Source organism: Bos indicus x Bos taurus, chromosome 13 (genome assembly GCF_003369695.1).
Source record: "Bos indicus x Bos taurus breed Angus x Brahman F1 hybrid chromosome 13, Bos_hybrid_MaternalHap_v2.0, whole genome shotgun sequence".
Taxonomy (NCBI): Eukaryota; Metazoa; Chordata; class Mammalia; order Artiodactyla; family Bovidae; genus Bos; species Bos indicus x Bos taurus.
The window spans coordinates 41,253,612-41,395,044 of record NC_040088.1 but is presented as its reverse complement, the minus strand read 5'-3'; the positions used below and the strand labels follow the sequence as shown (position 1 = coordinate 41,395,044).

The 141,433-nt window shown below is 50.0% G+C and overlaps 6 protein-coding genes across 11 annotated transcripts in view; 4 read left to right on the top strand and 2 right to left on the bottom strand.

Moving 5' to 3' along the window:
- Window positions 1–52,413: 52,413 nt before the first annotated feature.
- Window positions 52,414–55,332, top strand: NXT1 (nuclear transport factor 2 like export factor 1). Its single transcript, XM_027559568.1, has 2 exons — window positions 52,414–52,710; window positions 54,669–55,332. Exon 2 carries the CDS (start codon window positions 54,723–54,725, stop codon window positions 55,143–55,145), a length of 423 nt encoding a protein of 140 aa, XP_027415369.1. The 5' UTR covers window positions 52,414–52,710; window positions 54,669–54,722; the 3' UTR covers window positions 55,146–55,332.
- A 6,633-nt stretch (window positions 55,333–61,965) lies between these two features.
- GZF1 (GDNF inducible zinc finger protein 1) lies at window positions 61,966–70,259 on the top strand. 5 transcript variants are annotated; one of them, XM_027559561.1, is made up of 6 exons: window positions 61,966–62,066; window positions 63,209–64,608; window positions 65,685–65,779; window positions 67,199–67,366; window positions 67,861–68,018; window positions 68,281–70,259. In XM_027559561.1, the coding sequence occupies exons 2-6, from the start codon at window positions 63,230–63,232 to the stop codon at window positions 68,614–68,616; spliced, it is 2,136 nt and encodes a 711-aa protein (XP_027415362.1). In that variant the 5' UTR covers window positions 61,966–62,066; window positions 63,209–63,229; the 3' UTR covers window positions 68,617–70,259. The 5 variants fall into 5 exon arrangements, with proteins under 5 accessions (XP_027415362.1, XP_027415364.1, XP_027415361.1 ...); XM_027559563.1 differs by lacking the exon at window positions 61,966–62,066 and adding an exon at window positions 62,096–62,158; XM_027559560.1 differs by lacking the exon at window positions 61,966–62,066 and adding an exon at window positions 62,165–62,502.
- Window positions 70,260–71,566: 1,307 nt separating this feature from the next.
- Window positions 71,567–110,900, bottom strand: NAPB (NSF attachment protein beta). 2 transcript variants are annotated; one of them, XM_027559565.1, is made up of 11 exons: window positions 109,473–110,900; window positions 92,145–92,224; window positions 87,230–87,346; window positions 85,462–85,508; window positions 85,293–85,370; window positions 80,404–80,459; window positions 80,039–80,123; window positions 76,419–76,523; window positions 75,677–75,745; window positions 75,313–75,363; window positions 71,567–74,521 (listed from the first exon to the last, which is right to left on the bottom strand). In XM_027559565.1, the coding sequence occupies exons 1-11, from the start codon at window positions 109,568–109,570 to the stop codon at window positions 74,411–74,413; spliced, it is 897 nt and encodes a 298-aa protein (XP_027415366.1). In that variant the 5' UTR covers window positions 109,571–110,900; the 3' UTR covers window positions 71,567–74,410. The 2 variants fall into 2 exon arrangements, with proteins under 2 accessions (XP_027415366.1, XP_027415367.1); XM_027559566.1 differs by having other exon boundaries at window positions 75,673–75,745; window positions 109,473–109,698.
- An 8,125-nt stretch (window positions 110,901–119,025) lies between these two features.
- Window positions 119,026–123,748, top strand: CSTL1 (cystatin like 1). The gene is made up of 4 exons (XM_027558120.1): window positions 119,026–119,435; window positions 121,725–121,838; window positions 122,517–122,594; window positions 123,704–123,748. Exons 1-4 carry the CDS (start codon window positions 119,226–119,228, stop codon window positions 123,746–123,748), a joined length of 447 nt encoding a protein of 148 aa, XP_027413921.1. The 5' UTR covers window positions 119,026–119,225.
- A 4,951-nt stretch (window positions 123,749–128,699) lies between these two features.
- On the bottom strand, window positions 128,700–131,347 carry CST11 (cystatin 11). The gene is made up of 3 exons (XM_027558215.1): window positions 131,120–131,347; window positions 130,364–130,468; window positions 128,700–128,783 (listed from the first exon to the last, which is right to left on the bottom strand). Exons 1-3 carry the CDS (start codon window positions 131,345–131,347, stop codon window positions 128,700–128,702), a joined length of 417 nt encoding a protein of 138 aa, XP_027414016.1.
- Window positions 131,348–137,643: 6,296 nt separating this feature from the next.
- The window catches only part of LOC113903443 (probable cystatin-16), a 4,105-nt gene continuing 315 nt past the window's right edge, over window positions 137,644–141,433 (top strand). The window contains exons 1-2 of the mRNA XM_027559559.1: window positions 137,644–138,230; window positions 139,331–139,441. Coding sequence (XP_027415360.1) covers window positions 138,030–138,230; window positions 139,331–139,441 — 312 coding nt within the window. The 5' untranslated portion in view covers window positions 137,644–138,029. The remainder of the gene's footprint in view (window positions 138,231–139,330; window positions 139,442–141,433) is intronic.

Below are 141,433 nucleotides of genomic sequence, written 5' to 3'. Positions count from 1 at the left end.
ACTAGACACAGTCCATCTGTCCAGGAGGCACAGCCTCATACCCAGTGGCACCTGCATTGTGGTCTGAACGACACAGGTATTTCCCGTTCTTCCAAAAATGAAAACTAATGCTACCTGTGGCTTCCCCATGACTCACTCTGCATCTCCTGGGAGTGTGAGCGCCAGATCTGGGGACCTGAGGTTGCATCCACGCCACCAGCTTCAGAACGTGCTGGGCGGAAGGAAGCTGGTCTGGCCCCGGCAGGAAATGGTCCACCTTGTCTGAGAGACAAGCTTCCTGCTGTTGGCCCCATGGACCCTGGGCACCTGCTGTGTTTTCCATCCAGGCCTGTGGTCTCAGTACCAGAGTTCGTTGCCAGCTGCTGGCTTGGGCTGCTTTCAACACTATGAACTACCTTTGACCCATCCAGCCCGGAGGGAGGAGGCCAGGTGGGCATGCATTAAGATTCCTGGGCCCCAAGCATCAGCACATTCGGAGCCTGAATCCCCTAGGCTTCTTTGCTCCACGGACCAGACACACTCCATGTCTCCCCTCCCCATCTGTCACCTCTGTCCTTGTGCAGAAATGAAATGAGGCCTCAAGGGCAGCGAGAATTACCACGGTCCCCCAGGCTCCATCCTCATCCCCCTCTGCTGTCCTTCCCCACCTCGCTCTTTGTGACTCACCGTGAAGCCATGAGTTGGTGTCTGGGTCTACAGACATCTCCTCTAGAGCTGCCCCAGGCACCCCTCCTCCACGGCCCTCTCTCATACTTCATGGCAAATAGATGGGGAAAAAATGGAAACAGTGACAGACTTTATTTTCTTGGGCTCCAAAATGACTGCAGATGGTGACCTTTGCAAAGTCAAGTTGCAAAGGTGTGGATAGAGGACGGGGGTAGGGCTGCAGCCCTTTCTGCAGCAGGAATGGTCTATAACCACTGCAGACTCTGTAATTCCCCGTATGGTCATTGAGAACCTACCATGGGCTCTGCTGACACACAGGTAGGCAGCCCCCGACTCCCGGGTCCCAAACAATCAAAGATCCCATGAGAGGTCTCTGCTCCTGAGCATCGTGTGTTCCAAGACCACTGCACACCCACACCCTGCCCACCTACCTACCCTCCCTGGTCCCTCCTCCCAAGCAAACCCAGCCTCCATCAAGGCCAGAGCCATGCCAACACCATGGAGGCCTGTCGCATCCCCAGGGAATCAGCCTCCCCCACGGCACTTCACAGTCACAAGTCAGCCTTCCCTCCAAGTTCAAGGACCCCAGCAGGTGCCGGCCAGCATGGGGCCCATTCGGTACAGCCACAGGGAGACGTGCAGTCTGCCACAGTGCCACCGTGTGGCAGGATGGGGGAAGGCAGGGAGGTCTGAGCAGGTGCCCACCGTGGCCCTGGGGGAGGAAGGAACTCCGTCCCTCCCCAGCGTGTCTCTAAGGACTTCCTGCGTTTAAGGCCTTACGGCAAACAAGACAGGAAGCAAGCAGTGATTGCAAGATGAGTGGCAAGACTCCTCTTGCTCCCCACGTGTGGGAGTTGGGCATCTCGTCACAGTCTTTGTCCACAGCACACTCCTTGTGACTTTTTACTTTGATATAATTTCAAATTTAAAAAGCTTCAAGAACTGTACAAGGAACTCCTCTTTACCTTTTACCCAGATTCACCAGTTAATTATATGTTGCCTCTTTTCCTTAGTCATTCTATCACTCTGATATAAATATATATATACACACATATGAATCTATATGAAGTTTTTTCTAAGTTGTTTGAGAGCAATTAGGAGAAAGTGTCCTCTGTTTTACTACTAACTTCATTGTATAGTTCATAAAAACAAGAATAATTTCTTACATACTTATGCAATATGTAAATCAGAAGATTTTACATTGATATAATTCTATCATTTAGCACAGAGTCCATATTTAAATTACATCAATTGTCCCTATTATGTCCTTTAGAGTAACATTTATTCCAATAAACTTTTTAAAATTCTAATGCCTAAATTCATAAATTCACTTAAGAGTAGTTGACTAACAAGTCAAACTCATCCACACATTTCAGCTAGCAGCTCAGGTAGCAGAGACTTTGCCCTGTGATGTGGTTGGCTAAAGAAGCCTGGGGTCAGGAATAAGAGCAGGTAATTGGCCTGGACTTAAGTCACACAGAGAACAGTGTTAAACCTTTCTTCAAGCCTGAAATACCTCCCCAACCCCTGCCCCCAAGGGTCTCCTAGAAGGAGAAGGATTCCAGGTAAACTTAATAAGAGACATTGCTCCAGATAAACTCTCCCTGGCTGTGGGGACTATAGGGTGTAAACAAACAGAGCTGAGGATGTACAGGGAGAGAAAGCAGAGACAGGGATGAGGGTCACTGGGCTGGGCTGCCTGGACGCCGTGGTGGTGGGAGAGCCAGCTTCTCACTTGGTCCAGATCTTACTTTCTGCCTTATGAATATGGAGTTGCTGTTCAAAACAAAAAAGGCCAGAGGAGGGGGGACATCCTTGGTGGTTTAGTGGTTAAGAATCCACCTGCAACTGCAGGGGACACAGGTTCAATCCCTGGTCCGGGAAGATTCCACATGCCTCAGGGCAACTAAGCCCATGCGTCACAACTACTGAGCCCTCAGCCTAGAGGCTGCATGCTGCAGCTACTAAAGCCCACGCCCCCAGAGCCCATGATCCACACCAAGAGAAGTCACTGCAATGAGAAGCCCACGTGAGAAGCCTAACCAGAGAAAGCCCAGGTGCAGCAACGAAGACCCAGCACAGCCAAAAATAAACAAACAAATAAATAAATATCCATTTAAGAAGTTGTTTCTTAAAAAGGCGGAGGGATGAATGGGGAGGGTCATGTTTGGCCAGGATAGTGCTGATACATGGTGATGACATTTCTATCAAGAACCCGCTGATCTTGAGAACAATGCAAAAGGCATCTTAGGTGAATTCTTCTGGAAGCTGACTCTAGATTAAGAATCCAAGTGTAAATTTATTTGGACGGTGAGCCCAGGAGCCCAGGTAGGGGACTGAGAAATTGATTCAAAGAGAGGCAGCAAATAAGGGTGTCCCGTCAATCAAGACATCATGTGGGCAATTGCAGTGAAGCCCTTTGGGAGGACATGTAGAGCATGCCTTGCAATGGCCCTGAGACCAGAGAGCTGGGGTATTAACACATCTATCCCGCACTCCAGCCCTAGGAAGAGGGTTGCTCTTGGGCTTTTAATGCCCTGGCACTTCCAGCCTACAGTGGCAACGAAGCTGTGTCTGGTGCCAGAGAAGGTCTTCAGGCTAAAAAAATGTCCAGGCAGGCAGCTGAAGACAGGTGTGCCCTGAAGAGTTAATGACAATTTGCCACAGTGACATCACCATATGTGACCCGATCCATCCTTAAATCAGGAAGTGCAATTAAATCTCAGCACAGACGGTTACGTTGCTCATGGTTTGTCCAGTAGAAAAGTACATAAAAAGTCAGGGGAATGAAAAGGAAACACCACCAGCAGTTTTCAGAGAGAGTCCCCTGCAGGAAAGTGAAGTCGCTCAGTCGTGTCTGACTCTTTGCGATCCCATGGACTGTAGCCTACCACCCTCCTCAGTACTGGAGTGGATTGCCAAGGAGGTGGGTTCAGAACTGGTGTTTGGAGGGAGCTGGATGGCCTGCACTGCACGCCAGCGGGTCTCCTGTGTTCTCTGTGAGCTGGGTAGGGCTCAGGGTCCCTGCATCAGAGAGCTCCATGGGCTGGAACACCAGGTGAGCCAGGCTTTGCTGACAGGGTCAGTGAAGACACAGAGCAGGAACAGATGTTCTGACCTTGTGGGGCAAGACTGCCTCCCCCACCGTACTCTTCATGTCCCCATAAGGCTGACCTCAGAAGATTTCTTCTGGGTGTAGGCAAAAAACAGTTGAATTGTCAAGCTGCTAAAACCCTGCCAGACAGATCGTTGGGGAGCAGTCCACAAAATGTCCAAGGGGTGGCTGCCCGCCTGTGTCCCACTCAGAGAAACCCTGCCCTCCCCAAGGAGGGCAAGACCTAAGATTCCTATCCACACACTGGGAAGGAAACAATGAGCTCTCCACCATCTTCACTATTATCATTCTTACTATTATTATAATGATCATGACAATATATTGGGTGATCATTATAGTAATACTCAGAGGTCATCAGAGGATGAAATGGTTGGATGGCATCACTGATGCAATGGACATGAACTTGGGCAAAATTCGGGAGATGGTGAGGGACAGGGAAGCCTGGCATGCTGCAGTGCATGGGGTCACAAAGAGTTGACATGACTGAGCGACTGAACAACAGCAGCATATATTGGGCATGTCTCCATGCTGCCCATTTCCTCCTTTTCTTCTCAAAATGTCATCTCATTTATTCCTTAAAACAAATCCTTGGGGTGAGTCCTATTGAAACCCCTCACCACCAGTGCAGAAACTATAGCTTTGAGAAGGTGGGTTCCCTGCTCACAGACACCCAGCTGTGACAATTCCAGAATTCTAGCCCATCACCCACCACTTTCAGTCCTCAAAACCACCTCCTGGTTATGCCATCCTGCCTCACCCATGCCCTATGTACTCCCCACCAGGAACATATATGCTCCCCACCTGAAACACTGCCTGGAACAGAGGGAGAAAATTCACCCCCTTCCTATTTCCAAACGACTATGGGTCAGTTAAGTGATCCTAGGATGACGTCTACCAGGAACCAGTACTTACTCATCTGATAGTAGTTCCTTTAGACCCCTGCTGCCCTCTGGGGAAACCACTGTCCAAGGTGACTCAGAGGACATTGGCACATCTTGTGAGGAACCAGTTCTTGCCTCAGGTCACTTTGGGCAAAAGCCAGGTTCTGTATCAGTTCATTTTCTTCTGACAACAAGCCTTATTTATCCCCTAAAGCAGGGGTATTTACTGTGAAGAAACAGGCCATGTGGGTGGAAACAGGAACTGCTGTATGGCCACATCAAGCCTTAACACACCTGCTTCTGTGGCCCGGCTTGGCCAGGGAGCCCGTGCCCGAGGCCAGGGCAGCCCACGCTCAGAGTTGCTGCAAGGCTGTCTTGTATTTAGACCCGTTGTGACTGACCTACTTTCCTACTTCCTCGGTTTTTTGTTGTTGTTGTTGTTGTTTTTTCCTACTTTAATGCCTTTCCTACGATCTCCAAGCATCTGGACAGATGATAATGTGATCATTCCTGTATTTTTTAAAGACACTGTTTGCAACAAGGAGAGACCAAAATAATGTCCATATCCACCAACTTCAAAATAGATAAAGTGCGGTACGTTCATTCTGTGGTCCACTCAACTGTGGCTGAAGTTGACATGTTAACTGTATGTTTTCAACAAGGCTAAATCTTTAAAAACAAATGGTGCTAGGAAGAGAGTGTGGAGTTGGTGTCTGATGGGGACGGAGTTTAGGGCAAGATTTAAAAAGCCAGGGGATAGATGGTGGAGATGGTTGCCCAACAATGTGAATGTGATATTTCCATTGAACTGTACCCTTAAAAATGGCTAAAAAGGCTAAATTATATGTTCTGTGTATTTTACCACACACACACACAAAAAATGCATAGGACTTCCCTATTGGTACAGTGGATAAGAATCTGCCTGCCAGTGCAGGGGACACAAGTTCAGTTCCTGGTCTGGGAAGATCCCACATGCCTCAGAGCAATGAAAGCCCATGAGCCACAACTACTGAGCCCAAATGCCTACAGCCTGTGCTCCACAACAAGAGAAACCACTGCAATGAGAAGCTCACACGCTGCAACTGAGAGTAGCCCCCATCACCGCAGCTAGAGAAAGCCCGTGCTCGGCAACGAAGACCCAGCGCAACCAAAAATAAATAAAAACACTTTAAAAACACCATGTGTGCTGTACTTAGTCACTTAGTCGTGTCTGACTCTTTACAACCCCATGGACTGTAGCCTACGAGGCTCCTCTGTCCCTGGGATTCTCCAGGCAGAAACACAGGAATGAGTGCCATGCCCTCCTGTAGGGATATTCCCAACCCAGGGATCAAACCCAGGTCTCCCGCACTGCAGGCAGATTCTTTATAGTTTGAGCCACCAGGGAACACTATAAAAGACTGTAATATATATTTTAAACAAACAAACAAACACAAGGATCATTTGTAAATAATCTGAGGTAATTATGTCTCTGATGTTTGAAGTACGTCATAATATAGATAAGTAAGAAAATAACTAGAGATGAACATATTTACCTCACCCCTTACCTTAAGAAATCCTTTAGGTAAACAAGCATCTTCTAAAGCACAGATTACTGGGAGTTTTGGAGTTCACGTTCATGAATGTTAATGCCCACCCGTGGGTCACACAAGTCAAGTCCGTGGGTCACAGCCCAGAGGCAGAATATCGGGCTGACCTGGTGTCCAAGGGGAGCATGCGAGTGAATGATGAGAGGGACAGGAACCCCCATACCTGACACCCCGTGTCTGGCCAGTCCTGGGGGTTGTCCTCTTCAGAACCAGGAAACACCTGACACCCACGCACAGCCCAGGTTCATGAAACCAGGGGTCACCCGGACACCCACTCAAACTCACTGACCGCCACAGGACCACATGAGTTTTTCCGGCTCTGAGGCTTTTGTGAAAGTAGTGAGGAAATCATCTAAAAATGGACCCCAGATAGATGTACAGCCATCCCACTTGTCAGAAAAACTTCCCTGAGTTAGGTTTTTCCTAAACAGTCCTGGGAGCCAAGGGTGAAGGTTTCCAGTGACCGACAGGGTGAGGAGGGGTCATCAAGGCCCCCAGGTCTCCAGACCTGTGTTTATCCTGCCATGAGCTGCCCACTTCACTCCAGGTGCCTGGCCCCCTGCATCGCGAGCCCCCACATTGTGAACCGTCTGGTCTCTGTCATGCTGGTCCCCAGCAGCTGAGGTGAGAATGCAGACACAGACAAACGCAGGCAGGTGGGCATCTCTGTGTGCCAAGAAAATGGGGTTTATGGGCACTAGACCTTGAATTTTCCATGTCATGCAATATTAATGTTATTTTGAATTTTCCCCCCAATCATCTAAAAATGTAAAAATTGCAATGAGGAAGGACCCGATGGGGCCTTCCCAGGACCAACTCTGCCCCCACGTCTTGGGCCTGCCTCTTGTTTGTAGAAAAGCTGGTCTCCCAGGCTGTCCTGAGTCACCAAGGAGCTGGCTCAAGCACTTAACGATCAGGACGATAGATTCACAGGAGGCCTAGCTCCTCCCCAAAGGACACAGATAGCAGTATCCCAGACACATTCCTAAACTGTCGGGGAGACATGATAACCACCACCAGAGGATAAAGAGCTAGGTGCATGGTGGCTAGACTGCAGCCATGACACCGGCTGAACATCCCAGCAGCCCTGCGTCTGTGACCTGCATGATTTCCAGAACTGACCTCAAGGAAATGGGAACAAACCGACCCTGGAGTCGAAGATTAACTGCGCTTAGAACAATCAAGATGATTGCTGAGCTGCCTGTGCTGTTTTGCACGTAGCCCCCACCACACCCCCTGAAACTTCCCGAGTTTTCCTTGTAAAACCTCTTTCCCTGTAACTGACAAAGGGGAGACAGTTTAGGGAATGCTATTCCACCATCGCCCCAGGTTGCCAGCTTCCTAAATAAAATATCCTTCTTTTCCCACAAGTTTTTGTCTCTAGAACATTGACTTTAAAAAAAAAAAAAAAACTTTTTATTTTATATTGGAGTGTAGCCGATGAACAATGTTGTGTAATTTCAGGAGCACAGCAGAATGACTCTGCCATACATATACGTGGATCCATTCTCCCACAGTCCCGTCCCATCCAGGCTGCCATGTAACACTGATCATTGACTTCTTTTTTTTTTTTGCTAATTCAGTTCATTTTTTAAAGCTTGTTTGTAATTGGAGGACAATTGCTTTCCAATATTGTGTTGGCTTCTGTCATACAACAACATGAACCAGCCATAAGCATTGACTCTGGAGTGACGAGCGTCCTGAATTCACTTGCAGGTCCAGCCAGCAGCCTCAGCCATGCACAACCAGGTGAAGCCCGGTTTGTTCCAAGCATCATAGGCTGCCGACCCCAGCCTGCTGCTGCTGCTGCTGCTAAGTCGCTTCAGTCGTGTCTGACTCTGTGTGACCCCAGAGACAGCAGCCCACCAGGCTCCCCCATCCCTGGGATTCTCCAGGCAAGAACACTGGAGTGGGTTGCCATTTCCTTCTCCAATGCATGAAAGTGAGAAGTGAAAGTGAAGTCACTCAGTCGTGTCTGACTCTTAGCGAACCCATGGACTGCAGCCTACCAGGCTCCTAGACACCCAGAAAAATCCTTGAGCCAACCCTACGAGATGCCTCCATGAGGGCATGGGAGGAACAGCAGGAGGAAGAGAAAGGAGGAAGAAGAAGGAAGAGGGGCAGGCTGTCCCTGTGGACACTGCCCAGCCCCCTGTGGTCAGGCTGGTCATTTCACTGTCCACTCAGTTACAGCAGCGGAAATGGAAGCATCAGCTCCAAGAGTGACACTTCTCTCAGCTCCTGTAGGGGGCACCTCATTGGTCCTCACAATCACTGAGGCCACTGCTCTTTATCCTGTCATTGGGAGAAAACTGGGGCACGGACACCAGAAGGAAGCTGCCCGGAAGGACAGCGGGGTGGGCTCGGCACCTGGCACGGGCATCTGGTCTCAGCCTCGGTGCCCCCAGCCCCATGAACCTGAGTGCTGGCCCCAGGGGTACACATGGCACCTCCCTCTCACCTTCTCATCCCCGCCCTTCTTCATACATCACGTCTGCCCTTGGCCTTCCGACCCCAAACACAGGAGCGCAGGGTTTCCCGCCCCAAAACACCAAGAAAGCCCTCCAGGAAACAGCCTGACCTCATTTCCCCCTGCAGCGCTGCCATGCTTCTGTGAAAGTCAAACACTGGTGTTCTCAGTCGCAGAGTTACAGGTGGAAGACAAGCCCCGTGACCAAGAGAAGTAAGTTAAGTTTATGTAGAATCAGGCCAATCTGGGCCAACAGTGATGATAACCAACAGGACACAGGCTCTCATTTGAGGATTGAAGAGGATGGCCAGAGCGCATCTTTCTCTGGAAGGCACGGCCATGGACGTGGGAATTGTGCTGGTCTGAACTGTGATGTTGGAGAAGACTCTTGAGAGTCCCTTGGACTGCAAAGAGATCAAACTAGTCAATCCTAAAGGAAATCAACTCTGAATATTCATTGGAAGGACTGATCATGAGGCTGAAGCTCCAATACCTTGACTGCCTGAAGTGAAGAGCCGACTCGTTGGAAAAGACCCTGATGCTGGGAAAGATTGAAGGTGGGAGGAGAAGGGGACGACAGAGGATGAGATGGTTGGATGGCATCACCGACTCAATGGACATGAGTTTGAGTAAACTCCAGAGGTTGGCGATGGACAGGGAGGCCTGCATGCTGCAGTCCATGGGGTAGCAAAGAGTCGGACATGACTGAGTGACTGAACTGAACTGAACTGAGTCTTTTATTTTGTCAAACTTGGCACTGACCATTTAGAATATGTATCATTGTTTACAGCTCTCAAAAAATAAGATCTGTATGTTTCGTGGAATTGTTCAGGGTGAAGCAAGAGCTGAGTGACCCAGAGGCATAAACTGCCCATGTCTGGGGGCCCAGGAAGGGGATGGGGGCTGAACTATCACATCACAAAGAAAGTCACCCGTCCTCCCCTTCACTGACCCCTCCCACCTCAATCAGCTCCAAAACCATCCATCCCTGACCCACCCAATTCCCTGTCCCTCAGTCCCAGCCCAAACCACCATCCAGCCAGACTTCTGTCGAATCTTCCCCTGGGGCTTCATGTTCCTGCTGCTCCCCTACAGGCTCCACCCCAAGACCAGAACCCACATCTGCCAATGGGGTTCAACTGAGATGGCCCCAAGAGCAGGACAGTGGGGACTGAGTCCTCTGAAGGCCTATGGTCACTGCTGACATGAGCTGGTAGACCATCCCCCTGGTCAGCGGGCCCCTCAGTGGTCAGTCTTAGGTCCTGGGGAGATTCCCACAGCCCCCATTCTCCATGCTTCCCTTGATCTGTGCCCACAGTCCCCCACGCCACCCCTGCCCAGGTCACAGGGGCAGAACCAGACTGCAGCAGACCACCATCAGACATAACATCTTATCTGTGTGGGGCCCCAGCACCCTGCCCGAATCATAATCAAATGAAAAGCTGTGGAATTTGTAACGGAGAACTTCTAAAATAAGTGATATTGGGCTTCCCTGGTGATCCAGTAGTTGAGACATGATGCTTCCAGTGCAGGGGGCACCATGGGTTTGATCCGTAGATTGATCCGTAGGATCCCATATGCCATGCAGCATAGTCAAAAAATAAATAGTGGACAGCAACAGAGGCCTGGCTGCCGAGGCTCCTGCATCACAGAATCACCAGTTATCTGGCGCCCTGGGGAGGGGCCGGGGCTCGGCCTGTGGCCCAGCACCCACGGCATGTGCAGAAGCTGGGCTCTATCATGGCTGCCTCGTGGCTTGAAGGGCCGGTTGATTTTTCATGAAGGACTCTAGGCAGGGCGGGTCCTTTGAACCATCACTCGCCACTGGAGCTTGGCCAGGACCCTTTAACCCTACGCCCCTGCCTGCTGCTTCTCCTTAACCCAGAGGCAGCTTTGACTGCTGTTGGCAGAATCAGTCCCAGGGTCAGGACCTTGAACTTAGTCTGGAATTTGGGGCTCCACCTCTTGGCAGAGGACCATGGGAGTGGCCTTTGGCCCACCCTCAGGGCCTTCTGCCTCTGTGTTTTTAGAAGGAACTGCTGACTCTGCCACGGCCCTTCTCCCACTGACAGCAGCCCGTATACCAGTGACATTGGCACAGCCAGTCACGTTTACCGCAGGCGATAAACAGTGTCTTCCCCAGTTAGCTCCAACGTTTTGAGAAGTATTTTCTCTCTACAGTTTGCATTTCAAAGAGTTTTATTTTCTCAGCTGCTGGAACCAGTGGATTCTCAGTGATGGTCAGCCCTTCTTTGATGGAGAAGGAGACACAGCCAGCTTCAGGTCCCAACCACACTGCTAGAACATGGTTCTGGTTTTCAGTAAATCTCCTCGAGCCTGGAAACAAAGAAGCCTTGCCCCATCACCCATATTTCTAATGCCACCTGTGTGTGTGTGTGTGTTTGTATGTAACCACCCCCCACCATAGGACTCAGGGGTCTCAAGTTGTAAAACCTATTGTTTAGTCAAGACCCCAGATCAACATGTCTTTTCATCAGTGCTTGAGTGGTCGAGCTGAGCCCTGGGAAATCTGGAGTCCAGAGGCCGGTCCTCCCTCCAGTCCCAGCTGGTTAAGCAAGAGCCAATTTCTGGGCCCAGTTCCTCCTCAGAGGGCATGAATGTGACCCCGGCTTGGTGGGTTGTGGGTGCCCAGCGAAGGTTCAGATTCCAAGGATTTGAATGCAGCTGGAACCCCAGCGAGTGCAGGGCCAGCACTCTGGACTCAGGTCCCGAGTCCCCCTGGACTGGCTGAAGAGCCTCATACAGCTTTGTCCAGACTTCCAGCAAGTGACATAACGGTCTCGGGAAAGTATCCTTTTTCACTGAAGCCTGTGGGCCATTGCATGCTAAGTCACTTCAGTGGCATCTGAGTCTTTGTGACCCTACAGACTGTAGCCTGCCAGGCTCTTCTGTCCATGGGATTCTCCAGGCAAGAATCCTGGAGTAGGTTGCCATGCCCTACTCCAGGGGGTCTTCCCAACCCGGAGATCCATCCAGCTCTGCTTCATCCCATCCCTGTCTGAGTGGCTTCCACACAGAACGTTCAGGCCACCTGCAATGACCCAAGGAGGCAGTGATGGGGGTGATGAAGTCCTGACTCAAAACCATCTACAGTGGGCAACAGGGGTGGTTGTGGTGCCCTGTGCCCTGCTGCCTCCATCTGGGTCCTGTCAATCTCAGAATGGTCCACCCTGGAGCAACATATCTGGCTTGCTACACTTAAGACCTCCCCAAACCTCATGGAGAGTTCCAGCAAACAGCTGCAGAAGAACTAACCCCAGGCACATAGTCCCCACATAGCCTCCATGCTTATGTCGAGGGAGTGAGGGGTGTGCCCTGTCTTCAGTGCACCTCTGGGCAGTGAAGTGGAGTCTGGACACCTTACAGAGGCCCCCAGAGCCCATGAAACCTCCCATTGTGACTGGCCTCTGCCCCTGGAATGACCGCATGTGAGATCTGCCTAGAATGCGGCCACACCCAAAGTCCACGGCGCTCAGATATCAGCACATGGTGCTGGCAGTCGCCGGGTAGGGGTCTCCTTTAAAAAATCCGTTATAGAGAACTTCTATGCTTTTGTAGAAAAATTAGGAACTCCAAAGAAGTGAAACCAAAAAGTCTCAAATGATCTATGATTCCACTTTACACAGTGTTTTGTGTATGTTTTGATGTTTTCTCTCTGATATGTATTATATAGATGTATATTATCCCATACGTAGCACACATCTCTCTCTGCTGTCTGTTCAGCTGTGTTCAACTCTTTGTGACCCCATGGACTGTAGCCCACAAGGCTCCTCTGTCCATGGGATTTCCCAGGTGAGAACATTGGAGTGGGTTGCCATTTCCTCCTCCAGGGGGTCTTCCCGAACCAGGGATCAAACCCACGTTTCCTGCATAGGCAGGTGGATTCTTTCCCACCGAGCCACCTGGGACGCCTGTATTATACATGTGTGTGTTAGATGCTCAGTCACACCCAGCTCTTTCCAATCCCACGGCCTATAGGCCACCAGGCTCCTCTGTCCATAGAACTTTCCAGGCAAGAATACTGGAGTGAGCTGCTGTTCCATTCTCCAGGGGATCTTCCTGACCCAGGATTTGAACCCTGGTCTCCTGCATTAGGAAGCAGATTCTTTACCATCTGAGCTACCAGGGAAGCCAGTATTATACATATGTCCATATATAATTTTTGTTCAAAAACAAGTTTATTTCATAATCTTTCTCATCTGTTAATTTATCATTTTAAATCAGTAACTGAACACATCACAAAAGAATCAAACAATGTGAAAACAGATTCCCTTCACCACCATCACCCTCCCTACCTCCGCCACAACCCCCTGACCTCCCCAAACCTCTACTTCAGCCCTGTAGCCCAAGCTCCTGTCTGGTGACAGCACTGCCATGAACATCTCCCTCCGTTTCCAATGTGCATCTGTTTCTCTAGAGTGACATGGAGCAGTGGAATTGCTGAGCCAAAATCTGGGCTTACTCTTTATCTTAATAAATACATCAAATTGTTCTCGAAATAGCTGTACAGACTTGTTCTCCCCAAATCAGAACAGCTGTTTTCCCACGTCTGCTAACAGTTGAAATCATAGCACATCTTACTGTTTGCCAGCCTAATAGGTGAAAACTATTATCTCACAGTTGTTTTAGTTTGGATTTCCCTGAACAGTGGTGGTGTTTACATTGGCTGGTGAGCTTCCTCTGAACAACCCAGTCATATCCTGGCCCCTGTGTTGTTAGCCTTTTGAAATGATTTTAGAACTTCTTAAATGACATTTTTCTCCCAGTTTTTTCATATGTTTTAAAACTTTGCTTATGATGCCTTTTATCATAGAAATTATTTTTATGTTACCCAAACTTTCAATTTTCTATAATAACTTTGTGGATTTTGCTTTATTGCATGAATATTATACATGGATATTGCACATGAGTATTATCTATGAATATGGCATGAGTCTAATTTTAGTCAAATATCCAAGTATTATAACTGAACCCAAGTGTCATTACTGAATATATCCGCATTCCCACATATTGGAAAGCCGCTTCCCCATGCATATCACTGCTGCCACTTTGTGCATGTGCTGAAACCACATTCTGTTGGCTGTGTTTTCTTGAGTGACATCTTCATTCTTCATTTGTGGAGTCCACTGCCTGTCTGCAGCTCTGACTCATCATCTGTGTATTTGAAAATCCTTCCCTGCTGCTCTGAAAAGGGATAAAGCTACTCAGGGTCACAGTGGGTTAGACAGGCAAACACTAAATTCAGATGGCTCCTTCTGTCTTCGTGGGCTGAGAAGGCTTCTTTTGGTCACCTGGGACAGCCTTCTAGACCACCAAAGATGTTCAAAAGTGCATAGAATGGCATGTCTGGCTTTTCATGGCCATGCCTAAGTCATCTGGTCAGTGAATGACCTTGGGGGCACCGTGGGCACTCACCCAGAGCACCTGGGTGTCTCCACAGTATGTGCAGGGTGTTATGACAGAGCCATCAGTTTCATGTCACTGATGCTGTGTTTGAATTTCTAACAGTTTCTGTATTTGCTAGTAAAGTGTGCCCAGGGGAATAGCTACTGACCAAATGGAAGGGACACATACTGACTGCAGAAGAGCTTCGAGATCTAGGTGGAACTTTGTGAGGATGTACAGAGAATGCATCCAGTAATGGGACATGTTTTGAGGACTCAAAGTGAGAGAAACATAATCTGAGATCATAAAAATTATCACTGAGGAATTGCTGTTTATGACTCCATCCTGAATGGGTAGTCAGGGGCAAGGTTCTTATAGCTGGTCTATTTGTTTCTTGCTAAATTTCATTCTCTGCAACAGCAGACACTACATTGGCAAAGGAGTCTTGTCTTGTTTTTCACCGTAAACAGGTTATCTACCATTTTGCTCTGCGTGCAGGCAGGCTAAGTTGATTCAGTCATTTCTGACTCTTTGTGGTGCTATGGACTGTAGCCCACCAGGCTCCTCTGTCCATGAGATTCTCCAGGCTATAGTACTGGAGTGGGTTGTCATGCCCTCCTCCAGGGGATCTTCCTGACCCAGGGATCAAACCCACGTCTCCTGTGGCTCCTGTATTGTAGGTGGATTCTTTACTGCTGAGTCACCAACAATTTGCTAAATACAGTCTATTCTGAAAGTCCCAAGGAACGTTGCTCTTCGGAGGTCTTATCCCATAAAATCACGTATATGGTGTTTGGATGAAGTGATTGACCTGTAACTGGGAATAAAAGGTAATAGGTCAGTTAACAGAATCAACACCACTTAAGTCTCAAGACTAAAGACTAAAAAGATGGGCCAAACCAACCTAATGATGTTATACGGGAACTCTGCAGTGGATGGGGGAGATCCTCGAGTAGCAGAAAGTGTACTTGGTGAAGAGAAAACGCACAGCTGGGGAGGGGCAGGGCAGAAGTTTCTTTGCACCATCTCTGGGAGCTTTAGCATCTGTCTTTAGGGACAATAAGGCCTCATGAAGGGAAGGTCTGAAAATAACCTTACACCACGAAGGTAACCTTGATTTCATGTGGGTGACAAGAGAAAGCTATAAGGAAGGCTGGGATCTGAGAGCAGATGGCAGGATGAAGGTTCTTTTTCTTTAGGGCAAAGCTAATTTAGTCTTAACAGTTGTGATTTCCCGAAAAGGAGATATATACCCCTCCCTCCCTTGTTCCCCGATGTCTCTCTCTCTCTTCCATCCAAGGGCTTCCTTGGCCCACCAGCCTGGGGTCCTCAGAGAATGGGCTCATGGACCTCCCCTGTCACCTGTCTGAGGGGGTGGTACCTGCAGGAGAAGCCACTGGGAGGCCCCTCCAAGGCCGCATGCAGGTCTCCTGGGTGATGCTTGGAGCCTCTGACACCAGGTCCAGGAAGCTCCCTCCCTTCCAAGGAAGCAGTGGAAGGACTCACCCTCCCAGTACCACAGGAAAGGCAGCCCGGGGCGGTGACCAGGCCCAAAGGCAGATGTCGCAGGAAGGAAGTCTTCATCCAATGTGACCCCACAGGTCTGCAGTCTAACAGGTCATCTGCAGAAAGTGCTGAGTGTGTGGGTTTGTGTCTCAGGGTGGCTGTGAGAAATCACCACGCTGTAGAAAGGGCAAGAATAACAGGAACCATTCTCTCAGAGTCCTGAGGCCACATTCACTCCCATACCTCCTCTGAGGCTCCAGGGAGGGTCCTTCCTACATCTTCCAGCTTCTGCCCCAGTGGTCCTGGGCTGGTGGCATTGCCACTCCAGCCTCTGCCCCTCATCCCACCACCTCCTTCTCTCTGCACATCTGCTTCTGTGTCTCTTCTTAGCAGGACACCGGCCACACTGGATTCAGGGCCCACCCTCCTCAGGATGCCCGCTCCTGACGAATTACACAGCAGTCAGTGGTGACTCTGAGATGTGACCCTCTCCTTTGGACACAGTCAGAGGGGACGTGACTAGAGAGGGGTGCTGTCAGCCCCAGACAGCCCAGAGCTCAGCAGCACACAAGGTCACACAGGTCACACAAGGAACCATCGCTCTCAGCAGGTGACCGAGATTGTTGTTGCTCCGTCTCTCGGTCATGTCCAACTCTGAAACCCCATGGACTGCAGCACGCCAGACTTGCCCTGTCCAAGATGTCCGCCCTCAGAGTGAAACAGTGCAGACCCAGGGTCTGACCCCCACCTTCTAACTCCAGGCCCACCACTTGACAACTGCCTGACCTTGTCAGCTCTCTTCCTCTCCTCTAAACCTGCTTCCTCACCTTGAAATAGAGACGCTGCTCATCACACATAGGGAGTGGTGGGCACAGGGGAGTGCTCAGTCTGTGTTGACCGACCATCCTCTCCAGGCCCAGCACGGGAAAGTGTTGTGTATGAAATGCCTGGGAGTCTGTGTCCTCATGGAGGTCACTCTGCATTTGCCATTAGTAACCACTTGGGAAAGCGAATTTGAGAATTCAAGCCTGGAAGGCTTATTCCAGGTACTTCCCACCTGTTCCTTCAAAGAGCTCACTGTCCACCCCCCACCCCCGGCTGGTCCCTTGTGGTACTCATCGCTGATGGGACCCGGAAGGCATTGCTGACCTGGGGGCACTAACTTCACGGACACTGTGACAGATATCTGTCACAGTGAAACGGGGCGGCAGTGTTAAGAGGACATGGGCCCGGCCCCTCTCGTTTCCTCCAGACCCGCCCTGCCTGCTGGCCAGAGCACAGCGGACACCACACCCACCCCAGGGAAGAGGCTCATTTCCACACTGGACTCTGAGACACGCCCTTCTCCATTCTCCACAAGGCAGGGGTCCTAGCATCAGTCCAGGGAAATGCTAGTCGCTCCTTCCCATCAGCAAAAATGAAAGTCCTAGCAGCAGCAGCAGTGCTTAGGAGGGCAGGAAACCCACACAGCTACCTAAGTGAACAGCAGTCCCATGGGGACAGCCCTTCTCGTGTCCAGGTGGCCACCACCAGCAGCTGCAATCACGTAGAGCTCCACGGTTTCTAGAATGTTTAGCAAGGACTGCTCAGGTGGTCCAGTGGTTAAGACAGGCTTGATCCCTGGCCGAGGAACTAAGATCTTCCATGCCGCAGGGAACAGCCAAAAATTTTTTTTAAAAAAAGGATACTTAGCAGACAGCATGCTCCCCACGCCACCCCACTCCCCCTTCCCAGTTGTCACAGAGCCCTGTGACCCTAAATAGGCCACATTTTCACCCCTGACTTACAGATAGAAAATCTGAGGTTTGGAGCAACTGCCTGGTGAGGCTCCACTGAGTATCAGAGCCCAGACTCAGATCCAGCCTATAATCCAGGCTTGGCACCCCCAACTGGCCCAGGCCACCTAAGGAGCAGGGGGTTTGGTCTGAAGCGGACACAGCCCTTCTTCCCTGCAGAAGCGACCCTCCAGCATGCTCCATTCACAGGCTCCCACAGCATCTCTTGTATGTCAGCACATATATTTGCACTTGAGGACCAGGGGGAAGTGTTGCCCAGTGGAGAGAGCTGGGGGCTCGGATCAAAAAAGACCCGGAAGTGAGTCTGATCTCTGCTGGGCTATGGGCCTGTGGGTCCAATCATCGTCGTGGGGTGGGAGTAGTGACATCTGCCCAGCACTGTGGTGCAGGGCTAAGGCTATGGCCCAACGCCGTCCCTCTCAGCGGGCAGCCACCCTGTCACCCCATCAGAGACTGTCTTCAGATGAGAAAGAACTACATCCTCAGTGAGACAGAGGTTGGCCAGAGTTAAGCCAACTCTCCATTTGTAAGAAGCCTCAGGGCCTGATCGCTGATAAATCCAGGATGCCAGGTGATGGGATCCTACCCAGCCTGACTCCTCTTCTCAGTGCGGAGGTCCCGCTGAGGTCGAGAGCGCGGAGCTGGGAGAGCCCAGATGGATCTCCGCCAGCCAGTCTGTCTTTCAGCAGCTGCCTTGTCGGCACAATTGAGTGTCACCAGAGCCCTGACTTGTCTTGGCTCCTGTGAAGCCATTATTGCTTTTGATACATGGAAAGTTCACTTGCAAGCACAGCATTTTTGACAGCTTGTGATTTGCACTGGAAAGTGACTCAACTTCCTCTAAGACCAAGGCAGTCACGGCACTAGGTGACAACTCAATCTGCCAGGAGTGGGGCAGCAGCCAGCTGCACCGTAACCACACACTTGTGAAACAAGCCCTCTCATCTGGCTCAGACATGGCCACAGGACAGGGATTTGTAGACCCAGAGAGTGCTCACGCCATCCAAGAGGCCGACACGTGGGCTGGACACAGACCCACGCCAGAAGCCCCTGCACGTCCAGGGGGAAACCAATAGAGGTTTCCATGAAAACCAGGGTTTTGCGGCACCAGCTGCTCCACCACCACTCTGAAAGCTAGAACAGAAATCAACACCTTCTCAATTCTTAAAGTAAACAGTTTCCAACTGAGAATGCTATACTTAGCCAATCAATTAAGGACTTCTTCAGGAAAAATAAAGGGCATTTAAAATGGATACAAAGTCTGGGGTGCATTTAGACAGTGGAACATTATTCAGCCATAAAAAGAAATGAGCTATCAAGCCATGAAATTCACAGAGGAAGCTTAAATGCATTATTTCTAAGTGAAAGCAGGCAGCTAAAAATGCTACTGTGATTGCAACCCTGTGACACTCTGGACGAGGCAGAAATAAGGGGACAGAAAAAAGATAGGTGGTTGCCAGGGGTTAAGAGGGAAGGAGAGATAAACAGTAGAGCACAGAAGATTCTTTTAGGGCAGGTAGTGGGTAGAACAAGCAGTTAAGACAGGTGCCAGGTAAGGCAGGCAGATAGTAAACAGAGGGTAATAGATACAGTAGGTACTAAGTAGGACAAGTAGCAGATAGAGCAGGCGACAGGACAGGTAGCTGATAGAGCAGGTAGAGGGTAAGAAAGACAGATTACAGATAGAATAGGTTAAGGAAGAGCAGGTAGGCAGCAGACAAAGCAGGTAGCTGGTAGGGCAAGAAGCCCTGCCTATCTTTTTTTTTTTTTTTTTTAATAGTTAACATTTATTTTATTTATCTATGGCTGCGCTCGGTCTTTGTTGTCATACGCAGTCTCTTCGTTGCTGCGTGCAAGCTTTCTCACTGTGATGAATAGGGACTAGTCTTCACTGCGGTGCGCGCACTTCTCACTGCAGTAACTTCTCTTGTTGCAGAGCGTGGGCTCAGTAGTTGTGGCGCATGGGCTTAGTTGCCCTGAGACATGTAGAATCTTAGTTCCTAGACAAGGGATCCAACCCATGTCCCCTGAATTGGCAGGCAATCCTTAGCCAATGGACCACCAGGGACATCCCCCAGCTACTTTTTAAGATGGTAAGTGACTAACCCGTCACCCCTAACCTGGCAGTGATGAGGCCAGGAGGTAAAGTCTGCCCTCTGCCCCGAGATCCTGTAGCACCGCTCTCTACTTGGCATAGGTCTCACTGCCTACCCCACCTTCACCCCCCACCCCCTGTCTGTTCACTGACACCCTACTTTGTACAGCCCGACATTTTCCTTTGGACTCTGTTTACAGGAAGGAAATTCCACTTCTCATTTCCTGTGGGTTTCCTGGGTTGCGGCAGCCTTGGATTGGGCTTTGTTTTATTCCCGTCTGTATGTCCAGGGTTTATCTCTTAGCACAACACGCATGCCAGGTCGATGGATTAGTTGCTTCCCAGCACCTGGCTGCTGATGCTGCTCTAGTCTGGAAAGCTCCCTCCCACTCCCGGCAGCCCCCAAACCTTGGAGGTGAGTGTGTGCACGTGAGACAGGCAGGCACTACCGCGCTCAGTGGCCTCGCTGAACAGCAGGTCAAGGCGTCAGGAACACCCATGGGACCTAGGTGAGCCAAGCTGCTGCACCTGCCCTGAAAGTGTGTGAACTCACCCATGGCCACTGCTGGATGGGGGGCTCTGACCATGCCCACTTCCTCTCCCCCAACCACCTTCTCATCTCAAGTAGCCAGTCGCCCATGTTTGGGGAAGTGTTCCTACCCAGAGTCTCCAGCCACCCAAGCCCCTTCAAGGCCACCGACTCCATGACACAGGAATCTGTCTGGACATGCAGGGGTCCCAAAGCCAGGCTGGCCTTGCCTCCAGTGGGGAGCCTCTCTCTCTGGGCTCACCTTCTGCCTCCCTGGCAGAACCATGCCCAGGGTACCACTATCCCGGCCCTGGGAGAGGCAGGGTGGTCTTTGGAGATTGGCAGTCACTTTGGAGCTGGAACCCAGACAGGCACAAGTGGTGTGTGAAGGGCAGGAGGAGCTGTCTGCGTGTAGAGACCTGCTGGTTCCACCCGGCGTCTGTGAGTGTCCAGCCTCACATCATCGACAGTCACTGCTCTGGCCTCGCTGACCTTTGGCAAAGGGGATGAGTCACACGGTGAGCACCAGCAGCCTGTCGAAGATCAGCACTGAGCCTTCCCTGAGAAGCACATCCTGAAATGCTGCTATGCCTGAGCTGAGGTCATGCCATCCAGGGCACAGAATGGCCCAGCACAGTGTGGACACCAGGAGGCAACAGGAAGAAGCACAAGCTCCCTGCCTGGCCAGAACTGATATTCCTGGGGGCTGCCGTCTATAAGCAGACAGACAGGCGAATAAACCAGGAAAGCATCAAGGAGAAATGAGAAGACAGTGAACACATCCGTGCAGTTGGCAATGAGCCAGTACCATTGCGAGTGACAAGAGGGAGGTCTCGTCCCCACAGTAAGGCCCTTCTGAGTCACAGCAACAACTGCACAGTCCCCAAGACAGCCTCGTCTTGGTGAGAGACCAGAGGTGTCCCGAGGGCCTGTCCGGCCTCACTCACACCCGTCACAGAGCCTGCCTGCTTCCCCCAGGCCCCATTATAAAGACGTGATACACCGTCTGGGGGGGCAGGATGCTTGCTCAGCAGGACAGGAGAGGTGACCTAATCTCTGGCCTGGGTTGGTCTAGATGAACTGACCCTTGGGTGCTCACTATCTAAGCACTGCTAATCCCCAGGGTGCTCTGGAGGCCAAAACCCCAGGGCCTCCTCGGCCTATAGCCCCCATGCAGATACTGGGTGAGGGGGACTCCTGGTGTGTTTCCCACAGGGTCCCCGAGCACCCGTCATCATCCCACACGCCTGACACCAGGAACAAGGGGTAGAACACCCACGAAGGGACCACAGTGCGGCTACGTTCAAAATCCATTTGGGGGACTTCCCTGGCTGTCCAGCAGCTAAGACTCTGCCCTCCCAATGTAGGGGGCCTGGGTTCCATCCCTGGTCAGGGAACTAGACCCCTCAGGCCCCAACCAAGAGCCCAATGCCGCAATTAAAGATTCCACACGCCACAAGTAAGACCTGGAGCAGCCAAATAAATTGATTTTTTTAATTTCTTTAAATTCTTTTTGCTGAAAATTTGTTCTGAAATGTTTGCAAGTGAACAGGCAGAGGCCTCCTAAGAACACGGTGTGTGTGAAAACAAAATCGGGAGAACTTGATTAGGAAGAGAAATCCTTGAGGGGAGGGGGGTGGAGTGGGCCTGGGATGGAGCCCAGGGTGGGGGCAGAGGGGCTTGAAGGTCTGGGGATGGGGGTGGGGTGCTGAGGGATGAGAGGGGAGGACGCCAGGCCTGGGGAGGGTGGAGGGGTGCAGGCCTTGTCTGGCACTAACCCGCCTGTCTCAGGGCCCCTCGGAGGCCACGTCTGGAGTCAGAAAGCCTCGAGTGTTTTCCACCCCTGCTTTCTTCTCCCCGCTGAGGGGGACTGAGAAAGTGTCTCCACTCACACTCCAGCTGAGGGGTCAGGTGGGGTTGAGCGTGGGTGGGAACAAGGGACACTGTGTCTTCTATGCTGTTCCTGGGCTGCAATGCTTCTGCCAATATAATCAGGAGATTTAGGAAAACAAAACACACCCACCTGGAAGTCTGTGATTTGCAGCCTGAGGCCCCCAGGCTCCATCCGCAAAGGCAGACCCTGTTTCCGGATGTAGCCCACGCAGTGGGGCACCACTTCAAGGGGGGCCCCCACAGAGAGCGGACACCCAGTGGTTCATTCTTGGGCTTGCTTTGCAGCATCACGTGTTTCCCTGGGGTCACAACTGAGCACCTTAATCAGCAGGAAAACATCTGCAGCAACAGCTGGGCTGGGTGAGGTCATGTCTTCTTTCCAGAGACGTGAGGTGTTGGGCTCAAGCCCCCCTCCTGTGCCCTGGGACCTTCCTCTGGGCCCAGTGTCCACTCAGAGTCCCTGCTGGTGGTGCCCAGATGCCATCAGGCAGTCAGCTCTTCCTGACATGGCATCTTCACCACGGGAACATCAGCAAACATGTGGAGCGGGCTATCGAGATGGGACACAGCTGTCTCGCTGGCGCAGCCTGTCCCAGGACTGAGAGGTGGATTCAAGATACAGATTCAGACTTTCTGCTTGTTCCCACCTGGTTCCTGCCTTCACGGACCACTCCCCTCTCAATTTCTAACCCAAATCTCTCTCCCCAGCTACCAATTTGGTTTTTAACAAGTGGTTTTAACTTGGTTCATAAGAATTTTTTAATGAAATTTCATCAGTAAAACCTAATGGGCCAGAGCTTTTCCTAGTAAAAGATATTTGCTTGTAGATTCAATAATCTTACTATGAATAGGTCTATTCAAATGCTCTGTGTCTTGGATCCATGCCTGATGGGTTTGTGTTCCCAGGAATTTGTCCATCTCATCTAGATTATCCGATTGGTTGGTGTACAAATGTTCATAAAACTCTCTTGTAATCTCATATCTGTGGAATGGTGTAATGTCCCCACATTAACTTCTGGTTTTAGTAATTCGAGTCTTTGCTTTTTCTTCTTAATCAATTTGGGTAAAGATTTGTTGATTTTGTTGATCTTTTCAAAGACCCAGATCTTGGGTTTATTGATTTCCTTTGTTGGTTTCATTTTCTTTGCTTCATTTATCTCGACTATAAATTTTATCAGAACTGAGAGATAATTGCTATTATCTGAGTCCCAGTCTGTGGTCTTCTGTTAAAGCAGCCCCAACAGACACACACTGATACATTTATTTTCAAGAAGAGTTACCCAGGCAGGGTAAAAAGATGACGGGATGTTGGAGTCTTGGCAAGGGCAGGGAGCAGCGGTCTCACGAACCTAACAACTGGGTGTGGACAGTAAGCATTCCGGGCCCCATGCCGGGAACCCAAGGTTTAGAGAGGTTGGAACGTCCCTGGGATACAGGTGGCCCAAGGTCACAGGGTGGTGAGCAGAGTAAGGTCTCAAATCTGCACGCATGCTGAGTTGTGATGGGAAGTTTTAAACAGCCTCCTCCCATTCAAATGTGTTTGCATGTTTCCACCTGAAATGAAGAAAAAACACAAAAGATGAGAGGTTTCATAGGAGCTGGAGGAAGATCTGTAAATCTCCAACCCCCATCCTCCTCACCCTTAGCAAAGATGGAGCTTCTACACATGCAGTCCCCTTGTGGGTCTGATGAGATTTTCCATGGAATGTTCTGGCATGACCAATCCAGGGCTATTATTTGCAAGCTCACCATCGCAGAAACCAAGGTCTTAGGGAGTCTGAGTAAGATGCCCAAGCTCCTGTGGTGGTGAGCCCTCCAGAGGGGAAGTAGCATGAGCACCTTAGAGAGGGGGGACCACACAGCAAGGGGAGGGCCCCTGCACACCAGGGGTGACCCCCACTGAGCTGACCTAGAGGGACCAGGCTCAATTCCTGAGGACCCGGCACAAGAGGCCTCTCAGATTGACCAATAGCACTTCTTAAAGGACAGCAGAGTAGATGAAGTCATCCATCATGGACTTCAAACAAATCCTACCCAATGTGATTGCACAACCCTATTTACATGGTAATGTAGACGAGGGAAGAGAATACAGCCTGCACCCACATCTGAGGAAGCCTTTGAACTACCCAATAAGGTTCAGCGATTCATCTGACCTTAGAAAATGTCAAAGGAAGGTGTGTTGATAACAAAGGCCAGGATGTTAAGTAAACGGACAGGAATTAATCTCCACTCATTAAAAGGAATCTGACATGACCTTTAAATCAAATCGAAGTCAGATCATTGAGGAGCAGGAGTTCGGGCACAGTTCCCTCCCACCCACGGCTCCTGCCCTCCTCTTTGCCAATGGAGCCTCCATCTCTCCTCTGGATGAGGGCACAGTGTGGATGTCTGGAGGCCGTCATGCACTGTGCAGACTGGGTCACCCTCCTCGGGGCCAAACCCAGACACATCCCTGGTCCTTGCAACTGCCCTGCCTCTGGCAAAAGCACCGCATCCCACACACACCTGTCTCTCCAATCCTGCCCTGTTCTCTCCCAGCCATCTGTTCTGCACCCACCACTCACTCGACCATCACTGTCCTGCCTGCTCCTCCCCGTGGTCTCGAGACCCAGACTGGCCAGGCTGCCCAGGAGCCTCCCCACGTGGTCTCCTGGCTTCAGCCTCAGCTTCTCCCCACAACTGCTGCCCGATGCGGTGCTCCCCCTCACTCCTGCGGCCCTGCAGCCCTGCCCACACCTCTCTGCCCACACCGTGCACGGCGTCATGTGTTGTGGGCATTCCCTCCACCACACTTTCTTTTTTCCCCAAATTTACTTATCTGGCTGTGCCAGCTCTTTAGTCACAGCACTGGGACTCTTAGTGGGATCTAGTCCCCTGACCAGGGGTCACACCTTGGCCCCTGCACTGGGAGCTCAGAGTCCTAACCACTGGGCCACCAGGGACATCCTCCACCCCACTTTCTATCGTGGGAGTTCCCTACGCTCAGGGATTTGTCCTCATAATCCTGCCTCCTATGGCGAGGGTTGCTAAACACACACTCACACAAGCATGTGTATGTATTAATATATATATACACACATACACATACATGGGGCTTCCCAGGTGGCGCAGTGATAAAGAATTTGCCTGCCAATGCATCAGTGGTACAATTTGCTATTTGCCTAAAATATACCTTTCAGAAATATTCCAGTTTTATTAAAATTCACTTATGAGTTACTGTGAAACTATTATTGATGGCTGTCATAGATTAATTGTAGGTAGACATTTTCCCGTTTCAAAACAAATTAATTAAATGTAAAAGAAGTAGTACTCTCCCCTTTTCTGAATTATGATATTTTATTTCATTGTTTAAAAATTTTTTTTGCTTAATTATTTTTCCACTGATTCAATTCAGTTCAGTTCAGTTCCGTCACTCAGTCGTGTCCGACTCTTTGCGACCCCATGGACTGCAGCACGCCAGGCTTCCCTGTCCATCACCAATTCTTGAAGCTTGCTCAAACTCATGTCCATTGAGTCGGTGATGCCATCCAACCATCTCATCCTCTGTTGTCCCCTTCTCCTCCTGCCTTCAATCTTTCCCAGCATCAGGGTCTTTTCCAATGAGTCAGTTCTTCGCATCAAGTGGCCAAAGTATTGGAACTTCTGCTTCAGCATCAGCCTTTCCAATGAATATTCAGGACTGATTTCCTTTAGGATTGACTGGTTTGACCTTTTTTAAGTCCAAGGGCCTCTCAAGAGTCTTTTCCAACTCCACAATTCAAAAGCATCAATTTTTCAGCACTCAGCTTTCTTTATGGTCCAACTCTTACATCCATACATAAATACTGGAAAAACCATAGCCTTGACTAGACAGACCTTTGTCAGCAAACTAATGTTTCTGCCTTTCTACTGGTATGAATAATTCTTTTTCTACTGGTACAAACATAAAAATTAAATACAACAAAAGAAAAAAAGAAAGAATCCACCTGCCAATGCAGGAGACGTAAGAGACAAAGTTTTGATCCCTGGGTCGGGAAGATCCCCTGGAGGAGGACAGGGCAATCCACTCCAGTATTCTTGCCTGGAGAATCCCACGGATAGAGGAGCCTGGTGGGCTACAGTTTATGGGGTTGTAAAGAGTCGGACATGACTGAGCATACTCACACACACACGTTCATACACAGATACACGCACACATGCATATATACACATGCATGTACTCACAATACCCATGCACATTCACATATAGACACAACCCCACCCCACCACAGTGTGCTGGCCCCCCATGTGGAGGAACCTCCAACAGTGTTTCCAACCAGGAAAGAAGCAGAAAGCTGATGAGAGACTCAGCAGCAAAGATGAGTTTCACACCACTGTGAAGTGTCCAGGGCTGGGCTCTGCTGTCCAGTGTGGTCCCGTGTGTGAGCATGCGTGGGCACACATTCTACCTGTAGACACTCTTCAAAAATATGCCTTCATGTAAAGCACATGCCGTGTTTGGAAGTATGTGTGGGGAAAGGGTGTGAATTATCTCATTTTCTTTGACTACATGTTGAAATGATAATACTTGAGATGTACGAGATTAAGTAAAATATATTATTAGAATTGGCCACCTGAGACAAAGAGCCAGGTCATCGGAAAAGACCCTGATGCTGGGAAAGATTGAGGACAAAAGGAGAAGTGGGTGGCAGAGGATAAGATGGTTGGATAGCATCACTGACTCAATGGACCAGAATTTAAGCAAACTCTGGGAGACAGTGAAGAACATGGGAGCCTGGCATGCTGTAGTCCATGGGGTCGTAAAGAGTTGGACACGACTTAGCAAGTGAAAAACAACAAATTATTAGAATTAATCCTATCTCTTTCTTTGTGCTTTTAATAGGCTTACCAAAAAGGGTAACATTGCATGTGTGGCTCATATTATTATCCTCCTATTGGCCAGCACCTCCCTGGGAGCAGGCCACAACACAGCCCTGGCCTCGCCTTTGCTCCGTGTTTGCAGATACATCACCCAGAGCAGAGCTGAAGAGCTGTGAGGAGACCATCCAGCCTGCAGTTCGAAAATACTGACTTCCAGCTTTTTAAGAAACAGCTGACCGGCTCTAGAGTTAGACAGCAGACAAGTGAGCCGTGCTGCTTGGGACAACGTAGCAAAGCTTCATCCATCCATCATTTAGGAGGCTCCAACAAACTCAGTCTAGTTAACCGAAAACTAACTCAAGAAAATTTGCATAAAATTTGATAGAGCTGCCTCAGTAATTCAAAAATACATTTCACAGAATCTGAAAAACAGTATGTGTGTGTCTGTGTATAGCTGAATCACTGCTCTATACCTGAAACTCATACAACATTGTAGATCAACTACACTTCAGCTATACATATATATATATATGTATGTATTTTATTATATATATTAATAAAAAATTTTAAAGTAACTTTTCCTGATAAGTCAATTATCAAACACAAGAATTATTCAATTATGGATTATCATCGTGAGAAAGTGCAGAATCCTGGGTGGACTCCACTTCTAACTTCCAGAGAATTTTATTTGTTGCAGCATTTTCAGTAAGTGACAAAGCGGGAGCCATTGTGGGCCCGCCCAGACAGCGCACGTGGCTCCTGGCAGCCCTTGAGGTTGTTCTATTTCCCCTTCAGTCCCGAACAAGTGGAAGGCAGATGAAGTGAGCAGGCGCGTGGGCCTCTACCTGCAGCCCACAGCCGTCCTGCCCTCCCAGCGCCCTCCTCATGGCCCCTGTGTCCCCCACCCTCTCACCCCACCTACTGTCTTCCCACCACAGCCGAGGCTTAGGCCCCAGGACTCTCTGTCCACCCTCCCACCCCAGACAGCCCCTGCCCTCCAAGCTCCATGCCCCCTCTGACACAGGAGCTCTGCACAGCATCCATCTGCCTGCTCCAAGTCCGCATCCCAAGAGACTCACCACCCTCGCCTACAAACCTTTGTTGTCTGTCCCTCTCCCCTCCCACCTCTCCCCCCCCGCCCCCCCCCGCCCCCCCCGCACTCAGGTGTTAGGGCCAGCAGCAGGGGTGAAGGGGAGGGGGGTGGGGCCTGCGCTGGGGAATCTGTGTGAAACCTGCAGGAGAGTCACTCAACTAGAAGAGGCTTCTTCCCTGGTTCCTGCAGGTGTGCCCCCTGCCGAGGAGTCCCACTCCCCAGGAGGTGAGCGATGCCCAGATTTTATGTACATCCCACACCTATGACTGAATGCCGCCCATTTTGTGTAAGGCACGAGGTTTTGTGTGCTGCAAACACAAAAAAGGAAAAGGAAGGATTTCCTAAGGTGCTCTGGTAGCTCTTCCAGCAGGCATCTGAAGTGCCCAGGCTTCACGTGGCTGGTTGGCGTCTGACTCCCAGAACGTGTGAAGGAAAAGTCAGGTTTCTTTGGGTTTTCTCTTTAAGCGCATTGATCTTTTCATAGGTGATGTGTTTACAGGGCAGAACGCTAAAAAAAACACACAGGGCAAACTGCCTCTCCAGCTCCCTAGCACCCAGCTCCCTTCCTTGGAAGCCGCCTGTTTGTGTCTGTACTCGAGATAGTTCTACTCACCTGCAAACCAATTTGGGGCTTCCCTGGTGGCTCAATGGTAAAGAATCCACCTGCAATGCAGGAGACGTGGGTTCAATCCCTGGGTCAGGAAGATCTCTGGAGCAGAGCACAGCAACCCATTCCAGTATTCCTGCCTGGAGAATCCCATGGACAGAGGAATCTGGCGGGCTACAGTCCATGGGGTCACAAAGAGTCGGACATGACTGAAACAATGGAGCATGCACGCACAAACCAATACAGAGTCTTTATTTTCTCGAATGTTTATAAGTCTGATTTCAACCCCCATCTCACTCAGCCAGACACAAAGTCCACTTCACTGGTACTAGGCTCACCAGACATTCTGGAGTCCCAGGAGAACCAGGTGGCTCACGCTGGGCCCAGAACATGGACCCAGGGAACCCTGGGCAGCACCAGAGCCTCACCTCTCGGTCCTGGGATACTGGCCACCATGCTCCTGTGAGGAGCTCCTCCCAGCTGGGAGAGTGTCGACGGTGGGCGCTGCTGATCAGTGCTATCGGGGTCAGGCCTGGGCTGAGGCTGGGAGGAGGCTCCTTTGTTGGGGGTGGGGGTGGGCTGAAGCCAGGCCTGTAGCAGGAAGTGGACAACTTCTTTGTGATTTAACTGCATTTCCCCGATGTCTGCAGAAACTGAACACCTCTTCAAGTATGTATAGACCACTGTTGTGGTCTTTGGACAACATTTTCAAGAACTCTGGAAAGGTTTGGGGCCTAACTGCTGGAACTCAGAAATTGTCTCCCTGGCCGATCCCATCCAGTCCTCCCTTTACCCCTCACCCCACCCTTCCTGACTCCTTTCCCTGGGTGAGAAGCCATAGAACCAGCAGACCCTCAGCCCTCGGGGAGCGGGACTAATGTCCTGCGCCCAATTCCAACATAGGGGTTTCTTCCCCACACATCCGGTTGATTTTCTGACCCCAGCTGGGTGTTCCACATTCAATTCGATTCTCACAGATATGGGCTCAGTCCCCCTGGACTCCACCCTCCACTTCTCACCCCCCACCCAACTTCAGATGCCAATCTCAAGACCAGGTCATCAACTGTGCTTTTCACCAACTAGCTCTAGATCAGAGATTCCCACGACCCCCTCTTTGTGTTTGATTACTTTGTTAGAGAGGCTTACAGAAGTCAAGGGAGAATTTGACCTATTAGATGATCAATGTATTATGAAAGGATGTAACTCAGGAACAGCTAGATGGACGAAATGCCCAGGGCAGGGTGTGGTGAAGGGGTACCAAGCCCTCTCCAGGCTCAGCACTCTCCCCAAATCTCCATGTGCTCACCAACCCAGAAGCTCTCTGAGTCCTGGTTTTTATGGTGCTGTGTGCTCAGTTGCTCAGTTGTGTCTGACTCTTTGCAGCCCCATGGACTGTAGCCCACCAGGCTCTTCTGTCCAAAGGATTCTCCAGGCAAAAATGCTGGAGTGGGGTGCGATGTCCTCCTCCAGGGGATCTTCCCAAAGCAAGGGTCAAACTCTCATCTCCTGCATTGGCAGGTGGGTTCTTTACCACTGAGCCACCAGGGAAGCTGGGGTTTCTATGGAGGATTCATTTCATAGTCACGATCTGTTAAGTCATTGGGCATCTGTTGATGGATTCAACCTCCAACCCCTCTTCCCTCCCTGAAGTCAGAGATAGGAGTTCAGGACTGAAAGTTCAACCCTCTGCTGAGAGGCTGGGACCCAATCATGTGGTTGGGTCCCCATCCTTAGGCATTTCCAAAAGTCACCTCATTAACATGACACCTTTATCACGCTTGTCTCTTAGGAAATTCCAGGGGTTAGGAGCCCTGGGCCAGGACGGGGATGAAGACCAAGCGTGTATTTCTAATAAATCACAGCAGCACTGAAAAAGAGGTGATTTCAGCCTTAATCCAAGCATTTCCTCAGCAAAGAACACTCTCCCCTACAGGGACTCTGATGCCAACCATGAGGATCCATCCTGACCACCGTGTCACACGTGAACTGCCCGAGGCATGTAGTAGGCTCCCATAAACCGCAGCTCTCTCACCCCCACCAACCTGGTGAAATGGGATCTCAGTCCAGGGTCCCACTCTCAGGGGACCCCCAAGGACAAGGCAAGGTTCCCTGTTTCTGGGACAGGTTAGGGCTGAGCCTGTTCTCAACCAGTCTTTCTTCCTGATTTGTGCATCCATCAGCCCCTGAATCCCACCCTCCAATCTGGTCCCTTTCTGGGTGCTCCCTTTGGCCTCGGACTCTAGCTTGGCCCAATCCCAGCAGCAAGGGAGGTAGAACAGCTTCCTTGCTAAGGCTCTGCTCCTGGGCAGCACCCTAGAAGCTGCTTTAGAAGATGAGAACTGCCTCCTTCCCGCCGTGGCTTTCAATCCTTCTCCCCCAACCTCCCTCCCAGCACACCAGCAGACTCAGGGTGTTGCTCCATTGTTGGTTCTGGAGTTTCTGGTGATGATTCACCCACACAGTGAAAGGGGCCTGGACCAGGTGAGGAGACGCCACCAGGGCTGGTCTTCACGGGCAGCCCAGGCACCATTCTGGGCAGGAGGGGCCCTGCTAGGACTGGGACATCCCTTGATTAGGGCCCTACTAGAGTACCTTGCCTGGAAAATCCCAGGGATGGAGGAGCCTGGTGGGCTGCCGTCCATGGGGTCGCTAAAAGTCAGACACAACTGAGAGACTTCACTTTCACTTTTCACTTTCATGCATTGGAAAAGGAAATGGCAACCCACTCCAGTGTTCTTGCCTGGAGAATCCCAGGGATAGGGGAGCCGGGTGGGCTGCCATCTATGGGGTCGCACAGAGTCGGGCACAACTGAAGCGACTTAGCAGCAGCAGCAGCAGAGGAGCCAGGGCAGCCATGTGAGATTGTCAGAGGAGAGGCAGTGAGGAGTAGCTGGGAGGGACTTGGCTTCCAGCCCCTGCACATCTTTTCAGGTGGAACACGCAGTCCAGAGACGGACCCCAGCCTGGGTGCCCATCCCCTCAAGGCTGCCCTGGGAGACTTGGCTTGACTGCTCTGGCAGCTCTGCCCCAAGTCTACGTTGCTGTTTTGTTGAGACTGGCCTCCGTGCAGGGTCACCTCCGTCCCCTCCCTTCCTGTCATCCCTCAGAGAAACTCCCCAGCAAAGGATCAGAGGGGACAGTGCTGGGGTAGGTGTGGGCCTAGTGGACGATGACCCTGGGCCGTGACGGCTGCCAGAGGAAAGGCGCTTTGTGCTGGGAGGCAGCCGCACCCGGGCCCCAGCCCAGCCCTTCCATCCCGGCTGCAGTGCAGTGGGGGCAGGGAGGAAGGGGTGATCCCTGAGCCTGCAGAGGGATCCTGGTGTCAGGGCGCCAGTGCGGAGAGAGCACTCTTGGTGAAGGGACACGGTGATGATGGAGTTTAGAGACCAGCCAGTCTCCAGGGAAATAATGATTTCTTCCTTTAGAAGCAGGTAGCTTTTGGCAGGGGGTGGGATGGGGGTGGGTTCTGTGGTGAAACCCACCGTATACGCCCCTGAGATGAGGTGTGTTTCAGCTAATGCAGACCTGCAGTGAGCCTTCAGCCGGGCACGGAGGGCATTACCTCTGGACCGCTCATGCCCCGTGGTCCCAGTGTGCGGGAGACGTGAGACAGGTCGCATCTGAGCAGGAATCTTCCAGAGTCCCCACTGTCTCCCCTGGAAAAGGATCCCAGTGTCTGTCCCCCCCAAATGGCATCTGAGTCCCTGGGGACCCCTGGGAGGGTGGGGGAGAGGCCCTCCATTGCGCTTCACTTTGAGGGAGGCTGTGCAAACCCTGTTTTTCTGAATTCAAGCAGCTTCTGTCATTTTTCTCTGACACGTTTCCAGCAAGATGCCTGCCCTGGATGTCAGCTGCCTCTCATTTGAATAGTGCGAAATGCATAGAATGTACCTAACACATGTTTGAAGCGTGCTTCAATACTCGCTGCCATCTGCGGGCCCAGTGGCCCGGAGCGGAGGACGGGGAACCAGACCCCACCTGTCACTGGAAAGAGCAGCAGAGCATCCAGCTGTCTCTAGTCGGCCACACGAGCTTTGCATGGTCTGTGCATCTGTGCTGTGTCGTCAGTGCAGTTGTTGGCAGAGGGACAGCAAGGTCAGAGGAGACTGAAGGAATATACTCCCATCGCGAGGACAGGCTCTCCACACTCAGGATCTAAAAGGGGCCGGCCCCCTGGGGCACCGAGGGACAGCTATTTTAAGGGAAAAGTCCAAAGACGTGAACTGGAGAGGAAGAAACTTAATGGGCTAAAATGTAGCCTCATGGAAACACCACCAAGCAAGAAGAGGCCACAGAAATGGCCAGAGCCAGAAACCCCAACAACATGGCCACGACCAGGGGCTCCCCCTAGCAAGAACCTCCTCCAGGTGTATTCAGGGATTCTGGGGTCTCGCTCAATCCATGCAACTTGCACACTCTCAGCTTCATGACAGGCAATGGGAGGTGGGTACTCACCCACCAGCCTTGCCTGAACCGACCCATCCTCAGGTGGGTGGGGCTATGGCTCTGGAACCTGCTTGTCTAGGAGCCGAGGTGCCAGTATGACAATGCGCTGGCCAGAGCCTTTGCAGTGTGCTGAGACCGACATGACGCTGGGGCTTGTCTTCCAGTGGATGCTAAGGCTGGGGAATCTGCACTCCAGGGAGCTGACCCCCTCTCCCGGGCAGCAGAACCATGTTTGGACAAAATGCCTGGAGGACCTCTGCTTCGTCACCCTACAGATTTTACCTTAAAAGAACAAAATAGCACAAAGCACATGGCTGGTGATGGCAAGCTTGAAGGGAGAAAGATAGTTTTCCCAACAGGAAGTTGCAGCTAAGATCTCAGGGTCTCTGCAGAGACCATCTCCCAGGGGCCACGTCTCCAGTCCAACAGGGTGAAGGAGCCGTGTTTACTGCTCTGCTAAGAAGCAGGTTTGCAGAATGCGAGGGCTACAAGGTAAGGCAGGGGAAAGGGCGCCTGTCCCCAAGCCTCCCTGCTTTCACAGATGTCAGAGCCGTGTTGCACAGGCCCCTCAACCCCATCTCCTCCACAGACAAGTGGCTGTCCTCTAAATCTCCCATCTTGGCATGGGCTTCCTGAGCTGACACACTGCCCACGTCAGCCTTAAGCATCTCTAGCTTCAAGAGTGCATCAGAAAGCCCATTCCACTTCGATGCGATGCAAAGTGCTTTCTCACCCTTTGATCGTGGTGCTGGCAGAAAATAGATTTCCACTCAGACATTTAGGGCAGAACCTTTCATGGAGGGAGATGCAGATGGGTGTGAGAAAACACACCTGAGGCTGTTGACACCCTAAGGCTGAAGAGCGGCTGTGTTCCTGCAGCCCTGTGGGACCAGAGCCTCAAGGACAGACCCACTATGAGACCCACTATGGCTGGTGCCCTGCAGCCAGGGGTTAAGGATGCAATCTGCAGGGCACCAGCCAGGACTGGGACGGATGGGAGCGGAGAGCAGAGAGCAGCATCCATGCAGCAAACCGCTGCGTCTCTTCCTTGGTGCCCACTACGGGTTCCTGGGCATCTCCCTTGCTGCGGTCCTCATTGTGCATCGACCCATGATTTCCCCAATAGTTACTCTTAGATTTCAGCCTAAAACTCACTTTCTCACTTTCTCCACCAGCTCTGGGTTCACACTACAGGCCTTATGATGAAGCACAAGGGTCCCCACCCAACACACCCCACTCTCCACTGGGGCCCCTCATGCCGTCAGCTGAAGTCAGACGGAGGGTGTGACACTGACCGGGACCCTGCACTCGTCTCCCTGCAAACACACTGGGCCTGGGGTGGAAACCTTGGCTGCCTGAACATGTCTACTAACCACAGCACCCTGTGGACTCCTCTTGACAGCTGCTGATTCCACAAGTCAGGGACCGCCCGAGCCTGCCTCATTCCATCGACTGCTTGTGGTTAAAACTTGTTTTCCAGTTGACCACAGCCCAGCCCTCCCCACGCCAAGCTTGCGTATCCACTCAACGTCTTGAGACCAGAACCAGAGGCCAAGGCAATTTCACCATCACTGCAAAATATATGAAAAATATGCAAAATATCTGAAACATACAAAATCCAAATTTGCTCCATATATCTCAAGGGAGTCGGTTGCTTAACTATTGTAGTTGATGTGGGGTGGCCATGAGACCCATCACGCCTAAATCTATTGGGCAGTGGCAGCTCCACTGATGCACTGATCCAAACACAATGCCCTTGCTCTGTCACACAAAAGCTGAGGAGCTGTGAATACAGGATTGGAAAAAAAGGACCCTCTTAATCAGCACAACATCCAAGGCTGTGTGACTCTCCTACTGCAGAATCGGGGTTTAAAGGTACAGCTTTAAGCTTTTTATTCTGAAAACTGTATGACAACATTACAGACAGTATTGAAAAATAAGAAAAGGCTTTGATTTTCAGTGGAAGTCTCTGACAGTTCTTTTCCAGACACACATTTGCTACAGGAAGAAAGAACACTCCAAATCAGCCCTCTAACTCCACCCTGGGGGTGACGTGGGTTTTCCAGGAGCCAAGGATCAGTGAGTGAAAGCAGAAGTGGCCCCACCAACTGAACAACTCAAACCACAGCTGCCCCTGGACCCTGGAGACATGTGTGTCTCGCTCTGTCCCTCGGTCTCTCCCTCCCAACCTCTCCCCAACCCCCAGGCTCGCCCTTCCACATGGAGGTCTAGTGGGAGAGAGCCAGCAGCCCCTGGGGGCTTGTGGGTGGGTGACTTCAGGAGAATCTCTTTCCCTCACAACTCCCAGCCAAGGCCTCATCCTGGAGCAAACACAAATTGTCCTGATGTGTCGCATCTGAGTTCCTGAACTGGGGTCACAGCGGCAGACAATAAATGGTCATTGCTGTTTCAAGGCCAGGGTTTGGGGGATGTGTTGTGTGGCGCAGACAACTGCCTGGGCAGAGGGGAGATGGTCAACAAGCATCTCCAAGCTTTAGCTGGCCCCTCCGTCCCTCTAACCTCCTCCTAGTGGCCCTCACCGACCTGCTGCTCTCCCCGTACTCCATCCCCTCTGCCTAAAGGCCCAACGTCCCAGGCCCAATGGTGTCCCTCTCAGTCTGCCAGTCTGTCTGCGGCTGGTTATGCCATTTCCTGCCTCAGCATCCCTGTGGCTGTGGTCCCATCGCCAGGTGTGGTCCAGGGTCCCAATCAGAGGTGGCATCTCTGATGGAAGACCTGAGGGGGGGCTCTGTCTCTGGGCCCATCTCACCAGGGGGAATTACGATGACAAAGAAGTGACTTGTAGAAAAAAGTCACCCCTGGGAGGCTCTCCATACCACAGCATATCATTCGGCTGCTCCAGCCTGACGCCCACCCCTCTCATCCTCCAGCTTATTCCATCAGTGCCCCACCGCCCCGTGGAGCTTCAGCCAGATGCCAGCCACCCTCCCACCGTTCCTCGCCCAAAACACTCTTTCTTACCCCTTGAAATTCCCACTGCAGACAGGCTCGTCTACTCCTGTGAGTGAGAATGACCCAGTTAAAAATGAGAACTCAGGGCCGATTTCTTCCCCAACCTCCAGTTTTCATTGTCCAGCTGCCTTGTGATCACCCACTCAGGTGCCCTGTGGACCTCACACCCCAAATGGGTGCAGATGGGGCTCCCACTTCCTCCAAGACAGACACCCCAAGCCCTCCCTCTCCTAGCCCATCAGGCAGTCCTGTCTGCATGGCCCCCATATGCACCTCCCCCATGGTCCCTTGTTCCCATTTCTCTGCCAGGATCTCCCCCAGCTACCGTGACCTCTTTCCTCAACTACTTCAAATGTCTCTAAGTTTAGCACCTGCCTTGGGTCAAGCACTAAGCTCCAGCCTGAGAAACAGGCATATCAAAGACACCCACTGCCCTCCAAGAACTTGTTTGTACCTGGAACTGGCATTACCCTTGGGGTTGGTGAGGACTGCAAGGGCAGAGGTGGAAGTGGAAGGGAAGACTCCAGAAAACTCCATCTGGGAGGAGGAGGAGGTTCGCGACTTTGGGTTAGGCAGGAATGAAGTTAAGCAGACCACCTAGCCTCTTGGCTCTAGGACTGGCATCTGTAGGAACCCTTGCCTATCAGGGTCTCTCACCTTCTCTCTGCAGAGCACTCAGTGGAGACTTGGTCTCATTTCTTGTTATGTCCCCAGAGGACTTGGGAAGCTGTTTCCTTTGCAGAGTCCCCCAAACATTTGTGAGGAGAATTCCAGCTGGGATCCAGGGCAGGTGTGAGGTGTGAAGGTGAGGAAGTTGTCAGCAACCAGTGCAACAACTGAGCAGCCCTGGAGGCCAAGCCCACCTTCAGGCCAAGTGTAGCAGGAGCACCAGAGTGGTTATTGGGTGAGTTTCTTCTCCACCTTTGTCTTTCCTCCTAAACTCCAGCCTATGGCACCTTCAGGGGGAACACACCCCCAGGAGTTGGAGAGGGCTCAGGGAAGTGTGACCCCAAATCACAATAACTTCTCAACATCATCATGTTTAGTAGATATCCATAAACTCTTGAAAAAATATTTTAATGTTTGTGATAACTTTATTTACTTCTTTTAAACTTTTTCTATTGGGGTATAGCTGGTTAACAATGCTGTGATAGTTTCAGGTGGACAGCAAAGGGACTCAGCCTTACTTACCATGTATTCATTCCCCCCCAAACTCCCATCCCATCCAGGCTACCACATAACATTGAGCAGAGTTCCCTGTGCTGTATACTAGGTCCTGGTTGATCATCCATTTTAAATATAGTAGTGTGTACATGGAGAAGGCAATGGCACCCCACTCCAGTACTCTTGCCTGGAAAATCTCATGGACGGAGGACCCTGGTGGGCCACAGTCCATGGGGTCGCTAAGAGTCGGACACGACTGAGCGACTTCACTTCCACTTTTCACTTTCATGCAATGGCAACCCACTCCAGTGTTCTTGCCTGGAGAATCTCAGGGACCGGGAGCCTGGTGGGCTGCCGTCTCTGGGGTCACACAGAGTCGGACACGACTGAAGCGACTTAGCAGCAGCAGTAGCAGCAGCAGTGTATACATGTCCATCTCAAACTCCCTGACTATCCCTTCCCCCATTCTTCCCTCCACAATCATAATGTGATAACTCTAGAACAGGCAGTGAAGTCTTTTTTAAAATAGTTGCTAAATATATAAAGCAACCCCCAAGAACTTCCCCAGTAGTCCAGTGATTAAGAAGTTGCCTTCCAAGCCAGGGGACGTGGATTCTATTCCTGCTCAGGAACTAAGCCCGTGCGCAACTAGAGAACCCACCCACCACAACTGGAGAAAACCCGTGCACCCCAACAAAGAGCCTGCGTACAGCAACAAAGACCCAGCACAACCACAAAAATACTCCATGATTTATGGCAAAAATCAGTAGTTTGTTAATCCTCACTTAAATTTAAAAAAAAAGCAACCCCCAGATGTCATGATACATCACCCCTAAATGTCATGAAGGGGTCTGGATGCCAGACGGTGACTTGCTGAGATTCACTGGGGTCCCCTGGCAACCACCTCTTGCGTGTCGAGCAGAGCACGTGTGGAGCTCTGCTGAAGGTTTGTAGGAAGGCAGATGACCCTAGAGAGGACCCTGAGTGCCCAGGGGACGGGCGGCTACACCTGGGAATGGAGCTACAAGGCCACAACTTTGCCCCGTGTCTCAGGGGCCGGTTAGCGGCTCCTTCAAACTCTGAAGTAAAGGACCCAGGGTCACCTTCTGTGGCATTGCCTGAGGCTCCATCACTCAGAAGTGCACTTGCAAACCTGTTGGCCCAGAAGACACAGCCCAGCCGACTGTCGGCTCAGCGAACAGGTCTCGGAGAAAGCACCCTTTCCTGGCCTGGCTTTGGGGTGGAGGTCCGATGTCCCCTGCTATTTAGGGGGAGAACAGGACCGCCTGAGGCGCCCGTGGACCCTGGCTGACCCACACAAACACGCTGTTCTTGGAGAATCCAAAACTCCTCCCTTTGCAGACTGCTCCCTGGAGCAAGGCTTTTCATGCTCCTGTTCCAGGCTCAGTCCACGGGGGAAATTGCTCAAGACTCTTGAGCAAACTTGCAGAACAGCCAGAGGTCTGACAGGAACAGACCACCCCCCCTCCCCCTCACCCACCAATAACTTCAACTTGAGCCACCTGGGGACAAAGGTGAGGAACAGCGCCAGTTGCCACCTCCTGACCATCCTACGGGATCAGGGACCTTGCCCTGCTTCCTCAGAAGGCTCCCCAAAGCACACAGCATTATGCGAGTCGCCAGCCCTGGGCCCCACGCCGGCCAGGCCCACTGCTGCACGTCCCCACATCCTGCCCTGTGCACCCCTTTCCTCCTCCCAGGGCGTCCCTTCCACCGGAAACAGTCAGGGGTCTGGTGTGCAAGCAACAGAACAACTTAGGCCAAAAGGGAAATTTCCTGGAAGGCTACCAGAGTTCAAGAACCAGACGGGAAGCTGAGAACTGCTATTTCACGTGCTTGCTACTCTCAGGACCCCTGGCGGCTGAGAGGCTCTGGGAAGACTTCCCAGTTAATGACGCCTGAACCGAGACCTGAGGATGAACCAGAGTAGCCTGCCCACTTGTCCTGCCCACTATTGCCCCCGAGCTGGACTTTGTAACAAAAGAAAACCAGCCATACAGGCCCGAAGGTGACTTGGGTGGCCTTGTCTGGTCTGATCTTGGAGGGGGATGGAGAGGGCAAGAGCACCCTTTAGGGCCAGGAGGTGGGGATTTTTTGGTCTGAGACCCTGGGAATGACACCTCGAAGCTCTGGGCCGTGGTTCCCTCACAGTCAGGGAGCAGTTGTTTCCAATGACTCTCAGGCCTGTCTCATTTCACTCCCTATTTGGCCGCAGAGGATCCAGGCCCTCCGGCCTCTGATGTCAGCTTCATAGGATCGCGGCCAGGTTTGCAGAGCCTTCATCACAGCAGTGCCTATTTCCTGAGCACCTGTGGAGCTTGGATCCTGCCTCGTGATCTCAACACTGAGGCTCTGAGTCTGCCAGCGACCGTGAGCCAGCGGCCCAGGACTCCCATTAACCTGGCTTCAGAAAGCTCTCAGGGGACCAGCATAGCCATGTGCCAGTAGAAGGGCTCAGATACCTCCAAACACACACACACACACACACACACACGGGCCCACAGGTCTTGGTGCACAGCTGCTGCTGCTGCTAAGTCGCTTCAGTCGTGTCCGACTCTGTGCGACCCCAGAGATGGCCTCCTACCACGCTCCTCTGTCCCTGGGATTCTCTAGGCAAGAACACTGGAGTGGGTTGCCATTTCCTTCTCCAATGCATGAAAGTGAAAAGTGAAAGTGAAGTCGCTCAGTCGTGTCCGACTCTTAGCGACCTCATGGACTGCAGCCTACCAGGCTCCTCCGTCCATGGGATTTTCCAGGTGAGAGTACTGGAGTGGGGTGCCATTGCCTTCTCTGTGGTGCACAGCATCTGTCCACTACTCCCCTCGTCCCCTCTGTAGCTATTCCTTGTCTCCTGCTGTTCACAAACCACTGCCACTCGGGAAGAGCCCTGCAGGCACCCCACTATCTACTCCCGGCCTCCCACACTATTTGGATGCTGGAGTAGGCCTGAGTTTTCATGTGGTGAGAGTCCCCTCTTTCCAACCCTATCTCATATTCAGTCGCTTGGTCCCCAAAGCAGCTGGGCCTTTGCCCCTGATCCACATGAGTCCTTGTCTTAGGAGCATCTTGGCCTCAGCCTTGCTCAAGCCTGTCCACTGTGCTGAGTTCAGAGGTCATGCCCACTTCTCTCAGGGTCCCTGGGCCCAATCCAGTCCCTCCTTCCTCCTCTGGTAGAAAATCAAAGCCCCAGGAAGAAGGGTTACAGGATCTGCTGGGTCCAGGGCAGGCTGAAAACCTGGGGTACCCTGCTTAGAAGTCGTTAGGATTCCAAGACACAAAGCACGGAAGCAAGCTTGAGGCCTTCCAAACGCAGGGCCCTGTGTGACGGCCAGATCATATGCTGGGAAGCTGACTGTGGACGGGCATCCACTGGAACAGGAAAGGCCCCAGGAACAGCATTGGGTGCCATGCAGAGGGGGAGCTGAGGCCACATCTGTGTGACCTGTGCACCTGCCCACCTTCCTCCACTCACCCCTCAAGAGTGCTCAGCAAGTGGACCCAACAGCTGAAGGAGGGGGTGAGGGAGGGGTTGAGAGAGAATCGGAAGTGGGGCTGGGTGTTGCTGGCTCCTTCACTTTTCCACTCTTCTCAACACAGAGCCATCTTGTGGAAATGGCTCTGTGTTTACCATATATAGAGGTTGGAGGCACCCTCCTCTCCTAACCTTGCCAGGGACTGGGCCCCACCCTCTCAACTGACCTTCTGAAAGTATTCTGTGAATGGCTTCAGGTTCCAAGACCTCAAAAAGTCAAAAGCCTTTGACTGTGTGGATCACAACACACTGTGGAAAATTCTTCAAGATATGGGAATACCAGACCACCTTACCTGTCTCCTGAGAAATCTGTATGCAGGTTAAGAAACAACAGTTAGAACTGGACATGGAACAACAGACTGGTTCCAATTCAGGAAGGGAGTATGCCAAGGCTGTATACTGTCATCCTGCTGTTTTAACTTACATGCAGAGTACATCACGCAAAGTGCCAGGCTGGATGAAGCACAAGCTGGGATATAAATTGCCAGGAGAAATATAAATAATCTCAGATACACAGATGACACTCGGGCACAGTGAGGTCTGGGAGTTCAGTTCAGTGGCTCAAGCATGTCCTACTCTTTGCAACCCCATGGACTGCAGCACACCAGGCTTCCCTGTCCATCACCAACTCCTGAAGCTTGAGCAAACTCATGTGCATTGAGTCGGTGATGCCATCCAACCATTTCATTCTCTGTCATCCCCTTCTCCTGCCTTCAATCTTTCCTGGCATCAGGATCTTTTCAAATGAGTCAGTTCTTTGCATCCAAAGTGTTGGAGTTTCAGCTTCAACACCAGTCCTTCCAATGAATATTCAGGACTGATTTCCTTTAGAACTGACTGGCTGGATTTCCTTGCAGTCCAAGGGATTCTCAAGAGTCTTCTCCAACGCCACAGTTCAAAAGCATCAATTCTTCAGTGCTCAGCTTTCTTTAGAGTTCAACTCACATCCATACATGACTACTGGAAAAATCATAGCTTTGACTAGATGGACCTTTGTTGGCAAAGTAATGTCTCTGCTTTTTAATATGCTATTTAGGTTGGTCATAGCTTTTCTTCCAAGGAGCAAGAGTCTTTTAATTTCATGGCTGCAGTCACCATCTGCAGTGATTTTGGAACCCCAAAATATAAAGTCTGTCACTGTTTTCATTGTTTCCCCATCTATTTGCCATGAAGTGATGGGACCGGATGCCATGATCTTAATTTCTGAATGTTGAGTTTTAAGCCAACTTTTTCACTCTCCTCTTTTACTTTCATCAAGAGGCTCCTCAGTTCTTCACTTTCTGCCACTAGTGTGGTGTCATCTGCATGTCTGAGGTTATTGATATTTCTCCTGGCAATCTTGATTCCAGCTTGTGCTTCTTCCAGCCTGGCATTTCACATGATGAAAAGGAGTACGTCAAGGCTGTATATTGTCACCCTGTTTATTTAACTTATATGCAGAGTACATCATGAGAAACGCTGGCCTGGAAGAAGCACAAGCTGGAATCAAGATTGCTGGGAGAAATATCAATAACCTCAGATATGCAGATGACACCACCCTTAAGGCAGAAAGTGAAGAGGAACTCAAAAGCCTCTTGATGAAGGTGAAAGTGGAGAGTGAAAAAGTTGGCTTAAAGCTCAACATTCAGAAAACGAAGATCATGGCATCCGGTCCCATCACTTCATGGCAAATAGATGGGGAAACAGTGGAAACAGTGTCAGACTTTATTTTTCTGGGCTCCCAAATCACTGCAGATGGTGACTGCAGCCATGAAATTAAAAGACACTTACTCCTTGGAAGGAAAGTTATGACCAACCTAGATAACATATTAAAAAGCAAAGACATTACTTTGCCAACAAAGGTCCATCTAGTCAAGGCTATGGTTTTTCCAGTGATCATGTCTGGATGTGAGAGTTGGACTGTGAAGAAGGCTGAGCGCCAAAGAATTGATGCTTTTGAACTGTTGGTGTTGGAGAAGACTCTTGAGAGTCCCTTGGACTGCAAGGAGATCCAACCAGTCCATTCTGAATGAGATCAGCCCTGGGGTTTCTTTGGAAGAAATGATGCTAAAGCTGAAACTCCAGTACTTTGGCCACCTCATGCGAAGAGTTGACTCATTGGAAAAGACTCTGATGCTGGGAGGGATTGGGGGCAGGAGGAGAAGGGGACGACAGAGGATGAGATGGCTGGATGGCATCACTGGCTCGATGGACCTGAGTCTCAGTGAACTCTGGGAGTTGGTGATGGACAGGGAGGCCTGGCGTGCTGCGATTCATGGGGTCGCAAGGAGTCGGACATGACTGAGCAACTGATCTGATCTGACTCTGCATATAAGTGACAAAATAAGCAGGGTGACCCACTCCACTATTCTGGGTTGGTCAAAAGGTTCATTCAGGTTTTTCTGCACAATGTTATGGAAAACCCCAATGAACTTTTGGCCAACCCAATGCTTTGTTACAGCAATTGAGCTGACTAATACCTCACCCTTGCAGCCTGAGTCTCCTCCTCTATGTAATGGCAATACTCACAAAATCCCTCTCACAGAAGTGTTGTGGGGGTTTTGGATAAAGCCATACATAGATGGAAGCAGTTATTCTCTGAGACAGTAAAAACCGCTTCTCACCCAGAATCTTGAAAAACAGTTTTCGGTTTGGAACATCCATTTGCCTTTCCTCCCTCCAAAAAAATCTCTGCTATTTTGGAGCTGCCACCAGACATGACCCTGACGGTGGGAGATAAGTCTGCAATCCTTCTACACAGTTCTTTGAAGTAAACCATCATCTGACCTGACTTCCAAATCACAAAGTTCATTCCTAAGTAATGAGCATGGGCTGGAAGAACAACTGAGAGAATCCAGAGCTTTGGGAAGATCTTGGGCTGTTGGCAGGGGTTGTGCCAGCAAGGGTCATCTGTGGTGCAGCATGCCCACCGCAGTCACCATCAAGCGGTCTTCTCTGGGGACACCTTTTCCTCTTTTTCTGGGAGGCAGCAGACCTGATGCTGGTGGACTATTTCCTTGATCTCACCATCCAGGATGGCTCTGCTGCTCCAGGAGGGCACAGGGCATCTGCTTTCCCAAAGGCTTCCAACACTTCCTTCCAGTAAAGAAAAACCCAAAGCCCCTCAGTAACCCACTGCCGAGGCACAAGAAATATTCTTGGACTTCTCCGCATTTTCCTGGGTTTGCTCTAGAGCCGCTTTGTCATCACAGGCCCGAAGCCATAAAGCTGAGCTGGCGTGTGGGCAGAGGCTCTTTCCAAAGTCTGGACCACACTCGTGTGGCCATTGCTTGAATAGCAGCTCAGAATTTAAGGGCTGGAAAGTTCATCTGTGAGGTATGGAAATCAGGAGTGCAGTCAGGTCTGAACTTACTGCCATGGGACGGAGAAGTGGGGTGGAAAGTAACGCCCAATTCAAGGTGCTAAGATCACAAGAGACACAAGAATCCTGGGTATGGGCTGGGGGGTCATTGCCATCAGCAGAATCTAGTAGGCCTCCACTTCTGGGGACTTCTCCCCCAGACTTCACCCTGCAGCCCCTCAGAGACCCATCCCCTAGCCCGTCCTCTGGTCAGAAAGGCAGTTGTCTACATGGTCCCAGACCAGCACTCACTGCTCCAGCAAGCCCTGGGGCTTAACCCAGGCCTCACCCATCCTTCTAAGCAGAAAACGAGGCCAAGGCTCCAGCATCTGTGAGTTATGAAGTCCTCCAGAGGGTCCCAATACCCGTGCTCTGTTAGATGTGTTTGGGTTTATTGCTGTCTATTGCTACTGCCGCAACACACCTGGATGCCAAGGTACTGACAAGTCAGGAGGACCCCCTGCAGACTCCCCAGGATGTTTCATGTTGAGGCAGTCCTGTCTTCTCACTCACTGCTGGGGCTGGGTTCCCTCAGAAGCAACCCCGACAATCATTCCAGTGTGAGCAGAGCCCTGGGGAGGTGATCCCAGGACACATGTTCTGGGCATGGGGAGGAGTCAGCACATGGGGTGTGGTGAGCAGGCCAGCACTGGGGGTGTTGGAGATGGTTCAGGCAGCCTCAGAGATGTCCCTCCCAGGGCATCTGGCATCAGTCCTCCAGCCCCCATCTGTTATAGTTGAGGGCAGCTCTGGGGTGTTGACCCCCCAGTGTCCTGCTGTCCCCTGGATGAGGCTGGAGTCTGTGGCCAGAGGACCTGTATCCAGAAAGGACAGCGTGGAAGCCCCCACTGTCAGCTCCACCAAGCTTCCCCAGGCTGCCAGGGAGAAGGAAGGTTCAGAGACTCTGGTTCCTTATTCAGTTTCCCCACGTTGGCTGAGGCGTCTCGAGTCCCCTCTTCCCTGGACACTTTGTCATCTCCCAGTGGGGCACTGCTGCTTCAGACACGCATCTCTGCTGATTCTGGGCCCTGCTGATTCTTGGACCAGAAGGGTCCCTCCACAGGTGACCAGATGCTGTACAGAAACACCTTAGAGGGAGTGAAGTGGGGCCCCAGGGACAGGCAGTTTTACCAGACCACCTCTCCCTGAGGACCTCACACAGATGGTCAGCTCATAGAGGGCGGGAACCAGGAAGCACTCCACTCTTCCCGGGGTGGTCGGCTCAGAGCAGCTATGGCTTAAGGAAGGACCCAGCCAACCTACCCAGCTGGGTATCTAGGAGTGGTAACACTGGCACCAGTCACCTTACAGGCCCACCACCAAGGGGTGGCCTGTGAAGGACATTGAATATGAGGGTCACCACACTCTTACAATGCCTGTCTCCTCAACTCCACTGTCCCCACCACAGCCAGGGGTCCCCCAAGCCAGAGGCTCCAACTAACTTCCAAGTGCCCAAGGGCTTTTCCAGAACTTGGTGCCAGGAAACGACACCCTCCCTCAGCCCGGGATCCTCAGAAGTTAGATGCAGATACCCCAGCTCTGTCCCCTCTCTGGCCTCCAAGGTGGGACTGTTGCCTGAAAAACTGGGTCCTCCTCTTTGAGGGTGTCGGGCCAAAAGACACAGTCAAGCCAAAGAGCAGGAGAAGGAGAAATGTATTACTTGCAGGAAATAAAGAGAACCCTGGGGATCTTCCCCAAAAGAGTGTTTGCCTGGCAGAGTGTTTGACTGGGTACATGTGTGTTCGTGAAGGGGCTCAGGCAGGAGAATTCAGCACAGCATCAGGGCAAAGGTCGACAGAACCCAAGCTTTAGTCGACTGCAGTCTCAAGAGTCAGAAAAGTCAACATCACCATCCTTGAGGTTCACTGGAGTGGGACTCTTCACAACTGGTGTCCAACAACTCCACACAATTCTTTCTACCAGGAGATGGTGTCAGGCTAAGGGCTCAGTCAGGCAAAATTCCCCAGATGCCAGACACAAGTCCAGGTGGTCACCTGTGCTTCTGACCAATTGGTTGTAGATTAGAGGTTCCTCCGACCCCACTCCTCCACGCCCTTAGGCTGACTTGCTGGAGTGACTCACAGAAATCAGTCCTTACTAGACCACTGCTTTATGAAAGAATGTAACTGTCCCCACATCCTGAGTTACATTCTTTCATAATACATTGCAGGGGCCAGAAAGGGGACAATGAATTATAAAAGAATGTAACTCAGGAAGTCAGCTGGAAGAGATGTTCAGGGCAGGGTGTGGAGAAACGGTGGAGCTTCCCTGCCCCCTCCAAGCTCACCAGCCTCCTTCTTCTGGGCTTTCATCAACCCAGAAGCTCTCAGGACCCCATCCTTTTAGGTTCTTCAGTTCAGTTCAGTTGCTCACTCGTATCCAACTCTTTGCAACCCCATGGACTGCAGCATGCCAAGCTTCTCTGTCCATCACCAAGTCCCGAAGTTTACTCAAACTCATGTCCATTGAGTCGGTGATGCCATCCAACCATCTCATCCTCTGTTGTCCCTTTCTCCTCCAGCCTTCAATCTTTCCCAGCATCAGGGTCTTTTCTAATGAGTCAGTTCTTTGCATCAGGTGGCCAAAGGATTGAAGCTTCAGCTTCAGCATCAGTCAAAGTTTTCTCAATGTTGAGCTTGAAACCAGCTTTTTCACTTTCACTTTCACTTTCATCAAGAGGCTCTTTAGTTCTTCTTCACTTTCTGCCATAGGGTGGTGTCATCTGCATATCTGAGGTTATTGATATTTCTCCTGGAAATCTTGATTCCAGCTTGTGCTTAGTCCAGTCCAGCATTTCAAATGATGTACTCTGCATATAAGTTAAATAAGCAGGGTGACAATATACAACCTTGATGTACTCCTTTTCCTATTTGGAACCAGTCTGTTATTATGCACATAGGCATGATTGGTTCAATCTTTGGTCATTGGTGATTGAACTCAACCTCCAAGCTTCTCCCCTCCTCAGAGGTCCAGACCTGGGGCTGAAAGTTCTACCTTCTAATCCTCTCATCACTGGGTTGGTTCTTCTGGAAATCAGCTCCACCCTTAGGTCAGTCGGTTCAGTTGCTCAATTGTGCCCGACTCTTTGTGACTCCATGAATCACAGCACGCCAGGCCGCCCTGTCCATCACCAACTCCCAGAGTTCACTCAAACCCATGTCCATCGAGTTGGTGATGCCATCCAGCCATCTCATCCTCTGTCGTCCCCTTCTCCTCCTGCCCCCAATCCCTCCCAGCATCAGAGTCTTTTCCAATGAGTCAACTCTTCGCATGAGGTGGCCAAAGTACTGGAGTTTCAGCTTTAGCATCATTTCTTCCAAAGAAACTCCAGGGCTGATCTCATTCAGAATGGACTGGTTGGATCTCCTTGCAGTCCAAGGGACTCTCAAGAGTCTTCTCCGACACCAACAGTTCAAAAGCATCAATTCTTTGGTGCTCAGCTTTCTTCACAGTCCAACTGTCATATCCAGACATGATCACTGGAAAAACCATAGCCTTGACTAGATGGACCTTTGTTGGCAAAGTAATGTCTCTGCTTTTTAATATGTTATCTAGGTTGGTCATAACTTTTCTTCCAAGGAGTAAGTGTCTTTTAATTTCATGGCTGCAGTCACCATCTGCAGTGATTTGGGAGCCCAAAAAAATAAACTCTGACACTGTTTCCCCATCTATTTCCCATGAAGTGATGGGACCAGATGCCATGATCTTCGTTTTCTGAATGTTGAGCTTTAAGCCAACTTTTTCGCTCTCCTCTTTCACTTTCATCAAGAGGCCTTTTAGTTCCTCTTCACTTTCTGCCATAAGGGTGGTGTCATCTGCATATCTGAGGTTATTGATACTTCTCCCGGCAATCTTGATTCCAGCTTGTGCTTCTTCCAGCCCAGTGTTTCTCATGATGTACTCTGCATGTAAGTTAAATAAGCAGGATGATGTACTCCTTTCCGTCTTTGGAACCAGTCTGTTTTTCCATGTCCAGTTCTAACTGTTGCTTCCTGACCTGCATACAAATTTCTCAAGAGGCAGGTGAGGTGACTTGGTATTCCCATCTCTTTAAGAATTTTCCAGAACTTGTTGTGGTCCACACAGTCAAAGGCTTTGGCATAGTCATAAAGCAGAAGTAGATGTTTTTCTGGAACTCTCTTGCTTTTTCAATGATCCAACAGATGTTGGCAATTTGATCTCTGGTTCCTTTGCCTTTTCTAAATCCAGCTTGAACATCTGGAAGTTCACAGTTCACATACTGTTGAAGCCTGGCTTGGAGAATTTTGAGCATTACTTTGCTAGCATGTGAGATGAGTGCGACTGTGTGGCAGTTTGAGCATTCTTTGGCATTGCCTTTCTTTGGGATTGGAATGAAAACTGACCTTTTCCAGTCCTGTGGCCACTGCTGAGTTTTCCAAATGTGCTGGCATATTGAGTGCAGCACTTTCAGAGCATCATCTTTTAGGATTTGAAATAGCTCAACTGGAATTCTGTCACCTCCACTAGCTTTGTTCATAGTGATGCTTCCTAAGCCCACTTGACTTCGCATTCCAGGATGTCTGGCTCTAGGTTGGTGATCACACCATCGTGATTATCTGAGTCATGCAGATCTTTTTGTATAGTTCTTCTGTGTATTCTTGCCACTTCTTATTATATTCTGCTTCTGTGAGGTCCATACCATTTTTGTCCTTTCTTGTGCGCATCTTTGTATGAAATGTTCCCTTGGTAGCTCTGATTTTCTTGAAGAGATCTCTAGACTTTCCCTTTCTATTGTTTTCCTCTATTTCTTTGCATGGATCGCTGAGGAAGGCTTTCTTATCTCTCCTTGATATTCTTTCGAACTCTGCATTCAAATGGGTATATCTTTTCTTTTTTTCTTTGCCTTTCACTTCTCTTCTATTCACAGCTATTTGTAAGGCCTCCTCAGATAACCATTTTGCCTTTTTGCATTTCTTTTCCTTGGGGATGGTCTTGATCCCTGCCTCCTGTACAATGTCATCCATAAGAAAAAGGAAGCTCCAGGCCAGTCTGGCTATGATCCAGCAGCCCAGTGGGAGATACCGAAGCAGGTGGAAAGCTTATGGGACAAACATGGGCTGTGCTGCTGGAGGGAGCTGTGCTCAACGGACCATGTCTGGTCCCCTCAAGTGACATTTTCTCTCCTGGGAAAGCAGACCCTTCAGATCACATCATCCACCATCATCCCTGGTCCTGGTCGCGGCCCCATCCATGCTGCCATGGCCTCCACCTCCCCTGCTCCCTCAGACCCCGTGCTGGTCTCACGGGGTGCTCTAGTCCCCAGGACACAGGTTCGGGCTGCAAATGAACAAACTTCTGTCTGGGTGCAATTTCAGAGATGAGGAGGGAGCCAATTCGGACCATGGGCAGCTCTTGAGGCGGTGTCATTCTGGAAGGCCTGGAGGGGCCCTGTCTTCAGGGTCCCTTTAGTGGCAAGTGGCCCACCAGGTCATACAGTTGTGAGGTGCTATTCCGGAGGCTTTCCTTGGGCCTCAGGATGGGGCTTCAGTGAGCCTCCGAGAGTGCTGCATAATGGACCACATGATCCTCGGTGCATCACAGGGGACCAGCCGTTTATTTGTTCAGGAGTCTGCCACCTATCAGGGCAGGGCTTGGCAGGGAGGCACATGTCTGCCCTGAGCCACACCAGCCCAGCAGCCCGACCAGAACTGGAGGGTCCATTTCAAAGGCAGCCCACTCCCAGGACTGCTTCCTCTGTAGTTCTGCTGCTTCCTCTCTGGTGTGTGTGTGTGTAGATGTGTGCACACACACTTGCTCCCCTTCTCCGTCCCTACCTCTCTCTTGTTCATACGTCCCCTCTGGGCTCCTGGCCACAGCTCAGCTCCTAAACTAATGGACTTCTTTTATCCCTGCCTTCCCAGGACCTCCAGAAAAGACAGGTCCCAAGTGACCTTCCAGAAAGGCAGTCTCAGCTCACTCTGGTCCAGCAGCAATTTGGATGATTCCTCCAGTGGTGGGGGTGGGGGGAGGGTGGGAGAAGGGGATAGCTGCCCACCTCAGTATTCTTGCCTGAAGAATTCCATGGACAGAGGAGCCTGGTGGGCTACAGTCCATGGGGTCGCAAAGAGTAAGACATGACTGAACAACTAACATTATGTTTGTTTATGCTCAATTTTTAATAGTTCCTCTAGTGGGGGGTGGTGAGGGGGTAGGGGTGGTAGTAGCAGGGAGAGAACAGCACACAATGGTGCTGGTCATCCTGTTTTGCAGGCACAACTGCCCAGCCATCGCCATAGACCACCAGGAGATCAGCTCCAAGTCACGCAGCCTTATCAAGCAAATGCCATCAGATACTGCAGCAGAGAACTATGTGGATAAGGGGAGAAGCTCGGTACCAGGTTTACAGACCCAAGGATACCAGCCTGTCTTCAGAGCTGCCAGCAGCTCGGCACATCTGACCAGCTGTGTCCTTCCTCCCTGGACAGACTCCATGAGGCAAATAGGCTACTGGCTCCACGGCTGCTCAAGCCAGGCTCATCTTCCAGAAGGCGCCCATGTGGTTTGGTGACAAATCCCACCAATTTGTTGGTACACTTGTTCCAAGTTTAAAAGCCAGTTGTTGGAAGGATCATTGGCAAATAAGCAAGCTGTTATCAATGCAAAACGTCAAAGCATACCAATGATTCCTGGATGCTTGCTTTGCGCCTGGCCCTGGGCTAAGCACTGATCACACCCTCTTCCAGTCACTCCTGACCCAAGGAAATGAGGGCATTACTGTCCCTCTTCTACACATGAGGCACTGAACCTCAAGAAGGTTAACTTACTTGCACAATCACTCTGCTAGTGCAGGAAGCCACACTAATTAACCTACAAGTAGGTTTGTTTATAGGCTTCTCTGATAGCTTAGTTGCTAAAGAATTCACCTGCAATGCAGGAGACCCAGATTCGATCCCTGGATTGGGAAAATTGCCTGGAGAAGGGAATGGCTACCCACTCCAGTATTCTTGCCTGAAGAATTCCATGGACAGAGGAACCTGGTGGGCTACAGTACATGGGGTTGCAAAGAGTAAGACACGACTGAACAACTAACACTGTTTGTTTATGCCCAATTTTTAGTAGTACTGATAATAAGGGGAATTTACTAACTCTTGAAACTAGAAAGTCTAAGCTTCAGGGTTGATTTGGTTCCCAACAGTCATCAAAGTCTGCTTTCTCCCCCTCGTTCCTGTCTGCCTCATGGCACAAGGTGCCCGCCTCAGCATAGCAAGATGGCTGGAGCAGCACCACCACACATCACATGCCCAGAAGGAAAAAGAGAAATAGCATCTTTTCCAAAATCCCCTGGCAAACTCCTTCTCTAGGTTCAGCGGCCCTAATTAGGCAGCCCACCACCCCAGAATTGCTGCCTTAGAGCCAGCAGTGTGTCTAACTTTCTAAACTCAAGGAGCACTGGAAAGTATAAAATAGGCTTGCTTGCAAGCCTATTAGAATGTTGTGAAGCAATGATTTGAACCCTGTCTGCTCATTCAAACAGTATTTGCCGATCCCTTGCTGTGGATCAGGCACACTTTAGATGGTAGAGACTAATCTGAAAGTTCCCGACCTCCCATCTTCCTGTTGCTGGCTGGGCTGCCTCTCAGGGTTAAACTCTTGTTTTCATCAGAACCTAGTGCTGGTTAAATATCCTCCCGACCAGTGTTTCTAGGATTGAAGAGGCTCTGTGACTCCAGACTGTTACTTAATTTCTGTCTCTCGACCTCCTAGTCTATAAAATCGGGAATAATGATGTCTCCCTGAAGTTATGAGAATGAAACGGGTTTACATGGGAAACATACGGAAACTTAAAAGCGACAATCCAACCCAGTGGGCATGCACGAGGTCAACTCTCGTTTTCATGCTAGTGATGCTGGGATTCGGAGTTTTGTAGATTAAATTCCAATTTCACTGGATCGGGCTTTGCAAAGACATTGTCTTGTGCATACGGTTCCAAAGACGCTAGTTCAATTCAAACGTTCTACTCAACCTACAACTTATTTGTTTATAAACCACATTTTTCATGGGGGGCGGGGGGCGGTAGCCTATATTGAAGAGCCCATCATTTTCTAAACTGGTCCTGAACTCTGAGAGCAAGCGTTCCCTTAGGAAAGCAGGCAAAGAACCGCCCTGGCATTGCCAAGGTGAACACACCCAGAACAGGCGGCAGCATCAGTTAACCCTTGCCTGGAGGCTTCCGCGCAGCCGCGAGACGGCACCAAAGCGCCTCCAGAGCCGGGGACCTGCGAGACTTCGTCCAATCAGAGACCTCACCTAACCTCGGGCCGGCGTCTATAGACCAATGAAGACTCGAGCGCGCGGTCTTCTGGGAACATGCCTCTCACGGAAGCTGCCCTACCCCCTGCCACACTTAGGCGGGGCTAGCCTTACGGTTGGCCGCCCCACTGGCTGAAACGGCTGTCCGTCACGGGGCGGGAAGGGGCCGGGCGCTCGAGTCTGCGCGTTGCTCGCTGGCCGCGCGCGGGAACCCGCAGAGGCGCTGGCTGGACCCGGCAGGTCCTCGGAGGTAGCGGTGCGACGGAGGCGGCTCTTCCCGGGCCCCCTTGGGCAGGCGGCCGAGGACCGCGGAGCCTCGGCTGGCCCGGCCTACGGTCACGGGGGGCTCCGCGTAGCCGCGTGAACTGAGCCGCCCACGCCGACCCTTGCGGTGCTTCCCCTGCACCTGCCCGCCCAACTGAGCCCCCCGCTGACCCGGTCATCTCCCGCACTGAGCAGGGCGGTCACTCTCGCGCAGGTAGGTGCCCCTGCGCAGATCTGCGCTCCCCGGTCTGGTAGATGACCCTCGCGTACGTAGGAGGTGCCCCCCCCCCCCCGTCAGTGGCCCCCGCGTGGCGAGGATGCCGCCTGGTCTCGCCGCGAGTATGGGGCGGTCGCAGTCCCGCAGAAACGACCGCTCCCTAAGGACCCTCGGGCGGGCAGCTGGTTGAGCTGCGGAGGCCCAAGATGCCGGTGATCGGCGTGGACGCCAGCTGATGGGGGCTCGGCTGGGTGCGGGGGGTGGTGTCCAGCGAGGGCGACGGGCCCGGAGGGGGAGGTTACAAACTGGCCATCCTGGAACCCTGCGTCCCCAGACTGGACCCAGAGAGGCAGGAGCCGGTGAGACAACCTCGCCGTCCCGGCAGGCAGCGTATTCTAGTAGAGGACAGATCAGGGGCGTGTCCACCCTCGACCTCGTCCACACCTGGGTTTTCTTTCCTCGTTGCGAAGTTGTTACCGTAACGCCTCATCAGTTCGCGGTGACTATTGAAGGACTGGGTGTATATAAAGCGTTGGGAAGTAGAGTTTGGAGCGAGTGTTTGCGCGGCGGGACTTGAGGCCCCACCCCCACCCCACCCCCGCCCCGAGGGTGTGGCAGGACCCGCGTCGGAGCTTGGCCTTCAGCGCTCTCTTCAAGGCCGGAGCTCTCCCCGCCTACCCCCCCTCCCCCTGGCCAGTTCTCTCCTGGAGGCTCTGACCTCCTCCACCTTCCTCTCCCTGACTCCCTCCTAACCTTGCGTGGGATCTTTTATCTCTTTCAAAAGCTGATTTTTTTTTTTTTTTTTTAAGTTAGACTCTCCCCATGGCTCATCCCCGTAAAGAATCCGCCTGCAGTACAGGAAATAAGAGAGGCGGGTTCCATCTGGACTATCCCCTAGAGAAGGAGATGGCAACCCACTCCAATATTCTTGCCTGGAGAATCCCATGGACAGAGGAGCCTGGCGGGCTACAGTCCATGGGGTCGCAAAGAGTCAAAGGAACACTGCTGAGCATGCATGCACAACGTTGAAATGAAAAAAAATACTCAGTATTTAAGTTTGTAAATCTAAATGCATCCAATATTTTAGTAATGTTGTCTTCTGTTGGATTTTTGTGTAGTGAAATATTTTAATCAGGCAAAAAAGAATAGAACTACAGTAGTTATTGTATACCCTGAAAAAAAAAAAAAGCAAATAATTTTTCCTTATACTTTTGGACTTTTTTTTTTTTTTTAAGGAAATGTTTCATTTTGGCTACAGCTAAAATTCTTCCTTGCTGTCACCACCTCCTCACCCCATAGAATTTCTTCTGTCTGGCCTGTCCTTTCTTGGCTCACAGGACTCCCCTGTGCTCCCTGGAGCTCTTGAGTCCTCACTCATTCCAGTCAGCTCCAGCCTTGCTCCTTAAGTAGAGCCCATAGTGAGATCTGTGGCCACCATTATTGGTGCTGTCCTGTTCTCTCGACATTTGTTCTTTTGCCCTCTTAGGAAGCCTGCCTTCTCTTCACCCTCCCAGGCCCAGTAGGTGAGCTCATGATAGACGGATCAGCCTTCGTTAGGCCACTATTCCCTTCTCCAGATGTGGTGTCTGCACCAGACAGTCACCAGCAGTTCCATGCTTCCAGGAAAAAGCAGCCTCCCACAGTCCGTTGTTATAAAATACTGCAGCTTATAAAATAAGGTTGTTAAAATTCATAGTAATAGCTGTCATTGCTGACCGTGTGGGTCTCAGGCTTTTTAACTGAGTGTGTGGTGTCCCCTGCTTCCTTTTATCCTGCACTGCAGTCATAGTCATGCACGGGTAGGGATGTTCCTGTCTCAAATGAGCAAACTGGAGCCCAGCCGGACCAGGCGTCAGCAGCAGGGGGCGCCCAGAATTTTGCCTCAGTGGGAGGACTGGTCCTTTGTGGGCCATGACGGTCATCAGCATTCACACAGGGTCTCTTCCACCTTCCAGCCGCCTTGGGTACAGGAGGCACCTGGGCCACGGCCTCCCTTGGCGGGGCCAGTGATGGCTTCCGTGGACTTCAAGACCTATGTGGACCAGGCGTGCCGCGCAGCTGAGGAGTTTGTGAACGTGTACTATAGCACCATGGACAAGCGGCGGCGGCTGCTGTCCCGCCTGTACATGGGCACAGCCACCCTGGTGTGGAACGGCAACGCCGTCTCCGGGCAAGAGTCCCTGAGTGAGTTTTTTGAGATGCTGCCTTCCAGCGAGTTCCAGATCAACGTGGTAGACTGCCAGCCTGTCCATGATGAAGCCACCCCGAGCCAGACCACAGTCCTTGTGGTGATCTGTGGGACAGTGAAGTTTGAGGGCAACAAACAGCGGGACTTCAACCAGAACTTCATCCTGACGGCCCAGGCCTCACCCAGCAACACAGTGTGGAAGATCGCCAGCGACTGCTTCCGGTTCCAGGACTGGGCCTGCTAGTGGGGTGGCGGGACACCCCCAGCCTGAACCCTGGGCTCGCTCAACTCTGAGGGGCCCCTGTCTGGGCATATACTGGTTTGTCACAGCTGCCTTTTTGAAGTAGTAAAATTCTCTATTTTTCTATTTGCCCAGGAGAGACTCTGGTTCTGGAAATTCTGATGAATAAAATGTTGCTTCTTTTCTCCTTGCTGGATGTGTTTGGGCGATACTGGGGAGAGGGGCCCAGGAGAAAGAGGGTTAAAGCTGCAAGGCCAGCAGAAGGCACTGCAGAGACGAGATCCAGGGCTGAGCACCTGCCCCAGGCACAGGTGTGTGCACAGGTGTACCAGAGCCGGACTCAGCCGCACACACAGAGGACACCCTTGGGACTCTTCGAAAATCAGCAGGCACACATCCTGGTCGAACTCCTGAATCTCAGAGGGTGGGCCTGAGCGTTTTCGGCATTTTACAAAAGCCCCCTAGCTGTCTATTAAAACATTTTAGAGAACCCCCTGACTAGGTGGTTGGACCCGCACTGGGACTTTGCACCTGTGCTGGGAGTTACATGGATGAAAACAGGTAAGATACCTGGAGTTAGCTAATAACTGCTTGTAAACAGGGAGCTCTGTTGACTACTCCCTTACAAAGAGGAGACCTGCTTTTAAGAGGAGGGAGTACTGAGGTGGGGCCGGAGGGCATCAGAATTAGATGCTGGTTTTACTGACCCTGAGGACCAACTCTCCCCATTTCGCCAAAGTAAAGAAAAAATGAGCTGTTGCCATCATCCTTTGATTAATAGATGAGCTCTTGTGGACACACAGTTTCCCCAGGTAAATCTGTGATCAAAGGTCGGGCTGGGGGGTGTGGGTTAGGATTAGGAATGGGGGACTTGTGTAGGCTGCACAGATGGTAGGGACCTCTAGCCCTGGGCTATGGCGTCCACTGGGGATGGCTAGGCAAGGTGGGTATAAGGATCTCACTCCCCTCTGATAGAGGAAAAGGGGCCTGACCTTGGGGACTGGACTGGGAGCTGGCAGGACAGAGGGACAGGGCAGGAGGCTGGACGGTGGCTGTTGCACAGAGGGTGGGGGGCAGCGGCAGCCTGTACTTCAGGGCAAGCCCTGGTCAGTGTCCCAGGCTGGCATGCAGGCCTGAACACAGAGCCCGGTGTGTGTTGTGGGGCTGGTGGGGTGGGGGGTGGTGGGGGGGTGGCTCAGATGCCGGATCACTGGGCCTCTGGGAGAAGCCAGGCAGAGAGTGGACAGGGTCCTCAGGGCTCAGAGTTACTAGGGGAGCAAGAACCCCCCACTGCAGGAGGTCTGTTTTCTAAGGCCAGATCTAAGCAGTCTTGGGCTCCCCGGGTGGCGCTAGTGGTAAAGAACCCACCTGCCAATGCAGTAGATGTAGGAAAGGTGGTTTGATTCCTGGGTTGGGAAGATTCCCCGGAGGAGAGCATGACAACCCATTCCAGTATTCTTGCCTGGAGAATCCCATGAAAGAGGAGCCTGGAGGGCTACAACCTGTAGGGTCGCAAAGAGTCAGACACGACTGAAGCGACTTAGCACACACGAACTAAGCAGTGCTGAGGCCTCAGAAAACCCACTCCAGTGCCCCAAGAGAAAAAAGATCCAGGTTCAGAGATAGCCAACTCCTCTTACAGAATGCTTCCCTCCAAAAGCTCATGACTGAGAAACTCAGTGATGACAGAGGTTGGTTCAGGGGGCTAGAGGTACACCAGCTTGGCTGAGGAAGAGTCCAGACACAGAGCCTTCTAATCCTCGAGGCTTTGAGGGGCTTTAGGTGAATGCAGGACTGTCTCATCTACAAGTGAGTGCCACATGTCATCAGGGTGCCCCACTGAAGGGCATCAGCTGCTGTCTGACCACTGAGAGTCCACTGAGAGCTAGGTCAGACATCACTTGCTCTGTGGGTCTTCGCTAGTGCAGCTAGCATGCAGGCCTGCACTTCAGAGTAGCAGGGGTTCACAGCCCCTCTGAAGGCGGCTTGAAGACGCAGACCTGTCTGTGATACAAATATGAAAAATCTTTGAGAGTCTCTGAAGTTCAAATACTTGGTAGAATATTAACAACAGTTGTTACAGGCAGCAAGAACAACATCCCCAAAACAGCTCAAGATACTTTGCACCATTTTAAGCCCCGTTTTACAAAATGAGGAAACTTGCTTTGTGTTTAAAAAAAAAAAAAAATTCCATATAGGCTTGCCCTATATGCACGGACCGCTGGGAGGATTGGCAAAAATGTTAAGTACGCCTGTCCTTAGGGACTGGGTTCTAGAGTTTTAACACGGAGACAAGGCACTTGATGCCGAATGTCCTCGTAGATTTTCATACAGTGTGCGCATCATGTTTTTTAAATTAAAATCTCATTTAATAATCAAGGCTGTTTTCACAGCCAGAAATAGGGGCATTCAAGTTGCTGTGAACACCTCGAAGAGTGGCTTCCCACCCCAGAGCGTCCCCACCTGAGCCTGACCCTACCAGTGAAGTATCCAAGTAGATAACGCTTTGAAACATCCTGGGTTCGCGGGGGAAAAGAAAAAAAGGGGCGGGAGGGTGTTTTATTAAAGATCACCACCTGGCCCTGTGAGAAGTTAAAGTCTGGAAACGCTGCCCAAATTTAAGGCAGGTGAAGACGTGTCTGATCTCATTGATATAGCCCCAGCTGACCCAATACGGCTTGGCCTGGCCCACTTGAACCGGATCTCGCAGTGAACCGTACAGCCGGACCGCGCTAGAAAACCCCTGCCCGGCCCCGCCGCCCCGAGGGTGGGACAGAGGGCCGGGTCCCCACCCTGAACCCAAACCGCGAGGCCACCGGCCCCAGGCACAGACGCCCGACCCGCCTCCGCCCACTCAAAGGCCACTAAGCCGCGCATCCCGGCGCACGCAGGGAGGCCAATAGCATCACCGGCGACGTCCGGGGACCCATCGGAAACCGAGGCTCCAGCCCCGCCTCTCGTCAGCGCTCGGTGGGCGGAGGGGGCGGCCTCCGGAGAGGGCGGCCTCCTGTGGACGGGGCGGGCAGCTCCGGCTACCCTCCCTGGGCAGTTTAGAATTTGATGTGGGGAGTTGCTTACGGTCTGGTTCCAAAGATTCGCTTTTAAATCAGATCATTTCCTGGGTACAACAGCATACCTTCTTTATTCATTACAGTATAGTGAAGATTTCCTCAAACATTTTTCCAGCTTTAAGTATAATTGACAAATTGTCTTTAAAGTGTACATGATGATTTGATAAACATATACATTGTGGAATGATTACCACGAGTTCCATTTAACACTTTTTAAAACGTTGTTTTAATGACTGCATAATAAACCAGTGCATGGGTATATTCAGTTGTCTCCTTCTGGGCAAGTAGGTTGTTTCCAAATTTTCACTAACATAATTACCTGAAAGCTGTTCACTCCATTTCCTCAGGATGACTACAGGGCGTTACATGGAGATAAATATCTATTCCCCTGAGATTGCATTTCCCATGCAACTTCTCCTGCATCACAGGTTATGTTTAACTTCGGGTCAGTTTGTCCTATTCATTATCATTGCTTTTTATAGTGATGTCTCTGCCATTCGTACATGTATGTGAGTTGTCCATTTGTATTCTTTGTTTTGTATTAGGCTGTTGGTGTTTCTTCATTTTCTAAAGCTTCTTTGAATAGCCTGCTGTAATTTCTACCTTGGAACCTGATCAGGTAGCATTTCTAAAGGGAACTGAATATAAAACTTATAATAATCACATCCAGTTTCTTCACTTTAATCATTAAAACTATTATGACCCTGAATAAAGAAGTCCTTTCAGCACTGAACACTAACCAACTTAGGTAGAACACAGAATTTTGGCTGCTTTTTCCACATATCCTGGTTCTATGTCTACTTGGACTTTTAACAATTCTAAATACTTAATGTGCTCTTTTAAACACTTAGGCTCTTTGTTAGTGACAAAGTAAGATTGCAGTGGTGTTACATTTTATATGCAATTGTCCTATAAAGAATGGTGGGTCTATTTTGACATCTTGTGTTGAAGCAGATTAAATTGTGTGGCCAGATTAAATTTATCCAAATGTGGTGCTCATGATAAGAGGATATATGTATTTTTAAAACATACATGGCTTAATGGAATCTGAACTCTTTCCACAAATAAGGTGCTATTTGTTCGTATGTTTCCTATCTTCTATCATTAGCATATACACTTTTCTTGGAAACATTTTATTTGGGCACACATCTTGAAGACTGAGGACTATTTTTTGAAACTATTGAGAGTTTTGATAAACAGAACATCATGCTGAAGACACTGTATGTGTAAAAATCCCTTGCTTAAAGTTGTTTCCATCCATCAGTGAGCATGTGAACTTGGACCCCAGGCACTGCTGGTGGGAATGGAAAATGGTGTGGTTGTCATGGAAAACAAGTTGGGGGTTCCTCAAAAAGTTAAACACAGAATTACCATATGGTCTAACAATTCTACTTCTAGATACATACCCCAAAGAAATGAAAGCATGGACTCAGATTCTTGTACACCAGTGTTCATAGCAGTCACTGGCAGACCGATACCAGGAGAGTGCAGAGGTGAGAGATGGTAGCCATGTGCCCAGGCAGTAGGGCTGGATTGCTGGACTTTAATGGGCAGCACCCCCCCCCCCCATGTCCCCCCAGCACCTTAGAAACCACACTTCTCAGTATTCACTTTTGGATTCACACAAAACAGACATGGAACATCTAGGATGCTATTGATACTTAATCATACCCTCCCTAGTTCCCATTTGACGTTTACCTGATCTGACAAGAGACAGCTCTGTTGTGTAGCGGCAGAGGCGTGTGGCCAGCACAGAGCTGAGTTATGGAGGTTCAATCCTAGCTGTCTTGTTCTCCCTGTGTGATCTTGGGTAAGTTGGCCAACCTCCCTCTGCCTCAGTCTCCTCGTTCATATAATGGGGGCAATAATACTACCCCCTCAGAGTTTTGTGAGCAGTGACTAACATCAGTAATGGGGGAATGGTGTAGTAGCGGCCCACCTTCTGTAACCATGAAGCACGCTCTGTTATTATCCTAAGACTTGAGACCAGTTTGGGTGAAGTTGCTGGGAGGAGATCTGTTTGCAGGAGGAAGTCAGGCCCTCCCTGGTGAGGGAGGGAAGGAGATTCCAGTCTGGAGAGAGACTAAACTCTCAGGGCATGCACCTGGGCCTGAGGCCAACCTCCAGAAACTGGGATGACTTCTGGAAATCCTCCTGAGAAGGAGCACTGTGGGATACACTTCCTAGTGCACCTGGAGGGAGGAAGAGCCCACGAGTGTGTAAGGAGGGCAGGAAACCGGCAGAGTCATCATGTTTTTTTAGCTGCAGCAGAAAACAGAGATTGTGCAGTAGCTACAAATCAGAAGCTAGAAAGTAGGGCGGAACAGATGGTGGAACTGCTTATCTTGTTTGGGCTTCACTGTGAATAGCGGCTGACCCATTTCCCCAAGGTCACGGGCTTCTGCCCTGACTGCACCCAGGGAGGGCAGGTGGGCACAGTGCCAGGTGGCAGGGAGGGCGTGTGACATGTGCCCTGTGTGGAGGAAGAGTTGGGCCATGGCAAGCTGAGCTCAGTCTTCTGCCACACGGCCTCCAGGCTCTCTGGTCCTGGGCTTCTTCCACTAGTGACACTGCGATCCTCAGGGCGAGGCCTCCCACTCTGGGATGGACTTGAGCGCTTATAGTCCTAAACATGGAAACTAAAGGATGGTAAATAGTTATTTTCAATGGCTTCCATTCCTCCTGCCCTGACAACATGGAAAAGAAGCTGCTGCCTAAGGCGCCGTTGCCTGGACCCTGGCATCCGGGCCCTGCTACCCGGGTCCACACTACGTCCCAGCCGCTTCAGGCAGATGTTTTCCAGACTGGTACAGAGACAGTAAGAGAGGGCTTGTTCTGGACGAGGACCGTGCAGAGGATCTGCCTCGTTTCTGGACGTTGTCTACACTATGCAAACTGAACCAGAAGACACAGGATGAGAGGTCGGCCCAGGATATGCCGGGCCTCTGGGACAAATGAAGACAAAGGGAGGTTCGGAGCGGCGACGTGAAGCCTCCAGAATGGGGCGGGGTTGCGGGGGACTGCCCAGGCTCCGGGATCGCCTGCGGACAGCCGAAGGCGCGCACACCCCGGGGAGCGGTGGCCCGAGCGCGAAGCTCGCGGCTTTCAGAGCACAGGCGGCTCCGGCTCACCTCACGGCCGCCCGCGCGCCTCGCCTGCGGCCCGCGCGCCCACAGCGACCCCAGCCCCGACTCCGCTAGGTGCTGCCCGGCTAGACCTACAGATTCCTGCGGCACGTGGCGGCGCCCCGCCCCCTCCAGGTGCCACGCCCTCCTGGCTCCTCCCACCGCCACGCCCTCTTCCTGCACCACGCCCCTCCTGGCTCCTCCCACCGCCCCGCCCCTATGACCCCGCCCACCAGACGCTCCGCCCCATCGGGTGCCCCGCCCTCCTACCGTCCCGCCCATCCGGCTGGGGCCCCGGGGGAGAGACCTGTGCGTGAGGCGCGGGTCTCCCCCACGGGTCACGTGACTTTCCCGGCCCTGACCCCTCCCCGCTACCGCGTCGCGAGAAGCTCAGAGCCGCCGGCACAGTGTTCTGCGCAGGCGCAGATCCTACTTCGCGGCGGGTGACGCAATTCTGCGCAGCCTGCGGGGCGTGCGGCGGCAGCGTGCGTCGGATCACGTAACTTTTCCGAACGGCTTCCGCTGCCTCCAGTGCTTGCGCAGGCCCGCCCCTCTACCAGCTGGAGGCGGGGCCGGGCCCGACACGGCCAATCGGTGTCGCCCTCGCCGACGCCCCCTCCCCCCGCGCCCCGCCCCCCGTCCGTCCGGCCGCCTGTCTGTCCGTCTGTCCGTCCCCAGGCCTAGTCCTCGGAAGCGTGTCTGCGGCGGCGGCGGCGGCGGGGTGGCGGGTACGCGGCCAGCGGGGCGGTGGGCGGCAGGCCTGGCCCCCGCCTCGCGCTCAGTGGCCACCCGCGGGCTGGGAAGCCGCCGAGGAGTCGGGGTCGGTTCAGCGGGCGGCGGGCTAGGGGAAAGGAGGCCACGGCCCCTGCGTCCGGAGGGCGCTGAGGGGCTGGACCGGGACCGGTGAGGCCGACCTAGGGACCCGACCGCACCGGGGGGACGGAGGCCGGGTCTGGGAGGACGGGCCCGACTGGAAGGCGGTGTGCTCTGCGGGAGGCCCAAGTCAGGCCCGGCCGCTCCGTGACCGTGTCAGGGCCCCTCCAACCCCGCGAAGCCTGCCCCGGGGTCGCCGGGCGGCCGGCGTGGCTGCCACCCCCACGGCGGCCTGGCCAGCCTCCAGCCCAGGAGCCGCTGTGGCCGGAGGAGCTGAGGGCCCTGCTCCAGGTAGCGCAGCTGGACCCCAGCGCTGTGCCCCCGATCGCTCCAGTGCAGTAGGACGGGCGTCCGGGGGTGGAAATGCCGTGGATCGTCCGCTACTTTCCAGGAAATTTTCTTCGTAGAAAGTAGATATTTTCTTCAGTCGGTTGTTTACAAAGTCAGACAGGGTTTGCTCTCCTAACGGTGGTGGCCATGTATTTTATCTGGTTTCCAGATCAAAGTGTTTGTGTTTTGGTCGCTAAGTCGTGTGTCCGACTCTTTTGCAACCCCGGGGACTCTAGCCGGCCAGGCTCCCCAGTCCATGGGATTTCCCAGGCGAGAATACTGGAGTGAGTTGCCATTTCCTCCTCCTGATCAAAGCAGCACACCTAATTTATTGTTGCTTTAAATTCTGTTTAGGGGGTCTGGGTCTGCAGGCAAATAACAGAATCACCTCGAGAAGCAAATTGTTGCTTTAACATATTTCATTAATAATAACTTTAGGACAGCCTTAGTCATTTTTCATACAAATGTCTCTGGAGGTACATTGGGACTTCAGAAAAAAATGCTAAGATGTGATGTGTGACTTGAAAGTGTACGGGAGAAAAGTTAGGTTTTTTAGGTCGTTAATCAGTTTATACCCTCTAAAGAACTGATATATAATCCTCACAGTTCTTATTCCTTCTGCTTCGGAGGTTGCTGTGCATAAATAATTCTTGGTTTGTGTTCAAAGGTGTTTCTGGGAAGAAGCAACATGGAGAGTGGTGCGGTCCTGCTGGAATCCAAGTCCTCCCCAATCAACCTCCTGCATGAGATGCACCAGCTCCGCCTGCTGGGTCACCTGTGTGACGTGACCGTCAGCGTGGAATACCAGGGCGTCCGGGAGGAATTCATGGCCCACAAGGCAGTGCTGGCAGCCACCAGCAAGTTTTTTAAGGAAGTGTTCCTTAACGAGAAGACTGTGGATGGTGCCAGGACTAACGTCTACTTAGACGAAGTGCAGGTAGCCGACTTCGCTTCCTTTCTTGAGTTTGTCTACACGGCCAAGGTACAGGTTGAGGAAGACCGGGTACAGCGCATGCTGGAAATGGCAGAAAAGCTGAAGTGTTTGGACTTATCCGAAACTTGTTTTCAGCTGAAGAAGCAGATGTTAGAGTCGGTACTTTTGGAGTTGCAGAATTTCTCAGAGTCTCAGGAGGCAGAAGGGAGCAGCGGCGCCCAGGTTACGGCTGCTCTCGCCCCTGAGGCCTGGGCAGGGATGGCCCCTGATGGCCCTCTGGCCAATGGGGTTGCCAGTTCTTTGGATCCCCCAGCAGAGAGAATCGGCAATGGCCTATTGCCAGATCTGCCCCCGAGGAAGTCCAGGGAGAAGCCAGACAAGAGGAAAGAGGTGGCTAAGCCCCCCTACCCCAAGCTCAGAAGGGCTAGTGGGCGGCTGGCCGGGAGGAAGGTGTTCGTGGAAATCCCTAAAAAGAAGTACACGCGCCGACTCCGGGAGCAGCAGAAGAGTGTTGAGCAGGACATGGGGGGCTGCGGGGGCCCCCGGGAGCCCAGCCCAGAAGCCCTGGAAAACGAGAAAGAAGCAGTCACGAAGGACGAGGAGGACAGCGGGGCTGGGGCAGGGGTAGAGGCCGCGCCGCCCAAAGTGGGACGAGGTGAGGAGGGGGACGAGGAGGAGGAGGAGGGAGAGGAGGGCCCGGGTCGGCGGAGGAGCAACTTCCAGTGCACGCGCTGCGAGAAGGCCTTCCTGTACGAGAAGAGCTTCCTGAAGCACGTGCGGCTCCACCACGGCGTGGCCACCGAGGTGGTGCACCGCTGCGACACCTGCGGCCAGACCTTTGCCAACCGCTGCAACCTGAAGGGCCACCAGCGGCACGTGCACAGCAGCGAGCGCCACTTCCCGTGCGAGCTGTGCGGCAAGAAGTTCAAGAGGAAGAAGGACGTGAAGCGGCACGTGGTGCAGGTGCACGAGGGCGGCGGAGAGCGGCACCAGTGCCAGCAGTGCGGCAAGGGCCTGAGCTCCAAGACGGCGCTGCGGCTGCACGAGCGCACGCACACCGGCCACAAGCCCTACGGCTGCTCCGAGTGCCCGGCCACCTTCTCGCAGCCCTCAGCCCTCAAGACCCACCTGAGGTAGGCCTGGGGTGGGCGTGGAGGCGTGGGCGGCTGGCGTGGTCCCCTCTCCCCGGAGGGGTCACTGTTCGGTTGCTCCTTCTCGAAGTCGGGGGGTGCTTCCATTGTCTGGGTTCTCCCTGGAGACAGATGCGGGGATGGCGCTTTCTGGGTGGGGCCTGGGCTGATGGGGACCCCAGCCTCCCGTTCAGGCTCAGGGGCCTCTCTCCACCCCTTACAGACCCCCATCACCCCTGCTGAGTCGGGCCAGAGACCCCAGACCCCCTTACTTTGGGACCCCGGCCTGAGACCAGCCGGGTGGTGCGGTCTCCCTGGAGACTTCAGCAGAGGGACACTTCTCTGGGCTTGGAGAGTGCCTGCCACCTGTCAGTCTGATAAGCTCCAGGGTTAGGACAGATAGGAATAACGTGTATTGATTCTGAAGTACAGGGAGGTGACATTCAGTTTTTAAACAAATTCCCTTCTGATGCTCAGTACTTATACTAGAAATTCAGACAAAGCAGTTTTCCACTCTCCCCGAGATCTGCCCTCACCCTGGGCCAGTCTGGGGGTGGTAGGTGGGTGTTCATTGTCCTTTCCCTGCCCCAGCCCGGCTCAGGAAACGTGGTGATGGTCACTCCGTCCTTGCCCTGACATGCAGGGCTGACGTGTGCGCCCTGGGGACCAGCTGGCTTCACGTGTTAACAGTTCTTTCTAGACTGTTACACTGAACTGGAAAAGGACAGTAAAGGTTTTGACCACGTGGTTCTTTGTCAGTCTAGGTGACTGTTCTTAATGAGGCAGTTTTATAAATACCATGCAGTGCTATTGAGTGTTTTAATCTGTGGAGGTGCAGCCTCTGCCTGCATGTGGGGCAGCACTAACCACACGGCATATTTGGGGGGCTGTGTGTCCAGCGGGACTTGGCGGTCTTGCCTCAGGCAGAGACTGACTTGGGGCTGAGAGTCCTGGGCCTCACTACCTTTCAGTCCTTCACATTCGGGCTCGTGGAGCAAAGGGTTTCTGCAGGTGAGGGAGGAGCTTGGTGATGGAGTGAGCTTTGGAACACAATCTGAATTATTCTGTTATGCTTTCAGAATTCACACGGGGGAAAAACCTTTTGTCTGTGATGAATGTGGTGCAAGATTCACTCAGAACCACATGCTGATTTATCATAAAAGGTGTCACACAGGTAAATATGCTGTTGTGATTGAATATATTTCCTGGCTGTAGAGGGAAACTGCAGTTTATTAGTTTAGATGTTGCTGTCTGCCTGGGGTTCAGGTTAAAGCCCGGACTTGCTTCCTCATCTAGTAAGTGAGCACAAGTAAATGAATAAAATATGCCCACTGCCTCCATGGCCATGACCTTTGTGTACTGCTGGTCCTGTGTCCTAGGCATCCAGAGGTACCCTGGTGTTTCAGCCCCATGTTCCCTTTCCAGGAATCTTTCTCAAAGAAACTGCTCAGAATGTGGGGAAAGCCATATGCTGTTATCTCCATTCTTGCTGTTTCTAATAACACAGAATCAGGAACAAATGGACTGTCCAGCCCCAAGAAAGTGATTCAATAATCGGGTAAATCCACCCCGTCCCACCCAGGACCAAGCGTTTGGGCCTAAGGTCTCTAAATATTATGAAAAATGCCTGTGCTTGGTTGTCAGCTTGAGAGATGCGCAATGAAGCATACAGTGAATCCCAGCTTTACTGAAAACCTGCAGACTTAGGAGTTACGAGGTGTTGAAGTGGTGGAATTATGGGGTTCTCAGAAGTTTTATGGTATAATTTCACTGGGCTAGGGAGAACGTTTAAGCTCACCATTCTGATTCTGTGCAGTGCTCCTGGGGTCAGAGCCCCGGGGAGTCCAGCTGTTGGGTACTGTGCTTATCACACAAGCCCAGTTCTTTCCTGCCTGCATTTAAAAGGTTTACTTCTCTGCACTGTCCTGTGAGCCTCAAGTTCAGATGGTGAGGCAGGTGAGCCACTTAATGATGTGAACTCTAGACTGAAAAAGCAGAAGTGGTGTCTGATGAGAGTGGAGGAGGGGAGGTCAGGTCACACTGAAGCATTCAGTTAGAACTGGTCATTTGATGGACTTGCTAATATGTTCAGATTTTATTGAAGCCAGTTTTGGCATTTGAGAAATCAGGGCAAACCTAACAGAGAAGTCTAGGGCGCAGACTGCACAGCATGGAGGGTGGACGCCCTCCTGGTCCTCACCTGCCCAGCTGAGCGGTCGCTGCTCCAGGACAGCCACGTGTGTTCACCACAGACTCCGCTCCCTTCCAGAAGGGCTTCTGCTAGAGACCCACCACAGCCCTGTGGAAAAGTCCAACTTTTCCAGCAGGCTGTTCTTGTTTGGGAATGACTGCATTTCCAAAATGTGAGCTGGCTGGACATGCTCTTTCATCATAATCTACTGGAATCTTTCTGGGGATTTCAGGGGGCAGTTCCACCAACTTTGAGTGGGTAGCAAGTGCTGTACCTGAGTAGATGTTTCTGGGTAGTTTTCACAAGAGAAGGTAGCCCGCAGCCTGTTGGGGCACTTGGGAGGGTGGACCCGGTCCTCCCGCCTGTGTCACATCTAACTCCCTGTCTCCTCTCTCTGTGTAGGTGAGAGGCCTTTCATGTGTGAAACGTGTGGCAAGAGTTTTGCTTCCAAGGAGTATTTAAAACATCACAATAGGATCCATACTGGGTCCAAACCCTTTAAATGTGAAGTTTGTTTCAGGACTTTTGCTCAGCGGAATTCACTTTACCAGCATATCAAAGTCCACACAGGTATGGCTGGAGTGTCGCCAGAGATGGGAGGTCACTGTGCAAGAAAACATCCTGAAGGTTTTATTGAAAAATTATTTGGAATTTAACTTTACATTGTATGTCTTAATAGCATTTCCTGAGTTTCTAGTTTCTCTGACGAACTGGAACGGTCTGAACATGTGTACACAGATGTGGACATGTGAACTTTTTCAAACCTTCAGATTAGAACTAGGGGTGACGGTGTGCATGTCCTTTTGGGACACCACACGTGTGCATGGTCAGGTGTGACTAGAAAGTAGGTGAGCTGCCCACAGCCATTGCACCAGCTGTGGGTGAGGCCACGGCCCCCAGGGCCCCTTGTGGCCTGCGTGGGGGGGGGCGGGGGGGGCACGTGTGCTCCTGCAGCCTTGCTATGGCTCGGGGGGGGGGATGTTGGGGGGGTGCTACCGTGTGGCCACAGAGCAATAGGCAACCCCTTCCCCTCCTATCCCCCTCTTTCCATCCCTTCCCCTCAGGGGAGCGGCCATACTGCTGTGACCAGTGCGGCAAGCAGTTCACGCAGCTCAATGCCCTCCAGCGCCACCACCGGATCCACACAGGAGAGAAGCCGTTCATGTGCAACGCATGCGGGCGGGCGTTCACCGATAAGTCCACGTTGCGGCGGCACACTTCGGTAAGCCAGGCTGGCCCTGGGGGTGCTGCTTCCAGCTGTGTGGCCCTGGATGGCAGAGTGCCCGTCCTCCTGCCCTGGGGCTCTCCATCCGGGATGGGGGCCTGGTGCTGGCCGAGTCCGTTCTGACGGGGACCACGGTGAAGACAGGGGTCTGATGGGTGGAGAAGGCTGTCGGGCCCAATGACAAGTGGCTGTGAACCGGGGGTCTGCAGACCCTGGACAGGGACATGTGGGTGACCGCTGTTGTGTACTTGCTCCACAGATCCATGACAAGACGACTCCGTGGAAGTCCTTCCTGGTCATCGTGGACGGCTCTCCGAAGAACGGCGACGGCCACAAGACTGAGCAGCCTGACGACGAGTACGCGCCGTCCAAACTTTCCGATAAATTGCTATCTTTTGCAGAAAATGGCCATTTTCACAACCTGGCCACCGTCCAGGGCAGCATGCCTGCCATGCATGAGGACAGCCCCGCAGACCCAGCCTGCAAGTCCGACGGCCCTGTGGGGTCCCAGGACACGCTGCTGGCCACTGCCATCAGTGAGCTTAGCGAGCTGACACCACAGACAGAGCCAGGCCCACATAGCTCCGCTCTCTGACCCACGTGGACTGGAGCGGGGTCACCTGCCTGGAGGGTTCCAGCCTGCACTTGAGCACGGGAGGGCTGGATGTGAGCTTTCGTCAGGGGCCAAGAACTGCAGGCAAAGAAGCGGGCAGGGATGGCTTCCACAGTTTCCTGAACTGCTACCTGCACGTCGCTATCAAGTCATTTCTCAAGCTTTCCCTTAGAAATCCTGATCCGCATGACCTCAGCCACACTTCATCAGCAAACAAGGCAGTTAGCGTCGCCTCACTGACCTCTGGTGGCAGCGCCCTGATGCCCGGCAACCCTGATGCTCGCAAGGCCACGGTTACTGCTCAGCTTAATCATGGAGCAGAGCACCAACCCTGCTCTTGGAGCTGTGCACCAGCTTGCTGCCTTAGGCTTTGTGTAGGTTTGTTTCTGACACTTTAAAGCTATTTTTCTAACAAGATGAAAGAAAACTGGGACCACGTATTTATTTCAGCCGTTTCTTTCCTGTCAAACTGAAGCCCATCAGAGATACTCTGGGCTGAAGAGATGAATGACAGCACTTGGCCCCCACCCCTGCTTGTAGGCCCCAAACCGAACACTTGTCAGGTAGCTGCTCGTAGCACACATGCAACTAGGAAGCTGGTCATTAAAATGACTTGAAGTGAAATGTGGCCATCAGGTTTCCTTCCTAAAAACCCAATTAGGTAAAAGCTGTCCTACCAAAGACTAGCAGAAAACAGTGGAGTAGTTTTTGCAAGGAGGTGTGAAAAAAGCCAGGGGCTGAGAACACTTGAAACATAGTGTAGTTCTTTTATCCATAAGCAGCAATGCAGTGGTTGTGGCAAATCTAAGAACACAAGAGTATTGGTAGTTTTGCTAGACTTTTACTTCATTTCTGTGATTTTTCAGAAACCCAGTGTTTTTCATTACTGTGTGAGGAGCCTAACACAGGCAAGTCACTGACACACGTTCCCCTGGGAGCATGAGCAGATTGGGCGCGCTCCTTCCTCTCTGATTAGCCTTAACAGTGGACCACGGAATGGCCAGCCTTGTCTTAAATGTGCCTGTCTCACGCTGGCCACTCTTGCTCAAGTGGCATTTGCATCCCGCCCCAGCCTGGTTCCTGACCTGCTGGCAAGGGCGGTTCACTGGGTGCACAGTGCTTTGACTCACAGGTGACCCAGATCAAAAGCAAAGAGTTCCTCTCACTAGTCGCTCTTTTTCTTACATTTTAATTTATTAAACTTTCTGTGAAAACACTCATTTTGTAAGAGAAAGGTACTTTATGTTTAAGTCTAAGATGGAGACACAGGCGCATGAAACGCCACAGGAAGACCCTAGGTGCTTTCTTCCCCGTGAGACGCTGACAGTGCTCCGGCGGCTGACACAGGCCACACGCCTGCTCCTGGGGTACTGAGTCCCACGTCTGTCTCCTGCTGTGACAGCAACACCCTCTTGTATTTACAGAAGAGAAGTTATTTTCACACACGTTTTCTCTCAACAGAATGAATCTGCGTGCTGATAAACTGTTTTATGGGATAAAGTCATCTTAACGAGAAGGAATAATAGATTATTTTGTTACCTACTGGAATTAATTTTTGTCTTGAATTTGTTTTAGAGATTCTACAAAAGTTTTATGTGTTAATAAATGTTTGTTTTGTAAAAATAGTTTTGTAAGGCTAAGTTCATTTTCATGATTACAATTCACGTTCTGTAGAAATCAGATTCCTGACTGAAACCAGTATTTGCATTTTCTGGTCTGTGGAGAGTCTCGACAACTCTGTCTGCTGCACTCGTTCTGAGATGTGCCCGGCCCGGCCTGGCCCAGTGCACAGGCCTGGCCTCGTCACGGCCATGGTAAGTCTGCTCCACAGAGCCTCCTTGTCTACGGTCACTTTGTCTGCTTCTGGGGAGCGGAGGGGAGGGGAGAGCTGCTCCCTAAACTTTGCTGAAGGTGCATCTCAGGGATTTGGGGACATCTCCCGTTTCTCCCCATCTGGGTGCTGTGTTGCCAAGTCAGTGTCAGCCCCAGACCCTCTGGACATGCTACCCAAGGGGGCCATTTTGCACCTTCTAGCCTTCGTGTGGAAGACACAGTCAGCCCAAACTCCAGATCTCCCCTGCCTCTGCTTTTACCCAAAATTTGTTGTACAGACTTTGCAAATAAATTTGGCCAGTTGGTAAGGGAAGACCTTTCTTAAAGATGACCTTCACAGAAATGTGGTTTTACCGAAGGCAGTCACCTAAAGTGACCAATTTGAGTGTGAGTTACAATTGAAACTAACCTGCATGTCTCGTGCCTTGCCACAGCAGGGACATCTTTTGAGACCAAAAGAGTGCCTGTCCCCTTAACTTGATGGTGTTCCTGTCGCTTAAGGTGAAAGGTGATTTGTCCACAGGCACCAAGGCAGGCAGGAGGACATAGGCACAGGGCCAGCTGGCACATCAGTCAGACCCAGCTGATGCCTAGGAACTGCCCACTTCCCTCTACCAGCAAGGGACTATGGGACCCTCCCCAAGGCTGGCCAAACCCACCACGAGGGCTTCTGTTAGGAAACAAAGATTCTGAGAGAGGCATCTGAATGAGAAACTAACCTTGAGGATCAACAACGGGGCAGAGCTCCTAAATGGGACCACCTGTTAGACCATGTATTGTGAGTTTGCCTCGAGTGATCTTGGAGGGATGTGAACAAGGCCCTGACAGCACCTAACGTGGCTCTGCCAAGATAGACCAACCGCTGGCCTCCACCACCAAGGGGCCGCTCCTCCCTGAACCTTGTCGTGAGCTCCCTGACCTGGCAGCAGCAAGCATGGGAATGCGGAGCCTGCAGAGCCCTCAGCAGACCAGCAGTGGCACCAACCGACAGGACTGGTCTTCACAGAGCCCGGATGGTCATGCCCACTGCCCGGGGACACCTTCCAGGATGAGAAGCCAGCCCTGACCTGTGCACATCAGCCAGGAAAGACGCACCACGCTGCTCATAACTGGGACTTTATTTACTGTACAGGTTCACACAAAATACACTGACTCTGCGAAGGTGGATTTATCATCCAGGGTGAATTTTCATAATACACCCTCCCCGACAGCCCTGGGGAAGAGAGGCCCGGAACCCCCGCAGAAGCCATGGGGGTTGACTCTGGGCATCTGAAATACATGGTGTCAGAGGAAACAATAAACACACACGCTGTGGTTACAGGGGCACTGTCACACGCGGTCACGACTGCAAGGACACTGCTTCCAAATCATTCAATAAAAAAGAAGTTCACACTAGCTAGAAAAACATTGCCACAAAAAGCAAAGCTTTCCCATAAGAAATTTTAACTCTTGACAATGAACTAAACATGACTCGCTAAAATACAAAGACTGCAACACAATCATACTTTGTTCATAAATAACGATTTATAAATACTGGAAGTCACAGCGCTGCCCACTCTGATGGAATGTTTCTAGGGAGGAAGCCTGTAGCTGTTCCTGGGACTTTTTTCTTCTCACTTTTATGTTCTAGTGGTCTGTTCTAGCCATTACAATTACTTTTTCATGTGAAATATTAAAAACAAAAGCATCTTAACTCAGGCACTGGTCCTAGTGTTCATTTCAACACAACAACTCTGATGTGACAAAAGTGAAAGTGGCTCAGTCGTGTCCCAGCTCTTTTGACCCCATGGACGATCCAGTCCGTGGAATTCTCCAGGCCAGAATACTGGAGTAGGCAGCTGTCCTTTCTCCAGGGGATCTGCCCATCCCAGGGACTGAAAATGGTGCCAATATTCTCAAAAATACAGGTCTTCAGACAGGTCTGTCAGGGGATCAGGATAAAAAGCTAATAAACGTCATTCGATTTTTCCTTTACATGGTCAGACCACAGGTTTCCTTAATAAGTGGAAGCAGACTTTCCAGACCAGCAACAAAAGTGCATGGCTGGCAGGGAGGGTTACTGTCCCCCAGGTAGGCAGGCCTGCAGCCGGAGGACACACGCTCATCTCACCCACGTGCTTCTGACAGGCTGGGCACTGAATCACATAGAGCAACAAAACCCCACTTCTCTAAGTGTTTTTTTCTTAAGAGGTTCCGATAGGAAGTGAAGAAGTACCAAGCAGGCTCTGTTCCAAAATGGACCATAACCAACAGCCAGCTTTCTTTTAAGGATCCCAGACCTTTGAAGGAAAGAAGGAATCCTCACTGGATGCCAGGGTCCAAGGTCAGAGTACCCCATGTCTCCTGGTCCATGACTGCCCCGTGGGCTGGGATAGAGCCACCACTGCCCCCACCTCTCCACCAGCCCAGGCCGCACAGATGACCCCGCAACTACAGCCACCGAATCCTCACGGCTGCCCACAGGGCTGCTCCACGATCAGGCCTCCGCTGGTCCTTCTCAGCCTCCTTTCTGCCACTTTCTGCTCCCTCCTAGTCGGACTTATTCCCCATCCCCAACCTTCCTCCCGACTCAGCCCTCAACCTGGACCCACTCTCTGTTTCTGCCCAACAGCACCTTTGAATCCCAGTTGCTGGCCATCCAAAAATGCAATACCTTTCAAATACCAGTTAACATCTGACAGGACATAGGAAATCCCATTTATCTGTCAACACTGCCATTACCTAGCAATAAATGCACATCAAACAAATCACTTAGAAGAGATTCAGGAAACAAGAGCACGTCTAAAGCACAAGGTTATTAGCACGTAACATAAAGTGCAGGGATTAAGTTCATAGGTCAATAGCGCACATATATAAGTCAAAACAATAGGACAGAATTCAAATACACCAGATAAAACAATCCATCAGCTAAGGGCAGGTCCCCTCAGCAGCTCACTGGGACTCTTTCCCGATGGTACAGTAAACTGTACTGTACTCAGGCCACCAAGCCCATCGTGTCCAATTAACAGATAAAATGAATGACGGACAATTAAAAATGAAAATGAATGACATACAAGCTTTGACTGATATAACCTCTCGGCTCTGGTAAGGATGTACACAAGGGGGCACACGGGGTGCCCTCTCAACGTGGGAAAGTGTGTGAACATGAAAGGGATATGCCAGTTCAAATACCTTTCTGTGAAGGTGAAGCAAGGGTCCTGCCCCAACTAGAAGTGGACACTCCCTCCAGGAAAGGAAGACACCTGTCTCTCCTAGATCTCACGCACAGTGCACTTATGAGCTCAGGTTCAGCTCCACACGGCCACACACGTCAGCAGGCCGTGTCAGGAAGCTCCCTCATCCCCACTGCAAGCAGCCAGCAGGCCCGGCTGACCTGAATTCTCACATGCACATCAGCTACAGAACAATGCACAAGAGCAGGGAAACGGGTCACTGGCACTGTCAAAAGAATCACGAAATAACAAAAAGGATAAATAATTCTAATGAAGAAAGCCATAAATGCATTCCAAACAACCATCCTACACTAAACACACACGTTTAGAGAATCCACCAAGGTGCAAGTTCACAGAGAACATGCAAAGCATCTATTACAACAACTGGGTTGGGCACACAAGTCCAGGAAAAGGGACATAAAAACATGTGTCAAAATGAAACACGAGCTCTGCACATACTGAAATAACAGGAGGAAGATTCTGAAGCAGTTCTTGGAAAACTCTGGGGACTCTGACAAGCGGGAGGCAGCCCATCACACACTCACAATACGCATAGGAGCGGCCCACCCGCCCACAGCACAGTGATACACGCAGTGGCTTAAACACACACACACACACCATCAGGCTCACGTGCAACGAAATGAAGCCGTTGAATGGGCATCCCACAATGATCACTGGCCCTAACGCGAAATGAACAAGGACTCGGCGGCATGCCGCAGGGACACTGCGCCTCACTTGAGGTCTCCGTCCCCCTCCCCATCCCCCTGGATGGATTTCTTGATGCGCAGCAGCATGGTGGTGAGCCACTGGTCCAGGCGGGAGATGGAGTCAAACTCCTTCACCTGGTGAAGGGAAGAGAAGCAGAAAATGGTCCACGGAAACACAGTCAAACACAGAATTACACTGTACTAACTCTAAAATCATTCATTCTACTTTACAACTTTCTTCATTAAGAGCTTTTTACATTGCTCTTATGCTAACATGCCATGGCAAAAATCCACAGCAGCGTTTGTAACTGGACAAAGAGCACGTTTAACATGACAAAGGACATAAGACTTTGTATAAGGACAAAGGGACGTGGAAAATTAATGTGGCTCCAGTCTCCAATGAACACAAAACACAGCTGCAGAGAGGGAAACTCGCCCTCCCACCATGGCTTCAAAGCCAGGTTGAATGAATTACTGAAGGGCACTAAGAAATACACTTTGATTCTAAACATAAGATGGAAAAATATGGGAAAACAGGGAATTGGTGAATGTAGAAAATTTTTTTCCATTTTATGCCAAGAATATAACAAACTCTCACTGCTTTATTTTTATGTTTTAAATTTAACTGATTCAACTGATATTACTTCACACTTATTTATGGATCAGATTATTTTCCATAGAAAATATCCAAATAAATCATAACTGTATGTGATATATATTTGCCTTACAGCTAAAGTCAGCAGAGCTCATAGACTGTCTTAATTTTGAAGGTTGGTGGAATCTAAAAACATTTCTTTTGGAAAACAACACAGGTATAAGCACAATGATGTCCAAATAGATGTTTAGCATTTATACAATGAAAAAGAGAAGTTGTATCTACAGTGTAAACTTTCAGAGAACGCATTAAATCCCAAAGGGGAACTTACTGCTTCTGTGTAAGCTTCACTGTTCTGTTCTTCATGAGCTTCTAGAAGTTTCTGGGAAAATAAATACAGAAAAATTATCTTGGTTGGCTTAAAAGTTCCATCTATGAGTGAATACTTTAAATAGAGAAACAGCCTTCTTACTACACTAACTGATGTTGCTAAATGACTTACAAAAATGGGGAAGTTTTCAAATACAAGAGGCACCCAGGTCAGGGATCCAGCCTTGTGCTAACATTTCTGATCCACCCAATTCAGAGCATGGTGTACACCCAACCCTAACGGCATCTGAGGCCTAGCGTGCGAGAGCAGCACTCACAGCTTCACAGGGTTAAAACGTTCCTAGATTTCAATCCCACTTACTCACTTTCAGTAATTTGCATTCTCTAGAGTCAGTGAATGCTGGAAACATTTCCTCGTATTTCTCAAGAGCAAGCTGGGGAAGAAAACCACTTGTTAACATCTGAGTCACTGAACCAGAAAATGAAGCTCTGACGGTCTATTAACCTCAATACAATTTATTTACATCCTGTTTAACTGTTACACTCAACATCCAAAGCAACCTGTACTGATCAAATCTATTTATTTTTAATTTCAATTTCAGTTAAGAATAAACTGCTAAACCAGTTTTTCTGAAAGAGGCTGCTGTGGAGAAAACCACACAAGACAGATGTCATCGTCAAAACTCCCAGGGCAGGCATCTGCTCTCGTGCACTGGACAGATGCTGTGCCCAGACGCCAGGGCCCGAACCCCAACCCTGTCCCCGCCTCTGCCTCCAGCCTTCACTCTGTTTTTCACTTCTCCCAATCCTCACTCCAACTCCACTTCTAAGTTTTAAAAAAGATGTGATTCTACTTTTCCTGTCTCCTCTCAGCCCCCTGATTTCTTTAAACCAAACTACTGAATGAGGTGTGGCCCCTGGGTTGCTTTAACTTAAGACCCTTGACAGCTGGGATTCCAGTGGCCGCAGGATGGCCAGGATGGGGTCAGGGACTCATCCCTGTCTTGTTTTTCATGGATACAGCGCAGCTTTGCTCTGGACGACGGCTGAGCACCCGCGTTCAGGGTGAATGAAGCACATCAGAAGCTGTGCCTCAGGGCGCCTCACCTTGGCGTTCAGCTCATCCACTATGAAGTGGCAGAGGGCGGCTTTAAAGAAGTAATCCTTTGCACTGTACTTCAACAGAGGGTTATCCATGGTGTTGGCCCCAATCTAGGCAAGAAAGTGGGATCAGAGTAAAAAGGTTAGCTCTCCTACAAAAAGCATGCTGACCCTTACCTGCTCTTTAGCAAGTGCTCTCTCTGCGTCTCATGTTAGAGAATCTATGAAATCCATCCTTTTAACCCAAAGTCATGTACCAGAAATGTTACTGGACAAGAAACAGTATTTGAGACATAAAGTGCTGAACCTGTTAAAAGCGACTCAGAATTCCATGTCCAGGAGGGTAGAACAGACTCGCTGTCTTCCGTCCCTCCCACTAAGTACAACTAAAAGCCTTGATCCTTTTATAGAAAATTAACGTCAGGAGACTAAAACGTAGAGCGAAGAGCAGGTCAGCATGGGGAACAGGGCAAATGGCAGGGAGGTGCCTGCTTTTTCTTGCATAAATCCTTGACTTGGAACAGAAAAAGCCAACAACCCATTAATGCCAGTGGGTGTGGCAAAGAAAAAAAATAAAAACAGTGAAGGAACAGACGGAAGTCTGCTTTCTCCAGCCAGAGGACCAGAAGGGGAGCAGTGCACAAGACAGGGAAGGCTCAGATGACACCTGCTCTGGCCCACCCCACCCACAGCAGCAAATGCCAGAGAGAGACGGGACGCCTGTCCTCCTGACACTGGCCGGAGAGCTCAACTCTTCTGCCAAGGGAGCCAACTAGGAGCCAGCCTGCGCCCCCACCACAGAGGCCTTTGGAGCCCATGTGGGGCTTGTTGCACCATTCCTCCTAGAGGGAATGAGGCATCCTTGCCTCCCAGTGCGCCTGGCTTTACCATCATCTGCTAGGAACCAGGAGGCCAGGTGGAGAGCCTGGTCCTACAACTCCACCTGGCAGGAACAAGTCATACCTCTTCAGTGTCAAAGAAGACCAGCAGAGAGAGGAAGTTTAAACAAGACCCTGCCCTATAACACGATGTAGAAATACCCAGTTTTCAGGTAAAACTCACTTGCAATTCCAAGAAAAGGGAACAACTCAGGTTGAATGAAAAAAAGAGTAACTAATAAACAATAGTTCTCACATAGACGAGATGTTAGAATTATCTAACAGGTGTTAAAAGACTCCTCCTAAAATGTTTCCACCGACCATTACTAAAGTGCTTGAGGCCAGAGGGAAAACCGAAGCATCAATGAAGAAAAGAAAAAAAATTCTCAGCAAAAAGCCCTAAAACATATAAAGAAGAAATGAGCAGAAACTTCAGAACTGAAATATGTAATACCTGACATAAAAAATGGATGGGTTCAACAGCAGAACCCATGGAAAAGAGGGAGAACTCAGAGAACTGATGGAAGAACATTAGAAATTACTCGGTCTGAACAGCAGAGAGAAGACAGATGAGAAAAGAGGAACAGAGCTCTGGGATGTGTGTGACGATAAAACAAGGCCTGGCATCTGGGCCGCCTGAGTCCCAGAAGGGGAGAGAAAGGAGTGGCTAAAAATCACTTGAAAATGTAGTAGCTGAAAATTTCCTAAACTTGGCAAGAAACGTAAACCTACAGATTCCGGAAGTTTAGTGACTCCAAACAAAATCAAAGCAAACACCCTTGCTAAGCCGTACAAACTTCTGAAAACTGAAGACAAACGAAAACATTTTGAAAGTGACAGAGAGAAACACCACCACACCTACAGGGAAAACAGCCTGGATGATAGTAAACCTCTCATCAGAAACTAAGCCAGCCATAAGGGCACATTTCTCAAGTGCTGAAAAAGAGCTGTCAACCCAGAATTGTATACCCAGGGAAACTGTATACCCAGGGAAACTGTATACCCAGCTTCAGGAACGAAGGGGAAATCAAAACATTCATAGGTGAAGAGACACCAGAAGAATGTGTCATCAGCAGACCTACCCTAAAAGAATGGCAAACATTGCCCTCCAAGTAGAACAAAATGCAGGAAGAGATCCTGAAACATCAAGAAGAAAGAACACAGTAAGCAAGATATGGGAAAATATGATGGGCCTTTCCTCTCCTCTTCAGTTTTGTAAATTAAATTGGGTGACTGAAGTAAAAATTGTAATAGTGACTGATGTGTTTCTAAAAGTGTGTAGAGGAAATACTAAAGACAATTATATACTGAATGGGAGAGGATAAAGGAACAGAAAGTAAGGTAAGGTTTCTATATTTCACTGGAACTGAAAAAAAATGACATCATTACCCTGTGATACAGTATGTAAATGTAACACCTAGAGCAAAACACTACAAAGGCTATTTAGAGAGAGATACTCAAAAATACTTTAGGTAATCAAGCAACCCCCTATAAGGCAAGAAAAAACAAACAGAAAAACAAAAAACAAAGGATAAACAGAAAACAAACAAATAAAATGGCTGACTTCAGTTGTAATATGTCAATAATTACATTAAATGTGAATGGTCCAAATACACCAATTAAAAGAAACTAGCAGAGTAGACTTAAAACAAGACCTAACTCTATGCTGTCTACAACAAACTCACTTCAACTGTCACAACATAGGCAGGGTGAAAGAAAAAGAATGCATAAATATATGTCATATACACATTCATCAAAAGAAAGCAGAAGAGGCTACATTTAGTATCAGATAAAGACTTCAAAGCAAAGAGAATTACCAGAGACAGAAGGGGGCATTATAAGATAAAAGGGCCAATGTAGCAAGACACAGCAACCCTAAATAAGCATGCAGCGGACACAGCTGCAAAATAACGTGAAGCCAAGACTGACAGAAATGCAAGCTAGACAGATCCACAATGATAGAGACCGCAGCACTCCACTCTCAACAACAGAAACAGAAAATCGGCAAGTGTACAGAGGAACCCAACGCCATCAACCACGAGCAGCTTATCAACATTTGTAGAACGTGTCACCCAGCAACAGCAGCACCACAGAACATAAAACAAACTTATAAGGGCTGAGATCACACAGACTGCACTTTCCAGCCACAACAGGATCAAACCAGAAACCAAAAACAAAGATAACAGGGACATCTCCAAACACTTGGAAACTAAACAAAACACTTATTAAAAAACCAGGGAAATGAATAAATTATTTATTGCTGTTATAAAAATGAATAAAGATAAAACAATGTAACAGCATCGTGACAGACTAAGCAGCACTTAGAGGGAAATTGAGAGCACTAAAAATGCCCACACAACAAAGAGGAAAATCAGTAAGTTAAGCGTCCACCATCAACGCCCTAAAAAAGAAGAGTAAAATAAATCCAAAGAAAGTAGAGGATAGAAATCAGGATAACAGAAGGAATCAATGAAAATAAAAAAACAGTACAGAAAACCACTGAATTCTACCAAATATCTAAAGAAATAACACCAATACTCTATACTCTTCTAAAAAATAGAAGAGGAGAGAACTCTTTCTAACTCATTCTGAGGCCAGTATTACCTTGCTACCGAAGTCAAAGACATCACAAGACAAAGTTAAAGATCAACAGCCCATATGAATACATGATGCAAAACCCTGAACAAAATACTAGCATGCGAACTCTGGCAGGCCTTCTGCTCAAAGCTGCACAGACGGCAGCCTCACCTGCTCGAAGATCTCGATGGCCTTCTGGTACTGCTCCAACTGGGCGGCGTACGCGGCCACTTTCAGCAAACACTTGTTAGCCGAGCTGAAACCAAGAACCAGGCAGGGTGACAGTCCCAGAGAAAAACGACAAGCCACCTCAGCGAACCTTCACCAGGTCCAGTGCAAGAGACCCCCAGAGAAAAAGCGGAGGTGTGCCTTTCATCACATGTCACACAACTGTCAGAACCTTTCATCAAACATCACAAATCTATCAGAACCTTTCATCACATGTCACAAATCTATCAGAACCTTTCATCACACGTCACAAAACTATCAGAACCTTTCATCACATATCACAAAATTGTAAGAAAAACAATACTTGCCTGTTAGATTCCTCCCCCTTGTAATAATCGGCTGATTGTTCGTAATGGGCGATAGCCTGAAAACACACATGTTTTATTCAAACTACTTGTTTGAAGAGTTGCATTTACATTTGCACAGGTATTTTTTTCCTATAAAAACCCTTTTCAACAGCACAACTTTCATAATCCGGCTTGCTTTATTTTGGGAACACAAGAAAGCATGTGCTTCCAGAAATCTGGTGGCAGGTGGCTTGCCATCCACCAGACTCTCTTCTTCCTGACCCCCCCACCCAGACAAATGCCCACCACCCCATTTCCCCAGGTCTGTGACAGTAAGGGGCAGCCAGGTGACCCATCCTCTCCAAGGGGATGTCAACAGACATGCTGTGGCCCACCTCCAGGCGTGGTCCATACAGCTGACTCTGCAGCCTTCTCCAGGCCTGTCCCCTTCCTATGAGCTGAAGGCAGCGACCACGTCTAGTGATGCTGGAAGCCATAAACTGAAGATGGCAGCCTTTCTGTCAGCCTGGTTCCCAAGTGGTGTCCCCACCACTGCCAAACCCTAAGTGGTGACAGAGTTGAGCTATTCCACTCAGCTCTATGGCTCGCTGCAGCAGCATAGACATTCCTACAAGACCTAGGGATCCTGTAGAATCAGGGTGTTGCCTTCCACCTAGATGGGGATGCTGTGAACTGTCAGGTGGAGAGGAAACAGGCTGCAGTCTGGAGAGCTAGAAGCCCTGGTCATGCTGTGGCATAAGACACAGTGAAATAAAGCACCCGATGACTCAAAGCAGAACCCGTGCTGCTGGAGCAGGAATTCTAAGGGAAGAGACAGACAACAGTGCCTGGTTTTCAGCAAGGCTTCGTAAGAGAGAAGAACTCTGGAAAGATCAGCTAGTTTGTAGGCAATTATACATGGACAGAACCTCATAAGATTGAAAACACCAACGTCTTCTATACCCCAACTGGCAAGAGAAGTCAGATGGTGTTTTCTATAGGGGCGGGCCAAGCAGGTCTGCAGCAGGCCTGAGGACACACACAATGCTTCGTGAGCCATTCCATCCGCTGCCCCCGTGGCTCTCCCACAGCAGCAGAGGCTGCCACCAAGGACACGGGCGTGAACGGGCAGGGCCATGCCTGGAGACCTGCCTGTGGATGGTGGAATTTCAACCCCACACACTTTATGTGCCATGCAATGTTCTTCCCACCAGTGATCACAAAATGTAAGGACTGTCCTTAGTTTGTGGGTGTAAACAGACAGTAGATGTGCACAGTCCTGCCTTAAACATCCAGGTTCACCCAAGGAGTGGAGACGAGGCAAGGCCTGACATGGACTCAGGCCAGCAGCTCAGTGTCTGCAGGGCAGCCCCAAGGATCTGAGACGGGGGTGTGGGGATGCAGGGGAACCCCATCAGAAGAGCCCTTGGACCAGGGTCACTGGGTAGCCCCCATAGCTGACTGCATGGCCTTGGGCCCTCTCCCGTGGGCGCCGGCGGAATGACCAGGGAGCAGAGCCACCTCTGGAGCCACGTCAACCTCGACTGGACTGCAGGGCACCAGAGCCCATTTGTGAAGCAGACACTTCTGCGTGGAGTCACAACACGTGGGGTCTACGGATCAGCCATGCAGCCCTCCCTCACTAACACGCTCCCATACAAGCTTTCTGAGTATAACTGATAATGGGAGAAAAACTGGGAACAATTTAAGTGATTGAATATAATGGGCTACTGTGCTAAGAAGAAGAATAATGACAGGAAGTTCCAATATGAAAAGTTCTTTATGAAATAGCACATTTAGAAACAGCCATAAAAAAACATATACCTGAAAGATGCAGCTGGCATCGACTCCTTTGGAGCAGGGGCAGAGCCATGGCACACACACTGCCGAGGACTTCCCTCCCCCTCTACCCTGTGAGCGCCGAGGGTGAAGGCCCAGTGCGACGCCTGCCACAGCCAGTGCTCAGCTGAACAGGTGCTGAGCGGACAAAGGCAGCTGCACTGCACAGGCAGTCCTGCTTACAATACCACCAGGTTTTCCGTGAATTTCTAACCAATCAAACATCATCTCTGAACTGTCCATATCCTCTAAAGTACTTGGCACTCCTTCCCATTGTAATGCTGGGGTAAGTATGGGAAACAAGACCAAGTCACAGTGCAGGGAACCAGGCTGTGTGCCCTCTCTCCAAGGAGGGAGCAAACTACTCACCCTTCTGCTCTCACCACCCAAAATCTGAGGAGCGGGGCTGGCCTGGAGCAGTGGGACTGCTGTTCTGGAGGGTGTGCCTGTGTGTTTAGTCACTTTAGCCATGTCTGACTCTTTGCGACCCCATCGACTGTAGCCCGCCAAGCACTTCAGTCCATGGAATTCCCCAGGCAAGAATACTGGAATGGATTGCCATGCCCTTCTCTAGGGGATCTTCCCGACTCAGGGATTGAACCCACCATCTCTTTTGTCTCCCGCATTGGAAGGAGGATTCTTTACCACTAGTACCACCTGAGAAGCCCTCAAGGATGACAATAAATATCAAAAGTAGAATACAACTATCAAGAACAACAGCATATGTAACAATGAATCTAGACAAAATTACTACCCTCTAATTTGGATAAAGTAATCACAATACTCCTCCCTGGGGAGCCTGATAAGCCACAGCATGCTGGAGAGCACTGGGCCCTGAAGGCAGAGACGGGGCTCCAGGACCACGGTCACCACCAGGGCCTTACAGACAACACAGTGGTTGAGAGTCAAGCTCTAGAGCCCACTGTGTAGGTAAAACAGCCTTCAGATGGATCATCCTTTTAGAACCTACACCCTGAGAAGCCTACCCTACCCTATAAATACCTACTCTATGCTAACACAGACAAGAGAAACCCCGTTCTCCAGGGACCTGAACCAGGGCTCCTCAGGGTCACTGATGATCACAGACTGTTACCATATTAATGTTCTACTTGAAGTCAAAGGAGAAATAAGTTTACGGAACTTCACATACCCCTATTCGCCGGCTAAAATCCGAGTGAACCAGGGACACACTATGGCCACATTGACAGGGAAGAAACTCACTCATGAATGAATAAGACACAAGGTGCCTTAGTGTAACTGATTTTTCAAACAAATGTCACGCGCCACCGACCCAATCTGGAGAGTCCCACCAGGGAGGCGAGGACAAGGATGTTTCTAGATACAGGAGCCCAAAGGAGAGGCGAGCTGCTCCACAAGCCTTCACCCCACACCGTTGACACCCCTGACCCTGACACCCCTCACCCCTTCAGGGTCCGTGAGCAACTGGCAGAACAGCAGGAGCACTGGGAGTGACGTGACGGGCTGCAGAAACTCCCATGACAAACTGTCAACATTGTTTAACAAAAAGAAAACCAGGAATTCACCACAGATCGTTTTAGCCACCCTGAATCTCACAGAGATGCATGTGGTGAAGAGGCTGCCTGAGATCTCGCCCTTCAGACTGAAAACTGAACGCTGAGGTCAGGAGAGGACAGAGCAGCCTCGGCTGGCTGGACACTCTGCCTACCAGCACTCACCCTTCTCAGGACAGCTCAGACTCAGTAAAGACCAAGCCCGCTCCAGACACCCTGACCAGACAAGCGTCCCGGCCCCGCTACTCCTGCTCTGCCATCGACTCTGCAGACTCAGAGTCACAAAGACGGGCTCAGGGCTGGGGTTCAGCACCTGCTCCTGGGTCAGAGAAAACCTCCCCAGGAGACACGGCACACGGCCCTGATGTGGTCAAGGTCTGAGGGTGGCCTCAGAAGAGCAGGGCACAGCACGACAGGGATGGCCCAGAGACCGTCCATGACATAAGCCAGTGAGTTCTGAGCCGCCTGACCACCAGGGGCACCCCCGTGAAGCCAGAGGGGGAAGCCGCCCGTCCCATGGCAGTCCTGAGGGGCTGCCCCACCGGGGATCCCATCTGCTCTGGTGGGGAGGGCACCCTCGGCTCACTCAGCAGAGCCAGGGTCTCAGACACACTGGTATACCAGAGGCAGGCTTGGGCCGGTGTGGGGCACCCACTGCAGTGGAGGGAGAGAGCGAGACAGGGGTGGTGAGCGGGCCGACAGAGCCTGTAAGGGGGGCCCTGAGGTGGGGGGCGATGGGTGTGTCCTGGAGAGGGCGGAGGTCCCAGTTTTCGTGAGGCGGCTGGAACAGTTCCCATCACAGTATCAAATAGGCAAAGCTCTGCAGAACTGACGTGTGGTAGAAGAGCTCAGAGCAGAGGAAACAGCAGTCACAGGCCCTGAGGCAGAGCACTCCTGACACGTGAGAGGCTCCGGAAAGGTCAGGGTGGCCACCACATGAGGAACAGGGGAGCACGGCCCGGGGTGGGGGGAGAGGTGCTGGGTGAGGAGACAGGCCCCGAGGCTGTAAGTAGTGGAGAAACCACCTGATTCACTGCTGACGCGGACAAGCTGCTGCCAGACACAGAGCACACATGCCGTGAAGCTGTGTGAGCACCGAGGACCACGGGAGTGAGGGCAGGGAGGGCATGAGAGCCCAGCCCCCAGAGAAGAGGAGGAAGCAGCCACGGGCAGGGGTGAGAGCACCAGGAAGGACATGCTCCAGTGGCCAAGAGAGAGGTGAAACAGGAAGTGAGAGTGACAACAGTCCAGGGCGGAAGCAGGCATGGGATGAAGGTGATCTCTGAGCTCAGCATCCACCACCAACAAAACCAGCCATTCCTCCCTGATGCGTGTCTGTTGCCCACAGTGCTCGGTTTTACACAAATGCTGTCCCAAATCTGAGCAAAGGCAGCCTGGGGCCCTGGTAAGGGGTTTTTCCCTCCCGCCACCACCCGAGGTCTCCAGGAGACCCCAACTACACATGCTTCCCTCTGCCCTTGCATTCCCACTGCAGGGGCGCCTGGGGTCCCCGCCCACCAGCTTCCCCCATCTGCGCACCTTCTCAATGTCCACTAGCTCTGTCTCGTAGATCTCTGCGATGGTGATGTGGTGCTTGGCCGCAATCGTGAACCTTCCCTGGGGAGGAAACAGAGCAGTCAAGTTCCGGTTAACCGTGAGCCGTCTCGAGGGCTCCACCCCACGGCCGCTCAAGCAAGGCAGGTCTTACCATGTCTGTGTAAATGTCGATGGCTGCATTTAAGCAGTTGATAGCCTCTGAAGCGAAGGCATTCAAGAGAAACAATGAAAAATCCATTCAGTCAGAGGGTTTGCTAAGCCTGTCTTCCTGGGGGCTTCTAGACCGCTAAGGGGGCCCCGATGGGGCAAAGGGGAGGCAGGGTGGTTGGTAAGAAGCAAAAGTGCATCTGCACATGCCCAGCCCCTCCACGAGCCAGTACACAGAGGCTGCAGCATCAGAGAGGAGGGCAGGGTGGGGAGGGGAGGCTGGCTCAGTGACACCTACCCTGACCCTGAGGACCTCATGGGGAAGCCTGCATCAAGAAGACAGGACAATGGAGCCAGAGCCAGCATCAACACCCATCCATCTATCTGCTAAAACCTGAGGGCAGCTCCTTCCTCACTGACATCACGTGTATGCAGTGATTTTGGAAGACAATTACTTTTTGTACACGGTTAGAAGATGCTAACTTTTGGTGTACTAACAAATATCAACAGGAAGAAAAAGTCTAATAAATGAGCTCATGAATAATACCGATTTCCCAGAACAGTGAGCTCACAGAGCAGAGGCATTTACAACTCGGGCACACGGGGCCAATGAGTGCCCACCTCACAGAGCAGAGACATTTACAACATGGGCACGCAGCTGGCAGCACCCAGGGCACTGCTTCTGCTCTGGAGAGGCAGCAAAGCAAAAAGACCCAACGGAAGAATCAGGCAAGTAAGTAGATTAGTGACAATGAAAGTGATTTCCCCCAACCTGCATAAGAAACATGGATAGTCGTGCCTTTAAAAATACAGGAAAATTGAAGAGCTACCCACAAAATCCCACTCAATCCCCCAGCTAGGAATTTGATGCCCTTTTCCTCTGTTTTCTGGACGCATTTCCACGAGTACACACTTTTTGTGAACCTGAGATTTCGGCTCCCTGTGGTCCTTCAGTTGCCGTGCAAACGTCCTAGGTCACAGGGCGTCCCGGACGTCAGGGCCTGAGTGCCTGCACCACGTGAGTGTGGCACTACATGCTGATGTGCAATGACTCTACTGTGCACTTGGGCTGTGCCCAGCTTTTCCCTTTGGAAATAAGCTACAGCTAATCCTTATACCACAGCCCTTATTCCAATGTGAGATTGTCAGGAAACTCGGGATTTTTGTGTTAAAATGGGCTGCTGAAACCAGAGGGCAATCCCACAAACACAGTGCATGTGTGGAGAGAGGTCAGGCCTTCAATTGCAGGATGTACGTTTCTCCAGCTCAAAAACAAAGGACATCTGAAAAACTTCACCACTTCAAATAACCAAGATCATTCTTTCCTCAAAACCAACACTTGGAAAAATGCTTTTTAAAATAGTCAGATAGTACTTGCTTTGGCAGCACATATACTAAAAAAGTCAGATGAATGCTGTGTGTATAAACTGTTGTAATTACTGGATTTTATGACCTCCCGTACACTGCACCTCCACATAAACTATTCAGAAGTAAAGGAATGAACCTTTGTTTCCCTTAGTGGGCGAGGTACACATTCATGAAATTAACATTAAAGACTTACATAAAGTTAAAGCTAATTTCAAAAAAACTGTCCACAATGCAGCATAGATGGTGTTTAAGACGATGGTACTGACAACAGGATAAATTTAACAGATTTTCTCCACAGAAACTTCAGATGATCAGAGTTAAAAATCTTCAAATCTCCACCGTCCGGGAGTGCGTCTCCCTTCAGCAGCAGAACTCGTGGGAGGTCTGGGGGGTGCGAGGCTCACCTTGGGGGTCTGCCTTCTTGTAGGCGTTCCCGGCGTCCACAAAGCTGGTGGCTGAGTCGTGTTTGCTCTGCAGCTGCATGTGGAGCTTGGCGGCTTGACAGAATGCATTTCCTGCAGCTGAAGACAACACATGAGTGAGTAAACACAGGAGCAGCCACCCCCAGGGCAGCCCCGCTCCAGCCCACGCCTGGGGAAGGCCCCGTCCTGACGGTGGCACACGTGCATGTGACCCAGTCACCTCCGGTGACCACAAAGACGCCCGGGATGCCTGGGCCAGCAACAAGTGCTGCTCTCAGCCTCAGGCCTCCTTCCACACTGACTGCGCATTCAGCACTCAGCTCCGTCCCCAGTGCAGGCCCCACACTGATGGGCGTCTCCGAGGAGGCATGAGGCTGGGAGGGTCCATTTCCACTGACTTGGCCAGCATAGCCGGAGAAATGGCAACACAAGAAGAGGCAGCACAAGCCCCCAAATCAAACCGCCCAGCTTCAAGTCTCGCCCTGAATAAGAACGAAGACGAGAGGACTTCCGGGCACTTCTGAAGATATGGACCCACCAGTGCAGCCTAGGCCCTGCCAGTCTGAGCCAACACTGGCCCAAGATTGGAGGTGGGACCGGAGAAGCCTGCCCACCAGGCCTTGACCCCTACCTTTGTGGATCATGAACCTGGCAGCCCAGAGGAGGGTCCAAGCTGCTGCCAAGTGGTAGGCAGGAACCCAGGACCTCAGGGCAGCTGGAAACTTCCCACCATAGTTCAGGAATGCGACTGCCGAAGAGCAGCTCTGATGAGTTGGGTCTCAGAAGTGTGTACCATCACTCAGACCTTCTAGGCAAAGTGCTCAGGACAGCGTGGCCCCAGAAACACACTCACGTGCTGGCCATTTTCATAATCACATGTATATCTGCCCTCAGAGCACACCTGTGCTTTGCCAGATTGAAATGTCAGCATTTCTTTTAGAACTTAATCCTCCTCCTCCCACCAGTAATTTCATTTTTTGACACTTTATCTACGCTGGCCATTCCAGAGCCAATGGTGTTCCATCCCTTCCTGGCTGGGGTAACAGCACAGCACACAGGCTCTCCCGGGCTGGCTCCACTTCCCCGGACAGTATTAAAAGCGCTGATTTGACAATTTCACGCTCCCACCTTCCAAAACAAGCTGCTGGCTCACCTTTTCAATCTGAGCACTCACTCCAAACACCGCTAACCTCTATCTCTACCAATGTGGAAGTATCTTTAAAGGAGTGTATTATCAAAATAAAGTTACACACCTTCTCAGACCCAGTTTCCTCAACTGTAAACATCTAATTCCTGCCAGGATGATCTCTCAAGAGCACAGTAACAGACAAATCAGACGAATTCTTTTATTCTCATAAAATAACTTCTAAAACTATAAACAGATGAGATGCAGTGGTATCACGATCACCACCACGGCAACATGGCAACGATTTCAAAGAACCTAATTTTCAGTTTATTATTTCCTTTTTTAACCACTTTTAAAATTGAGGTATAGTAGATTCAATGTTGTGTTAGTTTCAGATGTACAGCAAACTGTTTCAGTTATACGTATGTGTGTGTGTATATATATATATATTCATTTTCAGACTCTTTTCCTTCATAGGCTATTACAAAATATCTAGTATAGTTCCTTGTGATATACGGTAGGTCCTTGTTGTTTATTTTATAAACAGTGGTATCTGTTAGTCCATTAGTCCCAAATTCAAGGAACCTAATACTCTGTAAAATACACTCAGCACCTGTCTACTGTGCTGCACATATGGGTCCAGGCCCTGCAGGCAGGGCAGAGAGGAAGCACAGAAACACGCTGGCCTTCCAAGGTTTATGTTCCGAGGAGGAACAGCACATAATAAAAGCACAGACAATACAAACGAACAAATGAACTTCACTTATTTTTGCTAGATGGTGCTAAGGGCATCGGGGAAGAGGGGAAGGGGCTTCCCAGAAGAGTGGACTGCCAGGGATGGCCAGGAGAGACCTCACTAAGAGGATGATGACATTTGTAGAAGGGCCTGGAGGAAAACAGGGACCAGCCACACCCTACTGTGGGGAAGACAGTGTCAGAAGGAGGGCACAGCACAGGCAAAGAGTCAGAGGAGGGTGCTGGGGAAGGAGTGGGCGGGTAGGAGAAGCGTCCAGACTGAGGACAGGATGGGAGACCAGCTCGGCTCTGAAGGCCACCTTGAAGGATTATAGCTCTGCTCTGAGATTACATGACCTGACTAGAGATTCAACAGGGCTACTTTGGTTTCTTTAAAACAAACAGGTAAAGTCAAGAAGCAGGGCGATGTCAGCCCAGGCAAGAGATCACAAGGGTGGGGGTGAGGATACACATATATCCCCTTCAGTTATATAAACAGTAACACTCTGAAAGGAATTTTCAAAGGTTAGAACATCTGGTCCCCAGATAAAGGAAGGAAAAGGTCTTTTTAGATAAGATCACTTTTTACCCTGGTTTTTCCAACAGTCATGTATGGATGTGAAAGTTGGACCATAAAGGCAGCTGAGCCCTGAAGAATGGATGCTTTTGAACTGTGGTGTTGGAGAAGACTCTTGAGAGTCCCTTGGACTGCAAGGAGATCCAACTAGTCCATCGTAAAGGAAATCAAACCTGATTATTCACTGGAAAGACTGATGCTGAACCTGAAGCTTCAATACTTTAGGCGCCTGAAGCGAAGAGCCGACTCATTAGAAAAGACCCTGATGCTGGGAAAGATTGAGGACAGGAAGAGAAGGGGACAACAGAAGATGAGATGGCTGGATGGTATCACTGACTCAGTGGGCATGAGTTTGAGCAGGCTCCGGGAGATGGTGAAGGACAGGGAAGCCTGGTGTGCTGCAGTCCATGGGGTCACAAGGAGTTAAGACACGACTGAGCAACTGAACAACAACACTAATAGGACCTGAACCAAAAAAAAGAGGTGACCACTAATCCTCTTTTCTCCTCTCTTTTAAAATACATTATAATTCAGGGGCAAAGGCACTTTGGAAACAGAACATGTCTTTCTTATCTAAATGTTTTAAAAAGAGTTTTACAGCCAGAAAGGACCTTTCAGGGCCACCTAAGCCAAAGCATCTACTTCACGGAACTGACTTGGAAGCGTCCACCTTAGAAACAAGTGGAGAGATCGCACACCTTACGTTCACATGACTCGGCGTGGCATGGACATCTCCGTCAAGCTCGGAGAGCCCCTGGGGAAACAAATGCACTTTGGGAGGGAAAGGCCCCCCACCTCAGGTCATCTGCAGGCTCAACGGGGCCAGAGACCCACAGAGACCAGGCAGGCCTGGTCAAAAGCCATGTCCACCTTCACTATAGAAAAACCCCTTCATGTAACCTCTTTTTTTCCAGGGGTAGAGGAAAGATTCTGCTTCTTGAATCAGTGTTGGAAAAGAGCCACCCCCTCTCGAAAAGAATTCTGATTTCATTTTGTGTACCTTCCCTGCATAAAAGTATTATGTTATTTCTCCAAAGAAGACATACAGAGGGCTAACAAACACATGAAAAGATGCTCAACATCACTCATTATCAGAGAAATGCAAATCAAAACCACTATGAGGTACCATTTCACACCAGTCAGAATGGCTGCGATCCAAAAGTCTACAAATAATAAATGCTGGAGAGGGTGTGGAAAAAAGGGAACCCTCTTATACTGTTAGTGGGAATGCAAACTAGTACAGCCACTATGGAGAACAGTGTGGAGATTCCTTAAAAAACTGGAAATAGAACTGCCTTATGATCCAGCAATCCCACTGCTGGGCACACACACTGAGGAAACCAGAAGGGAAAGAGACACGTGTACCCCAATGTTCATCGCAGCACTGTTTATAATAGCCAGGACATGGAAGCAACTTAGATGTCCATCAGCAGATGAATGGATAAGAAAGCTATGGTACATATACACAATGAAGTATTACTCAGCCATTAAAAAGAATACATTTGAATTAGCTCTAATGAGGTGGATGAAACTGGAGCCTATTATACAGAATGAAGTAAGCCAGAAGGAAAAACACCAATACAGTATACTAACGCATATATATGGAATTTAGAAAGATGGTAACAATAACCCTGTGTACGAGACAGCAAAAGAGACACTGATGTATAGAACAGTCTTATGGACTCTGTGGGAGAGGGAGAGGGTGGGAAGATTTGGGAGAAGAGCATTGAAACATGTAAAATATCATGTATGAAACGAGTTGCCAGTCCAGGTTCGATGCACGATACTGGATGCTTGGGGCTGGTGCACTGGGACGACCCAGAGGGATGGTGTGGGGAGGGAGGAGGGAGGAGGGTTCAAGATGGGGAACACATGTATACCTGTGGCGGATTCATTTTGATATTTGGCAAAACTAATACAATTATGTAAAGTTTAAAAAAAAAAAAAAAAGTATTATGTTAGAAAATGAGGAGTCTGTCAGGATTTAGAAGTAACACCCACAACTGCCTCATTTCTCAGGGCACCACAATCAGTTATCAGGGTAAGGTATGGTTAGAAAGTCTCCACCAAGGTTTAGGCAAAGAAAAGCAGGCATTTCTATGTATCTGACATCTTTTTCAGTAACTTTTACTTCAACTTTCACTCCTTGTACTAAATTTATTTAAGCACATGAGTAAACACCAAAGGTTACCCTTCTTAACTCCAAGTAATAGTATGTCTTTTAAAACCACATGCCCACTGTAGTAAGTGCTTTGCAGACACTAAAGCAGACACGCCTTTATGCCTAAACTTCAATCAGTATTTCAAGCTTTGCTCCCTTGGATCAACAGCCCCTCTCCCCCACCCTGCCCACGCAGCCAGCAGTTTTTCTAAGGGGAAGGCGGAGAGTCATGTCCTCCTTCAAAGTGATTTTAAAGTTATTTGCCTGGAAAGCAAACAAACACCACCTTCATACATACCACTCCAGTTCTTGGCCATCTTGAACATGTTCGCAGCTCTGGTATACATTTCACAAGCCTCTTCTATTCTTGTGTTTCCTCTGAGAAAAATGTAAAGATGAGGTTAAGTTTTACAGTAACAACCATCCATGTCCCTAAATATCCCTCAACTAATGGACATCTACCAAGCACTTACGACGTGCCAGACCAGTGCTAGAGAACCTTGCCAGCAGCTCGGACGGGACACTCTGATCACCCTTGCTGTCCCAGGTGAGGGAACCGAGGTCTAAGAGAGTAAACGCCACCCTGCGAGGATTCCAGAGCACCGAGACGCAAACACCGCTGTGGCGGGACCCAGGGCCTACACCCTCAAGAGCGTCCTTTCCATGCATGTGAACCGAAGTTTTACTTGTCCCAAGGAATGAGAAGTACGTTTTTCAAAGGAGGCTGAATTTTGAAGGATAAAGACATGCTGATGCTTTTAACGTCCGCTGTTTGTGTTCAAACTTAAAAACAAAACCCGACGCAGGAGCAGCAATGCACCAGGCTGCTCAAGGGCTGCAATGCCTGGCGTGAAAGGGGCCGGGGGTGGAAATGCACTCTACAACATCCTGTAGGGGAACCCCACTGCTTTCAGAGTTTCCACTCCACCAAGCTGAGGCCTCTACGCCCACTGGTCCTCTGTCTCGTGTGTCTACTCTATAAACAAGAAAGAAAGAGAGAGAACCAGAACAAGACGGGCTCTCCACAACACACACCACACGCCAAGGGGAACTCCCGGCAGAAAATGGATGTAAAGGACTGAGAGAGGGCGAGGCCAAGGCTGACTGCAGTCCAGAGGAGGGGCACCCCATGCCACGAAGCTTGCAGAGGGCAGGCACAGATCACGTGTGACTCTACCTGGGGCAGTCACCACTGAGTGTCTGACTCCAGACTAGTACTTTAGTTTCTTTGGGTCTCCAATCTTGCATGTGTAAACTGAGGGTAATACACAGTCTATACCTCTGAGTTATTATGAAGATCAGAAGAAATAATCCATATGGAGTTGTGTAGGGCTGGACCCAGAGTCAGTCAGGATGATCATTGTAACTAGATTGGTGTACTGAAGGCATACAAACTCTGGAATATTTGTATACCTCGTACGTGATCTGTATCTAGAATATATAAAGATCCCTTACAACTCAATAACAAAAAGACTAATGATTCAAGTAAAAATGAGTGAAAGATCTGAATAGACACTTCCCCAAAGCTTAAAAAAAAAGACATAGCCAATAAGCCCTTGAAAAGATACTCAACATCATTAAGCATCAGAGAAATGCAAATCAAAACCACAAATAAGACAGCACTTTATTCCCACCAGGCTGGTTAGACTCAAAAGAGAGGACTAAGGAAATGTAGGGAGGATGCAGGAAACCAGCGCCCTCATTTACTGCCAGTACAAGTGGCAAACTGTATAAGAAGCTACCCTGGATGAGTCTGGCAGCTGCTTAAAAGGTTAAACATGGTTACTGAATGACCCCAAATTCTACATCAAGGCACATACCTAAGAGAGACGAAGACATCGGTCCACACAAAAACTTGTACACAAATGTCCACAGAAGCATAGCTCATGATAGACAGAAGTGGACACAACCAAAATGTCCATCAACTGAAAAATGATAAATGAAGGTGGTATACACACAGTGGAGCAGATCAGACAATAAAAAGGAATGATGTACGGAAGGACGCACTAACTGTGCTACAAAGCACACGACCTTCACGACATCATGTGGAGTGAAGGGCCAGTCCCAGGGGAGCCCACCATGCACCAGCAAGGGCTGCAACAGGCTGGTCCTGGAGCTGGGAGTGCTGGAGAGAAATGGAGGGGGTGGGCAGAGTTTCTTTCTGGGGTGATGAAAACGTGCTAAAACCACTTGCTGTGGTAACCGCATCGTTTAGCGAATATGCTTAAAAACTACTCAACTGGACACTCTGGATGGGTGAATAGTATGGTATGTGAATTACACCTCAATAAAGCTGTCTCCCTCTCCTCTAAAAAACTCCCCTTTGGGTGGGTATGTCATACAACCAGGGACAGGATGGCAACAAACCACACCAACAATAAAGCGGTAGAAGAGCAAAGACTTCTCGCTCACACCTTCACGCTCCTTTTCCTTCACTTCAAAACTACATTTAAAAAAAGCTAATTATTGTGATGAACATTCCTAACTCAAGAAAGCTTTCAATCTTAGCCACAGCTCCTTGGAGATAACAAAAGGCTTGCCACTTTCTGTGTCTTATTTTTCTAAAGTGTACCAGGAATCTTGAACTGTAATTACAGTGCAATCATTCTTATTAAAGGTTTCTAAATAAAACTAGCTTAATTAAAATGTACTTTATCCTATTATTTTCAGAAGCAGGTTCAGCTAAGAATAATAGAACGCCTACAACATGCTGTCTTATGCTGCATGTTTCCATGTGCTTTCTGCCACCTTCAGAATTACAACGACCACAAAAGATGACATCTCTGTGTTGTTGTCGTCCAGTCACAAAGTTGTGTCTGACTCTTTGTGACCCTATGGACTGCAGAATGCAGTCTCCATATTACAGAAGGGAAAACACTGTACCTGGAGGTCAATGGCTTGTCATCCAGCCAAAGTCAGTGGTGGAGCGGACACCTGATGTCAGGTTCAGCGATCTTTACAAAACTAATGAATGAACTCGGCGAGACTCAAGACCCTCACCTCTCACTTAACAGAATCACCAGAAAAATGCTGACGTTAACAGCACCAGAGAACTCACTTGTCATAAACAGACACAACTTAAAGAATTCATGAAAAAATTGTCACCCTGCTTATTTAACTTATATGCAGAGTACATCATGAGAAACGCTGGGCTGGAAGAAGCACAAGCTGGAATCAAGATTGCCAGGAGAAATATCAATAACCTCAGATATGCAGATGACATCACCCTTATGGCAGAAAGTGAAGAAGAACTAAAGAGCCTCTTGATGAAAGTGAAAGAGGAGAGTGAAAAAGAGGGCTTAAAGCTCAACATTCAGAAAACTAAGATCATGGCATCTGGCCCCATCACTTCATGGCAAATAGATGGGGAAACAGTGGAAACAGTCAGAGACTTTATTTTTTTTTACTCCATGCAGCCATGAAATTAAAAGACACTTACTCCTTGGAAGGAAAGTTATGACCAACCTAGACAGCATATTAAAAATCAGAGACATTACTTTGCCAACAAAGTTCCGTCTAGTTAAGGCTATCGTTTTTCCAGTAGTCATGTATGGATGTGAGAGTTGGACTCTAAAGAAACCTGAGCACCAAAGATTGATGCTTTTGAACTGTGGTGTTGGAGAAGAGTCTTGAGAGTCCCTTGGACTGCAAGAAGATCCAATCAATCCATCCTAAAGGAGATCAGTCCTGGGTGTTCACTGGAAGGACTGATGTTGAAGCTGAAACTCTAATACTTTGGCCACCTGATGCGAAGAGCTGACTCATTTGAAAAGACCCTGATGCTGGGAAAGATTGAGGGCAGGAGGAGAAGGGGACAGAAGAGGATGAGATGGTTGGATGGCATCAATGACACAATGGACATGAGTTTGGGTAGGCTCCAGGAGTTGGTGTTAGACAGGGAGGCCTGGCATGCTGCAGCTCATGGGGTTGCAAAGAGTCAAACACGACTGAGCAATTGAACTGAACTTGCACTGAAAAAATTTACTTTTAAGTCACTCCAAATGTCTACTGTGTTTTATACCTGTGAAAATTGATTTTTTTGAGTTTTAAAGAAAAATAGTTTTGACTGACTGTTATCCAAAGCCCTTAGAACTGAGGTAGAAGATTCATGAAAACAGAAACAAGTTTCAGTGAGGAGTCTACATTGTTAAGTGATACAGTACAGCCCATGGCGGGCTTCCTGGGTGGCTCAGTGGTAAAGAATCTGTCTGCCAGTACAGGAGACACAGAAGATTCGGGTTCGATCTCTGGGTCAGGAAGATCGCCTAGAGAAGAAAATGACAACCCACTCCAGTATTCTTGCCTGGGAAGTCCCGTGGACAAAGGAGCCTAGTGGGCTATAGTTAGTAAGGTCACAGAAGAGGTGGACACGACTTAGCAACTAAACAGCAGCAGCACACGGCACTAACCTGCCAGAAAACACTGAGAAAATAACGTTCTTACCAAGGAGGTCAAAGTGCTGAGAAAAGAATAATTAACTGCAGGCTGGAAAAATCTGATTGCCTGACACCCCCACCCCAGGTTCCACAGAGGAGATGGGGTGAGAGCGACACGCACCCCCACCGCTCCCCAGGAGCCCAAAACAGCAGAGCCAGGTCCAAGCCCCTGACTCTCCTCCCTGCCCCTTCCTGTTTAGGAGGGAAAAACTCAGCCTGGGAAAATCACAGCCTAGTAGTCCAGAGAGCTCAGATGACATCTACACGCAGACAAGACTATTAACCCCTCACTCATTCAGAATCTTGCACTTTCCTTGTGATGAGTGAAAGCTATCTGGAAGCCCAGGAAACTGTAACTGAGCACATGGACAGTGAGGGTGGGGAGATAACAAGGCAAGAGCTGTGGGCACCAATGGCTCACGTGCCTGTAACTGCTTGACTCAAATCCTTTGCTTTTTCACAAACCAGAAACAAGAGGTGTGGCTGCAAGGAGGTAGGCTTTGGAGTCGAACTGCTAACAAACAAATGCAAGGATCCATCAGCTCCTGACCCTTTGCCCCAGATCCACAGCACTCCCAGAGTAACCAGCAGAAGCCGAGCAGGGAGTTCAGCCTCGACCACCATGTGCTCTGCCTTGGACCCTGGGATTCCACCTTCTGAGAACGTCTCACTTTATTTCTATTTAACAAAAAAGAATCACAGATTCTCAAATGCAGGAAACAATCTGAGACGTTTAAGGACTGTCTGACCAAAGTATTTGCATTTAAGCATAACTTCTTGAAATAAAGTTATAAGAATAGGTACAGCACATAAAGCTGGTGGGACTTTTATCTGGTAATAGCTCCAGATGAGGGGTCAAGTGTGACGAGGGGTCACGCCTCCTGTAGAGGGGAGATATGTATAGATGGGATCTTTTAGTAAAACAAACCAAGATACTTAAACATTACAAGGAAGCTAAGAATAGGAATTACTGGATAAACTCAGAAATGACTCACACACAACATGACTTGTCAAGAGAAACTTTGGTATTTAATTTCAATCTTCATAAAACTTTAATTTTTTTAAACAGAAACTTAATCATTGAGACCTAAGATTCCTATAGGACAATGGTAGCTGCCTAAATACAAAAACAGGTCCTTGTATTTTCTGGAACCACACAGATCAACAAGGAGTGGATGTAACCAATGGATTGGATCCACTCAACGAATTGGAGACCACTGAGTCAGAAGTCAACAAGATTTCATTTAAGAAAGCTGGGGCAGTAAAAACCCTGAACCAGCAGAGCTAGGGGCTTCCCAGGTGGCGCTAGTGGTAAAGAACTCCCCTGCTGATGCAGGAGACACAAGAGACACAGGTTCGATCCCTGGGTCAGGAAGATCCCCTGGAAGAGGGCATGGCAACTCACTCCAGTATTCTTGCCTGAAAAATCTCATGGACAGAGGAGCCTGGCAGGCGAAAGTCCATAGGGTCGCACAGAATCAGACACAACTAAAGTGACTTAGCATGCACACAACAGAGCTAAGGAGAAGACAGCCCCTGCTAGCAATCAGGAGGGGATACCTGGACACAAGATGGGGTGCAGCAGGGTCCCACAAGCGCAGTTCACAGGCAGCAACACCCCTTCAGAGAGGGGCTGCAGTGTGGGGTCCAGGAGACAAGTATGAGACCTGGAGGGCATGGGGGCTTGGAAGGGGGGCCTGGCTAGAGGTGTCAGGCTCCAGAAGATGTGCTTCTGGGGGAGGGAAGGAGAGAGGAGGCTTGGCAGTTAGTGAAAGAAAGCAGAGCTGGAAATAAAACCCAGGGTTTTGGGAAACAGAGGTGGCAGAACTGGAATGGCAGCAAGCCCCAACCCACCCCCAAAATCCTAGTCATCAAGGAAACCACACCAACATGTGAACAGAAGGTGCTGTGAAGGTAATATGAATTTAGGAGAAAGCACACTCCCAATGTTGGCCCTTTCCCAGGTGAGTGGTCTGCAGTGACCCTCTCTCGTGACGGGCCTGGCAAGGGCACCATCTGAGTTCACAGTCAGGCATGTGCTCCTTGACACACTCACAATCATTCTGGACCAGACACCCACTCTGCCTTCATGTTCAGTACTGTATTCAATGAATTATATGAGACAGTCAACACTCTACTATAAAACAGGCTCTGTGCTAGATTGTTTCGCCCAACTGTAAGCTAATGGAAGTGCTCTGGTAGGCCAGGTAGGTGTGTTAAACACATTTTTGACTTACAATGGGTTTATAGGGACATAACCCTACTATAAGCAGAAAGAGACCTATACAAATACCTGAATCCTCCTGACACACACACACCCTGAATAGAGGGGTAAGTAGAGCACATTCACTGACTGGCATACAGGTAGGTAATGCAGGCTTCCCAGGGCAGACAAAACACTAGATTCCCAAGTAAGGAAATCAGGCAAAGGGTACTAAAGAAGAGTCACAGGGTAATAGCGTACTCCTCTGGTGACAGAAGCATAGACAACCCCTGCAGCTTCTGCTCCCACTCCCTCCCTCCAAGTCAGCCCTGGCCACTGTGCCCAGACTCGATGAGGGAGGGGAGCTGCCCTCTCCCTGGGGCCGGGCAGCCCAGGCCACATGGCCACATGGCCACAGGCATCAGATAATCCTCTTGACTAACACAGCCCTAAAACAGGCAATCACAAGTAACAAGAAAGCAAAGACTGCTACCCTGGCATCAGAGGAGGTGGAATCTGGGCTCAAAAGTATCAAATGAAATAGAGAAATTCACTTCATAATACTAAAGATACAATTCAAGTGAAAGTATACTGGTTGTGAACATCTAGGCACCCAAACATGGCAGCCATCTTTATAAAGCAAAAATCACAGGAACCCTGAAAGCCAAAATAATCTTGAAAAAGAAGAACAAACTGGAGGGCTCACACTTCCTGATTTCAAAAGTTACTGCAAAGCTATAGTAATCAAAACAATGTGGTACTGGCAATACAGACAGACATACAGACCAGGGGACTAGAAAGAGAGCCCATGAACAAATCTTTGCTTTTATGGTCAAATGATTTTCAACAAAGGTGTCAAATATTCAACAAGGAATAGACAGTCTTTTCAACAAACTGTGCTGGGAAAATCGAATACTGACTTGCCAAAGGATGAAGCTGGAGCCTTATATACGGTGGTGGTGGTGGATTAGTCGCTAAGTCGTGTCTGACTCTTGCCACCCCATGGACTGTATGCAGCCCACTAGGCACCTCTGTTCATGAGATTTCCCAGGCAAGAGTGCTGGAGTGGGTTACCATTTTTTTTCCCAGGGGAATTCCCCACCCAGGAATTGAACCCAGATCTCCCACTGTGCAGGCAGATTCTTTACTGACTGAGCTATGAGGGAAGCTCCAGCCTTATGCATAGCCTTACACGAAAATTAACTCAAAATGGATCAAGGACCTAAATGTGACATTTAAAACAGCAAAAACTTTTAAAAGAAAACAGAGCAAAAGCTTCATGACACTACATTTGCCAATGGTATCTTGGATATGACACTAAAGGCACAGGTTAAAAAAAAAACAGACAAATTGAACTCCATGAAAATTAAAAAAAAAAAAAACTGTGCATCACAGACACTATTCAGAGAGTAGAAAGGCCTCATACAGAATGGGAGAAAATATCCTCAAATCACATACCCAATAAGGGATTAACATCAAGAATATACAGCAAATTCCTAAAACTCAATAACAACAACAAAAAAGTCAATTTAAAAATGGAGAGCCAACAGGAATTTGCTGTATAGCTCAGTAAACTCAAACAGGGGCTCTGTATCAACCTAGAGGGGTTGGATGGGAAGGGAGATGGGAGGGAGTTTCAAAAGGGAGGGGTTATATGTATACCTATGGCTGATTCATGTTGAAGTTTGACAGAAAACAGCAAAATTCTATAAAGTAATTATCCTTCAGTAAAAAATAAATTAATTTAAAAAAAAGGACAAAGGACTTGAATAGACATTTCTCCAAAGGACATATATGAATGGCCAATAGGCATATGAAAAGATGCTCAACATTATTAATAATTAGGGAAATGCAAATCAAAGCTACAATGAGATATAACCTCAGAACTGTTAGAATGCACATTATTTATAAAATACCAAGTGCTTGAAGGAAGCATGTAAAGAAATTAGAATCTGTGTGCATTGCTGATAGGAATGTAAAATGGTACAACCGCTGTGGACAACAGTATGGCAGTTCCTCAAAAAATTAAAAATGGGATTACTACATAATCCAGCAATTTCATTTTGGGGCATATACATGAGAGAATGAAAAGCAGGCTCTCGAAGAGATACCTGTACAAGCATATTCATGGGTGAAACGAATGAGCTCCTTAAAAATACAATTTACCAAAACTAACCTCAGTAGAGATAGGAAGTTTAAACATTTAAACATTTCCAGGGGAAAAAGAAAAGTATCAAGGAAATTAACACCAAAAAGCCCAACATGACTTCCCTTAAGAGGATTCGATTTAAAAATGCAGAGACCAGAGCACGGAGAAAAATAAAAAATAAAAACTTACAAATTGTTTTTATGAGGCCCCTGTGACATCAGTGCTTCAGCTGAAAAAGACTACACACATACACACACTGCAAATAAAAGAACTTGAAATAATTTAAAACAGTATCCAACGGCCCATTACAAAATTCATACATTATAATTCAGGGGGTTATTCAAGGGATGCCAGGACAGTTCAGTATGAGGATATCCCTTGGTTAATGTACTAATAACTAAAGGAAAAAAGTCATGCTTACCTCACAGTTATTGAAAAGGCCTTAAAATATAAGTCCTTCATTCAATCCATAATGAAAACACCCATTAAAACCAGAATTGGCAGATATCTCCTTACTGTGAAAAACATGTATTTTAATCCAATAAAGTACTGATCTATTAACTTGTTAGATTTTAATTAAATTAACATTCCTAAGATAAGTTCTATTAATATTCAAATACAGGCATGATTAACATTCTGAAATTCTGCTTACAAAATCTCCTTACTGTGAACTCCTACATATCACTTACCAAAAATTCTTAAGATACAAAAGTCTTGCTGATTTTATACAGTGATCAAATGAACTCAAAGTGAAAGCATAAAAATGAATTATAAAGTCTCCTGAGAACACTATATACATGGACATCACCAGATGGTCAACACCGAAATCAGATTGATTATATTCTCTGCAGCCAAAGATGGAGAAGCTCTACACAGTCAGCAAAAACAAGACCAGGAGCTGACTGTGGCTCAGATCATGAACTCCTTATTGCCAAATTCAGACTTAAATTGAAGAAAGTAGGGAAAACCACTACTTTTTCAGGTATGACCTAAATCATTCAGGTATGACCTAAATCAAATCCCTTATGATTATACAGTGGAAGTGAGAAATAGATTTAAGGGCCTAGATCTGATAGAGGGCCTGATGAACTATGGAATGAGGTTCGTGACATTGTACAGGAGACAGGAATCAAGACCATCCCCATGGAAAAGAAATGCAAAAAAGCAAAATGGCTGTCTGGGGAGGCCTTACAAATAGCTGTGAAAAGAAGAGAAGCGAAAAGCAAAGGAGAAAAGGAAAGATATAAACATCTGAATGCAGAGTTCCAAAGAATAGCAAGAAGAGATAAGAAAGCCTTCTTCAGTGATCAATGCAAAGAAATAGAGGAAAACAACAGAATGGGAAAGACTAGGGATCTCTTCAAGAAAATCAGAGATACCAAAAGAACATTTCATGCAAAGATGAGCTCGATAAAGGACAGAAATGGTATGGACCTAACAGAAGCAGAAGATATTAAGAAGAGATGGCAAGAATACACAGAAGAACTGTACAAAAAAGACCTTCACGACCCAGATAATCACGATGGTGTGATCACTCACCTAGAGCCAGACATCCTGGAATGTCAAGTCAAGTGGGCCTTAGAAAGCATCATTATGAACAAAGCTAGTGGAGGTGATGGAATTCCAGTTGAGCTATTCCACATCCTAAAAGATGATGCTCTGAAAGTGCTGCACTCAATATGCCAGCAAATTTGGAAAACTCAGCAGTGGCCACAGGCCTGGAAAAGGTCAGTTTTCATTCCAATCCCAAAGAAAGGCAATGCCAAAGAATGCTCAAACTACTGCACAATTGCACTCATCTCACACGCTAGTAAAGTAATCCTCAAAATTCTCCAAGCCAGGCTTCAGCAATATGTGAACTGTGAACTTCCTGATGTTCAAGCTGGTTTTAGAAAAGGCAGAGGAACCAGAGATCAAATTCCCAACTGGATTCCGCTGGATCATGGAAAAAGCAAGAGAGTTCCAGAAAAACATCTATTTTTGCTTTATTGACTATGCCAAAGCCTTTGACTGTGTGGATCACAATCAACTGTGGAAAATTCTGAAAGAGACGGGAATACCAGACCACCTGATCTGCCTCTTGAGAAGTTTGTATGCAGGTCAGGAAGCAACAGTTAGAACTGGACATGGAACAACAGACTGGTTCCAAATAGGAAAAGGAGTTCGTCAAGGCTGTATATTGTCACCCTGCTTATTTAACTTATATGCAGAGTACATCATGAGAAACGCTGGACTGGAAGAAGCACAAGCTGGAATCAAGATTGCCAGGAGAAATATCAATAACCTCAGATATGCAGATGACACCACCCTTATGGCAGAAAGTGAAGAGGAACTCAAAAGCCTCTTGATGAAAGTGAAAGTGGAGAGTGAAAAAGTTGGCTTAAAGCTCAACATTCAGAAAACTAAGATCATGGCATCCGGTCCCACCACTTCATGGGAAATAGACGGGGAAACAGTGGAAACAGTGTCAGACTTTATTTTTCTGGGCTTAAAAATCACTGCAGATGGTGATTACAGCCATGAAATTAAAAGACGCTTACTCCTTGGAAGGAAAGTTATGACCAACCTAGATAGCATATTCAGAAGCAGAGACGTTACTTTGCCAACAAAGGTTTGTCTAGTCAAGGCTATGGTTTTTCCTGTGGTCATGTATGGATGTGAGAGTTGGACTGTGAAGAAGGCTGAGCGCCGAAGAATTGATGCTTTTGAACTGTGGTGTTGGAGAAGACTCTTGAGAGTCCCTTGGACTGCAAGGAGATCCAACCGAAGGAGATCAGCCCTGGGATTTCTTTGGAAGGAATGATGCTAACGCTGAAACTCCAGTACTTTGGCCACCTCATGCGAAGAGTTGACTCACTGGAAAAGACTCTGATGCTGGGAGGGATTGGGGGCAGGAGGAGAAGGGGATGACAGAGGATGAGATGGCTGGATGGCATCACTGACTCGATGGACGTGAGTTTGAGTGAACTCCGGGAGTTGGTGATGGACAGGGAGGCCTGGCGTGCTGTGATTCATGGGGTCGCAGAGTGGGACACGACTGAGCGACTGATCTGATCTGATAACTAGGATGATCCTCTGTCCTGGTTGCAGGGACACTCCCGGTTTATACCCATCTTCTTGGCATCTCAAAAATATCCCAGTTTGAACACTACCTTCACGGTCACTCTATAACTCAGAGATACAGGGAAATATCTGAAAAAAGTTTAAAGTAGAATTATACAAAGCTTAAATGCTATTTACATATAAAAGATCGTATTTAGAGATTGAGAAATCACAAAAATCAGGAGGTGAAGAAGATGCACTGTCACGTAAGCCATGCTACCTTCTTCATATTCAGCAGAATCAACAAACATTATCTAAAATTAGTAAGGTAGCAAAAGTATTCTAAAATTATTTAGAATCATGGTAGCAACCATCAGAAGAATCAAAAGGAAAGTTAAAAACAGTTACCTCTGCTGAGTAAGATTGAGGAGCATGAGGATTCAGGGAAAACTCTACTTTTCAACTAAAACCGTCCTGTACTCCTTGCCGTTTCCTACCACAGGTAGCTGCTATGTTTACAACGAACAAGTATTGAAGGAAACACAGAAGAAAGCAACATGGACTCCCCTTCACTTTGTTACCTTTGCTCTTCAAACTAAACGAAAGAGCACAAGAAAACAAATCAGCATCTGTAAGGCATTCACCGGAGACCCCTGAAGTCCCAGGGAGGTGCTGGGCCACAGCCACCAAACAAGGTAGACCCCCAGGACCTTACACCCTCGAGCCGCAGGGCAGCACAGTCCTGGTCCTCCCTACCACTGGTAAAGGACTCTGCACCTCACAGGGCTCACAGAAATGAGAGAATACGGTGAACACTGCAAAAACGCAAACAGAAAAAGGCCAATCGTGATTATCATTTCATATACGAAATAACTTGACACTAAAAATCAAAAAACCAAATGATTATAATACAGCTCTGTGCAGCACCTATTCAATCCTTACAGCTCTGACAAGTAAATTCTTTCCCTCTGCCCATGTGAAAGCTAAAAAAAAAAAAAAAAAAACAGAAGCTCTGAGTACGATTTGCTTGGCCAGGGTCACCAAGCCAATAAACCAGAATCTGTATTTGGCCTTATATATATACATAAACACACACACACACACACACACAGAGTGTGTGTACATATTACTATGGCTCACATATACATTACATAATACATAACAGGTTATTCTGTTATTACATAAAATTATAAGAAATATAACATATATACTTCTTACACTATACCACCTGTCTCTAAATCTAAGCTTAATAATAAATTTTTTTTTAAAGTTCAATCTGCATCTGAATATCTACTATCACTGAGGTGGACCTAAATGCTTTACAAATGCCATCATATGTCCCATCATAATTTGGCAAAATTTAAACACAGTCTTTGCCAAAATAAAGCTGAGTGAAAAATACTGATAATTAATGGCCCACAATGCTTAAGAAATACTCCCAATTTTCACAAGTAGCTAAGAAATATAGATTCAGTTATTTCTGAGCAAACCTATAAGAGGCTTCCCAGATGGCACAGTGGTAAACAATCTGCCTGCCAATGCATGAGACATGGGTCTGATCCTTGGGTGGGGAAGATCCCCTGGAGTAGGAAATGGCAACTCATTCCCATATTCTTGCCTGGAAAATTCCATGGAGCCTGGTGGGCCACAGTACAGGAGATCACAAAGAGTCAGACATGACTGAGCATGCACACAACCCTATAGGGCCTTTCATTAAATTTACTTTGACACTGCCAGATTTATAGCTCTTTAATGGCACTCCACTCCAATACTCTTGCCTGGAAAATTCCATGGATGGAGGGGCCTGGTGGGCTGCAGTCCATGGGGTCGCTGAGGGTCGGACACGACTGAGCGACTTCACTTTCACTTTTCACTTTCATGCATTGGAGAAGGAAATGGCAACCCATTCCAGTTTTCTTGCCTGGAAAATCCCAGAGACGGAGGAGCCTGGTAGGAGGCCATCTATGGGGTCACAGAGAGTCGGACACGACTGAAGTGACTTAGCAGTAGCACACGCTTTGAGCCTGGGGAACATTCAAGAGCATGGGAAGATAGGGTTAACCACCCAGAACCTGCTCCCACAGTCAGTCTTAAGCCACTCTCCTCCACAGGCAGTGTTCCCCACTGTGGTCTCCTATAACAGGATGGCACAGACAGTACAGGCTGTAGAAATGCAAAGCCATCTTGCTGTCAGACCTAGGTCGGCTGACCATCAGTTCATTAAGATGGTAAACTAAAATTTGACGTTAACTACAAAATTCAATAGCTCATCTTTGGAAACAAAATCAAAGCACAGCCCCTTCAGTGGCAATTTTGCTACACTAAGCTAAGCCAGTGAAGGAGTTAAGTTTTAACTGAATTCCAGGACTCCAAGAACACATCACTGTTGATCTGTCAGTCAAGCAGAAAGACTGACCATCATGACAGTGGTTTCTTGTGATGGCTCAGCAGGTCCTTTCCTGCAGGGTACTGTGGGAAAGACCTGCGAGGAACACGGACATCTCGCAGGGGAGCCTGAACTTGTGCCTTACGTACAGAAGAATGCGTGATTGACTTCTTCATATTTTTGGCTAATTTTACTGAAAGCAACAAAAAGGAACAGCCACAGAAGAGCAGTGAGAAGGCGGCATTGCCACAGAACTAGCACAGTGTGTGGATCGACACTGAGCAAAGGGGATCCACTCTTACACAGGTTTTAATCTGCAGTTGGGTTAAGCAGCCCCAGGCGTGAAACATTTGCAGTAAAGTAGGTTGAGCACCTGTAACGGCCACCAGCACCCCAAACAGCATCACCTGTCCCCAGTAAAGTTCTGTCAGCTCTTACACAGGTGGGCTCAGTGACACCAATATGTGGGTATGTGCTGTTAACTTAGGAGTCTGACATGCAGATGGACTGCACTGTGGTTTAAATAAAGGGAAACAAGTAGAGGGGAAAATTCTCTGGCTAAGGGAGCTAGGGCAGGGAGGATTAACAAAGGTATCCTAGCCCAGAAAGCTGAAGACAGGTGTAAGTTATGCCCAACGTAAGGTAAGATTCTGAACGCCTAAAACTGACACAGAATCTGTCTTCCCATTGTCAGTGACAGAGAAACTAGATCTAGCTGTTGGCTTCAAAGAATTATGTAACGCTATTAAAGCTCAAAGAACTCTGAGTACCCTTCTTCCCCAAGCTTTTCCGGAGACAAGCATTACTACACAGTCCTCCACAGTATAAATAACACTTAGGTGGTGCAAAGCTCTTTCAAATATTGATATTTTACTTCATTAAAAGCCCAAGGATGCAGTCCAAAAAGTCTCTGACTCTGAAATCCTGGCAAAGTCAGCTTCATCTGCTTGGTTCTCTGTTTCCTTGATAAATAACCGGGCCTGATAATTCTGATGAAGATGCTAATTAATAATCCTCATCTTTAAGACTAAACATTTTACAAGCATATATTCATGGAACCTTCACTCACTTCTCTTACACTCGTCTTACAGCACAGGAAACTGAGGCACGGAGGGGCTAAGGAACTTGCCCCTGGTCCCAGAGCAAGGACAGTGCACCGACCTGCTGGATCCGCATCAGTCCTAAGATGCAATGACTTCCGTGCAAACTGAGGCTGAATGCTGAGGATGAAGTCTTCTACAATGCTCCACAACAAAACAGGTGATCAAGAAGGGGAAAAAAAAAAAAAAAAGACGTTTCTCTAAAGACAAAATGCATTTCTAAAATCCTTTTAGGATTACTGGTTCAAGATGTGGTCAAATTTCACAAGAAGCACAACGCAACACCTCTTCATCAAAAGGAGCCAGCAGGAGCATCCCTCTGAGAATCATCAAGTGCTGTCAGGCGCTTTTTTCTCTGCCGATTACAGATTCTCTTCCAGGGATGCGAATCTGGACTGGAAATGCTGTGCCATTAAGATCCCCTCCCAGCTCCAGGTGCTATGACATTAAATTTTACTGGAATAAACTGTAATTGTTTTGTGAACCAGAGAAAGGAGTTACCGCTTGGTGTTAAGGTTAGGTATAAGACAGGGTTCCTTATAGTACTGTCATAACTTTTAAAGGAGTACAAATTTGCAATTCATGGCTATACTCTAAACCATACATCACATGATAAATTTAGAAACCACCAGGGATAAATGCCTTGGAGAAGGCAATGGCAACCCACTCCAATACTCCTGCCTGGAAAATCCCCTGGATGGAGGAGCCTGGTAGGCTGCAGTCCATGGGGTCACTAAGAGTCGGGCAGGACTGAGTGACTTCACTTTCACTTTTCACTTTCATGCACTGGAGAAGGAAATGGCAACCCACTCCAGTATTCTTTGCCCGGAGAATCCCAGGGATGGGGGAGCCTGGTGGGCTGCCGTCTGTGGGGTCGCTCAGAGTCGGACACGACTGAAACGACTTAGCACCAGCAGCAGGGATAAACGCCTAGAGAGGTTCTTGAAGGCAGGAACCGTTACCTTCCTGCATCTTTGCGTCGTATATTACGCGCACTGCATGAAACCTGCATTTAAGCGTTTCCTGGAGATTATCAACACTGGTAAAATATCACAACTCAAACAACGAAGGTGGCAAAACAAGGAGATTCCAAGCTGAATTTGCAAATGCTCTGGGTGTTGGCCAAGGGCCTTTCGCTTTCATAAGAAAATACGGAAAACCACCAGGAATTTTCTGCCTCCTTCATCCTAAAGAGCTGAATCATTCACCTACTCAACCAGCCAGAATTCTTCCAAGAAATGTCAGTGCAGGCTCTGCTTTTTGGGAAGTCCGAATTTAAGACCTTCCCTAGGAGGGGGCAGAAGAATTACAGGAAATGAACGGGATTTCCAAGAGACCCAGACTTCGAGGAGCTGCGTTATCCCTAAACCAACCGGAGACCCTGGTTATCACATCAATCTCTGGCGAAGCAATGGCACCGGGTTGAGAGCACGTCCTCACTCACCCCACGGCTATTACCGGTGTGCTTGGCGCAAGGCGCAAGGCGCGCGGGCACAGGGCGGCGGACTGCGGGCCTGGAGCCCGAGCAGAGGTCTGGGGCCCGCCTCTCCCCGGAGCCTCACGCCCACGCGGGACTCCCGAGAGGGGCGGGCCGAGTCCAGGCGAAACAGCAAACCGGTGTGGCCGCCGCGGCGTCACGCACACTGGTGCTCGGCCAGTGGGACCCGCCACCCGCGCGGGGTGTAGGTGGGCCCCCTCCGAGGGTCATAGAAGATCTCGGAAGGGCATGTGGGGGGCCCTGGGGTCGTCCTGAAGGGTTCTAATGGGCGCGTGGGGCTCCGGAGATTCTAGGGGGTCCCTGGAGGCAAGGTGGGAGGTTCCGGGGATTCTAGGCGGTCCCTGGAAGCAAGGGGGGGGGGGGGCTCCGGAGATTCTAGGGGGTCCCTGGAAGCAAGGTGGAGGACTCCGGGGATTCTAGGGGGTTCCTGGAAGCAAGGTGGGGGGCTCTGGGGATTCTAGGGGGTCCCTGAAGGCAAGATGGGGGGCTCCGAGGGCCCTCCGAGGGTCCTAGGGCCATCCCTGGAAGGGTGTGGGGGCTTCGGGGATCCTAGAGGATCCCTGGAGGGCGTGGGGGGTGCTCCGGGGATTCTAGGGAGTCCCTGGAGGCAAGGTGGGGGGGCTTTTGGTATCCTAGGGGATCCCTGGAGGGCGTGGGGAGCCCTGCAGCGTCCTGGGGACCCCAGAGGGCTCCGGGGAGACTTAGGGGACTTTCTGGAGGGTGTGTAGGGATTAGAGGGCCCCCGGGGCGCTCTGGGGGCCGCCGGGCAGGGACGGAAACCCTCCCCGGGGCACGCGCAGTCCGGCGCTCACCCAAACAGCCCTCGGAGGAAGGAGTGGGAGGCCTTGACTCGCTTCTCGGCCTCGGCCATCAGCTGCACCGCCTCTCTCTCCTTCCCCGCGTTGTCCATGTTGCCGGCCTCACTCCCCGCCACAACCTCCTCAGCAGGCCGGACGCGCCGCCCGCACCTCCAAGTCCTCTCTCAGCGGCTTGGCGCAGAGGCGCGGCGCGCGACCTCTCGGGAGCTGTAGTCCAGGCAGTGCCACGGCCGTCCTCTCGCAGCGCCCGGGCGCAGAGGCGCGGCGCGCAGCCTATCGGGAGTTGTAGTCCGCGCTCGGCCCGCGGGAGCCTGCGAGACGTCCGCTCTCGTTTCCTGAAGGGCGCAGAGCCGGCGGGCAGCTGGATCCTGGAGACGGGTGCCTGAGAGCGTTTGGCCTTTAAAGATGCGGGAGATGGAAAAGGGCCCGCGGCTTCCAGGGAAGACGGCCTGAAACGGCAGCATCCCGTTGCATCAGGAGTTCCTGCCCAGCACGACCGACCGTGGCCAGGGGTTGGTCCGGGGCGCGGGATAACGGAGCGGGTGAGGACACGGCGGGTGCCCGGGTGCCCGCAGGAAACCTCGACCGCACGCGAACTCCGCTAGCGATGCAGGGCGGCCACGGGAAACGGGCCCTAACCCTGCGAGGGTCACGCGCCCACCGCTCAGCTCCAGAGAGGACCCAGTTTATCTGAAGAGCCAGGCAGTTAAGAAGGAAGCATTTGCCCCAAGACAAATTCAAAGTTGGTTTTCGGTCTCCATGTGAATGTCTGTTTTCTTCCTTGGTTACCTAAGACTTCCATATATAGGATCTGTGCATAGTCCTCTATTGACTGAATTCTTTTCAATGGACGCGAGCCATTGAGCTCTCTTATTCTTGACATAATGCTGGCCATAGTGTGAAATGGATTTCTTAGGACACAGTTCTGCCTGCCAGGACGACGTCTATTCTCCTAGGAGAAGTATTCATAGACAGACGCTCTCCTGTGCCAGTGATTTCCCGGCCTGTCCCAGAGGGAGTTATTCTGTAATGCAAAGTCTAGACCATTTATATTTGGGAATACTAAAGCAAAGGTAGTGATGCAGTTATGAAAGTCACTACCAAAGGAGAACTTGTGACAGCTTCAAACTATTAATACATACACTGTGGGCTCTGGCACACAAAATACATCTAAGAAAATGAAGCCTGTCTTGACAGAGCAAGGCAAACGGGGTCAAACTCCTAGAAAGAAAGGTCACTAAAGCATACGTCACAGAGTTCCTACAGTGCAGGCACTTCAGAGGCAGAAGGAAGCCTTAGATTCTCAGGTGAAGTTTATTTATTTTCACTACATCCATTATTCTGACTTCAAAAAACTAATTTGGAGCAGAATTGGGAAAGGAGGAGGCAGGAAATTAGAGGCAGTACTCAATGTGGAGTAAAGAGAAAAACTGCAAAAAGTGGGCATGAGCATCTAAGAAGCAGAGCAGCCTCTGTGGATTTGGTGGCGGGACCAACCTAGAAGCTCCAAGGGCAGCATCAGCGTGTTGATTAAAGCAGTTCCCAAAGGATGTTCAAGAAATACCGATCCCTAACCCCCTAGCTCTCTGTGTTGGCATCTCCTGAAGCTGGAGTCTAAGAAGTGTATGTTTAAGAAACACGTAGGAAATGGATTGGAGAGGAGTGGGATGAACTGTGAGATTGGGATTGATGCATGTGCACTGCTGTGTGTAAAACAGGTAGCAGGAAGCTGCTGTATAACACAAGGAGCTCAGCTTGGGGCTCTAAGACAGCCTAGATGGATGGGATGCAGAGGGTGGAGGGAGGCCCAAGAGGGAGGGGATATATGTATACAGCTAGCTCATTCACTTTGTTGTACAGCAGAAACTGACACAACATTGTAGAACAACTGTATGCCTATAAAAAAAGAAAGAACATGACTATTCTAGAGCGTCCAATTCATGCCCCGAATGTAACATAGCAGTTCACCATTGTGGCATATTTGAGTTTTGTCACATTTGGCTGTTACCAAAATACTCAAGTCCATCCCAAGATGCAAGAAAGGCTTTCCCAGAAGCAATCACATGGACCTGGCTGCTCTAGGGTGTGAGGTCTCTTCCCCTCCACGCTCTGCACAGGTGACAGGATCAGGAAATGTGTGATGCTTGTTGCCCACGGATTCCATACTTGCTGCTGTGCCTACTCCCTAACATCTATTTGTAACCAAATCAATACCAGGGTACTTTTGCAGTCATTTGTGGACATGGGCAGAGCAGGAGACCTTGGCATGCCCGATGCTCACGAGGACTAGACCATGCTGCTCTCTTGTTACAAATCAGTGTCCTTCTCGTCGTTTATTTAGTGCCATGTTTTCCCCACTTTGTACTTTCTGTTGGTGATTTCACTATTTAAACTGTCCCCCAAGCACCATGCTGAAGTGCTGTCTAATGTCTTCAAGGGAGAAGGCTGGACTGTGCCCTCCAGAGAAAACACGTGTGTTGGATGAGCTTCATTCAGGCATGAGTTGTGGGGCTGTGGGCTGTGAGTCCATGTTAACAAGTCACTAAGATGTCAAATCAAATGAAATATGTTGTGTGCAAGAAGGTTACATGCTGATGGGTGACCAACACGGGAAGCAAATCTGCATTTCCCTGGGGGTTGAAAGGTGGGGCAGGATGATGGTTCAATCTTTGTTAATTCAGGATCTCTACTGACTTTGCAGAACTACCTCTAAGGGTGAGAATCGACCACTTTGGGAGGGTGTCTGGTAGACAATGAAGTCAAATCAGGGAATCTCTCCTCCCATTCCCCAAAACAAATGGACAAAAAAATTTAAAAATCCAGCAACTCTTCCCGAGAATGAAAGTAGGGAAACCTCTCCATGTCAGACCACCTTACCCCCAGCCCCACTCACCAGCTGCCTCGTGGTGCTGTCTGCTCTGTGGTTCTGACCTGTACGGACTACATCCATGGGGCCATGACCTCTGACTTCCTGTTGTGTTTGGCCAAAAGATGCCCAACCAGAGGTGGAGGGCAGAAGGTAAGAAACATCATGGCAGTTTTCCTTGGTCTCCTGGTCAGGTGACCATCTGAGGCTCCCTTCAGATCAGATCAAATCAGTCATTCAGTCGTGTCCGACTCTTTGTGACCCCATGAATCGAAGCACGCCAGGCCTCCCTGTCCATCACCAACTCCCGGATTTCACTCAGACTCATGTCCATTGAGTCAGTGATGCCATCCAGCCATCTCATCCTCTGTCGTCCCCTTCTCCTGCCCCCAATCCCTCCCAGCATCAGAGTCTTTTCCAATGAGTCAACTCTTCGCATGAGGTGGCCAAAGCACTGGAGTTGGCTCCCTTCATCCTTCAGGAAATAATAGTCCTGTGCCCTGGGTTCCTTCGCCCACAGCATTGCAGGTACCCCCATAAGTAAGCCCTCCTTTTGCTAGTGTGTCCTGCAGGGACCCAGATAGACATGCTCCCCAGGTTGTTGTCTGAAACCTTGAAACCCAGAACAGAAAAGGTCAGTGTGAGAAAGTACAATTTAGAGCCAGTCTCACTTTATGAACATGGATACAAAAATTCTAAACAAACATTAGTAAACACACCATGCAAAAAAAAAAAAGAAAATCTTGATAGTTATGGACATAAATGGAGAAGGCAATGGCATCCCACTCCAGCACTCTTGCCTGGAAAATCCCATGGACGGGGGAGCCTGGTGGGCTGCCGTCTATGGGGTCGCACAGAGTCGGACATGACTGAAGTGACTTAGCAGTAGCAGCATCGGCATGGACATAAATATGAAATGCTAAACTTTAAAACTTTAAGAAGTTTTAAGTGAAAATACAGGAAAATAGTTTTATGACCTTAATTTCCTAAATAGACATCAGAACTGCAAAATGTAAGAAAAAAAATTGATACATTCACTCCATTAAGGACTCCTCTATCGCTCAAACAGGAAAGAATCTGGCTGCAATGCAGGAGCCCAGGGTTCGATCCCTGGGTCGGGAAGACCCTCTGAAGAAGGGAATAGCAATCCATTCCAGTATTCTTTACTGGAGAATCCCATGGACAGAGAGAAGCGTGGCTGGCTACATTCCGTGGGGTCACAAAGTCGGACAAGACTGAGTGACTAACACACACACACACACATCATTAACAGTAAAGATGTATTTTTACCAACTTAGCATAGCTCAAACAGAAAGAGGAAACCACAACCCAGAAAAGGATATTTGCAGCACACCTACCCACAAATCATTAAGGATAAAGAAATTCTACAGATCAGTGGAAGACCGACAACCAAATAGAAAACACGGGCAAAGGACTTGAAGACTTGAAGGTTACAGCAGCAAAGTCTGGATCCTCTTCAGCTTCTGCTGCTGTTTGCCTGGGGAGAATGGAGGTATGTTCACAGAAAACCAGGCGACGGCAGCCATTGGCCTTCAGGGCCTGGGTGCCCTTTGTTTTCAGGATGGGTCTTGACCACTATTTAAGTGACGTAGCCTGCTTTGTTGGTGGTGTTCAGTCATTAAGTCATGTCCTACTCTTTGTGACCCCGTGAACTGCAGCACGCCAGGCTTCCTTATCCTTCGCTATAGCCTGCTTAGGAGCTGATAAACCAACATCACAGGATTATGGGCACCATCTGTAGAAGGGTTGCATGAGGACAATGGCATGTGAAAAACCCACCACCCCAGGCCCACCACCCCAGAAGTCCCATGGAGACCTGGCCCTGTTACCTCTGACCTCCTGAGCCCCGTGGTTTCTTAGGTGTCTTAGTCTGGAAAGAGCAAATGTCCCCTGGACCTTTTAGGGCGGTGCCTTGTCACGGCTGTCAGTCTGCTGCTGGCCTGCATGTGGGGGACCAGCAAGCCTCTGGCCAGGGTCAGCCACATCCTTCTGCCTCAGCCCAGGGACCAGGGCAGCCGCTGGCGGCCGGCAGTGCCTTCTATAGCCTCCATTGGGCAGGCATTCATCCAGCCCGGGCTGCTCCTTGCTGGGCTTGCTTTGAAGGGCTTCTGGCAGGAGGACGAACCGCAAATTGATTGGCTTCCTGCCTGGGTTCTATCCAGGTCAGCAGCCAGGCCAGAGCAGGACTGTTTAGAGGACGAGGAGGAGCTTGTCAAACACAAACACAAACCAAACAAGAAGATGGTGGAAAGCAGAACCCAGAGGGGGCCAGCCTGTTGTTTGGAGGGGCTCATTTGTTCACCCAAAGTGAGGAGGGGAGGCTCGGGAGCAATGCAGGTGGCTAGGAGAGTGGAACACCGTGACCCATGTCCCAGCCCCAGGCCAGTCATTCCAGAGGGATGGAGGGAAGGAATGGCAGGCAGCCCAGGGCCGTTCCACCTGCCTCAGCTCCTTCTTGTGCAAACAGCCCCAGGCACTATGCCCGTACTTCTGTACCTTTTATGATTCAACATCCACACGCTGTTTTACTATGACACTGACTTTACATACTAAGAAGGTGAAGCTCGGCCAAGCAATAGTGGCGAGGCCTCCCCACCTCGACGCTCGGCTCCTGCTGGGCAGTGTCCCCCTCACAGTGGCCCAGGCCCCACCATGAGACCAGACCAACCGCCGCCCCATGGGATGTCTGCACCCAGCCTGGCCAGGCAGGAGTGCCCTCTACGTGCCTGCCTGCTCCCGAACAGCCTGTCCTGGAACCTGCCGGGCACCCTAGGGCTTCGGCTCTCACCAGCCATGTGACTCCCCCTGCCCCAGGACCCGCTCCACTTCAGATGTCTAGTCAGACCATAGCGCGATGAGCAGTGGTTTTGCCCAGCGTGGTCTATTCAGGCTGTGTCGCTGGATGTGATCAGGCCCCTTCCTCTGAACTTGTGGACTTGTCCAGGCTTCAGATTCCCCCTTACTCCCCTGCCACGGCCGTATCTGTTTTCACCCAACTGTCCCATGACCACACACAGCAACTGGGCCTCAGGCTTTCCCTTTCTGTGGGTTTTATGAGTCTCTGTTTTTCTTCTAGTTGTACCATGTTTCATGGACACGATGAGCCCCCGTTTCCCCTTATTTTATGGACATTAAATTGTTGCTTTTCCCCACAGCGTGTTCCACCTTTCCCCCACAGCATGTTCCACCTTTCCCCCTATTCCATGGTCTTGACCAAGCCCTGGTTTCCCCTTCTACCATGGACAGGACCACCCCAGCTTCCCACTTATCACATGGACATGACTAAGCCCTCAACTTCTCCCTCAACTGTGGAAACAACCCATCTCAGCCCTCTGATTTGTGGATGGAACACTGCTGCCTGACTCGTCTTGCCCCAGGGATGTCGTCCAGTCCCTGTTCCTCACTTTCCGTGGACAGGACCGGGATGCTGTGTTCCCGTTGGTCCACGATCATGCCCTATCTCATCCTTACTCTTGGAAAGAACTAGAGCGCTGCTACTTCCTCATTTCACAGATGTGACCAAGGCTCTTGTTTTTCCCTTAGGCATAGACTTGATAAGGCCTCCTACTTCATCCCACTTCCTCCTTTTCCTCGGATATGTTCATTCTCCTTTTCCCTTTCCTGGCATTTGACCAGGGCCCCTGTTCTCCCCTTATTCCATGCATATAATCAGCCCACATTTCTTAAGCAGATCTATTTGGTATGTTTGTGGGTTTCCTAACACAGCCCGTGGATATCACCTTCCCCTCCCCAGGTCCACAGACTGGTGGTATATCCAGGGTGGCTGTACATCTAGACGTCCTGGGCGGGCCGAGCTGGTCCAGGCCCAAGCACTCCCGCACATCACTCAGAATCCTTCTGTATCTGTTTCATGATTGCACACCTGCCATCCGGGCTCAAGTATTCTAAAGCTGCCACCTCCCCGAGCTGGACAAATCATGAAGCCATGGGATCCGGGAGGACACCCTACCAGGTATAGTAAGACTTTCACACTGGAGGGTAGCCTAGATTCCAGGACACTTGGAGTCCAACGGGCCATGGGTGTGTGTGTTCAGAGTAATGGAAGAATCATGGAAGAGGGTGTTCCTGCCTGGCTTGAGAACAGGTTCCTCCCTTCCTTGTCTCCACCCTGATCTGAGATGAGTCTTTTTCCCCGTTTTCATCTTATAGGTGAAGAATCTGAAGCTGAGGAGATGAACCAGCTCCCCTAGAACCCAGCAAAGACCCCAGCAGAGCCAATTACAAACATGGGTCTCCCTCACCATATCAAGCTGCTTCTCAATGACTAAGAACCTATGTATTTATTTTTGAACATTTTAATCTTTATTTTGAAGTCAGTTCAGACTTACTAAAGGTTACAGCAATAGCATCAAGTTCTCCCATCCCTGCATGCTAACATCCTGTGTTAAATCTAGGACGACGGTAGAAACCAAAGAGTTAACATTTGTATTCACAGAAGAAATGTTCACATATTGAAGTAGGAGTTAGTCATTCGGGCTTATGTATGAAGTGAAGTGAAGTGAAGTCGCTCAGTCGTATCTGATTCTTTGCGACCCCATGGACTGTAGCCCACCAGGCCCCTCCATCCATGGAATTTTCTAGGCAAGAGTACTGGAATGGTTGCCATTTTCTTCTCCACGGGATCTTCCCAACCCAGGGGATCAAACCCAGGTCTCCCGCATTGTAGGCAGACGCTTTACTGTCTGAGCCACCAGGGAATCCCTAGGCTTATATATGAGTTGTGTTGAATTTTATGCTAAAACAGCCTGTTTGTGACCCATCAGACATACACTGTATATTTGCTTTAATCACTAAAGAAAAGGGCAGACTGTCCAGAAGTTTATAACATCTGAAGATAAGAGATAAATGCCTCCCTTCCTAGGATGCCGATGCTCAGACTCCTTGATGATAAGACTCCTCTCCCAGGGCCACCGGTGAACTGACTCTCTGTATACTCGCTGATCCAGTTTTTCTGAAACCCTGCAGGCATGTATCCCTGACTGGTTTGATGTTCTTTGTTCTAAAATGACATAAAACAGCTGACAGCCATGCTTCTTCCCAGAAGTTCCTCAGAGTCGTCTGAGTTATTGTGTCTCTGGCTATACTTCTCGGTTTGTCTCAAATAAAGCCCTTTTCTATCTCTGTTGCTGCTGCTGCTAAGTCACTTCATTCGTGTCTGACTCTGTGTGACCCCAGACGGCAGCCCATCAGGCTCCCCTGTCCCTGGGATTCTCCAGGCAAGGACACTGGAGTGGGTTGCCATTTCCTTCTCCAATGCATGAAAGTGAAAAGTGAAAGTGAAGTCGCTATGGGTTATTGGTTATTTGTGTCAACAGTTTTACGCTATTAGTCTACAGACTTTACCCACATTTCATAATTGTCCCACTAGCGTTGTCTGGAGCAGAATGCCATTCAGGATCCCACTTCAGTGAGTGTTTTAAGCACAGGGAGCTCTTATGGGCTTATTGGTGCAGGTGATGGGGTTCAGGACAAGCTATCCCCAAATATGGCACCTTGGCCCAAAGACGGTCTTAAGCCAGAGGAGTCTGAAAAAATGGCAGAAGCACTTCCTTCCTGAAGCAGGAGATAAATGTACCAAGTGAAACCATCCCCTCCCTGCACATGAGGACAGAGATTGTCCTGGTAACCGGAGACGGGAACACAGAGCCAAGGAGGCTACGTAAACTAACCTGTTACCCCTTCACCATGGGGTACCCTGAACTCAACCCCTTCGTCTTGGCTACTTCACAGTTTTACTGTGTGTACAAGTTATGAAAGCTCCCTGCTCCGGTCACTTCTCTGGGTCTTCACTTTCTTGTGGAGGCTCCCAGGTACTCGTGAAAGCCCAGAAAGTTGGTAGCCTTTCTCCTGTTAATCTGGCTTCTGTCAGTTTAATTCTTAGGCCCAGACAGAAACCCAAAGAGTGGAGAGGAAATTTCCCCTCCTGTACAGGTAACACCTAACCTCTGAGGGACTGCAGGATTTAATTTCTAAACAAAGCTCACAGCTCATTGCTCCCTCACAGAAAGGCCAGGGTTACCTCACAAAGCTCTCCTGGGGTCACACCAAGATGGTAAGGGTGAGCGCTGGGGCCTGCAGGCACAGTTGGATCCAGCAGCAGAACTCTGTGGTCAGTGGATGGCAGAGAGCCAGTGCCAAAAGGGAAGCACGGGAAATAGTGGATCTCTGGCCTAGACAGCTGGAACCCACTGTAGGTAAATGGAATGTATCAGGCCTTCATCCCTTGGATCCCAGTTCAAGCATCACCTTCTCTGTAACCTTCCCCCAGTCCCACAGACAGCCTCTTTTCCGTCTGATGAAAGAAAGTGAAAGGAGCTGGTCACGTCTGAGTCTTTGTGACCCCATGGACTATAGCCTGCCAGGCTCCTCTGTCCATGGAATTCTCTAGGCAAGAATACAGGAGTGAGTATTCCCTTCTCCAGGGGCTCTTCCCAAGCCAGGGATCCAACCCAGGTCTCCTGCATTGCAGGCGCATTCTTTACCGTCTGAGCCACAGGGAAACCCCTTCTCTGTCTGATTCACCACCTCTTCTTGCCTGCGGGGTCTGTCCCGGGGGCTTTCCTCCTCATAGGGTATGAAGGGGGAGAGAGACATTTAGAAATCATACTTGCCTCAGTTACTGAGAAAAGTGAATGACCCTCTGCAGGTCTGTCGCGGGTCCTCTGGTCAAATCACGGGCAAGCCCCGGAAAGAAGGGGTCAAGGTCTCCGTTCTCGGTTTCACGCAGGCAGGCATCTCCCATGGAAACCTGCATTGGCGAGGGCGGCAGGGAGAGCAAGTGAGCGGACGTGGCTGGCACTTTCCTACCTGGAAAGCCCTGTGAAGAGGAGACCACAGAGATGGGAGCTGGACGCTGGGGGAACCCTCTGCTGCTGCTGGCGGCCCTGGCGCTGGTGCTGGGTCGACATCAACAGTGGCCTGGCTTCCAGGATTCCGAGAGCCCAAGGAATGTGAACGCCACGCTCACCTTCTTATTGGAGAACTACAACAACAAAAGCAATGACTCCTACCTGTTCGGCATAGACAAGCTGCTCCGCAGCCAGGTGCAGGTGAGACAGCGGCACAGGTGTGGCTCCCAGACAGGGCTGGGGTGGGGGCGGCTTCCTGGGAGCTGGCCCCGCAGGGTCCCTCAGACCCCGAGCCCCCCTGAGTATCCCCTGAGCTTCTCAGCTGCTCTTCCAGGGGAAGAATTGCTTTCATTCAGAAATTTGCCAGAGGAACAGCAACCGAGGATAGTTTCATTGCCTTTATTATTCCTCTCTTTTGGCAAAATATAAGCGTTCATGCCCAGGGCTTGAAAATCTGGATCTGGAGATCGTAGCTGTGTCCTTGAGAAACCCAGAATGATACAGAGGGCCTCTAGTTGGGTCCTTTCAGAACCTGGAATTACCCATCCTCTCTCATTTTATTTAACGTATAAAGTTTCTCTGAAATACATCAGTTGAAGGATAATAGAGGAAAGCAAAGCTGTTTAAAAAACACTTTTGTTGCTCCAACCTGCCCTCAAGGTTAGACAGTAAACTCTATGAGTTAGGGCGGCGACAGTAATGCACCTTGGTTCAATTTGCTGGATTTGGGAAAATGACTGACTTGGAGATCAGGGCTCTGGTTAGAGAGAGGGGAGGCAGGAATGGAGACCAGGGTGGGGCGGGCCCTCGGGCAGTGCTGGTGTGACCCGAAGGGCCTCACCGGGCGTGGACAGCAGCCGGTCCACCTGAGTCACTCCTGCTGCGTGACGCCAGCACACAGGCCCGAGGACACTGAGGTGACGTGGCCACAAGGTGGCGGCCCCTCACCACACTCTGCCCAAGTTGGCCTTTTCTTCCTGCTGTTGGTCCCTGGGATAGAGCTGGACCTCCAGGAGGCCAGTAACAGAGCTGGTGAAAGTGAAGTGAAAGTGCCAGTTGCTCAGTCGTGTCCGACTCTCTGCGACCCCGTGGACCGTTGGTCCTCTATCACTAACAGCTAACTGAAGTGATTGTTCACAAGCGAACTTCTGATATCATTCGGCCAGATTAGTGCACAGAGAGAGTGCCCCTGAGGGGCTGGGTGACCTGGGGCTAGGCCCCTGGGCAGGCCTGTATGCTGCCCATTGACTATTTCCATCCGTACCTCTCAACGGGCAGGGAGGGGACACCATGGCCATCTTTGCTGGGCTCCCGGTGCCGCTTCTGGTTTTGACACCCAGCTCCTCCTAATTGTGGGGTGTTGGTCAAGCGCCATCCAGACTCTCCAGGTCTCAGCTTCCTGACCTTCGAAGTGGGCTGAATAAGAGTGAAGTAGCACCTGTGAAAACATTTATATCATCACGATCATTCCTATCATGATTTAACAAATAAGTCTAACAATGAATGAGAAAACATTGAGCACACTGAAGCTTCCCTGGTGGCCCAGATGGTAAAGAATCTGCTTGCATGCACAAAAAAGAATCTGCCTGCAATGCAGGAGACCTGGCTTCGATCCTTGGGTCGAGAAGTTTCCCTGGAGAAGGAAATGGCAACCCACTCCAGTATTCTTGCCTGGAGAATCCTGTGGCCAGAGGAGCCTGGGGGGTTATAGTCCATGGGGTCGCAAAGAGTTGGACACGACTGAGCGACTAAGCACGGGGGCACGAGCACACTAAAAGTTTAGTTAACTTTGCAGCTAGCGTTCTAGTTTCTTCACACGTGCAGGGTGTGCTGAGGGTCAGGGAGAAAACTCTTGGCACCAGTCTTGCTAGCTGGTTGGAGACATCCTTAGATGAAGAGCCAGGAGCCCTAAATCCTGATGTCGGACCAGGCCCACATCCTGACATCTTTCCAGGGGACGCCGGGATCAGGGTGGTGGTCCTATCCCAGTCCTCTTCCCCTGCTGCTCTGCCCTGAGGTTTTCTGGGGCCTCTCCTCCCAGGAGCCATCCCACAGAGTGCCCAGCCTTCTCACCGCTTTGACCACTAACTTTGAGACAAGGCAGCAGGGAGGGAAGATGAGGACAGAGGCAGAGCCCAGGAACTAAACTAGCCCAGACGGCTCCGTCCACGCGTTCTGAGAGCCACGGTGCAGACTTGGGTGCATGATGGGACTGCAGCCAGGTTGCCTCCCTGGTCCCAAGGATGAGAGGGAGACAGGTAAGAAGCCACCTGTGGCTGCAGCAATAGAGCAGGTACAGAGCAAGGACTGGGCATCACACATCCCAGGTGGTAATCAGGGGGCACTGGGCATCCTCCAGCAGGTAGGGAGGAGGCTGAGCCCCAGGAACTGATGAGGGACGGAGGCTCCTGAAGGTCTTCTGTCCCAGCTCCTCCAGGAGAGCGTCAGCCATGCTGGGAGTCAAAGCTAACAGCCTTTGCTTCTTGGTAGCTGACGACGGGCGTGGAGTACCTGATTACCGTGAAGATTAGCAGGACCAAGTGCAAGAGGAACAGCACGAAAAACCGCTCGTGCCCCATTCAGACCAAGAAGAATCTGAAGAAGGTGTGTGCTGGCAAGCAGCTGACAAGGGGCTCCAGTCAAGGGGGCAGCAAACGTTGCACAAGGAAACGTGGATAGGTGTCAGGGGCCCTGTGGCTGGGGCAGAGCCAGGACTCAGCCACGGGGCTGCCTGATGCCACGGGTGGCACCCGGGGTGGGGAGGGGAAAAAGGAAGCACCGTAACTGGGCATCTCTGCACCCTGGGCTGGCACCGCCCCGGCCCCAGGTCTCTGGGCTGCCGGACCCCTTGCCCACCCGGTCCACTCCCTGGACCTCAGGTGGAAGCGGCTTTACTTTCCTTGGGGACCTTGTTCTGTCTTGGTCCGCATCCCTGGGTCCCTCTGGATTGTCCAGTCACCTCCTTGTCTCCCGACCTGTGCCCTCCTCCTGGTCCCTCCTGCAAGTTGGCAGGCCTGAGGGTCTCTCTTTCTGTGCCCGGGAAGGAAGTACAGGAGGACCGGGTCAGGGAGCCCAGGATGACATTCCTGTGCTGACTCGGACATCCCCTTTGCCCCCAGCATGTGCCAGCGAGCAAAACCCACCTCGCTCATGTGGTCGGGCCTCAGCCTCAGGGCAGGGTCCAGACTCCCCAAGCAGGGGCGGGGGGCAGGGGCAGAAACTTCTTTTCGTCTTCAAGAACCAATTCCCCAAAAGCTGACTGTTTTCTTTCTTCTCCCACAGAGTTTCATTTGCGACTTTTTGGTGTACACTCTACCCTGGATGAACCATTACCAGCTCTGGAACAACTCGTGCCTGGATGTATAGATGCACGTGTGCAAAGATCCTTGATGGGACCTGGGGCCACTGTGCTGTGTGCTTTGTGCTGTAGAATCCGCCAGGCCCTCATATCCCTCATCGAAATCTCGTCCACACTCACATACACGTGCACACTCATGGCCGCCCAAAACTCTCCCACGTGCACTCACACTCAGGCACGGAGTTGATGGTCTTTAGGCGGCTGATGCCATTTGAGCAGAAGGCTGTTAGTTCTTTGGGGGAACCTCATAACTTAGTTCCCACCCTCAGTCACATCTGAGCTTTTCTTAGTTCAGGTACCTTCAGACTCTGGCCTGAGCTTGGAGGGCCCAGTTTCTGCCCCATGCATGGATAACTCTATGACTGACACCGGTCTCTGTGAGTACATCAGGGGTCCCAATGCCCACCTCCAGGCTCAGGAATTCACTGGGAGGACTCTCAGGGTGCTCAGGGATGTGATTATTACAGTGATGGATACAGGACAAAATCAGCACAGGGAAGAGGCTCTGGGGGAGACATCACAGACATCAGGCACAGGATTCCAGCATCCCTTTTCGGGGCCACTACATGGGACACCCCTCATTCCTCTAGGAATTCAATGGAATGTGTGCCAGGGAATCTCCCTGGGGACTTGGTGCTGTTCACATGGGCAGCCTCTGCCCAGCATGTACCGAAATCGCAGATTTGCGGAAAGAAAACAGGTGCTCAGCATAAACCCCATTGTTTGTATAAACATTGTAGACAAAGTGAGGCCCTCATCGCTGAGGGAAAGTTTTATATCAGCATCAGAGTGGTTTATCATCCAAGTTCCCAGGCTCCAGCCAAGGCCAGCTTTGCCAGCAGGCCTTTCCAAGGACCCTATCTTGGGCTGGCCGTGGGAGCTTTTCTTGACAGAGGGTTCTTGAACCTCTCTCAGGCTCACGGCTGGGGGAGTGAGACCCAAGGTGTCTTCCCTCATGCGACTCACAGTCGAGCAGAAAAGATGTGCCCTTCACCACCAGTGGATCAGCTGTGGGCTGAGTGCTGCCCCCCGACCAGCTGGCCTCCTCCCTGGGGACCAGTCTCACCAGCAGTCATAATGGCAACTGGAGAGAGTGTTTTCAAAGGGGAAGAGTAAACACATGAGCAAAAACCTCACATTTGCCGGAAGGTCCTGAGTCAGAAGAGAGAATGGAGGTAAAGGGTTAAAGGTGGGGAAATTGTTGTGCAAAAAAAGAGGGATGTCCAGTTTTGCAAATCTGATGTCCTAGAGGGCTGCCTGGGGACCTGGCACTGCCTTCTACCCTTGCTCACTCATTATCAGAGTGAGAGTCCTATGAAATGGCATCTTATCACCCTGCCACAGGCCAAGAGCCTCCAGGAAACCTCTGTGTCCAGATCCTAACATCCCAGCTGAGTTTGGCCTAGTGGCTGACTTCTAGAAATGGAATGTAAATGGAGATAAACTGTCTACACATCTCTTAAACTGGTAGAATATTGATGCGAGTAGACCAAATTATATATACGTACTGTAATATCTAGAGTGACCACTAAAAAGTGTATGTAGAGACACATAGCAAAAACAGAATAAAAATACATGGAAAAAAAACAAAAACAGTATAGATACATACAAGTGGAATTCTTTTAAAAAATGTTCAAGAAACTCACAGGAAAAATAAAACAAATAAAAAGCAGAGAGAACAGAGCAAATAGCAAAATAGACATAATCACTGACATATTAATAATTATATGCATGATACATACAAGTCACATGTAAATTGTCTCAATGAGGCAATCAAAAGACAGAGATTGATAGAGTGGATTTAGAAAATGACCCAACTGTAGGCTGTCTACAAGAAGCTTTCCTTAAACATAATGATATAGGTAGGTTGAAAATAAAAGGGTGAAAAAAATTTTATTATGCAGGCATTCATTGAAAGCAGGAGAGCCTACATTAGCATCAGATGAAGTTGACCTCAGAGCAAAGACTGTCACCAGAGATGATATTGCTATTTAGTCTCTAAGTTGTGTCTGACTCTTTTGCACCCCTATGGTCTGTAGCCCACCAGGCTCCTCTGCCCATGGGATTTCCCAGGCAAGAATACTAGAGTGGCTTGCCATTTCCTCCTCCAGGGGATCTTCTCAACCCAAGGATCAAATCCGCATCTCCTGTGTCTTCTGCATTGGCGGGGGAAATCTATACCACTGGGCCACCAGAGAAGCCCATCACCAGAGACAGAGGAACATTATAATGCATCCACTCTGGAAAAGCTTGGCAGTTTCTTTTTTTTAAATCTTAAAATATGCTTTACCACATTACTCAGCAATTGCGCTCCTGGGCATTTAACTTAGAGAAATGAAAATTTAGTTCCACACGTAAATCTTACATTAACGGTCCCTAACCTCCAGGATCTAATGCCTGATGATCTGAGGTGGAGCTGATGTAATAAAATAATAATAATGTGTACAATAACTGTAGTGCCCTTGAATCATCCCGAAACATCCCCCACCCGTCCTCAGCCCATGGAAAAATTGTTTTCCACGAAACTGGTCCCTGAAGCCAAAAAGGTTGGGGACCACTGCCTTACATGATTGTCCATAAAAGCTTCTTTTTTTTTCATTTTTTATTAGAAAAGTTTATTGAGGCTTAACAATCAGTGAAATACACAGATTTTAATACACTTTTGATCATTTTTGACAAGTGAACAAATACCTACCCCCCAATCAAGATACAGAACATTTTTTCACCCTAAAAAGTTTTATTTTTTGTGCTAGCAATCAGTCAATGGCCCTAGAAGCAGCCCCTTGATCTGGTATCTATTACTGTGGAAAAGACTTCGTACAAATGGAATAAATCAGTGTATACTCTTTAGTGTCTGACTCCTTTTATTAAGCTTAATATATTAAAGATTCATTCAGTTTGTTGCATGTATTGGTAATTTGTTACAGGCATACCTCATTTTATTGTGTTTCATTTTATTATGCTTTGGAAATACTGTTCTTTTTTTCCCCACAAATTAAAGATTTGTGGCAACCTTGTGTTGAGCAATCTATTGGCACCATTTACCATTTTTTCAACAGCATTTGCTTACTTCAGATCTCTGTGTCACATTTTGGTAATTCTCATAGTAGTTCAAACTTTTTCATTATTGTTATAGTTGATATGGTGATCTGTGATCAGTGATCTTTGATGTTACAATTGAAATTTTTTTGAGGCTCCATGAACCATGCTCATAAAAGACAGTGAACTTAATAGATAAATTCTGTATGTGTTCTGACTGTTCCATGGATCAGGCTGTTCCCTCATGTTTTTCCCTCTCCTTGGGCTTCCTTATTCCCTGAGATACAATATTGATATTAAGCCAATTAATAACCCTATTATGTCAAAGGAAGATTCACATGTCTTTCAATTTAAATCAAAAGCTAGAAATGATTAAGCTTAGTGAGGTGGGTGGTGGTGGTTCTCGCTAAGTCGTGTCCAACTCTTGTGACTCCATGGACTGTAGCCCACCATGTCCCTCTGTCCATGAAATTTCCCAGGCAATCTGGGGTGGGTTGCCATTTCTTTCTCCAAGTAAAAGCTTCTTTTGTAATAGCCCCAAACTTGAACAACTAACACACCTGCAACAAGTAAGTAGTTAACTCCGGTACTGAGTGCACCATGGAATGCCACTCAGGAGTTAAAAGGCGCTTACTGCTGATGCATGAAATGACTTGGATGGATCCCAAGGGCAATGTTGCTGCTGCTGCTGCTGCTAAGTCGCTTCAGTTGTGTCCGACTCTGTGTGACCCCATAGACGGCAGCCCACCAGGCTCCCCTGTCCCTGGGATTCTCCAGGGAAGAACACTGGAGTGGGTTGCCATTTCCTTCTCCAATGCATGAACGTGAAAAGTGAAAGTGAAGTCGCTCAGTCGTGTCCAACTCCTAGGGACCCCATGGACTGCAGCCTTCCAGGCTCCTCCATCCATGGGGTTTTCCAGGCAAGAGTACTGGAGTGGGGTGCCATTGCCTTCTCCAGGGCAATGTTACCAGTCCCCAAAGAGGCCTGTATGATTCTATTTACACAATATGTGTTAATTGGTGCAGTAATAGAGATGGAGAAGAAGTTAGTGATTTCTGGAAGTATGAGAGGGTGAAGAAAGGGTGCGACTGCTGTGGAGTTCGGGCAGAAGGTCTTCGTGGAGGTGGCCACACAAAGCTACATGTGTGATGAAAGGACACACACTGTATGGTGTCAATTTCCTGCCTGTGATATTTTTCTATAAAAGATGTAACCATGGTGGGGGGGAGGAAACTAAATGAAGGGTAAAGGGATCATTCTGTATTCTTCGTAACTTCCTCTGAATCTACAGTGATTTCAAAATAAATTTCAAAAACCCACTGGGCTGGGAAGTCCAAGGTCAATGAGCACACATGTCCTGCCTTTCCTTTATTCTCCAACCCACCCCCCACCCCAGCCCCCAGCTCCAGGCAAAGCAGTCAAAATGCCAGAAGAGAGTTGACAGCCGATTAATGTTAGATTACGCTGCTACTGCCGGTGTTCTTACAAGCGGCTAATGTTTGTTTGAATATTGGCTTTGTGTTAGGCATTGTGTTGAGCGACTTAAACGCATTTATCATCATTAATCTTTACAACGATTTGAGAAGTAGGTACTGTCATTCTTGTCATTCTCCTTAGGGATAAGGAGACTGCAGGTTAGCATCTTCTCAGACGGTTGGTAGAGGGGACTCTCACCTGGGCCCCACCTGAAATGGAGTCCTGAGGACTCCAGAACTTTCGTTGGGAGAGTAGAAGTTGAAAAAAAAAATTGTTCTTCGCTAGCTGTTGGGGGCGCGGCGGCTGCTGCCAGCTCACAGATCACCCATGCCCTGTCCCCTCAGTGTCTGCCGTGTCTCTCACTTCTCATCCTTCTGCGCACACCGGCTCCAAATGCCAACACCTGTTCCCATCACCTCTGGCTGCTTGCTCTGCCCTTGAGCCACCATGAGCTAGAGGTTCCAGGGAATTAATGCCTGGCAGCCTGCAACAGGAGATAAACGCCCCAGCCACCTCTCTCTCTGCCAGCTGATGGCTGCTGTGTGGGCCTGTGAGTCTCCCACATAGTCTCTAGAATCCCCCGGAGACATTAAACCCCAAGGTTTTTGCTCCAACTCTTGGGGAGGCTCATCCTTTCCCTACCTTGTGTGAACCAGGGCGGATGTGACTCAGTGAACCACAGGTGCCATCTTGAGACCACACGGGGGAAGTCGAGTGGGAAGCTGAGCCTGGTGACATTACTTGACATCCTGAATCAAGCTGGTGGGTGGGGGTGCTTATTTCTCACTGGTAATGTGACATCCGTGAAAGGGCACCTCCTTTAATGCAGCATTCCTGGTTTCTCTCTGCCCTCAAACACTGCCTTCCCGGAGGAATTCATCTGATGGGTTTGTTGGGAAGAATAAATGGGGCATGATGGCCCATATCCTCCTCCTCCCACAGGAAGGAAAACAAGAAACCAAACATCATTGTGGTTGGTTTGCCAATTGTGGGAGAGAAATCCTTCCAAAAAGAGACCTGCTCTGGTCCAATGCTGCTGTTGCTGGGGTATGAGTCTAATTCTGAAGTCTGGTATCAGAAAGTGCTCATGCCTGCAAAAATAAGGCATGTGCCCTCCTCTTTTCAATTACTTGCATTGTTTGTCCTTGTTTCCTCCTTCACACTTTAGACAAGACTGGGCATCTCAGAGATGTCATCACAGGCATTCTTGCCAGTATCTTTTAGCTGTTCAGTTAAGTAATTAGAGCATCTTCCTTTGTTCTCCTTCCCCCTTTTCTCAACTTAGTTTAAAATCTAAACAATCCTACTTGATATAAAGATGAGGTTGAAGTTCTGCTATCCTGAAGGTGTATAGGCTATAAGGACAAGAATTATACATGTCATCTCCCTTAGACCCCCAAACTGCCCTAGCCCAGAAGAACTTCAGATCATTTTATTATAAGTTAAAGAATCTTGGGGGAAAAGAATGGAATCATCAACATTCAGAGCATGAAGAGCACAGGTTGACCAACATTTATTTTCTTCACTGAGAGTTCCTGTTGGGTGCAGGGTATCTTGATGCACAGTATCTGTGGGCTGCACTCCGAGACACCTAGACATTTGTGCAGTTTTGGGCCAGAACTTTATACTTTTCAAACCAGGGAATAACAAATACTGAGAAGTAGCAATCGATTTTCTAAAATAAACACAAAACAAAATGTAGAAAAGATCAACACACAAGGTAAACATTTTAAAGGGGAAAGAAGAAGGCGTTAGACATGTGGATGGGGAAATGACAGCCCCCACCCCCAATCCACCTCCAGGCAACTTGTGGGTCTGTCTTTATTTTGATTTTAAGGATTTGATAGTGTCCCTGCTGGAACCACCCCCACAGAACCGCCTTCTGCTCGTGGTTGGAATTGGAGACTAGAGATAAAGTGTCTCCCCACTCACATCACTGTGGGAACGACTGACTTTTTCTTCCTCTTCTTTTCTACTCATGCACTGTTCATGTCACACCTTACCCTCACTTGGTTCCCTCCCTCTCCCTCCACCTGCTCTCCTACCTCACCCCTTCACGCTTCCCTTCACCTTCCTCCCATGCGACCCATCCCCTTTCCTTCCCTCCTTCCTTCCTTCATCTGCCCATCCACCTGTCATCACACCTTCGCCTTCCCCTTCCTGGTTCTCTCCTAAGATCCCATTTCTTTTCCAACAATGAAAGCTCAATCAACAGATTTTGTACATTATTATCATTTCATACTGTGATTTTGCTTTCCTGCTCTTTCTTGGAAATCCCAGGGCGAGGACATGGTGGGGTGGGAGGCTTAAACATTGACATTTCTCCTAAGATAGAATTCAGAATACTGACTCCACAATTCAATCTCCCACAATGACAAGACTAAGTTTACTGTAATCATCAATTACTCTTTTCGTAGACTTCATGATCTTCTCCACCAACACGTCTAACTTGCTAGATTTTGAAGACTTTTCCATGGAAGGGGGAGCCTGTGGATGGACACGTTTATGTCCAGAACACGCAGGCCACTAGAATTGGGTGACCAAAAATCTAGGAACCAAACCAGGACACATTGTAAGCAAATGGGGATGGTATTAACAATGACACTAGGAAGTTGGACACCAAACAGGACTGTCCTAGGCAAGATCACTATGTGATCACCCTCATGTAGTCCCTTTGGGTAAAGAGCTGTGGTTTGCAGGGCCTGTAGGACTTGAGGTCTTCAAGGCCTCTGAGCACATGGGCCCTTCTGACGAGTGTGTGTGTGTGTGTGTGTGTGTGTGTGATGGTCCACCTCCTGAGTGATGATGGCCCAGCTGACCTTCCCAGTATGAGAATGCTGGGTCGGGATGAAGCCATTTTTGGGGAGGCGGCTCCTCACCAGGTCACGTGCCTGCAGGCTTCTCCCTTCCCTGACCCACTCCACCCCTGGTTGAACTATTCCTGACTCATTTTCCTATTACTTCCTCCTGTTTGCCTCAACACTGCTGGTGAAAGGAGCAGAGCATACAGCCCTGTGATTGTGTGTTCACAACAGGCTGACGTTCAGATATTCAGTGGGTGCACCAGCAAAGTCCCCCAGCTGCTAAAATATTATTATAACCAGCTATTTGCCTGGGGTCAGAGGGCTCTGCCCGACCCTGCAGTTCAGCCACTTCTGCTCCTCCATCTGGGCCCCCTGCCTCCCCATCGTTCTTCCAAAATCTGAGGAGCAGAGCCCCGGGAAGTGAGCCCTTTCTTGTTGACATGCCCAGTACCTTGTAGAGCTTCCCTTCCTGGAAGGAGCAGTTGGTCAGCTCCGACTTGAGGCAGGTAGTCCGCCGCATCTCCAGGTTGACCTGATACTCCAGGTGGTCAGTCAGCTGTGGGAGGCAAGGACAAGGGATAAAGGACCCCTCTCCCATCTCTGTCACTTCCAGGGGTGGGAGCTCCTCATGGGCCACCCCAGGTTGAAGGCCCTCCTTGGACAGACCCACGGGTTCCCCTCTCCCCTTCCTGGTTGCCTCCCCTGGCCCCTCTGCCATTTGAGCAGAATTCCCCAGAAGCCACTCCATGGGCAAAGTCACCCTTGGTGATCCATGTGTTGCTGATGTCAAGGGCAGAGAGCAGCAGGCTAGACTCTGAGGGCCAGCCCGTCTCAGCTGTGGGTACTGGGTGCCGCTGCCATCGTGGAGACAGCCCCTGACGTGCACACATGGTCTCCCGGTGCCCAAGAGTCCCCTTCCCGCAGTTCAGGCCCTTGAACCAGGATGTGCGGCCCTGGTCTTGGGTATCATTTAAGCGACTCCACTTCATCCACTCCACGAGATTGCCTGGAAAATCCCATGGATGGAGGAGCCTGGTAGGCTGCAGTCCATGGGGTCGCTGAGAGTCGAACACGACCGAGCAACTTCACTTTCACTTTCACTTGAAACACCCACTTTGGACTAAACGAGACTGAGTTCACTTGCATGGCTGCCCTGAACCCACAGATCCCCAGAGAGGGGCATGAGGGGAGGGTGGGGGGCACTGACCCTCTTCACAGCCTTCAGGACACGCACGATCCTGAAGTTGTACGGGTCCTTGTTCTTCTTGTTGAAGTCCGTGGTCAAAAAGTCCGTGGTGGTCACCACCACGGGGTCTGACACAGGCACCTCGTAGACAAGAATGAAGGTCTTCCGCTTTGATTGATAGCTGAGGGCCACCAGAGCCCCCACAATAGCCAGCAGCAGCCGGGGCCCCTGCCAGGGTCTGGCCATCATGGCTCGCCCTGCCTGGGGCCGTTCTGCCCAGTGGATTCAAGGCAGCTGGGCGCCACCCACACCCACAGCTGTTCTCCTCCTCTTGATCTCGCAGGTGAGAGCCCTCTGGGAGAGCTGGGCAAACTTGCGTCCTCCTCCCAGGCCTGCTCGTCTTAAATACACATACCCACCAAACCCCCTCTCTCTCTGGGGGCTGCTCTCTGGGCAGGCTAGATCCCTCCTGCTAGCCTAGTGTCTCTGAGTGGGAGCCAGCCTGGGGTTTCCATCCACTGAGTTCAGTCAAGCCAGGCCGTGGGAGGCCTGGAGGGGCAGGAAGCGACAGGGACACGGGGGCGCTGGGTCCCAGGGCAGTGGAGCGAGGTGGAGTCCCGAACACCATGTTCTCTCTATGTGATCATCCTCAGACTTTCTCCCGGTTGGTCCCCTCTCCACTTCCCGGGCTGGCCAGGATGCAAGTTTGCCCACGAGCCCAAACCTTGGCATCTTCCTCCTGCTATTTCTTAGCTATGAGAGGTGTCTGGGACTCCCTGGAAAAGCTAAGGTTCCCCAGAAAATGGAGGGTGTGCCTCGTAAGGAAACTTGCGGGTGTGGCCTCGACACAGCTCTGTGTTCACGTCCTGCTGTCCCTGTGGATGGATTAGTGGTGTTTCCTGTCCCTGTGACCCTCTGTGGCACTCATACAGTACACACATAGCCTCCATCCAGTACCACCATCTGGGCAGGGTCTTCAGATGCCCAAAGCTTAGAAGGTGTTTGGAGATGTGGTTCTCCAACCCAGAGGCCTGCTGCGGGAGGGAGAGATGTCTTCCTTCTCCTGTGACTCTCAGTCTGCCCTGCCTCCTGTCTCATCACACATCCTAGACTTTCCTGGTCTGGAGGAAGAGAGTAAGGGGAGAGACCAAGAAGCCCCCGCTGCAGGGCTCCAGCCCCAGCAGGTCCCTTCAGGCTCTCCCCCAGTCTCCAAGGCAGCGCCCTCTCCTCTCTGGGCAGCTGGTTAACTTCTGGAGGCTGCAGTGACAAGCTACCACCAACAATGGCTTAAGACAATGCACATTTATTATCTCACAGCTCTGGACATTGGAGGTGTGGGCTGGGCTGCTGTCCTTCCAGAAGCTCCTGCATCACTCATGTGGAACCCTTTCCTCCACCCTCCCAAACAAAAATACCAACATTCCCCATAGAGATAAGTAAGACAGAGTCTCATAACACAATTTTCATATGCCCAAAATGCAATCCAAGGTTACTCAGCCCATGAAGAACTCAGAAAATTTCTCCCCATTGAAGAATTCTTTTAGCCCTTCTTCCAGAGCATGTCTGCTGGCAATGAGATATCTTAAACCTGTCCTCAGCTGATAACATCTTCATATCATGATTATTCCTAAAATATATTTCCCCTGACTATGGGATTCTGGTTTGGCAGTTCTTATCTCTCAGAATTCAAAGTCTTATTCCACTTCCTTCTAGCTTCTCTGTTCCTGGTGAGAAATTTGCAGTTGTTCAAATCTTTGTTCTTCTGTAAATTATGTCTTTTGTCTAAAGGCTCTTGGTTTTTTTTTCCCTTTGTCTTTAGTTTTTAGCAGTACCTTGATGTGGATTTCTTAGAATTTACTTGTTTTGGGGTTCAATAAGTTTCATAAACCTGTGTCTTTGACAAATTTGGGAAAGTCTCAGCCATTATCTCTTCTTTTTCTTCCTTCGTCTCCCCCTTCTTCTTCTTTTTCTGTAACACTTTCTCATTTCCCTCTGAGAGTCTAACGACATGAAAGACTCCTTTAAATTTTTCCATAGACTGCTGAAGCTCTATTCACGCCTTTAAACATTTTATTCCTCTTGAGTGTTTGTAATGGATAATTTCTATTGATCTGTCCTCAAGTTAATAAGCCCTTTTTGCTGACATCTTCAGTCTGCTCTTGAGTTCACTAATGAGATTTTTATTTTGGTTTTTTTAATTTTCCAGGATATCAGTAAAATTCCCATTTGGTTTTTAAGGCTATCTTCTATTTCTTATTAATAGTTCCTACCTTTCCAATCTTTGAAGAGTGCTTACTCCCACTTGGAACTTTCATTTTTTCTTTTGGCCACACAGCATGTGGGATCTTAGTTTCCCAACCAGGGATCGAACCTGGTCCCCTGCATTGGAAGCACGGAGTCTTAACCATTGGACTGCCAAGGAAGTCCCTGGAAGTTTTGGATAATACCTTCTTTAAAGTCTGTCAGATATTTCCAATACCTGAGTTATCTCAGCACTGGCATCTGTTGATTGGTTCCTCCCATCCCCCAGGAGAGCTGTAATTTTCTTGGTTCTCTGTATACTGAGTAATCTTGGGTCATATCCTGGATGTTCTGAAAATTGTATTAGGAGAGTCTGTATCTTATTTGTGCTTTCTGGGGAATGTTGGTATTTTTGTTTCAGTGGGCGATCCTCCCAGCTGCATTCAGGGCAGAAATTCTGACCAGCGTTCTGTGGGTTGTGGTTTCAGGGTCAGGTCAGCTCTGTGTCCGTCCTCCAGGGCTGTGGTCTGTGCATGTGTGTTTTGCAGGAGCCAGGCTGGCTGGGTGGTGGTCTGTCCCTTCCTTCCGTTCACATCTTCCTTGTGCCATTAGGGTTAGAACCACACTCGTGCCATTCAGGTCCACTTTCTTGAGCTCCCATGATCCATCCAGTCCTTTCTGGTTCCCTGGATCTTCCCTTTCTTGCTCGACTTTGCAAACCCACATCTACACCCAATGCTGGGGCCACAGAGCAGGAGGACAGAGACAGGAAAAAGTAGTGGAGGTCTGTCTCACCACCTTAGACCCACAGTGGCTCTGATAGGAGAGAGATGCTCCACTCCCTCAATATTTATGTGGCTGAAGGTCAGCCTTCCCTTCTCTGCTGTCTATTCTGCTGCCGTAGACCATCTGGGAGCTGGACCGGAAGAGGACCGAGGAGGGAAGAGACAGGATTTCTGCCCCCAACCCTCCCACTCCCCAGACCCCTGGCTTTCAAGCTCCCCGTTTTGGTCCTGGAGGGCTTCTCCCAGAGCTGTCAGTTCAGACCCAGCTACATACACAGGGATGGGCAACTCTGCCCGACTCCTGGCAGCGATGGGGGAGTTGGAGGTGTGTGCTAACAGCCCTCCCCAGAACCCTCCCAGAAAGCCCCCATCCTCCCCACTCTCCGCTCGCAGGGGCTGGAGCCAGGGCATGAGACTGGGCCAGTGCAGCCATCCTGCCCCAAGGCACTGCCAGGTGAGGGACAAGGCCCAACCCCCAGGGGACAGAGCAGCAGAGGGGCTCGACCTGCTCCCCAGGCCTCCCACCATGGGGCCCTAAGCTAGCCTGCACTTCCCTGGCCACAGGCATGTGTGCCAACCGGTGGGACAGGCTAAAGCAGTGGGGAGAGGGAGCAATTTCCACACAGGATAGATGGGAGCTGGGGACTTGATGCCCTGCTCAGGGGACCCCTCACCCCAAGGCATAAGCTCCACACTATCTTCCAGGCACCCCAGTGGAATGGAGCCCCGTTGGCCAGTATCACCTGCTCACTAGCATCCCTGGACTGCCCACCCTTCCCCACAGCGCTGCATGCCCTGGACACCACCAGCACTGTGGGGCCCCCTCTGACGGCCTGGGCACTTCAGCCAGAAATGCCCACATGGAGCTCTGCCCCTCTCTCCAGGTGGTGGTGCTAGGCTACATTTAAGGCATCTCCAGCCGAGACAGCGTGCGGTTCCGTGTCACAACCACCAAGGCTTGTTCCTATTGCCGGATCGGGAGTGCTGGCCCAGGACTCCCAGGGCACATCCCACCCTCCCCCGGTACACTTGGGGTCCCCTGGTGCTGCGCCAGGCCCACTGTGCTGGGCTCACCTCCCCTCTTCTGACCTGTCTTCATGTGCCAAGGCAACTGCTGTGCCCCAATCCTACTGTGTTTTCAAAAGTAGTTTTCATCTCAAAGAATCTCCAATTTAGGGGAATGCTGTAATTACAATGCAAAGAAGTGTTTCCCCTGAGGCATTGGAGAGGAGTTTGCCAACGTGATGCCCATCACCCTCAGCGTGTGAGTGAGAGACACCCACACACAGGTGGGTCTTCCTCTCTAACCACAGTGCAACCAAGGAGTCCAGGGTAGAATGCAGAGGTGTCCCGTGTTGGTGCTCAGACCCATCAGCGGTCAGGGACAGGCAGACACCCTGCTTCACCAGTAGCTGGGCACCAGGACATGGAAGTACCTGTCCTGCCAGGAGCTCCTGGAGAAGGGGGCATCTTCATCTCCTTCCTTCGGGGCCACTCCTCAGACTCTCACTGACCTCATGACTGTGACCTTTCTGCAGGGTCACTATTTTGTAGAGCTTCCTTAAATTTGTGTTTGCCTGATGTGCACAGCAGCCTGGCCGCCTGGCATGTGTCCTTCTGGGAGCAGAGGGCAGTCTGGGCATCTCTCCTGCCTGTGCCCCCGACCCCCAACATCACGGTAGGCCCCCCACCCCACCCCACTGCCCTGAGAAATGGCAACTCTGTTCTCCCAGCAGGTGCCAGGCCAGCCATCCTGGTCCCTCTCGACTTCTGAAATAGCAACAGTCAGACCTGCTAAGGGCTAAGGAGTAGTCATGTCCTGTAGTTGCATGTTTAGTTATGGATCTATTATCCCAGGGTCAAGGTCAGAGGTGTGGGGTGAGGAGGAGGCCTGCTGACCTTGGTCTGCTCCTTGGGCTTTCATATGGCCTTCACCAGCATCCCTGTCTTCTCCAGTCTCCAGGTTCCCTTCCATCAAGGTTCCCTATGACACCCACAGTGGTATTTTTGCCAGATGCTGAGGAGAAATGCCCCTGAAGAAAAGGCATCTTCCCTGTCTCAATTCAGGGAACAAAACCTAGAGTGCGGTATCTGCCAAAGAGGACTGTGATGAATATCCCAGGATCTCAGTGGAGACCATGAAGAGCTGCCTCCTAAGAGTGAAAGTCAACTGGAAATACATCGTTCTCAGAAGCCCTACTTTGAGTGTGCATAGAGATCAAAGAGGAAACAACCTAGCATTCTACAGTCAGCAAAAATATTGCTCAAAAATGAAGACAAAATAAAAACATTTCAGCCAGCCAAAGAGAAAAGAAATCTCACAAATTTCAAAAGATTGACATGGTTCAGAGTATGTTTTCTGCTCACAGTAAACTGCAATAAAAACTTAATGTGATAACCTCTGTATTGTGCTGTGCTTAGTCACTCAGTCGTGTCCAACTCTTTGAGACTCCATGGACTGTAACCTGCCAGGCTCCTCTGTCCATGGAATTTTCCAGGCAAGAAGACTGGCATGGGTTGCCATATCCTACTCTAGGGGATCTTCCCCACTGAAGGATCGAACCCATATCTCTTGTGTCTCCTGCACTGGGAGGCAGATTCTTTACCAGTAGCACCACCTGGGAAGTGATGATCATACAGTCAAGTGATACTCAACGTAAGTAACAGGAGTCATCACAAGTGGGATAAATCCTCTAAATAAAATAATGTTAGACTGATTTTAAAACCTACACGCTGTTTACCAAGACACATACTTAATTATTAAGGCACTATCTGCAAGTAAAAAGATGGATAAAGATACATCATGGAAACGCTAGTGAAAGCATTGCTGGAGTGGCTACTCTGATGTCAGACAAGGCTGACTCCACAGCGAAAGCATCACTGGGATGTAAAGGGATCACTGATGAGAATAAAATGGCCCCACAGCTCTGTTTGTACAAGCAGTTAATGACAGTGTCTCAAATGTACACAGTTATGAGAAAAGGAGACTAGATACATCCACAATTATCATCACAGTGAGAGATTTTTAACACCTCTCTCAGGAACGGGCAGAAAAACAGATCCAAACACAAACCTAAACCAAACAAAAAATAAAGTAAAGAGAGTCCATATGAGAAAAGTTGGGTCACACAGGTGACCTGAGATACATCAGTATCTGCTAGAGCCTGCTGGCGGTGAGATGCGTCAATACCTAACGCTGCGCCTGAAGAATGCAGAGCATACAGTCTTCTCAAGAACCTGTGGCATATTGGTCATAAAACAAACCTCAGTAAGTTTCAAGAAGAGACATAATAGGAAAGATACTCTCTGACTGTAGTGGACATGAGCTGATAGTCAATAAGAGAGAAGACGGCTGGGAGATCAACTACGGTTAGAAGCTCCTATCAGGGCAGTGGGGAGCACAGCTTCACCTAGACACCCCCGCGGCTGGCTGCATACCCCATACTCCCCTGGGCTCGCCTGGGGGCTGTTGCTTCCAGCCAAGGCCACAGGCAGCCTTGGCCACTGCCCAGGAATGAGCTTCCTGGCGCTCCCAGGACTTCACGTGACTCCGGGAGTCCCTGCTTATACGGCCCTGAAGGCAAACGGGGGACTCAGGGCCCAGCAAGCGTGGGACACTCACAGGATGAAGCCCTGGAAATGAGGGGGACAGAGCCTGCTGGGTGCAAGTCCCTACCTTCGAGGTTTACGTGACCAAGGAGAGAATGCGACCCCCCACTTGGCCTCTGTTTGGTGTCCACAGGAGAGACTGGCCGGGGATGCTGCGGAACGGCTGGGCAGAGGCCCCCTCAAAGCAGGAGGCCAGCAGCGCAGGGCTGTAGGGGATACAGGCTGTGGAGGGCGCCCCTGCCCAGAGACCACTCCCACGCCCCTGTCAGCTGTCTTTCGGGCTGAGGTCGAGCAGCATGTTTCTGAAGGCAACTCTGCTTCTGGGGCTTGCTGTCCTGGGCATGCATGTCTGGGCCATTCAAATGGAATTCGTAGACATTAGTAAGGACCTCGATTATTTTGTGGTGTCTGTGGAGTTCGCCGTGGCTTGGTTCAACAGTGGCAATACCGAGGAGCAGGCCTACAAGCTGCTGGAGGTGAGGCGAGCCCAGCAAAAGGTGAGTGACAGTCATGGGCCGGGGCTGTGGAACGGCTCACCACAAGCTGGCCTGGGTGAGCAGGGCTCTGATGGGAGGGTCCCCCGCCGCACACACTCCTGAAGGGACTGGAGGCGGCCGCCCTCTTGCACAGATGACCCTGGCTTCCTTCACATGCCCTCATTTCCTGACTGGCCGGCCCTTCCCTGGGTTGAGTCCAAGCCCTGGACTCGGGGAGGCCAAGGGCCCCTTGAGCATCACTGTGGCCACTCCTGGCCCTGATCTCTCCTAATCCTGTCCTCGCCTGGGGTCTAGCTGCAGTGCAAGGTGCTGGGCATGTGTGTGTGTTTGTGTGTATATGTTTGTGGCTGGTGGCTTCAGCTACGGGCATTTCTGAACCCTTAAGGAATCAGCTTTCTAGACAATTCCAGGTCAGTGCCCTGGAGGTGTGTTCCTCCCTGGTGAGATTGCTGGCCACATCCCTCTTTGTGTCTGAGTTCTTTCAAGTCCTCACCACCTCTCTGTAGGGGACAAGATTCTATCTCATGATGACTTCTTAGAGAAGGTGATGGACACACAGAGCAGCACCCAGGTTAAAAACACCCACCTGGATTAAGGTTTGCCCTTGGGTGCTGAGCCCCAGGGTGCCCCAGGAGAGATGGAGGGTCCAGCCCCCAGGCCTCTGTCCTGGGGCTGGATGTTTCCCCCTGAGGGACAGCACAGCTCTGACAAAGGCTCAGTGGATGCGCATTTCCGGCCCCCTCCCTAGAAGGCGCCGTGCAATGCCCTCTGCGTGTCTGGCTAATACGACTGAGAGCTAGGGGACATCAAGTGTGCTGTGCGTGTACTGTCAGCCCCAGGTCCTCTGTCCCATGACACCCCCCACCCCCCGCCACTGCCGTGGACTGGTGATACGCCTCCCAGGTCCCAGTCATCAGGAGGAGCAAGACAGGGAAGTGTCCAGGGCTGCTGAAGCTGCACTCAGGGGCATCTTTTGGTTGGTATGTTCTTGTAGAGAAATTGCACATAGGTGCGTGTCCTATTCATATGCATAGTCTAGTCCTTCGCCCACTTTTCTACTGGATTCTCTACCCTTCTGTTTTCTAATTTCTCCTTGGCAGAGCTGGACAATGATATATTTAATGGAACTGGACCTGGGCCGCACAATTTGTAAGAAACACGACGAAGACATTGACAACTGCCCCCTGCAAGAAAGCCCAGGAGAGAGAAAGGTTTGAGAATGAAAACAACCTGAGACGGAAAAATCACTTCAAGGAGGGCGTGTTGCCAAAATCTTGGCTCTCTGTGTCCCAGTGCCAAGCAGAATTATGGAGAAAGAAAGAGTGGCTTTATTACCTTGCCAGGCAATGGGGGAACACAGAAGGCTAGTACCTCAAAAACTGTGCCCCCTCTCCCTGGTGAGTAGGGAAAGGTTATATAGTCAAGCAGGAGTGTGTGATAAGGATGAAGGAAGTGACAGTCCTGCATTATTTCTTCTGCAGTTTTCAAAGGGAGGGCTTGCTGTCAAGGTTAGGGTATATGCAGCGTCCCAGGCAGTCATCTCCTAATCTCTATGAGCCTCTGCCTCGGGTGGTTTCGGTGCTGCCTCTCCTTTAATTAGCAACAGTTCTGCCCTTTGGGCTTCCCCGGTGGCTCAGATGGTAAAGAATGTGCCTGCAATGCCAGAGACCTGGGTTTGATCCCTAGGACAGAAAGATCCCCTAGAGAAGGGAATAGCTACCCACTCCAGGATTCTTGCCTGGAGAATCCCACGGACAGGAGAGCCTGGTGGGCTACAGTCCGTGGGGTAGCAGACTCAGACACGACTGAGCAGCTAACACTTTCACTGCCTTTTGGAACTCCTTATTCCCCACACAGAGCACCTTGCTACTGATCCTTCTAGTGACCAAGAAATCCTTCCAGGACACCAGCCACCTACCTGGAGGTGGCATCAGGTTTCACAGGTTAAAGGCTGAAGCCCCTGAGACACCTGTCCCTCATTCAGATGCCAGTTGCTCAGAATTTCTGTCCAATTTGATCACACATCAGGGGTTCCTATCTCCCCCTCTTCAGGCTTGATTAATTTGCTGGAGTGACCTACAGAACTCAGGGAATAATTAGCTTTCCTGTCTTATTAAAAGATATAGTGAAAGGACACAGGTGAGCAGCCAGACACAGAGATACCCAGGACGAGGTGAGGGAGGGTCCCGAGCACAGAAGCTTTGGTGATTGAGGTGCGTCACCCCCCAGTACAAGAACGTGGTCACCCACATGGGTGTTGTGAATCTCAGGTCAGGATTTGGGAGGAGACTTCCTCCGTTGGCATGACTATCTCCAATTCCATCAGTGGGTTTTTCTAGTAACCAGTCCCCATCCAGGAGCTCACTAGAATCACCTCAGTAGAACAGAACATGCTCCTGGAGTTCTTATCACTTAGAAACTTACAAGGGATTCAGATGCTGTGTGCCAGGAATCTGGGCAGAGACCTCTATGTCTATTTTCTTTACCTCACAGAAGGCTTCAAGGAAAGTCATCAGGGTTGACCCAGGGACAGAACGATGAGTCCAGACCCCTCCTCTCCTGGTCCCAGGGCTCGCCCTGCACAAAGATGCTGCCAGCTCAGCAGCAAACTGGGCCCTGTGCTCACAGCCCGGCTGGCTCACCAAAGACCCCCACAGACCGCCCGCTTTGGGCCCTCCCCTCCAGGGTAGAGGAGCCCCAGCCTCCAGCTTCCTACCAACTTGGGTCCAGGCAGAGGCAGTTCTCCCTGTGAGCCTCTCCTTCCTCTGCTCCAATTCTTCTGGACGGGAGGACTGATTAGTTTGCTGGTCGCTCCCACCCTCCTCCTGGTCTCCTGGGCGGCAAGGACAAGTCTCGGTCAATCAGTCCTTACGTCATCACCCTATGGGCTGACGTATGGTCAATTGGACTGCGACCTTGGATATGGGCCTCAGTGGGGCTGGGGTGTCTCTGGACCCAGCCTAGGAGCTGCCTCCGCTGGGGTGGGTTTGCAGCTACTGAGGGGTGAGTGGGTGTCACCTGAACCATCTCCTGGGCAGTCTCCAGGCTCCCCGGGAGCTCACTGGGCAGAGCCCTTCAGGCATCGCATGCCCTGGGGGAGAGGACCCTGAGGGGCAGGTCATGGTCCCGCCAGGCACCCTCTCAGGAGCTCCCAGCCTTGATCATGGAGAGCTGAGCTCCAGAGCCCAGCCCCAGGCTACTGT

Excerpts from the sequence above, each read along its gene's own strand:
- GZF1 (XM_027559561.1), top strand. The coding sequence starts at position 63,230 with ATGGAGAGTGGTGCGGTCCTGCTGGAATCCAAGTCCTCCCCAATCAAC. Across the intron at positions 64,609-65,684 it reads GCCCTCAAGACCCACCTGAG|AATTCACACGGGGGAAAAAC; the intron begins GTAGGCCTGGGG and ends TTATGCTTTCAG. Across the intron at positions 65,780-67,198 it reads TCATAAAAGGTGTCACACAG|GTGAGAGGCCTTTCATGTGT; the intron begins GTAAATATGCTG and ends CTCTCTGTGTAG.
- NAPB (XM_027559565.1), bottom strand. The coding sequence starts at position 109,570 with ATGGACAACGCGGGGAAGGAGAGAGAGGCGGTGCAGCTGATGGCCGAG. Across the intron at positions 85,509-87,229 it reads CAAGAAGGCAGACCCCCAAG|AGGCTATCAACTGCTTAAAT; the intron begins GTGAGCCTCGCA and ends CCTTCGCTTCAG. Across the intron at positions 75,364-75,676 it reads GAGAATGCAAATTACTGAAA|AAACTTCTAGAAGCTCATGA; the intron begins GTGAGTAAGTGG and ends TTATTTTCCCAG.
- CSTL1 (XM_027558120.1), top strand. The coding sequence starts at position 119,226 with ATGGGAGCTGGACGCTGGGGGAACCCTCTGCTGCTGCTGGCGGCCCTG. Across the intron at positions 119,436-121,724 it reads TGCTCCGCAGCCAGGTGCAG|CTGACGACGGGCGTGGAGTA; the intron begins GTGAGACAGCGG and ends GCTTCTTGGTAG. Across the intron at positions 121,839-122,516 it reads CCAAGAAGAATCTGAAGAAG|AGTTTCATTTGCGACTTTTT; the intron begins GTGTGTGCTGGC and ends CTTCTCCCACAG.
- NXT1 (XM_027559568.1), top strand. The coding sequence starts at position 54,723 with ATGGCTTCCGTGGACTTCAAGACCTATGTGGACCAGGCGTGCCGCGCA.
- CST11 (XM_027558215.1), bottom strand. The coding sequence starts at position 131,347 with ATGATGGCCAGACCCTGGCAGGGGCCCCGGCTGCTGCTGGCTATTGTG. Across the intron at positions 130,469-131,119 it reads TCCTGAAGGCTGTGAAGAGG|CTGACTGACCACCTGGAGTA; the intron begins GTCAGTGCCCCC and ends TGCCTCCCACAG. Across the intron at positions 128,784-130,363 it reads AGGAAGGGAAGCTCTACAAG|AAAATCGATTGCTACTTCTC; the intron begins GTACTGGGCATG and ends TGTTTATTTTAG.